Source organism: Diadema antillarum, unplaced genomic scaffold, assembly GCF_040938485.1.
Source record: "Diadema antillarum isolate AM-2024a unplaced genomic scaffold, OU_Dant_1.0 scf00000166, whole genome shotgun sequence".
NCBI lineage: Eukaryota > Metazoa > Echinodermata > Echinoidea > Diadematoida > Diadematidae > Diadema > Diadema antillarum.
Window position 1 is genome coordinate 1369247 of NW_027271055.1, and position 130363 is coordinate 1499609.

General features: G+C 37.9%; 5 protein-coding genes and 1 long non-coding RNA gene across 6 annotated transcripts; all 6 read right to left on the bottom strand.

Moving 5' to 3' along the window:
• Positions 1 to 15694: 15694 nt before the first annotated feature.
• Positions 15695 to 20127, bottom strand: LOC139722475 (PHD finger-like domain-containing protein 5A). Its single transcript, XM_071633766.1, has 3 exons — positions 20017 to 20127; positions 16519 to 16709; positions 15695 to 15800 (listed from the first exon to the last, which is right to left on the bottom strand). Exons 1-3 carry the CDS (start codon positions 20066 to 20068, stop codon positions 15711 to 15713), a joined length of 333 nt encoding a protein of 110 aa, XP_071489867.1. The 5' UTR covers positions 20069 to 20127; the 3' UTR covers positions 15695 to 15710.
• Positions 20128 to 27048: 6921 nt separating this feature from the next.
• Positions 27049 to 42758, bottom strand: LOC139722499 (antiviral innate immune response receptor RIG-I-like). Its single transcript, XM_071633788.1, has 12 exons — positions 42728 to 42758; positions 41771 to 41955; positions 38830 to 39063; positions 37913 to 38008; positions 34138 to 34300; positions 33474 to 33569; positions 32107 to 32276; positions 31557 to 31698; positions 30521 to 30760; positions 29952 to 30116; positions 28748 to 28902; positions 27049 to 27504 (listed from the first exon to the last, which is right to left on the bottom strand). The coding sequence occupies exons 1-12, from the start codon at positions 42756 to 42758 to the stop codon at positions 27049 to 27051; spliced, it is 2133 nt and encodes a 710-aa protein (XP_071489889.1).
• Positions 42759 to 43481: 723 nt separating this feature from the next.
• Positions 43482 to 48887, bottom strand: LOC139722476 (uncharacterized). Its single transcript, XR_011710283.1, has 3 exons — positions 48633 to 48887; positions 48103 to 48236; positions 43482 to 43573 (listed from the first exon to the last, which is right to left on the bottom strand). It is a non-coding gene; the product is annotated as an uncharacterized lncRNA (long non-coding RNA).
• A 5918-nt stretch (positions 48888 to 54805) lies between these two features.
• LOC139722500 (ATP-dependent RNA helicase DHX58-like) lies at positions 54806 to 81507 on the bottom strand. Its single transcript, XM_071633789.1, has 17 exons — positions 81318 to 81507; positions 79744 to 80039; positions 78803 to 79054; positions 76647 to 76718; positions 75921 to 75992; positions 73822 to 73926; positions 72470 to 72660; positions 70987 to 71220; positions 68614 to 68709; positions 67829 to 67991; positions 67101 to 67196; positions 63323 to 63492; positions 62370 to 62511; positions 61279 to 61518; positions 60100 to 60267; positions 58212 to 58366; positions 54806 to 55279 (listed from the first exon to the last, which is right to left on the bottom strand). The coding sequence occupies exons 2-17, from the start codon at positions 80033 to 80035 to the stop codon at positions 54806 to 54808; spliced, it is 2922 nt and encodes a 973-aa protein (XP_071489890.1). The 5' UTR covers positions 80036 to 80039; positions 81318 to 81507.
• Positions 81508 to 88056: 6549 nt separating this feature from the next.
• Positions 88057 to 101792, bottom strand: LOC139722501 (protein canopy 4-like). The gene is made up of 5 exons (XM_071633790.1): positions 101677 to 101792; positions 93205 to 93291; positions 92458 to 92590; positions 91600 to 91720; positions 88057 to 88457 (listed from the first exon to the last, which is right to left on the bottom strand). Exons 1-5 carry the CDS (start codon positions 101760 to 101762, stop codon positions 88213 to 88215), a joined length of 672 nt encoding a protein of 223 aa, XP_071489891.1. The 5' UTR covers positions 101763 to 101792; the 3' UTR covers positions 88057 to 88212.
• An 11371-nt stretch (positions 101793 to 113163) lies between these two features.
• Positions 113164 to 121487, bottom strand: LOC139722477 (hydroxyacylglutathione hydrolase, mitochondrial-like). Its single transcript, XM_071633767.1, has 7 exons — positions 121282 to 121487; positions 119236 to 119300; positions 117034 to 117157; positions 116146 to 116251; positions 115292 to 115497; positions 114462 to 114541; positions 113164 to 113372 (listed from the first exon to the last, which is right to left on the bottom strand). Exons 1-7 carry the CDS (start codon positions 121390 to 121392, stop codon positions 113279 to 113281), a joined length of 786 nt encoding a protein of 261 aa, XP_071489868.1. The 5' UTR covers positions 121393 to 121487; the 3' UTR covers positions 113164 to 113278.
• Positions 121488 to 130363: the final 8876 nt, after the last annotated feature.

The following is a 130363-nucleotide window of genomic DNA, read 5'->3' on the forward strand; positions in this document are numbered from 1 at the left end:
GTTACCGGGGCTTGACGCTTTGACGAACATGGCAAACTCTTCGTCGATGTTCAGAATGCAAACAGGTCCGAAAGATACATGCTTGCAGTCACTTTTCTCCCCACTCTGATTAGAATCATCATTCTTATCATTACTTTGAGTGTCATTTGTTGCATTAGACGACTTCGACTGTTGTATATCAACATTGGGTTTCCCCTTCTTCACATTAGGTAGAGGGCGCTTTGAATTGTACCCGGTGGCAGATAACCCAAATTGAAAATTCCTTTTGTCAGACATTCGTGGAAGATGCCGTCTCCGGAGCTCCATCTCTTTCTTCGTCTCTGATCGAAGCTTCCTTTCCCTTACCTTGACTATGAGTGAAGACCTTGCTGTTGATATCCCAGATCCTTCTAACCCGTCTCCTCCTTTCGATTGACCATTCGCACCTCCCGATATTTGCATAGATGCGATCTCGCTCACGTCTGCCGTTTCTCGCAGGGTGTCCAACTGCGCAATTTCTCTCGACAGCCTGATCCGTTGTCTGTCCAAAGTGCGCCTGTCCATGACCTTGGCGTAGTGCTCGCCTTGTTGAACCACCTGTCTCAGCGGTGGCCGCTTGGACCCCGCCCTGGTCCCATTTCCTAGGCGGTATTCAGGATACTTGTCAGTCTTGATGGGTGCGACGTTCTTGTACGCAATGTTTAGATTCATTTTCTGTGAATCCCGCCTCATCATTGTTTCAATGGTTCTATCCCTCCTCTCTCGTAAAACTTTCTTTGCCGTTCTGTCCGGGTTATTTTTGGATATCAACATGACGTTCCTTCGAGTTGGGCTCATCTCACTCCGTCTTGCTTCTCGCCCGCTAAACCTGGCGGGCGGAGTGCTACTGCCTCCTTTTGCTTTGGGTGTCGTTTGAGAGAACGATTCGTTTGGCGTACTCGCACTCTCCCTTGCTAAATCGTCAGTCGTTTGATAGTCTTTGGAAGTCTCTTTTTGTTCCCTTTCTTTCAGTGAATTTTGCGAAGCATTTTGCAATGTTTCTCCGTCTATAGCATTGCCTTTCTCTTCCTGCTGATTTGGATCATCTGCCTCCCCTGTTTCCTTCCCACTGTCTGAACTAGGCGTGTTACCAAACAATAATTGATGATCTTCGTTTCCATTCCCGCTTCCCTGGTTCATGTCTCCCGACTCATCCCCGTCTTTCCCCCGACCCTGGTCATCAATCGAGTGACTCCCATTCGATGGCGGCCCCTCATTTTTCACACCCTCCATAGTGCGACAGGCGTGACAGCGTCTGGCTGGAGCGCGAGCGACTACCTTTATGTTCGCGTACTTGTCATACAGCTTCCGAATGATGCTGGAGCGATGGAGCGTGTTGCTAGGCGCTGACAAGCGCATCTTCTATCTTCGCCTTGTCAGACAGTGATTACCACCCAGAAGGTATCGCGATATATATACTCATACATTGTGCAATATATTATACGATCTGCGGAAAGGCGGGCTCCTCGAAGCGAACACACAAACCGTCGCAAAGCGCCGTACGCTTCTCTCGCCATCACCGAGTTATTAACGGATAAATGCATATTGACAGACAGGGATTCAACGAAGCTTTTTACCTCCCACTTTTCCCCTTCTCTCCCTCTCTCCTCCTCCTCCTCTCTCTCCCCCTCTCTCTCTCCCTCTCTTTCTCGCTCAGTATATCCCATCTACTTTCTCTTTCTATCTCGTTTTCCCCCTTTTCTCTCTCTCTCTATACTGTTTTTCTTTCTCTCACCCTTTCCTTCTCTTTAATCTCTTCGTCATTTCTTTCTTTTCTCACCGTCGCCTCGCTCGTCGGCTAGGTTTCTCATACCAATTAGTGTTCATAAGAATGAAAACAAAAGAGGAACATACGCCTTTCTTTAGCAAGTAGAAGGAACAGCCACGCTTTGAACAGTATAGGAGCACGTAGCGTCCAGCGATCGATTGTCGATGAATTGTTTCACAGTAAAGAGTCCGTTAAACGAAACTGCGATCAGTCACGATTCATAAACACTGGATTATAGACGCTCCATGAAAAACAAAAACACCACTTTTTAAGGCTTATACTCAGATGCACACCAATGCATTTCTTCATTATTCCCCTTCTTTCCTCAACCTGCACATTTTTTTTTTTTGGTTCTTGTACTTCCCCCAAATTTACTATCATTATTTTGATGCTTGCTAAGGAAAAGGCGTATGCCCCCTTTGTATTTTCATTAACACTTATTGGTATGAGACGCCTATAGCCGTCGTGCAAGGCGTTGGTGAGAAAAATGATGAAGACATTAAGTAGCATGTGGAGGTCTATGAGTAGAGAGAGAGAGAGCAAGCGTGAAAAGCTGTGTGACTTTTTGGGGGTTTTATTGCATTGCACTGTGTTGTACACAAGCAGATTATATTTAATGATGCCCCATTCTGATGGACAGTCGGCGGACTTTGAGAATTAACGAGTCCATGAGACCGGTTCATTACCCCAATAAACCTCATATTAATTCCGGCAAATCAAATAACAACGCATATCTCTAATGGGTAGAGTTCGTCCCCGAAATACGTTTCACCGAAAACATCCCCATTCACAGACAAGGAGCGAAGCGTAATAAATCATTTGCTATATAGGTAATCCCGTTACTCTCTTCGGCATCAAGAATTGCACATTGTACAGAAATACAGGAAAATGAGATGCCCTCACTTAATAACATATTTTTAGTATTGATGAATAATCATTGGTATTTGTATTATCATTTTGATATCATCATTTGATATCATCATGTTAATCTTGTTAGTAACGTTGTTGGCATCATTATTATCATGAAAAAGAAAATAAAGTGAACAAAAAAAGTTGTGCTGAACACAATTAATAATAATCTATCGATTTTTATCTTCATCATTCACTAATAAATGTATTTGTCAAAGGAAAGGGTTTCCTTGCTTGTCAGGGTGAACAATATTTTATTGCATAAGCAAAAGAATATCCTGTTTCAGTACAAAAGGAGCATTATAGACATGTGAATTACACTAATAACCACTTACGACGGCACTAATTCACCAGTAAAGCAGGCATCGTGATATTAGCAACGAATCGTTCCACGATAGGTTCATCTCTCAACATAACTGAGTATATTCTATAGTTTGGGAAAATGTTGTGTCCATCACCGGTGTTTGATTATTCCGGCATTCAACTATCATCTCGAGCACTGCAAAAGAATCAATCTTTCTGCATGTTCATGCATTAATTCGCGTTTTGCTGACACTAACTCAGAGTTAAAATGCCCACTCCCTCACATCGCGACGAAGGAAGAATTCCACAGCAGCTCTCCCATCGTCTGTTTGCTTTTCAGATATCGCGTGCCATTCGTCCTGGATATTAATGTAGACTTTATCACCAACCACGCCGACGCAGATCACATAGGATTCCACACGCTTACACTTTAAAGGAACCTACGCTTCATCGAAGGCACAGGAATCTTTATTCGCAGGTGGCATTTTACCCGAGAAATTTAGTGTTTGATTCGTTTGAATACATCAGCAAGGGAAACTGTGTTTTATGTTTAACACTGTGTATTTGAGACGTAACAGAATAATCCCCAAAATGATAGTAAAATTATTGTACTAATACAACTCAAGATGTAGAATAAGGCGTTCAAAGATTGTGTAGAAAATAGAAGCAGTTTACGACTGTCACCAAAATTTGATTCGTCTACAAACGAAATGTCTTGTTAATAGATACCAAAATAATATAACATACCAAAACCTCTCTCGGTGATTTAAGGCATCCAAACCCGAAAGAAATTATTATTGGTAATTCAGGTATACTCTCCCAAATGGACCGTGAAAATCTTACTATTTCATTATTCTTTTATCAATTTCGATATTTTTGTAATTGATATCTTTATTCTCATTGCATGATACTAATTCATATCAGAATCATTAATAGTACATTATCGTCATCGTTATCACTGTCATTATTGCGATGATGATGGAGATGGTGATGGTGATGACAGTATACATTCTTACCGTTGGTATTTCTTTAACGCTTTAGCAGCTGAAGATTCTGTGCATAATAGCCCATGGTTCACTGGGAAGGTACAACTAATGATGTAAAATAGGTCAATGCGTGTTTGTTTTTGTCTTTATAAGTCATGTATATTTGAAAGCCTATTAAGACTTTACCAAGAAAATGGTGTGTCAAAAAAACAATTCTGACATACTTTTGTTGACCTTTGACCTCTCCCAAATTACATGTAAAGTATGAAATATTCTATAATATGAAAAAAATAATATAACATAAGACTGAGAAAAAACGGACGGGCCGTTTCTGGCGGTTTAGGGAGTAATAGGACGGGCGGTTTCGGGCGTAATGGGAGAATGGGAGAATGGCCTAATGATCATTAGCATTGCTCATGTTCTCGTTGCTATTGTTCTAATCATTACAAGTTTAGGGAAATTTACTCCGTTGCCTTCAAGGTATCTTAATTTCCCCATAGGAACATTACTTTGCACAACTGGTTCCCGAATATAATGCCTAAATTCAGCTTGAGTCGTTTGTCTTGTGCGTTCTGTCTCGATAAATTTAGAAAACATGGGGAAAAAAACAAGGCAGAATGTCAGATTATGATTTGCTCTGGCTTCTAATATCACCACTGTTACCATGGATACTGAAAGCAGGAATTCGCCACAGTACACTTAACTGAGACGAGATATTCTATTGACTGGAAATCGAGGGGAAGAAGGAGAAAACGGTGGAGAAAGAGAGTAACCCAGGCGGAAGAAAGAGAGTGGGGACTGGGACAATAGAGAAGCAAACGCTCTGCAGCTCAGGAGCTCTAAACGCGGACGTGTTTCTGACTTGATATTTGTGCAATTGAGCCTGGCGTGTGATTTCTTTTGTGCAATATACATCGATATGAGCAAACAGCCTACCATAGGCTGTGAAATGCTTGCAGAAATACGAGGATTTTAATGTGATCAAACCTTATCGGCATACAGCTTGGAGAATAGAAACATGTGCGTAACGAAGAACGTCGAATCGCATTACACCTCCCTGATTATTATAGCAAGCGTTTCATTTTTCTCCCCTATAGCAGATATTTAACTCAATTTTGTGTGCTATGTGTCAGTTTGCTTGTTAGTGTGTGTTCAATGTATTGGGCCGAATGCATAAAACAAGCAATTGCTTGTAAGCAATTGCTTTAAGCAAAAGCACAAGCTCGTCTAGCAAAAGGGCTAGCTCAAGCAATTGCTTAAATCCATATGCATAACCTTTTGCTTATGCTTATACCTTTTGCTTGTCCGGCACAAGCAATTGCTTGCGTTTTCAACAAAAAGGACGTCACGCCTGTGCGAACACAAGAACAAAGGAGTGTGGCAGCATGTATTTGAAAGGGCATGTGTGTGCGGAAATTTTTTTTTTTAGATTCAGATTTATTCAACACTTTCAGTAAAAAACAAACAAACAGGAGAATACAGAAAATTGACAACTAACACCATAATAACAAGAAAAGAATGATCACAATAAGCATCAGTATGAAAATACAATACATGTACATTTGAAAGTGTTCGGAGACAGACAGAATGAATACATTTCTTTATGAGTTAATACACACATACATACGCGCACACACACATACACACACTGACATATTTTACAAGAAAAAAAGTTTATCACACCATTTCGGCATACTGATTTAAAACATGCAATCTTAATTTTCTCTTAAACACATTCAGCGATGAACTCTGTCTTATTTCGACCGGAATAGCATTCCAAATTTTGGGTCCATTGAAAAATATAGAATTATATGATGGCATAGTTCTGGCATAAGGCAATGTAAATCTATCTTTGATTCTCATATCATATCTTCTATTATCACTCATTTGAAAATAGTTCATCAAACATTTTGGAAGCATCTTCCTAAAGCATAAATACATAAAAATTGCACTTTGATAATAATATATATCATTAGATTTTAAGATCTTCAGATTAAAAAATATAGGCGATGTATGGGCAAGAAAATCACAGTGATGAATAATACGGACCAGCTTTTTCTGCAATAAAAACAATCTCCTGGCATTGGTCACACCTGAGTTTGCCCAAGCTATTGCACAGTAGTTTAGATGAGGTAATACGAGAGTATTATAAAGAAGAAGCAACACCTTTCTTGACAGAAATCGCAATCTATAAAATATCCCTACATTTTTTGACAATCTATTGCAGACGACACCAGTATGTTTGTTCCAATTAAGTTTGTTATCAATTGTCACACCAAGGAATTTGATCGAACAAACTTGATCAAAATTCAAATCTTTAACTACAATCTTAATATCGTTGATGTCTATCTGTCTTTTCGTGAATACCATATAATTTGTTTTCTTTGCATTAAGAACAAGTTTATTACAGTCTAACCAATCAAAAAATTTCAAAAATTCTTTATTAAAATCATTTTGAAGTACAACTGGATCTCTACCCTTCATGAACATACTGGTGTCGTCCGCAAACATTATCAATTGCAAAGAATCTGAAACATTGCACATATCATTGATATATAACAAAAAAAAGCAAAGGACCAAGGATAGATCCTTGTGGCACACCACATCTTATTGTCATCATATCAGATTCAATATCACCATACACGACATATTGCTTTCTTCCACTTAAATAGCTATCAAACCATTGTAGATTCACTCCTCTTACACCATACAAACTAAGCTTTTGCAATAAAATTGAATGGTTTAATGAATCAAAGGCTTTACTCAAATCTAAAAAAAGACCAATCATTATTTCTTTATCATCAAAAGCGTCAGCGACCTTGTGTATAAATTCAACAATGGCAGAAGATGTAGAATGTCCAGCTCGAAAGCCAAATTGCTTATTGCTAAGTATATTGCACTTTTCCAAAAAAAACAGATAAACGATTATACACACATTTTTCTAATATCTTTGAGAAAAGAGGAAGAATAGATATAGGGCGATAATTACTAACTTCTTCTTTTGACCCTCCCTTATAAATTGGAATGACCTTAGCAATTTTCATTTGATCTGGAACAATGCCCGATGTAAAAGATAAATTAATAATTGAACTCAATGGATGACATAAAATATGAATAACTTTTTTCAATATCATAACATTAACATTATCAAAACCATTACTCTTATTATTCTTGAATTTAGAAACAATGTCAATAACTTCTTTCGGGGTACATGGCAAAAAGAAAAGAGTAGATTGGTTTTTGTTGACATACCGCAAAAAATTACCAGTGCCTCGACATTTTGCGGCTAAACTTGGACCAATATTAATAAAAAAATCATTAAAAATGTTACTTATTGCATGTTCTTCAGTGACAATACTGTTATTGCACTTGATTGAGGTTGGTAAAGTTTTCTTTGACCCAGAGCCTAGTATCCCATGTATGATATTCCAAGTAATCTTCATATTTCCTGCAGCACCTTCAAATTTCTTTGCAAAATACAATCTTTTAGCTTCTTTAATTTTCTGTGTCACTTTATTTCTCAATATCTTATACTTATCATACATATCTTTACTATATTTTTTCTTACATCTCTTATACAAGCAATATTTCTTATTACATAATTTTCTTAATGATTTATCAAACCATGGCTTATTTCTAAACTTCTTTTTCAGGACTCTCGTAGTTGAAAAACACAAATCAGAAATATACATAAACTTTTCCAAAAAAGCATCATAAGATACATTTACATCATTATCATAAACATTCCAACGAGAATTCTGCATCTCAGTAATAAAACGAGCAATATTTTCTTCATTCATAACACGTTTCATCTTAATATCAGGCTTCTCATTTTGGCATAAAGATACATTGGATATTGCAAAAATCGGGAAATGATCACTAATGTCTGCTACAATGACACCTGAGAAGACATCTTCAAGGTCATTTGTTAGAATGTTATCTATCAAAGTAGCTGAATTACTGGTGATGCGTGTTGGACTATGGATCAAAGGATAAACACTATTTGTCATACAAATATCAAGAAAGTTATTTACATTCTGAGAAAATGAAACATTAAATAAATTTAAATTATAATCCCCTAGAAGATAAAATAATTTCTTTTCTTTATTTACAACTCTCAAAATTTCTTCTAAAACATCATTGAATAATTGCACAGATTGATCAGGTGGACGGTATACCACACCAACTATTATATTTCTATCAGTATTCTGTATCTCAACAAATACAGATTCCATGTACAAGGTATTTACATCTAAATCTGGCCTTTGTTTAAAATTCAGAATATTATTTATGTATAATCCGACTCCTCCTCTTTTTGTTTCTCTTCCTTTTGTAATAAAAACATAATTATCAATATCAAAAAATGAATCATTGCTTCTCAGCCACGTTTCAGAAATACATATCACTGAAAATTCCACATTCAACATATTAAGTAAGGTTAACATACCGTCAAAGTTTTTGTTTAAGCATCGACAATTGCAATGAAAAATAGAGAACATATTTGATGACACAATATTTTGATTATTGAATTCATTTGGGGTATAAAAGGAATGAGAAGGCTCAATTACATGGTCATCGCTGTGAATCGGAGATAAATATTCAGAAATTCTTTCAATATTGCACGAACTTAGTGATTGCTGATATCTTTCTATGTCAGTCATCATCAAATATTTCAATGCACACATGCACACTCACACACACCATATACAAACAAATAAAAAATGTAGGAAATTATAGATACATACAATCAAAACATACAAAAATATAGTTATAAACAATAATCAAAATGGCATATTGGACCCTGGAGATAAATTCTTTTTGCTTATATATTAACCTTTTATGTATATTTCATATTAACAAATAGCACAAGTTAAAAAATAATTTATATATATATATACCTGTAAATTATGAAATGTTGAAGCAGTGCTATGTGCCTTTACAGTAGATCAAGGTCTCTTTTCGAGTGGATCACCTTTTTCACCATCCCCCAGCTTCTGTGGTCATTGAAACGTAGATCCGACCATCCATCGTCCAGCCATGCTTGATGTTGCTGTCGGGGGCCTTCATCTTGGAGAACGCCTCCCAGAGCAGAGCTCTCCTCAAGTCTGTCAAGTCCTCAAACATGCTGATGCCTTTGTGCTTCCCTTTGGCGTCCTTGAGCTTCTTCCTATTCCTGAAGAGCATCTGCCGGTACCTGTACGAGGACAGCTTCACAATGATCGCTCTTGGCTTCTGTGGAGCGCTGTCAGTTGGGGGCTTCTGGCGTCTGATGCGATGGCTCCTGTCGATTGCAGATAGGGGGAGGTCCACACCCATCACTTCCTTGGCGATGCGAAGAATGGTCTCGTCTGTGTTCTCGATGTTGCCCTGGTCAGCCTCAGGAACTCCAAAAAATCTGACACAGTTGCGCCTTGAGTATTGTTCCTGATCATCAGTTTTGTTTTTCAGTCGGATCACCTCATTTGCATTTTGTTCCCTCTCCTTCCTCAGTTGGCTGATTTCCTTTTCTAAAGACTGGCATTTGCTTTCCAGGTCAAGTACCCTGCCCTCCTGTTGTTCCAGCCTACTGATCACCTCATTCATCTTGGCGTCGACTGCCTCCTTGACAGCTGTTTTGATCACATGGAGTACATCATTGTCCTGTAAAATTTCCTTTATCAGCGCTTTGGTGTTGCGAGTCGACATAATGGGCAAGAATTCGGCTTGATGAATGAATAGTTCCAGTGCTATGTAGCTGGCAAGGAAGGCGGAAGAAGGCACAGACACAGGAACGATGATGTGGGACTGTAAGGCTATCTAGTCGATTCTCAGCAGCTTGTCAGGATAAAAATGACGGTTAAAAGTCTCTAAATGTAGTAGATCCACTCACTTGGTATAGGTCTTAAAACAATCTCCAGGTATTGTAGAGTCAGATGACGATGATTAAAACATGTAGTTCAGTCGAAAAACGTAAAAAGAGAAGAAAAGGAAGAGAGAGTCTGAAGAGAGTCTGAAGAGAGTCTGAAGAGCATGCAATAAATAAAATATTTCCTGACATAGCAGAAGAGCTACGAAATGACACTCATAAATGCACACACAGACCCACACACACAACTATTATACACACATTCATTACTGGCTGATTCCCATCACTGCTTACAGTAGCCCGGATCTTCCAGATCGCACGTGCAGAGACGTCTCCTTGCTCTCCACCGAAGTCAGACGTCTTACCTGTTTTTCATCACATTTTGCGTGCTAACCACTAGACATTCCCGTTGTTGAAATGAAAAAGTTTCTTACTCTACTTATGAGTAATTTCTTCTAGATTTATACTACTCCTTCACAAGTGCGGTCTTTCTTTCATGAATATGAAAATGATACTTAAAAGGGAACGTCCCAGCTAAGCAAAAGCTCAAGTTCATTTTACAGAGCTTGGAAACTCGTAAGCAATTGCTAGTAAGAACTAGCAAAGGGTATGTTTTATGCATACGTTTTTAAGCACATGCTTGGCCTCTAAGCAATTGCTTGCGGGCAGCAAGCAATTGCTTGTGCTTGCTAGCAAAAGCTTCTGCTCGCAAGCGATCGCTTGCTTTTATGCATACGGATTCGAGTAAGAGGCTAGCACATGCAATTGCTAGCGTTTATGTACTCGGCCCACTATGTGTACATGTGCATGTTTTTGTTGTTTACTTTCCAAACTCTCACTGCTCTACTATCCCGTGAGTTTAGTCAATTTGTAGACCCTTGTTGTTAACAGTCGTTCCATAGTAGTTACGCTAATGAGGCTACCCTGGATGCAATGAACAAAATATGTTTTTGTTATAGGATCGTCGCCATCATTAGTCGAGTTCTCTGCAACACGTAACCACGAATACCCTAGTATGACGTGTACATTATTTTTTTCATACAGATGGTTAATCATCAGTGTTAACGAATGGTGACAACAACCAATGACATCATCCGCTGAACAAGGGCATGGGAAGGGGGAGGCGGAGGGCTGCTGTCTGCTGTGAGCTTGGCTAACCAAACTCAGAAATGATAGTGGCTGCAGGAAAGTAACAACATAACATCAAAATCTTTTAAATGGTACAAATCTATCCAGAATACAAGATTTCCTAAGGAAGTCGTCAATCGATCCTCCTCCCACTCTCTAGCTCCAGATCTCTCGACAAATTACAAGAAGAGAATCAATGTCAGTATCAATCAATCAATCATTCATTCATTCATTCATTCATTCAATCAATCAATCAATCAATCAATCAATCAATCAATCAACCAATCAATCATCTAATCAGTCAACTAAGTGATGAATTCATAAAAAGATACTTCTATCTATTAATTTAAAATTCCCGTTATCCCTTAATTTGATACAAAATATATTTCACTAGTTAAATTTCCACCTTTTTCTCTGGTGCATTGTATACAATGCGAGGATGACACCCAGGGCCTATACTATAGACCTGTAAATTCTGAGGAAAATGGATAAAGACAAATTAATCATAAAAAAATAACACTATAACACGTGTTGACTTTACTGAAGATGATACGATGGACACGTTCTTCCTCTCTTTGCGAATGAGTCAAATGTTAACAAATTTAAAAGACATCCATTGATAGCTAAATAAATGGACAAAAAAAATGTGATTCGCAGAGGGTTAATTGAATGTCGAAGGGCGAGGAATTGACTAGGCACTTTAGTATGGGAACTTTTAAATTCTACAGAAAGAAATCATTGTGCACGTAGGCATAGCTTAGGGCTAAAAAAAAGGCGTCAGAGTGGTCTTATGTTTGTTTTTGATGTGCATGCGAAAGAATTGCCCCGAGAGTAATTTGTAATAATCATACAGAAACAATATACGGGTTATAAAGCGTTGATTTGATTTGATTTTAATTTAAGAAGAAGAGGAAAAAATGAAATAATGTCACAGACCTGACTAGGCGTTTGCATGACGACCAGTGTTCTGATGCTGTTTATATCACCAGTTCTCCCTTTCCTATTGGATGTTTGATAGTCACAAACTTTATCCGTAGAGGGCGTTTGGCATAAAATGCGAGAGCCAGAGTTACAATGTTTTTCTTTTTTCTTTTTTCCGAGTACCGAATTTGCAAAAAGTTGTGGTCATGATCCACTGTAGGCCTATGGAAAGTCTAACCTGTGTGATTATGAGAAATGGGTGGTGTGTGTGTGGGAGGGAGATGATTCCTATAAAGTATTTGGAAAATATCCGTATTTCTTATAACATTGTTATACCTCAGAATTCTGCCATGCGGCAATTGAGAAATGTACTTTTGAATAGTCAGCAAATGTCAACATAGTTAACATCACATCACTAAATTCTCGGATTTGGTTTCCCCCCCCCCCCCCCTGATTTTTTGTGCTTCTATTGGGGGCATTGTGATGACATGTCACATAGGGCTAAGGGTACCATTCTATCACATTTTGTGTATGAAAATGTTGTTGGAAATGAAATAAATGAAATGAATGAAAAAAAAATGAAATCACACTGTCATTTTGAGGAGTCTAGATGTATCTTCTACATTCAACAGCCAACGAAAGGGAAGGAATCCTGATGTCATTTCGCTTGAACTTGATTTCATGAAGTTTGGGTCTAAGATTATATGAACACCATTCTTACATCTATCGTCGAGGGTTCACGAAGGTTCATCTTCTATGAACAATTGAAAAAAAAATGTTTTCGTGATGTCAATACTGAATATTCTGAATACTGTTACAAAGTATTTAGTAAATGTAATGTCACTGAAGTCTTCGTGCACTCCATATATTACTTACTATTAGTAAGTAATATTTACTAATGTGGATCTTGCATGTGTCCACTCTCTCTCCCTCTCTCTCTCTCTCTCTCCCTCCCTTTCTCTTTCTCAGTGATTCCATTGTATCGTTCAAGCAACATCCTTTGTATACACACACATTCACATACACAGACATACATATTATATCTATACATGTATGTATGCATATACGTATATATAAATAAATATATGTAAATGATTAAACATATATATATATATATAGCATGCATAAAAAAAAAGGTAATCCAACTTTGGAGGATTACTGTTTCATAATTGTCAGCTATTGAGAGCACAATGTCAATTATGAGGAGAGAAGAACTCTTCTTCTTTCCGTTGATATCTAATTAAGTTGACAAATGTCATGCATGACTGAGTGCATGAACTTTGAAGACAACTTAATTACATATTATCCCTTTAAAGTAACTTTGATAGACCTCTCCCATTCTGTTCTAATCTAATTCTGTATACAGGCAACTCTCATTATAACAAAGCTTCCGAGGGCAGTTTTCCCTCATTATATAGTACACTCCCATTATAACGAACATGGTCATAACAAAATTCCGGTTAACAACGAAGTGAAAAGTCAGGCCGCAACACTATCCACTCTGTACATGTGTTTTTATTGTTTATTTGTTTGGTTATAACAAAATATTGATATAACAAAAGAAAACTGCCGGTCCCGAGGACTTCATTATAACGGGAGTCCACTGTATCAACATTTTGTCATAGCCGAAAAATAGAGCATAATATGAAAGATCTTATAGGTTGTATAACTATAAACAACATTTTTGGGACCTGTATTTTCACTTTTTTTAAAAATAAAAGTTTCATTATAAGTGTATTCGTTATAAAGGGAGTGCATTCAGTGGAGGATCCAGAGGGGGGCGCAACTGGCACACGCCCCCCTTTAATTTTCGTTAAAAACAAAGAAAATAAAAAGAAAAAAGATGAAATGAAACCCGGAAGTGGCACCAGGAGAAATATTAGTCACGCCCCCTCTTTACAGAATTCCTGGATCCGCCCCTGTGCATTGCATCACAGCCAACATAAACATAATCTAGATTTGCACTCCTTGGTAAATTGATGATCAATGAATAAGATTTAGGGCAAACAACACAAAGAATACGACATGTCAGCTGCTTCTTCTAAAAGTATGCACAATCTTTTTATATGACAAAAATCCCTTATCCCTTGACAGCTATCATGAACATTACACATTATACAAACTATAGCATCTCCCTCTCTCATCAAGGTTAGTTATCACATGAAATATGCACGATACATCTTTGACCGAAAGATCGGTCTGTATCTGGTCGTCGGGGAAATGTTCCGTGGAGACTGCGTCTGGCTTCACAGATCCCCTCCTTCTCTACGGAGGAGAGAGATAACGTTAAAAATAAAAGACTCCTCCGGACAGATGGATCTTTCTGTCTAGGTTTTGGAATGTGCTGACTGAATCAGATGGTAGTGACATACGAAGTGATGCCAACACGGCCATTCATGTTTGTACATTAAAAATTCTTCATCATGGAGTCTTCGTACTCACGCATTAATACAGGGAACCAAAACAAGGACCTAAACCCGTGACAATTTTACATTGTTATATCATGGTTTCTCACTATATCAGTGTACAAAAAAAAAAAAAAATATAAAGAGTTTGGACGTGAAAAATCATCTTGATATAAGAGGGTTTTGTTATATTCATCCTCTTTCTAACAAGGTTCCACTGTACCGTCAACCTTGCCTCAGTTTAACTCATACAAATTAAAATAAAAGATTAAGTTGAAGAAAACTTCTCCACTGGATGGATATAAATATGTACTAATTCTATTGTGCAAATCAAAATTCACAAAAGTCACAGGATATTCTCCAGTCTCCTTATATTCAACGTAGACAAGGTTGACTGAAATTCTTTCCACTGTGAGCCCTTTAACCCGATCAGTTCCACCAGCATCTACACTGATCATGTTGTCTATGGTATTTCAAATCTGTGGTTATGTAAGGATACATACTTGAAACTGAGATTGTAATAAACCAAGTTACATTCTTGTTATCTACAATGTGACGTCAAGACCTCAATTCAAATCCAGTAAAGCTCACTCATCACATTTGGGAAGTTGAGACAAAGTAACGTGATGATTTTTTTTTTTCTCAGGTTACATCTGATGATATTCTTTGTCGAAATTCAGAAGTCCACCAACCCACCAGATGTCAAATTGATTTCATGGTCACAACAGAGATAGTCTGGTGTTGACTGCCCTGCTTAACTGATATTTTCACTTCCATAAACACAAAAGGCACCGCAAGAAGAATGCTCTGTGCACAATGTGGTTCAACTCTTTGATGTGTCAATTTACACTTGTGATTTTATCTTCATCCACATTTACAGAACACACGCAGGACAAAATGCATTTAAAAAAAAAATGAGTTACCAACATTTACATACCATGACGGGATAGGAATAGAACACATCAACCCACAGGAGTATTTCTGCAACTTGGTTACCCATACAGGTGTACAATTGATCCAACAGATAACCTACGATGTCTTCTCATTTACGATGTCACTCAACGTGTAACTCTGAAATCAGAATCTGATGAAATCCAGCCATCACAAATACACAGACAAAGCTTAGATGCACAAAACTAGACCTGTTTGTAATGTTACCAACATATAAAGGGAAGTTCCACTTTGCTTCTAACTGGACTGCTTGAGCATCCCCAAAAACCATCTCTGTGCTGGTGGCTGCACAGAGAACACTATACGCATTCACTTTGTGTGTGAAGTCTTTCAAGTAACGCATGTGGGTGATGCATATGCGTTTGGGAGGGGGGGGGGGAGTTATGGCATTTGGTGACATGAAATGCAATTTACATGTGGAGTCCTGAAAAGCTAAATCTATCACATATGTACAGGGAGAGTTGGTGGAGCAGACATCATCTCTTCTTGAAGCCATACTTCTTCCTCTCGTAAAACAGGTCAGTCTTAGAGCTCCCTAGGTTGACAATCTTTGGACAGCCATCCCGCTGAGGACAAAATGTAAAATTAAAAGACATTGGTCAAAATGTGAAATCAAAAGACATTGGTCAAAATGTGAAATCAAAAGACATTGGTCAAAATGTAAAATCAAAAGACATTGGTCAAAAAGTTTTGTTCACCTATTCATCTAACCAGAGAAAATTAACTTTTCATACTTCATTCAGCTGCAAGAATAGAGTAATGAAAAAGAGAACCAGTTCAAGTCTTTCTTTATAAACATGTGTGCTACATTTTATATACAAATACTCTCCCCACGTTGTTCTCTTCTTTTTTTTCTGGACATCTGGGAAAAGCAAGAAAATTTCTTCTCTATACAATTTGGTCCGAAATGCACATCAATAATATACACAGATAATAGATAACTACCAAAAGCTGGTAGTTTCCAAATCCAAAGTATTTAAAACGTATACGCAAACTTTGCATTAACATGTGAATGCACTGATTTCACACTGTATGATTTATGATGTCAAAAGAACAGACCAGGAAGTTTGCACTTCTTCCTGTCTCTCTATATACTTATTTACTATTATGAGAACACAAACGTAGAGTTCTGATTTTATCAATCCTATACAAATGACTTAGATGTTGGTCTTTGATTTACATGTGGTACATTCGTTTATACATGCAGGCAGATGTTAGGGACATAATTCAATATCTAGTGTGCTGCTTCTTTTGAAGAAAACCAGTGGGGTATGTATAACTCACATCTTTTTCTTGTATGGTGCATTCTTTGCAGTAGTAGGCATCTGACACTCCTGGACCCCCACAGATCACACAGCGCCCCTGGTAGGATCCGTAGTTACATTCATCACAGATGCGCACAAGTGTGCATGGTCTGACGTACGAGTCGCAGATTACACATTTCCCGTCACACTTCTCGCACACCCTGCCAATAGCTGGGATACGGGGAAAAGAAAGCAGAGTTAGTAATGTACATTTCCTGACCGTACTTCAAACAACTGACAGCACTGGTAAGAATGACTTTGTTTCTAAAATACAAACATGAAAAGCTGTTATGACAAAGGTAATCTGTGAAGATTAATACTATTCAAGTTTAACTTAATAAGCAGAGATAACCATTAGGGAAAAAAAAGATTTCTGAAGCAAACTGATGTTCTAAAATTTGATAAATCTACATACAGTACAATTCCATCATGATGAACATAGCCAGGGCTCGACAGTAGTGGTGGCCCGGTAGCCCAGGGCCACCAAAAAGGCACGTCGGGCCACCAAAATTTCACAAATGAAGAATTTGATGGCCTTATCGGGCCACCAAAAAGGTCGGATGTTTGCCTTTGGGCCACCAAAAATAAAAGTTAGTGTGGAGCCCTGACATAGCTATAAAGAAGCTTTGGATTCAAACAAAATAAAATTCATGGCCCAAAATATTTCATCTACATTGTTCATATATATATCTTTATATAATTTATTTGTTTGGATATAATGAAATTTTGATATAATGAAAGAAAACTGCCAGTACCGAGTATTCGTTTTAGTGGGAGTCGCCTGTATATGAAAATTCAACTAATGAATTTCAAGTAGCCACCGCTCCTGCAGAATTCATCCTGCTGTAGAGCTCTTTACAGATCATGGATGGTAATAATGTTATATCTTGAACAATCTTAAGTACAAGTACACAGTTCTCAAACAATCAAATGTTTACGTACAGCTGATCTCTGAGTTTTTTATTAGATCACATATTTATTACTGGTGCACCTTTAGGACACTAAATTTCAATTTTGATACAGTGTATGTAAATTAATTTTCAAAGAAATATGCTGAAGAACTTTGAGAGCTCAAAACCAAATTGTAAAATATAATGCACTACTGTACACAGGCGTTGCTGTTATACAGCTGTACAGTGAGGTGACCATGCTACTTCCAGTAGACCCTATGGCAATCCAGCTTTGACCTCAAAGTAACACTTTTAAAAAATTGAATATTTTGGGTGACAGAAAATCTTTTATATTATCACATGTTTGTCATCATAATGCTACTTTCACCATAAAGTAATCAAATTATTGCAATAATTACCGAGTGCATGCAGAAATAACGAACACTAGTTTGAGACTTGCTCGTTACTTATTGCATGCATAGGTGTGTAAGCCTGACGGAGGCACATGTTCTGCTGAAATTAGCCAGCAAATGTGATGAATTTAAGGTACAATGTCAGCTGGATTCTGTAAAGCTTTTGAGCCCCATTGCTGTAAACTCAAACTGCGATTACACAAAACTTCACAGTCAAACAAAAATGTCGCCCACAACTTTGCATTTGATCAGAATCAAATGTACAGTTCCATTTGACTCATCAAAGATGTTTGATATTCTTATTTGCATAAGAAATCAAACATCCTTGCAGCAAAAGACTTTCGTTTAAAATACAAACTTCACATTATTTGACGGATTTGTGTTTGATTTTTTGAGTAGCATTTCAAAACAGAGTTCCTAGCAACCGAGTCCAGGAGGTGATTTTTGCCTGGCAGTGTTTGATATGTAGATGCCAGCTTTCCATCACAGTAGCTGCCTAATTCCAGAAGATGATCGGGGAGTAGTGAGCGAGCAGCAAGTCGAAAACTATGCAATTTCTGTATGCATTCGTCAATATCTTATTACGGGAGTATTTTCATTGATAGCCAAAGTTGGTTCACAATGCAATGGCTTTGTACCTTCGAGAAGATGACACATGTAAGAATACATTTCTGTGCCATTAGTTCTACACTGTATCAATATAAAGTGTAAACTGAAGTAAAGGCCATAAAAATTAACAGTGCCTGGTCCCTAAACTCCTGGCTGGATTGGCAATGTTGCTTTCCACTCAAGCTAGACTCTTCTTATTCCAGACAACACCTACACCATTATCTTGAATTGGATCTTACCTAGAATTCTTCAGCTACATTCAATCTTGAGTCATACATTATTACATAGTCATCCTACTAACATTACAACTCTATTTCTATTCGCCTTATGACCCATCCTGGTATCAGCGTGATCGGTAACGTGCCCAAGTATGGTACACTTAAGGGGTTTCATGCTATAGTTCCAAAATAGATGAAGTCTTGAGTGTGTCTTTTGGAACATTGTGTGTCAATATAATGACATTCTGAATGCACATTTAAGATATAAAAATTATAAAAGAAATTTTGGAAAAAAGTTGGGTTTTTATGATACCTTCTTTGGTGCCGTGTTTGGTACAGGGCGTCCTTGATTGGTACACACACATGATTTGTATGTGCTGTACTGCAACTTCAATCATTTGCACGCTAGTACGCTTCAACATTATCACCCATAAGAATCATGTAGCTGTACCAATCATGGCACAGCACTGTCTGGAGGCAAGGATGACGGTATTTGTGTAAATATCTCTATGAGCTCATTAGTCATTTGTAATCTGGCTGCTGTTGTCATTGATTGAACATCACAACCAGCTTCACTTGCATAAAAGATGACTATTCACTATTCAGTCAACAGTGTGCAACAACTGGTAAATAGAAGTCCAAAATGAGGGCCGCATCTTAACTCACCTGCTAATTTCCAGCTTGAAATCTAGTTTGGAAAGAGGTCATGAAGATCAAAAACTTTTTGTGAAGCTTTACTGGTCTTTGCTCGTTGCTGCCCTGTTTACTGTGAATTTTAAGGTGACAGGCTGCTTCTTTCAGAGATGATGTACATGTATACGAGGCTATATGAATTATTTATCAGCTTCACTGTGTCAAGAATGCTAGGCTGTACCAATTATGGGCTCGTAACTTTCTAAATCTGTTTTACTCACCCACAACTGTCTTTGAGTTTGACCCATATCCGTCTTTTTTATTGTTAGACTACACTACAGTCATGATCATTACACAGATTTGCATATATGTTGTTCTTTCATCCACTAATACCTCTTATTCGCAATCAATGTTACATTAACATGACTAAAGACGACCCTTTAGGACAACGCGCCAATATCAAATTAACAGTTAGACAATTAAATTCAGACAAAACCTAGACACTTGATCGGACTACGTCTATAGCATGATCCCACATAACTGCGACAGCCCCAACAGCCTTGCGGCGCTGTCTCCGGGGCTAGATCCCACACAAAGTAAAGTTACTGGGACTACAGAAGCAAGCGATTACATCTGTGTCTCAGAAATTTTCACAAAACCTTACCGATGTCCTCTTTCTCATCTACATAATAGAAATATAAAATAGCCTACGTACCAACACCAGGTTGCTTGCGACAAAAAATCAGATCTGGATGATGCTTTGCCATGATTTACCGTCAGAAACACGGTCCACACATCAGTCAATACAAAAATCGCTCGTTGCACGTTTTATGTTTTTGAGCAAACAACGCGGTTATGATGCGTATTACCGTAGAGGGTGCCCTCTTCTTCTTCTTCTTCTTTCAATAAAGTACAGGCCACCTTGTGGTGTATCAGCGTACTGGTGTGGTGCTAGGTGCAGCCATGCATGTACAGTGCATTTCAAAACGTTTGCTCATGAAGACACATATGTACAGTGCTAGTTAAAATGTGCTGCTAAAAACTGCTCCTGCCATCTAGCGGAGCTGGAGATGTTTCACCTCTTCCTTGAACATTAAAGGAGAAGAAAGTTGAAAGTTGAAAGTTTGTTTTACTCAACAACCCATGCATAATCTGGGTAACGGAGTTCAATGTAAAAACATATATTAATTCAATAGTAAAGAGCTGCAAATAACATGCATACAACACAACTATAATAAAGAGAATAAGAGGAAATATGATTGATGGAAAGGATACAAATGTACAGAAATATACAATAACATACACGATACGGTATGGTGGAAAAAAAAACCTATAAAGCAACAAAAAAAAGGAAATATGACGAGAGAGAGAGAGAAGGAGAGAGAGAAAGGAGAGAGGGAGAGAGAGAGGGAGAGAGAAGAGAAATAGAGGGGAGAATGGGAAGACAAACAAATTACACATTAATTGTAAAAAAGGCACAGCAGTATCTAAGAAAAAGAACAAAAATATACTAGTAATCTAAACGTGTGTCATTACAGGCCTATAACTACAAGACGAAGCTAGGGGATGGAGGGAGGGGTATAGCCCTTAGGTCAGATTATTTCTTTTTGACAAACTGTTATAAGCCAGTGCAATCCTTGCATCTGATTGGCTGAGAGAAAATTTGTCGGGCAAAACGCTTCATGAAATATTCCTCAGGCTTGACGTTTCACCGTCCTGTCTACCCATGGACCTGGTCTACCGTACTCTATTCAATTCAATTCAATTCAATAGTTTATTTATTTCCATCATCACAAAGAAAAGAAAAGAAAAAGTTGACATAATCCAAAGAGATACATTTTTTTTCATTTCTCTTACACTCGTCTGATAAAGGATTTTTTCAATACAATATAAAGTGTATTATATTATACACGACTCTATTCTCACAACAACCAGACAACCGTTAGACTAACTGTACGTAGGCCTACTTTGCCTTTTCCTTCTGTCCTCTAAGCTCACCTTATATAACTTTAACTGCCAGTGTGTGCCACATACTGTAAAATGTAGAGTATTACATTGCTTATCATTCTATCATGCTCCCAGGTGGGGCCCTTCAAAAATAGAATTTATTGTCATTTTACTTTTTTTAAAAAAACAGCAAAAGCAGTCCAGCTGCAGCAAGTCGACACATATGAGATGAGACATAAATGACCTGTATCTCTATGTGCGTTTTTTTGTTTTGTTTTGTTTTGTTTTGTTTTGCTCTGTTTCTATTTTGTTTTCATTTTGTATTCATTTTCACTCTTTTTTGGGGGCGGGGGAGGCGTGGAAGGGTTTGGGAGGGGCACGTGGAGGAGGGTTGATGTGCGATGCTTTGTGAGCGCGGTTTGAATGAATAGAATAATAACTATATCAGACAAACATATAGGACGATGTTTCATTAAAAATAGACAAGGGCCTATGTAAAAATAGAGAAGGTTAAGCCAGTTCCCATGTTTTCATAAATCAGTGACACTAATCGCAAACACATAACTCAGACTGCCAGATACATCAGAAAGTGCAAAGACACTAACGCAGAAAAATTTGATTTGACTGTATAGGCCCTAGTCGTTTTCGTGCTGTACAATGTCGGACCTTTTTGTAATAAGTTTTCTCCCCTTCCAAAAGTCAGCATCGTCATGGCTTACATGAGCATTTAGGAAAAATATAAAATATATTAATTTGCATATAAAAATCAATAATCAATTAAAAATGAATTGATTTCGAATGTTCAAGTAGACAGTCCTGTCGATTGAATCATATATGAGTACAAATCAGGGCACCATTTCAGGAAAGATGTTACAGGTTAGCAACTTCTTGTTGGAATGGCAACTTCCCATAGGTACAGCCAATCAGGAAGCTGGATTTTTGTCGTTACCATGTTACCATGACAATTGCCGTTCCAGCAAGAGTTGCTATCATATCAACTTCTTATGAAATGGGGCCCTGGCGGCTGTTGCGCGCTACTGTACAGCGTGTGTATCAAAAAAAGGAAGAAGAAAAAAAAAGACGGTAATTCAATTTTAGAGGCCACTACTGTTTCATATCGTCAGCCATGGAGACCGCAATAATTTGTTGATTGTGAGGAAAAGAATAGCTTTTCTTCTTTCAGTTGGTATATAATTGTACTGACAAATGTCATTATAATATTGGCCTGGGCGGGGGTGTGGGGGGGGGGGGGGGGGGCAGGGAGATTCCTCCCGCCCCATAGCATAACCAAGAAAGCCAAGTCTATCAGGGTATAAGAATATTTTCCTATCTGTATACTTTGTTCCTTTCCATATGCACAACCATAAGCAACACATACTATAGTAAAGTGAATCAGCACGAACAATGACAAGAATCGAACCATGTTTGACATGATTATTAGATGAATATGTATATATAATTATACTATTATATACACATACATATTATGGTAATTCATTACTTTGATTATTTGATCCTTTTACTTATTGTCGTGTCGGGTTTGTTGTTGTTGTAACATAGTATACATGACAAAGCAGCTTTATCTGGCTAGTCGAACAAAATAAATGAATAAATGAATGAATGAATGAATGAATGAATGAATAAATAAATAAATAAACAAATACATATATATATATATATATATATATATATATATATATACATATATGATATGTGTGTGTGTGTGTGTGTGTGTGTGTGACCGTGCATAAAAAAAAACCAGCAAAAAGTCGCACATCCTGATTTACTCGAGCACTGAAGATAAGTTAAACGGAGCAAGCTAGTCAGTCTTGAGTTTTTCATATTTTCTGAAAAAGCAATTACTCTTCCACACATTTCAAAGTTTTATATCATACAACGGTATAAAGGGATATCGCGTTTTCAGCACTTTTTCTGGCACACTTTTTTTTTGGTAGAATTCAATATATCATAATTAGGTATGTCTTGAGTCCCCTTTCAATTTTTTAGTTTTGTGATGCAGAGTAACATAATATATATTACATCTTGTATATATATATATATATATATATATATATATATTTACTACATATATGATACACACACATACATACACACATTAATACCCTTTCTCACACACTTGACTCTCAATTGAAATAATCTCGAATAAATGCATTTAAAAGGGATTATAATATGAAATATATTAATATTCCTCGTGCGTACAAAAAATGAATCTTCCCTTCACTATATTCCTTGATTTGATATATTATTCGATTTCATGTATCAAATGAAGCAAGTCAAAGTCATAAACGAGGGTCATGCATATTGATTGTCTCCATATAAACTTTCATTTCATGCTTTATTTACTACATCATCATATCAGACACACATAGCCATTTATAGCAAGTAATAGGGCTATGCAAAGCAATATGGAGAGGTTTCTGTCCAACTTTGGCAAGAAGAAAAGGCTATAGTATTGTTCAAAGAGAAAATTTATAGGCCTTTTGGTGAACTATAACCAAAGCTAACTTATAGCACAATAAGATCACTTCTTTCATCCTGCAGAAATCTGTACACATAGTGTGAAGTCATGTGAAAAGTACAATTGTAATCACATTTCTTACGTCGAAATGGGCTTACAATAGTCAAACACTGCCACTAATTCAGGGTGCTGCCTATATTATGCAAATCACCATTCTTCTTCTTCTGGTTAAGTCTGCCTCCTTCAATAAACTGAAGATTCTTGCAGACTGATAGAGCTGGTCACTGAATGATAAGCAAAGAATTAAACTTTCGAAAAATATCCCTGGAAGAAAGAAGTGACCCAGGGCCCCGTTTCATAAAAGGTGTTAGGATAGCAACTCTTGCTGGAATGGCGAATTCCCATAGCAACAGTCAATCAGAAAGCTGGGTTCTTGTCGTTACTATGGCAATTGCCATTCCAGCAATATTTGCCATCATATCAACTTTTTATGAAACGGGGCACTGGATGAGTTGGTTGGCAATCTCTACCGCTCGCGACTTGCTTCTTTCCCGACTTGTTTTGGCCACGCGTAACAGAATATAACTGTTTGTGCACTGGTCTGCTGCATGAGATGCAGCCCAGACCGGATTCAACTTTGCTACCAAGACATCCCACAATGCATCTTGAAACTGGGCTGGCTATAGAAAGCATTTGTGTATTGGCAGTATGCCTACTTCAAACTGGGTTACCATGATAATCACGTATAATGAACAATTAATGTTTTCTACATGAGTGTGTTCTGCCCTGAAACGGACATTTTCATGTAAACGAATGTGAAACAATACCTACAGTAGTGATACAGCAATATTTTTTTTTCTTTTGTGCAATCATCAGAATAAATTTTTTTAATTCTATTCAATGCTAAAATCAGAGCAAGTGATCATATGCGATGCAAACTTTTGGTCCAATATGAATAAAACTTCTCCTGTTTTGTTCATCTAATTTTGTCCTATATCTTAAATCTAACTTGAGTAAAGTGTGGAATTGCCATTAAACTATGTCTTAAAAGGATACCTGCAGCTGAGAATAAAATCAAATTTTACTGGTTTCCCTATTGCTAAAAACGCCACAGGACATCAAGTAGATGAATTATCATTCATTCATGTTACTGAACATGAGAGATCGTCCAAAACATGATTACAAAACAAATGATTCAAAGCTTTTACATTTCAGAAAGCTTATCTTCACAACTATGAAAAAGTACACTGAAGATTTACTGGGTCTTCTTTGAAAAAAAAAAAATCAGCCAACCCAAATATTTTGGTATGCACAAGTCTATTCTGCTGAATTTCCTAGAATTCACATCTCAAAGATAATAGATGAAAATGTTAATGTTTCTACATTATGACTTTAAGCCAACATAATATGTGCACATTTTGCTGTTACAAAATAATATAAATTTTCAAATTCACATAATTAATGTTCAACTGCGATGTTCACTACACTTGGAATGTAAAATCTACAGCTCCTTATTTCAGTTTGACGGAGCATTGCCATGGCAATGAATGTGATGTTCATTTTATCAAAATTCCTTAAAATTCTTGTTTCTCTTCTCAGACATACATGAGCACAGCATTGTAAAGTAAGACACCAATACTTTCAACATTCATTAAAATGCACACATATTGAAATTGTCCGGATGTTTTTCAAATTATCTCTGAATTAAGACAAGATATGAAAAGATATTGAAGAAGTATGTGGACATCAATGAAGCTTTTAACATTTATCAATATCGGTGATTAAAATTCAGAAAATGACTTCTTTTCGACTTCTTTTTGGCTGGTGTAACAATCATTACAAAAGAAGAGATCATGTCTTCTAGAAAGGTATTTAACACAAAACTTGGAACATAGAGGTTGATTATAAAACATCACATATATGAAAAAAAAATGGTTATTGTTCGTCTAAATTCCTGCGTCAAAGTATTCATAATTTTCCTCATTTATACATTTTTATTCATTCATAACATCTTTTAACAGGGACATTCTTTCCAGTTCTGCTGATATCCAGCAGACCTGCTTTTCAAGGAATATTAAGCCCTTTATAAAGTGCACATAGGTTTTAAGAGTAAAATCAAAACAAAACAAACACATAACTTTTTTCCTTTTTTCTTTTCATAAGAAAAGGGTTCTCATTTGGCAAAAAAAAAAAAAAGAGAACTGCTTGGATAACCACTTTTCGATGTGTAATGACACAAAAGACGGCAAGGTTTATCCACTCAGGCACCATGCATATTCCAGCGGTGTACGTGAGACGAGTAAGTTTGCAGTAGCTGTGACATCTGTGTTCCTCACTCAGTTTGTTCCCTTTAGGTGTCATAATACACAATTTCTGCTTTCAGGTGAGAAGCCTTCCATGAGTGCATGTTCATCAGTTGCTTACATTGTCAAAACTAGACACAATCCTGACATCCTAAATTTTGTTACTGCATAAGAATTTGATATCTGTACTGCATGGAAAGTGTTATTTATGTCCATAGGTATCTAAACTCTTTATTAAATGAAAGATTTTTCTTTTAGTACACAAAATAATTCAGGGCTCTAGAGATTACAGATTAAACAAGCATATGAGTACAAGTATATCTAGTTTAAGTGCATTGAAACAAAGGACATGAAATGATATTTCACTCTAGCCTTGGTTGCGCCCTTAAAATCTACCGAATCCTCTCATTCATTTTCAATGAAAGACCTGAATATTAAATTACTAATTAAGTGTTTGGTGTTAAAATAATGTGTACAATACGATAGACACTTTGCATGAATTGTACTTGTATTTGTGCCAAAATTTGTTCTTGTGGAGAGTTCTGAAGAACTTTCTTTTTTAATGAAGTGGATGATGATTTGTAAGAATTCCTTTTCTGATGCAAAGAATTGTAAAGGTCTTTATCAAAATCTGACTGGCGACCAAAGGTCGAATTGCACAGATGTACATAATCATACAAAAGTATGCATGGACATAACAGGAGTGATATTTCATGTATATGAATTGAAACATGGCAATCAACAAGTTCAAGATTGCATGCAAATAATACAAATATAAGTTTTAAAAACATGATTTTAAAAGGAATGGAAGGAAATAATGAGAAAGACTTAAAAGTCCCTGAGAGACTGGCTGGTGGTATATCGCACCACCAACAGTGAGGTGCCGTAGAGATTGGTGTGTTGCACTGTACAATATTTCCGTTCTCTGTTTCTATCGAAAGGAGTCAAAGAGATGGGATGTACACCCTCTCCATAATTAGAATTATTATGCAAAAAAATGGGGGGGGGGGGTAACACACTACGAGATATTCTCTTCTAGGTGGGCAACCTCTTCAAGTGATGCCTCCTTGAAGGTGAAAGGCAGGGAACTCCACTTTTGGTAGTGTTTGGACTTGGCGTCATTGTCTATTACAAGGAAATACTTCACCGAGATGGCAAGGATGTAAGCTTCTCTGAATTTCAGAACTATACCCCACTTGATGTGACAATCCTTGCATGCTAGTTCGTGCTCACTCTTCCTCACGCTCGCCCATTCCCTCTTCTCGGGCGAGTGGCGGTCAGTGGAAAGTCTGACCACTTTCTTCTCGAGAAAATCAGGGGCAATAATGACGTGGTGACCTCCCGGTATCACCCTGATGTCACTTGACCGACAGACAAGAACCCGACACTTCTGGCACCGGAACTCATGGTTCAATTCAACATGTTCATGGGCCAATGATTTTCGTCCCAAGTGCCTTCCTTGGATGGCTATTATCTGACAGAAAGAGATGAGACATTTACCTTTAGTACTCACTAGTCAACTTTTCTATACCATAACAACTCCATTGTCTGTATGTCTCACAGGGATCATTAAGTCTCACAAAATAATCACTCTTCATTTCTCATCTACTCACATACACATCCTGCTTATAAACGGACGAAAATTCTGCCATGAAATTGTTTATGATCCTATACATCATAAATTGCCGGACATATAACACCAGTACTCAGCATCAGTGTTGTGTGTAAATTTTGTGAGGATGGTACTTGGAATATGACAATGACCAGGCGAATTTTAATGTACATGGTACAATGGCCCAAAACTTTGTCTAATCAACCCCATATAGTCCTTGATGTGTTTGTTCCTCGTGCTCTGTGCTATAGTCTTTCTACAAGCCTTTTACCATATTTTACAAACACCTTGCAATTACATCAATTCAAAATGATCATTTTTCTATGTTCAAGATTGAAGATTCAAATTTATTTTCACTTCCATCAAATAAACAAAGAAAGTATATACAATGCATATGCACAGGATATTTGTAATAATTGCAGAATGTGATTTAACAACGTACACATGAAAATGAGTAGCAGATGAAAAAAAACCGCAATTATATCATTGTTAATATATGCATAAAGCGTATAATGCAGGTTAACTAAGGATGGGGATGGAAGTGGAGGGTCCCACTAAGAAGCAGAGCTTGTACGATATGGGACCCTCAGAAAATACACAAGACAGCAATACAAAACAAAATAAAACGAACTGATGTCAGCTGACATGAAATCAAAATAATTGGGAAGGGAAAAAAGAAAGAAAAAAGAAAAAAAGGAAAAGAAAGGGAAAAAAACTACTAGCAAAAAAAAAAATCAAACAATCTTGACAACCTATTAGAGAATGACCCCATTAAAAAAAAAAATGTAATTTTGAACCAAAAGAATTGACATTTTTACCAAGGATGAATCCTCAAGCCATGATACTTCCAAAATACCATGTTAACCCTCTGTATGCCATATCAATTTCTCGTCCATTGGTTTGTATGTGGATTTGTGCATATTTGACTCATTGACACACAAAGGACTGAAGAAGAGATTCACTTACTGGCTAGGTGACTCTGTAGTACTAGTAATCATAAAACAGCCAACTAACTGTAGGCATGCCATAACTGCACTGCAAAAATTAAACTAAAATATACCTGATGTACGTGAAGTCTTTGGAGACAGCAACAAATTCTTTTTACCTTCTGCTTGAGCATCTCCTCCGGGAGTTCACTGAGTTCCTCCGTAGCTTCCCTCATCACTTTCTCCTGCTGTTTACCAAGTTGGTCCTTCTTCTCCAAGCCTCTCTCTTGGTGAACTACCAGCTCAAATCGGCCTCCCGGGGCCCGGGTGCGTCCTGGGGACATTGATGACAATGGTGGTGATAATGATGATGTTAATGATAAAAATGATCATGTTTCTAGGTGCTCTACAACCCACACAAATGTAAGCATATAAATATAAGGGTGCAAAATTATGTATCGGGATCTCAGAGGATGTTGTGTTTCCAGCCTTTGTTTACAAAAACCTAGAAAGAACTTCTTGAAAACGCTGATCAGATTGTCACCAAACTTGGCGGGTATCATCGTTAGGGTGATAGAGTATGTATCTATGCAAATGGACACCATTCCTCACTTGGGGGCCCCCAGGGGCACAACGCCGTGGGTGGGGGGGGGGGGGGAGAGGGGTGATTCTCACAGAAGATGATACCAACAAAGTAAAATGTATGACCACCACACTGTGTGGGTATGTGGACCTCAGCTGTTGAAGGGGAAAACAAATATATGAACTAGGTCAGCTAGCTGCTGAATCACGGACGAGAAAGCTCTTAAAAGATTTCTGATGAACAGACCCCAGAAATGTTGTAAGGAAATGACTTTTTTAAAACTCTTTTTACTAAAGTGACCAAAATGTGGGGAGGAATTCCCTTTAATCCAGAGTCAGACTCCACATTTCTGAGGTTTGGTGCTATATCTTTGCATTATCATTTTTACTATTCATTCTTACAGTCTCAAGTGGAATAAAATGTTCACTCGCTTTCGAGCCCTTTGTTACTTATAATGATTATTCATCTTGGTTGCAGAATTTTCAATAGCCTCTTAATTGCTGACTTTGTAACCAAATCTTAAAATTGCAATGCATTTTCAAAGACTAAAATTCCTCTCTCTCTCTCTCTCTCTCTCTCTCTCTCTTTATCAAATTGGCAACATTTTGAAAATGTTCTCTCTAATTTTGTGCAGATGTAATGACTTTAACAAGCTCCATCTATTTTTTTTCCAATATAAGACACACAGTGAAATTGAAAGGTGCCAATTCAATGTTGACAATTTTTCCCGGGCAAAGCAAAAATTCCCCCGGGTAAATCCCCCCAGGACTCGACGGGTTAACTTTGATCTCTGTTCATACCTCTGGCCTGAAGGCATCCTTCACCATCACTGATGTAGTTGTAGCGGAACACAAAGTTGCAGGCTGGCACGTCGATGCCTTGCTCCACAAATGTTGCAATGAGCAGCTTGTGTTCCCCGTCGCGGAACTTGTTAAGGATATCCCTTTGGTGCCGCAAACTCATTCCTGTTGGAAATGGGACAGTGTGAGGATTTCTGTAACTTCTCAGTTCCCCCTCTAAGAGATAAAGATCAAATTCACAGCGGATGTGAAGCTCACAGTCAATAACTGGTGCGCCCCTGCAGCTTCTCATGCAGTTGACTATATGCCACAAAGATTCCATGAATATTACGTCACGATATGGCACATTTTTCTCAATCGGCATTTTGTCTTCAACGTAACGACGTTTGTTTGATCACATGATGCTATGTATAGACCAATCACAGAACAGGTATAAGAACAGAATAATAAGAACAAGAACAGAACAAGAACATAATACAAACTGCATGATTAAAAAGCAGACAAACTATCAATTTTGCTAGCTCACTCCTAATCACACTGGCACATGGATACAACTATCATTTCCCCACCTGGGTTTCTGGAGCCAACCAATTCCTCGGCATTGAATTCCTGCAACCCTGGAGTGTCCATGATCCACGACTTGAGTGCCTTGGTGGAGGCAATGGTCTGAGTGAAGAGGATCCCACGGAAGTTGGCCAGGCCTCCCTGGAGGGAGTGACAAGCTCCTTCTATGAGCTCCTGAAGCTTTACCAGACCAGGGTTCTTGCTGTATGGACTCTTGCTGAGTTCCTCAAGCTTCACTTCTCTCTCTGTAAGAAAGGCAACAGAGAAAATTTATATGACACCTTTAGCGTCAGGGGATTACTTTCTTCACTGAATGTCCACAAGGAAAGACACAACAGAGATTGATAAAGAAAGTTCTTTACATTTCTGATGTTCATTTTGATATCAACTTTCAAAAGGCATGGTGGACTACATGACATTGTGACCTAATAAGGCATGCATGCTGAATAAAAGTATGTGTCGTCATGTTTGAACAAGACATTCTCGAATGTCTTGTCTCGAGCCATTCACGAATCTCACAATCATACGTTATATTAAACTTCCATCACCCAACATGCTAGAATAATTCATAACACAAGGACATGTCCAGTATAAGTCAGTATGTAATTTGAGAAAATCAATGTACAATAATGATGGATAAAATTAAATAATTATGTTTTGTGAAACCAATATAATGCGACCATGTATAATGATATGGCACATATAATGTCACCTTCGAATGCCTCTATGACAGTGATTAAAGCTTTGAAAAACAAAACAAAACAAAAACAAACAACACATTCCATTCCACGTATTTCACTGATCATGAAATACGTTTCAGTATTGACTTGCCATTAATTTGATGCCTTTCACTATTGTCTTGATAATATTCCCATTAGATGTGACTAAAAATCCATTCACATCAAGCTACATGAAACAAAGCAAATCAAAATATCATTAAATCTATTCCTAACTAATTCAAAACAATGCAGTCTCCTTTCATCCACTTTAATTCAACTGAAATGATACTATACCCTACGAAGACATTATAGAAAAGCTGACCCCTAAATAGGCTGATTAGCTCGAGGTCTGCACTGGTCCGATCGGACCCCTTTTCCTCCTCTTTCTTGATGAAATTCTGAAGGTAGAGTAGGGCATCTTTCGTCCGCGCTGTTTCATGAATAGAAAGAGCAGTGCTGTACTCCTGCCAGTGAAAATATACCAATTGCAAATTCATATCAATGTACATACGAAAACGGCAGATTCTGGCCAAAGATTTATCATTCAAAAGTTGGTTCTTCATTGGTGAAATGACCGACTGGTAGGTGGTGTCATGGGTGTGAGGCATACTTTGCATGATAGTCCTAAATGGATTTTTTTTTTTTCATGGGGTGACTTCAATTTGATCAGCATTAGATGAAATTCTCCACAAATTTGGGTACGAGGCAAACACGCTGTTTTGTTTAAAAATTCTCAGATATAATGAATTTTAAAAATAAATGGTAGGCCCATTATGGGGTTGTTTAGTCACCGATGTTAAAATATTACTTGATATGTGGAAGCATAAAGAAGTACTTTAGATTTCAGAACGATCAATGGGACATAGGCCTACCTTGAGATACTCTGTGTAAGTTTTTAGTTTGCGGTGGCGCAGTCTGCAGTCTTGTTGCTCTGAGATCCGTACGTTCAGCCTGCACAGCTTGTGGTTAAATTTCTCACAGGAGTGGGAGGTACTCAGCAGTTCGGAGAGTGCGCTCCGTGTGCTGCTGAAGAGTTCACACCCTGAAGTCAGAATTGTACAAACAAGACAGGGGCCCTGTTTCATAAAGCTGTTCGTAAAGTTACGAACAACTTACGAGCGACTGGTGATCAGTTCTGATGTGCTATACCTATCAGAATTTCCATAATTCAGCACAAGAACTGATCACCAGTCGCTCGTAAGCTGTTCGTAAGTTTACGAACAGCTTTATGAAACACCCCAGGGGTCCAGTGCTCACAATGAGCACAGCAAGTTCGCCTTCCACGCGTTCTTGAAGACTATTTTACCTAAGAATAAAGCAAACTTGGGGGAGCAAATTAGGGCCCAATTTTACATTTTCATCTTGTTCTTGAAAAGGCATGGTCACATTTTCACCAAACCAGGCAGGTATTATCACTAGAGTGTGATAGAACATTATACTTGTGTAAGTGGGCACGTTTCCCCACTTGGAGCGTAATACATTCTATGTGGATTTTCTTCTATTTTCTGGTAGTAATTACTGATTTCTTTCTATATTTTCGCAAGACTTCGAATGATTGCTTCATGCACATGAGTTAACACCCATATAGATCCTTGTCATTTGATGGGTTATTTGCTATTGATCATTCGTCTCATCTCCATGGTCTCATTTTATCGTTGGGTCATCATTCATGCAGCGAGGCTCCATTTACCGTGCAATCTTTGATCCATACGATTTGATCCACTGCACGCACGCCGAGAGCCCGGCACACTACCAGGGGCGGATCCAGGAATTTTGTAAAGAGGGTGCACCTATACAAAATGAGGGGGGGGGGGGGGTGCACGCACCCCTCCCCGTTGTTTCTTTTTATTTCTTTTATTTTAACAAAAAGAAAAGATAAGGGGGGGGGGCGCCCAGTGCGCTGCACCCTGGATCCGCCACTGCACTACGCTTGTAAAACGCTGGTGTTTGCAGTGTGTATGCGACAGTGAGCTAGTGTAAAGCGCTCAGTGAGCATTCTCTCAATCTCAGATCTTACACAATCTCTATTCTTTCTAAATTCAGAAAACATCAAATGACAAGGATCTATTTTAGGTGACATAAAACAAATGATACATTTTTTTTTCATTCGTGCAATGGATGGAATATTTAATTCGGTGAAAGGTGGATCATTTAATCTTTCACCTCATGAAATATTCTAACTGTCCATTGCACTCTTAAACATTCATTATTTGTATACCAGAGAATGTGTTTAACTAACCCGGAATCTTGTTAATCAAAATAATGATTTTAATCATGATATCTTGGATCTCTTCCCCGAAGGCATCTTTTTCTCGTCCTCTGACAGTGTGACAATCTGGATGGAATACTGAAGAAAGAACAAAAAGAATCACTTACATGCATGATATAGACTTCAAAGCAAGGCTTCTTCGTTAAGATACCTACATAATCAAGTGTGCTGTTTTGTGTCAGTAATATATTAAGTCCATAAGGAACCACTTCTTCTTCTTCTTCTTCTTGATTTTTTTTTTTTAGAAATGGGAAATAAGTGAAGATTCGTGAGCAAACAAGTCAGAGATTTATAAGAGACCATGATATCACCTCTTCTTCTAATTTGCTTGGTAGACAATTATGGGAATACAAGTATAATTTTTGAATTCCGTAACGCTTTTTTGTTTGTTTGTTTGTTTGCTTGCTTGCTATATTTCATTCATTACAGTCAACTCAAACATGGAGCAAATTTATGAATTGTATTTACTGCATCTCCCCCCTCACAGACACCATAGAGCCTACAACATGCAGCCTCTTACTTCAGGCAAACATGCATTCATCAAGCAGTGAGAGTTGAGTGAGTGTAGGATAACACCACAAACTGAATGCTGAGGCTAAATTACACGAGTTTCTGCTTTATGTCACTTGCTCACCATCTTTCGGTTTGTTCTCAACATCAGCCAGGCTCTTCCTGTGTCTCTTCACTGTGGACACTCTGACTGCATCCAAGTTGGCGCAAATGTTGATCATGTACCTCAATGCCTCATTCTTCTTGAGTGCATGTCCCAATCCAAACGAAGCTGTCATTCCCAAGATCTTTACAAAGGAGTCATCATCGTCGGTTGAGAATGATAAGGGCGTTAAGTGACCACAAAACCCATAGTGTTCGAGAAGACTTAAAGCCCTTCTCATTCTCAGCAGACGTCATCATCATCATGAATCAATTGGGTCATTTTACCACTAGACACCAAATTCAATTCTATTCAGTTTAGTTAATTTTCATATTTCTCATAATGGGATGTATACATTGTAAATAATGTAAGCACAAATCATCATACTTTGTTAATTGCCCCCCCCCCCAAAAAAAAAAAGAAGAAAGAAGTATATAAACATACACATGGTGTAGTCGTATATATGGTTAAGGTTGTACATAATGATTACATCAGAGAAAGGGGACGGGGTGTTGCGGCACAAATTGTCGCCCCTGCACAAATTGTCGCCTGGCGACAATTTGTGCTGCTTGTGCAGTTCCCATAAGATTTTGACCTCGATGGCGACATTTTGTGCTGGCAAAATGAAACGTAGCTGCACAAATTGTCGTCGGCCATGCACTATGAATTGCGTGTTTGGGGTGGTTGCTCCGGTGTTATGTTATATTCTAGGTGTGTATTATGTGACTTGTGTATGCGTTTGCGCATAGCTGTGTGTGTGTGCATGGGCGTCACCAGGGGGGGGGGGGGGGGTGCGTTGGGTGCGAACGCACCCCCCTTCAGACCCTAAAAAAAATAAAAAATAAAAAAATAAAAACCTTCAGTCTGCGAGCGACCTCAACGCCGGACACTAAATGATTATTATTTTTTATCTATCTTTTTTTTTGAAATTTTGCATCGGGAACAAAAACAAAAAAAAAGAAAAAATCGTGGGCAAAAGTAATTCGAACCCCTGGTTCTGGCAGCACTGATTTTATACATAATTATCTACTAGTACAAGTGTATTCTATACAGTGTTGACTGATTTGATTATACATAGATTTTGGACATCCTTCTCATACTTGGTCACTTCGATGCCACCTCGCTGGTCATACCTCCCCCAGTCATGAACATAAACCGACACCCTTGACTACCAGTGGCGGATCCAGGGGGAGGGGCGCACCGGGCGTCCCCCGCCCCCTCTTAATTTCCAAAGCGAAAAAGTATATCTACAAACGGCAGTTTTTGGACTGTAAAGTGTCAAAATTTTCACGCTCGCTCGCTGGCATTTAGTCGTAATGCCATTCTCCTGAAGTTGCTGCCAGTAATTGCCGGCAGTTCCACCCGGTGCGTCCCCCCCCCCCCTTACTGCAAAAAATATAGCTACAAACGGCAGTTTTGGGACTGTAGAATGTCACAATTTTCAAGCTCGCTCGCTCCGCTCGCTCGCATTTAAATTCTCCTAATATTGCTGCCAGTATTTGCCAGCAGTTGCACCCGGTGCGCCCCCTCAATTTCGAAAGCAAAAAAAGATATAGCATCAAACGGCAGTTTTGGGACTGTAAAATGTCAAAATTTTCAAGCTCGCTCGCATTTAATCTTAATGCAATTCCCCTGATGTTACTGCCAGTAATTGTCTGCAGTTGCGCCCGGTGCGCCCCCCCCCCCCTTAATTTCCAAAGCGAAAAAATATAGCTACAAACGGCAGTTTTTCTACTGTAAAATGTCAAAATTTTCAAGCTCGCTCTCTTCGCTCGCTCGCATTGAATCGTTATGCAATTCACCTGATGTTGCTGCCAGTAATTGCCAGCAGTTGCGCCCGGTGGCATGCGCTCCACCCCCACCCCCTTTAATTTCCAAGGCGAAAAAATATGGCTAAGAACGGCAGTTTTTGGACTGTAAAATGTAAAATTTTCAAGCTCGCTCGCATCGTTTTGCAATTTACCTGATGTTGCTGCCAGTAATTGCCAGCAGTTCCGCCCGGTGTGCCCCCCTCCCTTAATTTCCAAAGCGAAAAAATATGGCTAAGAACGGCAGTTTTTGGACTGTAAAATGTAAAATTTTCAAGCTCGCTCTCTTCGCTCGCTCGCATCTAATCGTTATGCAATTCACCTGATGTTGCTGCCAGTATTGCCAGCAGTTCCGCCCGGTGCGCCCCCTCCCTTGATTTCCAAAGGCAGTTTTTGGACTGTAAAATGTAAAATTTTCAAGCTCGCTCGCATTTAATCGTTATGCAAATCACCTGATGTTGCTGCCAGTAATTGCCAGCAGTTCCGCCCGGTGTGCCCCCTCCCTTTATTTCCAAAGCGAAAAAATATAGCAACAAACGGCAGGTTTTTTTTTTTACTGTAAAATGTCAAAATATTCAAGCTCGCTCGCTCCGCTCGCTCGCATTTAATTGTTACGCCTTTCTCCTGATGTTGCTGCCAGTAATTGCCGGCAGTTGCGCCCGGTGCGCCCTCCCCCCTTTATTTCCAAAGCGAAAAAAAAATATAGCTCCAAATGGTAGTTTTTTTTACTGTAAAAGATGAAATCCTAGCTACGCCGGTGCCCTTTCCCCGCTTGGTTTCCCGCCACAACAGTAAAAGTCTAGGGATTGAGAGCTTCCTACATTCCAAATGTCTGTCAAAAAAAAAAAAAAAAAAAAAATCTCGTTTCATTAGGGTCAAAACGCACCCCCCTTGAAAAAAAGCTGGTGACGCCCCTGGTGTGTGTGTGTGTGTGTGTGTGTGTGTGTGTGTGTGTGTGTTTGGAGTATAATAATATAATATGTGGAAACTGTGTGCATGTGTGGTGGTTGTGTAGTGGTAGTGGCTTGTTTGTCTGTGTGTATACGTGTGCTTAAAGCTGGCTGTCGCGACCAGGGTTGCCAAATGGACACTAGTATTCATGGCTAAACTCTGTACACTTCATAGCCAAATTATTACGTGGTTTTTTTTTTCTCACGGCCAAATTTTTATCCATCTACAATTCAATTCAATTCAATTCAAAATTATTTTATTTCCATATAAAGTAATACAAAGTAATATACAATAGAAGTAGGTTCACTACTATGCCGAATACGATAAGTTGACGAATATACTATGTATCCTTGAAAATTGATGCTTATGTCTCAATTCAATATTGCATAAAACGCTATACTACGTGAATTTAGTTACAGTACATGTAACTGAAACCCTTTATCATACGCGTCCATTACACATACCTGTATTTTTCAAGGTTTAGATTTTGATGTTTATTAAATTATCTGTTCATTTTTAACGTTTTTCTTTCTTTTTTATACTTCGTTAGTCAGAGTGTACGTGGTATTTGAAACACTTTCTCATACCTACCAATTTGATAACAATTTATCATGGTTTATTGTGTTAGCTTGATGTTCTATGAGGGCTACATAATGTAATTTCTTTTTTTCTTCATTTTTCAGACCACCAAATTTCTTTGTCTGGCCACCAAAATATGAAATGTGATGATCTAAACGGGCCACTATAGAAAAAAAAAGTCGACTACCGAGCCTTGCATAAAATATAGTTAGAATAAAATGTGCGCACACACACCGACGCACACAAACACAATATGTATAGACATGTGCACCTGTAGTCTTCCTACAAGGATATGTGAACTATTCCTGTGCTGACATAGGATGTCCCTAACATAAGACGTAAGGTAGCATTACCATGGCAACCAATGAATATCTTACACAGAAAGTTACATCTCACACCTCCAAATATTCGAAACTCACTTGAGGAAGGGACTTGTTAAAGTTTTCTCCATTTTCTTGCAAGGTCGACTTCAACTCAAAGTACTTCTTCATCACCTTGTTGTATTGGCTATCCTTCTGCAAAACAAACAAGACCACAACGCCTTACATAATGAGGAGCTCGCGAAGATTTTAGTAATACAAATCTCGTTCGGTTACATGCCCAGAGTGTACGTGCAGGCACAACACATATTGAGCGATTTTCAGCGCGCTGCGGTCTGGCTGAAAAAGACGTACAGTAGGTAAAGAGGTTGGGAAGTGATGCTAAAAACTCAAATCTATTGTGGCACTGTAGCTTTATATATATATATATATATATATATACATAGTATAATTGGGAGGAGGGGTGTAACACATAAAAACATTGTACGCTAAAATTGCAGAGCTTTGTGGATGTATGGTTGTATAATGACTTAGAAATTGAAATAAGACATCACCTTTAAGTTGACTGCAACAGATATAAAAACAAACAAAGAAAAAGAAGTATCATTTAAATCAAAAAATCTAAAACAAATCAAAAAGTAATCAAAGTCCTAAATCTACTTGTTTTCACACACACACACACACACACATATTACATGTACAAAATATCAACTGCAATCACTATGCAAATTATAGGAAGTGACGATGTGTCATTCCCTTCCAAGTTCCAGCTTTCCAATTGGCCCGATCAACAATCTCTACTGAATCTCTTGGTTTGAAAATAATTCAATATAAATAGAGGATTCTGGTCCCATTCTGGTGGGATTAAAAGCCCTCAGTTCATGACAATTTGATAACCAGCAAAGAAGACAGGCCAACGAATGTGTGCTGATCAACACAAAAACTCATTTAGGAATGATGTCAACATGAACACTAGACAATGCTGCTTCCCCAGCTGCCCATCATAAACACCCTACCTTGGTTTCATGACACTCGTCAAAGATGATGAGGTCAATGTCCTTTAAGAAGACTTGACCTTTGACGAGCGCGTCCACCAAAATTTGGGCTGTCAGCACCACCACACTGTTTTCCTCCAAGAGAACCTCCAGGGGAAGCCGAGTGGAGGCGGAGAGTCCGTGATCACCACAGACGTAGGCAACCTTGTCTATATACTTCTTGAAGAGAGTACTTTTCTGATGCACAAGAGGTACCTTCAGAATCAATTAATAAAGTTTCTCACTAATGATTAAGGCACAAAATTAAATCACTTCATCTGGACTTACTGTTTAATTTCGAGAACGTTTTCACGTCCGATTTGGGATGCTTCGTCAGCTCGTCTGACTCGTCTGCCTCGTATGAGGCCTCCATCCATTTCAAGCTTAATCGCTTATGATGGTGGTCTCCTGCATTCAATTATCTCTGTTGTTTACTGAAAAATACTGTATATTTTATTCTATGTTTCTGTGTATCTACATTGCTCAATGCAATCACCTATGTGAATCTATTTATGTACTGTTATCGATTTATTTCACTGCACTTGTTATTCTTTGTCTTTGTACTTTTTGAAGTTTGCATTCAAATTGCATCTGATTGAATGCAGAAATAAAAGCAAACAAACAAACAAACTCCCGATGGCGGGAAAGCGCCGTTGCCGATCGGCGTAGACACTCGGTCGATGTCGTTGAGGAATTCTCCGGATGACAGAGTTGTTCACCCAGGAGAGGTTGTGTCGCAGTCCCCTACCCTTATCAAGATGGGGTTCTCGGAGTTGACTGACGTTAGACGGCTTCCCGGACCCCCTCTCAAATCGGCACCCAGGCCCCTTTTCTAGCTTACATTTTTGTCAAGGGAAGTTGTGTTTGAAGGTCTCCAGGTGGGAGAAGACGGCCGAATCAATGCCCAGTGTACCTAGTATTCGATGTGAACCGCTTATAAAGAGGCTGCTTGGTTTCACAAAGGTATTTCTGTTGCAATCCTCCTCTTGACATTAAATGGCGTAGACGACTTTCTTTTCTTTCTTTTTTCTTCTTCTTTGGCACCTTATTCTTCAGGGTGCAAGTTTCTGCTATGGTGGTTTTTTTTTTTTTTTTTTCAGCCGGTTTGAAGTAAAAGAGAACGCGCTACCTGAAGGCATCCGTTTGATTTTCTCCGAAAGCCCGCTGACATAAGGCACCGATCGAGACACCTATGCCCCGGCGTTGCTCTGCTGGACATGTTTCATTGTCACGATGCTGACGTTTTCGTGGGTGAATAGCTGATGAATGTGAATAGATGTGCTTATATAACCTTCAAGATTTTTATACACGTATGATCATTCACCTAGACATAAACATGCATTCCTATATAATTATCATTAATTTGATGCGTATTTACACGCGCGTACATGTTATAGTATGCACATCACATGTTACACAATGTTGACTCATACAGATTAATATTTCTTTTAATGTTATTTTTGACAATGATATTGATATTGTATTGCTGTATATCTCTTGTATGTCTAACATGTATGTTATAGGTGTGTTTTGTATATGTATGTACTGATGTATGTATGCATGTAAACAAAACAAATTTCCAGAAACGGACAGTAAAATCGAATTGAATTGAACTGATTTGAATTATCCTATAGATAAAGAGCCTCTGTTGGTTAAAGAGGGGTCCGGGAAGCCTTCTACGTCAACTCGGAGAACCCCATCCTTGATAAGGGTAGGGGTCTGCGACACAACCTCTCCCGGGTGTACAGCTCTGCCATCCGGAGAATTCCTCCACGACTGACTCCGGACAATAACACCGACAGTTCGTCTGAGCTGATCGACAACGACTTTTACCGTCCAGGATCGGACGTCCCGTTCGCGGAACTAAAACAGTATAAAGTCCAGACACCGGATGAAGTGATTTCATTTACCTGGATGAATCAAAACTAAATTACTCACTTATGCACTGGAAAATGAGACAACTGATTAAGATATATGGGTAAATTTCACGAAATATAATATTATGATGATTTTTTGTCAATCGGAGTAATTGATTTTCACTTTTCATGAAACAGCAAAAGGGCATGCAAATATTGAGATGACTCACATGTTTTCATTAAAAATAAATCAACTAAACACACAAATTCCCCATACCTAGATATTCGTTAATTCGAAAATGAAATAAACTCGCTGTATCTCGGGGTAGGTTCATGCGAAGTCGCTGTAAGTCGCTGTACTAGTTCTAAACTCGCGCGTATCTCATGGACAACTCAGCCTGACTCGCAACACCTTCTAGTGCTCGTACTCTTGTGACTCTTGGAAGGTGGTGAATTATTACGAGTTACATAGAGTTCATCTCGAGCTAGTGACGAGTGATGCGAGTGTATTACGAGTACCACGAGGTGTAACAAGTTGCTATTTTTTAACGTGCTAAAGAATTGACACAGTTGTACCGAGTTACGCCGAGCCGTGTCGAGTTGTCGCGAGTTACATGAAGAGTTTTACCCGAGTTATCACGAGTGCCTCCTTTATTAGGCAACTCGTCCCAACTCGCCATGACTCGCCACTACAATTCTGCTAGGCAGAAAGAAATTTTCACGCGAGTTCACTCGAGTGAAATCTCGCTCTAGCTCGCCTTCACTCAAGACTATAACTCGGCTAAGTGGGAGCTAAATGAGCACTTTGATTCTGTGAGAGTTTTTTTCAAGAATTTACAACACTATGATCACTATCAATATCTCTCATATCAGAAAGTGAACATATATACAATGACATGATAAATCATCAGAGTTACTTGCACACATGAAACTGTTATATTTTGCTTAATCTTCACCTCACACTGGTCCACTGAACGTAGGTTATACCTAATACTAGCAATACCAATATCCAATAGTGAAAAAAAAAACCAACAACAACAAAGTGAGTCTGTTGCTAAGCAACCAACCTGATTCACCACAAAGACGATCTTCCCTTCTCCTTTGGTCTTCCTGAGGACCTCTAGAGCCACGGCCACAGAAACGTACGTCTTGCCTGACCCAGTGGGGGCAACAATGACAGCGTTCTGGCCACTGATGGCGGGCTCCGCTAACTCCCTTTGGTAGTCTCCCAACGTCAGAGTCTCCTTCTGTACTGCTCCGGTACATATATGTATGTTATATGTACACACACACACACACACACACACACACACACACACACACACCAGATATATGAATATATGTATGATATATATATATATATATATATATATATATATATATGTATATATATATATATATATATATATATATATGTATATTTATGTGTGTATATATACACACACATATACAACATATATATCAAATAACTATGGATCCAGCCTTAGGGAAACATTGTATGCTCATAATTGTTTTATTAATGAGACATACGACCATAATTTGTGTCTCCTTAACGTTTTAAACTACATTACATTGTATATCCCATTCAATCGCATACTTTACTGCTGACATTGCTTATCTACAAAATTTCTCCTAAAGCTGGATGGATTCAGAATTATATGTATAGGGCCTATATTATATATTTTCCGGCGGAGACCAACTCTTTAACTCAACAGCATCCCCCCCCCCCCCAAAAAAAAGGAGGAACAGTACGACGAACAAAAATAAGCCAGTTCGGTGTTCCAATTTGAGCATGAGCAGAAAAAGGTCATTTGTACTAGGAGACAGGTTTGTTTTTAAATTCACCGAGATGAGCATCTGTGATGTAATGATTATTCATGTAATCCTTCGTAACGGTGCCTGCCAGTACATCCACCTGACAGCAAGCCTGGTATTTGGCAACGTTGGTAGAAAAAAAAATGTTCATGCATTCATAACAGCACACTGAAATAGATGCTTCCCATATCGTTGATATGTAGACGAACCATTCTCTTCACTTGATCTCCGCAGGTTCATTCTTTGTTTGAATACGAGTTCCATAAATTGCTATGTTAGGCAAGCTGATTCATTATGTCCCTTTGAATCGAGTGAAGTGCCTAACCAGCTGAGAAAAATGAAAGGTCATTTGTACCCACTTGTGCACATGAGCTATCTCCGGACTGGCTTATTACAAAACTACACAGTTTTCTCTTTTCTCATATATCTCTCATACTATATAGATTTTGATACATATAATAATGATGATGATAATGATACAAAATTTTATTATTATTTGTTACTAATAGTTATTATTAGCATTACTACTACTAGTACTATCATTACTGCAATAAATGCAAAAAAAAAAAGAAGAAGAGAGAAACAGATGAGATTACTTCCTCCAGCAATATGTACATGATAATAAAGATTACACAAACTCAGATTAAGGAATCAAGTCAGTCAAAACGTACTGGTAATAGACTTCTTACATAAACGTGTTTTTCTTCTATTTGCATAGCACAGCAAACAAACGTCCTCTGTAAGGGAAATGCACAAGCTGGTTTCACTTCAAGCAGATGCTGAGACATAATATCCTTGACATTTAACATAAAAAGCTCATCCCATTTATAATCACATCACTCTGCAACCAAATAAAATCATGTTGTCATTTTAGTTTCACTGAAGTTAAGCCATAATTATGAGCAGACATCATAAAACATATTTTCTTTTTAATCAGGAACTTAAATTTCCACAGGATGACATGTCTTTTTGTATGTACTCACCATTATGTTGTAGGGACTGCAGTTGCACTTGATCCATAGCAACAGACAATTCATTGGAACTACGAACAGCACCTTCAGGGAAAGTGGAATGCAACAGTTCTTTATTGCAGGTTTCTTTGAGTTGTATTGTAAGCATATAAGTAAGACACTGATCAATTAGCCCGTAAAATGTATCTTGCATGAGATATAAGCCCCTTTTGCCTTAACAGTGAATGTTTTTGCCTACTCACACCTCATCAGCGCTATATACCTCTTTATGTGGTGAAGAGTATTACAAAATGTAAGACTATCATTTTGGATTAATTAATACCTTAGAAAATTGAAGAAAAATATATAGTATAGAAGGATTTCCACATTTCTGTGAACAACAACACAAGTGTAAGAAATAAACAAATTAATTTATATGTAAAAAATGTGTTTTTGAGGAAAAAAGTTCTTGTGTATAATCGTTATATCTTCCGTCCATATCCATTTTCATCGCCAGGTATAGTTGTAATGTAGAATTCATCTCAAACGTAGCGCTTTTTTCCTTCCTCTTAGAAAACGAAGAAAGACAATATTTTGTTTGGCTTTTCAAGAGCCAATATTTGTGCGTTTGTTTTGCTTTTAGTTTGTTTTGTGTTTTCGTTTTGTTTTTGTGTGGAGCAGGAAATAATGTACATGGGCCAACAAGTTTTCAACATGGGCCAGTATAGATTTTGTGCATGGGCAAGCAAATTCTCTGTCATGTTGCAGTGCTTCATCCATCAATATCTGGGTGAATTTCGCTATCATCTGTACAGTCATGAAATTAAACGAATGTGGCACCTCTGAATTGCACTGCATATCTTATATTGCAGAAAAATTAGATGGAGCTGTTTAAATTCTTTATCTCTGCACCAAATCTTCTACTAGATATTGAGCTGTATAATACTAACTATACTTCTGTTCTTGCAATACATAGAACAGTTACAGGGCATTATTTTGTACAAACTATCAACAAACATAATAGTGCTTTATAGATGCAATGATTCCACTACATCATAAATCAACTGACCACTTCCACCCTCTCACTGCCTTTTGTCAGCAGCTGATGTTTTCACAATATTTGATAATGTTTTCTTGATCAAGTCATTAGCTTTATTATGCAGGCCGGATGGAAGGAACTTAAAGTGGTACGGTTTCTGTGGGGGACCGGGGGTGAAACCGTGAGCGGGGATGCTGTATTATCAACACTGAAATTCAACGATCCGGTAAACACTTTTTGGTATAGAATATGTGGAAGATTTGGAATGAAAAAAAAAAATACGAGAGAACAAAATAGACATTCAGGGGCAATGTGAATGACTATAAAGTTAATTATCTAAGTGGTATTTTCAACCTCTTGTTATGCGCGTGTATAGAGGATGAACGGATGGGGGTTAGGGTGGAAGTGGGTGTGGGAAGGGGCATTTACATCTGTAGAATCAAAATTGAACGATGTGGTGTATACTTTTGATGGGATATCTGGAAACTTTTTGATAGAAAAGTAAGAAGCGGGGACAATGTGAATGGCTATAAATATTGGAATTTGTCACCTCTTGTTCCGCGGGTGCAGCCATCATTGAAAGTGTATGAAAATAAATTAGGTTGAGGGTGTGCGTGGGCACTGGCGTAGCCAGGGGGGGGGGGGGCGATGGGGGCGGTCGCCCCCCCTAAGATTTGGACCGGGGATTTGGGAGGCGGAAAAAAAAATGCGTGTATACTGTATGCATGCACATGAAGCGGGTCTCCTTTGCAACCTTTCATCAAATAAGGTATTTTTTTTTTAATATTTCACTCAAAGTGTGCACCAGATCGTTGAATTTCAATTCAAAATATGCAAAATTTCTCGTGCTTGGGAGGGGGTATCTCCCTCCCAAACCCTCCCCCTCTGTGCCTCTTTCCCTAGCTAAGTACACTTTTTAGATTTACAAAAAATTCTGAATAATTCTGAGTGCACAAGACTTATCATTTATATTCCGAAAACTGAAGGTTCCCTCATGTATAAGGGGAATTTCCCCTTTTAATCGACCCTTTCCTCCCTCAGCCCCCCCCCCCCATCATTTTTTTTTTTTTGGGGGGGGGGGTGATTTCCCAAATGTTGATTCCATCAATTATGCGTATACGAGATATCTCAATTTCAACCTTAAAAAGATAAAAGCTCCATCGGAAGGGAAGGGTGGAGATAACACTCGCCCACGCCTTCTCCCTGCTTGCCCCCCCCCCCCCCCTTCACCCCGCCATGCAAAGAAGTAGACTGTGGCTATACCCAGATCGCTTTATTTCAATTCTAAAAACGCAAAAGCTCCGCGAGAAGTATTGCACCAAAAATTTGCACCAGATCGCTGAATTTCAGGTCTGAAAACGCAAAATCACCTTCGTGTGGGAGGGGATATGCCCCTATCTACACCCTCGTGTGCATGCTTTTTCTGTTTGATTGCTGAACAGACAGCGTTCATGATATTCAGTGTAAGAATTAATACAAGAAGACTAGTGTATTTAAATTATACCATTTTATAGGCAATTGTTCAATAATAATCTACACTAAAATATACTGCAACCTTAAACAAGTGGGACTGTTTCAACTCGTTAAAACACGCAAAAACATGCATCAAATTGCACCATTTGCAACATCAAAATGCAAAAAGTTCTCACCGTGGGAGGGGGGACACCCCCCTCCCACACCCTCCCCTACCCCCTCGCTCGCTCCGCTCGCTCGGGTTCAGTCGCGTTCATGATATTCAGTGAACAGAATTAATACAAGAAGTGTATTTGAATTATACCATTTTATAGGCAAATTGTTCAATAATAATCTACACTAAAATATACTGCTACCATAAACAATTGGGACTGTTTCACGTCGATAAAACGCGCAAAAACATGCATCAAATTGCACCATTTGCAAAATCAAAATGCAAACAGTTCTTACCGTGGGAGGGGGGACACCCCCCTCCCACACCCTCCCCTCCCCCCTCGCTCTCTCTGCTCGCTCGGGTTCAGTCGCGTTCATGATATTCAGTGAAAAGAATTAATACAAGAAGTGTATTTGAATTATACCATTTTATAGGCAAATTGTTCAATAAAAAATATACTGCTACCTTAAACAAGTGGGACTGTTTCACGTCGATAAAACGCGCAAAAACATGCATCAAATTGCATCATTTGCAACATCAAAATGCAAAAAGTTCTTACCGTGGGAGGGGAACACCCCCCTCCAACACCCTCCCCTCCCCCCTCGCTCGCTCCGCTCGCTCGGGTTCAGTTGCGTTCATGATATTCAGTGAAAAGAATTAATACAAGAAGTGTATCTAAATTATACCATTTTATAGGCAAATTGTTCAATAATAATCTATACTAAAATATACTGCTATGTACCTTAAACAAGTGGGAATGTTTCACGTCGATAAAACGCGCAAAAACATGCATCAAATTGCACCATTTGCAAAATCAAAATGCAAAAAGTTCTTACCGTGGAATCCCACATCCTCCCCTCCCCCTCGCTCGCTCCGCTCGCTCGGGTTCAGTCGCGTTCATGATATTCAGTGAACAGAATTAATACAAGAAGTGTATTTGAATTATACCATTTTATAGGCAAATTGTTCAATAATAATCTACACTAAAATTTACTGCTACCTTAAACAAGTGGGACTGTTTCACGTCGATAAAACGCGCAAAAACATGCATCACATTGCACCATTGCAACATCAAAGTGCAAAAAGTTCTTACTGTGGGAGGGGGACACCCCCTTTCCACACCCTCCCCTACCCCCTCGCTCGCTCCGCTCGCTCGGGTTCAGTCGCGTTCATAATATTCAGTGAAAAGAATTAATACAAGAAGTGTATCTAAATTATACCATTTTATAGGCAAATTGTGCAATAATAATCTACATCAAAATAAACTGCTACTATAAACAAGTGGGACTGTTTCACGTCGATAAAACGCGCAAAAACATGCATCAAATTGCACCATTTGCAACATCAAAATGCAAAAAGTTCTTACTGTGGGAGGGGGACACCCCCCTCCCACACCCTCCCCTACCCCTTCGCTCGCCCCGCTCGCTCGGGTTCAGTCGCGTTCATGATATTTAGTGAAAAGAATTAATACAAGAAGTGTATCTAAATTATACCATTTTATAGGCATGTTTAATAATAATCTACATCAAAATAAACTGCTACCATAAACAAGTGAGACTTTTTCACGTCGATAAAACGCGCAAAAACATGCAGCAAATTGCACCATTTACAACATCCAAATGCAAAAAGTTCTTACCGTGGGAGGGGGGAAACCCCCCTCCCACACCCTCCCCCCCTCGCTCGCTCCGCTCGCTCGGGCTCGGTCGCTTCGCTCCCTCGCAGACTAACCGCCCCCCTAAGATGAAATCCTGGCTACGCCGTTGTGCGTGGGGGTATTCCCCCTACCCCGACACCCCACCCCAACACACACACACACGCACACACGACGGAGCTTTTGCATTTGTAGAGCTGAAATTCAACAATCTAATGCACACTTTAGCTGAAATATCTAGAAAATTTTCAATAAAAAAGTAAGGGAAAAAAAACGTATATCCAGGGATAATGTGCATGGCTAAATCGTGGTATCACCTCTTGTCCTGCTCGTCTGTCTTCACTGATGCGTTCCTAGGTACACAGTCTCTGAAGGTGGAGGGCTCACCGGCAATGACAAAACAAACACCAGTGCATGGAGTTGTGTCATTGCACTTATTACGATAAAAACACTAGGATAAAGAGATGTGACAAAATTAATCAATGTAGTTAATTGACAGTAGCAAAAAAACACAAAATAACTAACTTCTTAAATTGTTGCGTGATATATATATATATTTTTCATTTTGCTGATCAAATTGCAGTTGAACATTTTATATCTGAGTCCAAAGACAAGGGGGTTTCAGGGGGGGGGGGATTACACGCCAATACGCCAATATCGGAAAGGAGGGCCTATATTATTGATTTTGTGTTGGGCTGCTATATCAAACACGTCACACAGACAGCAGTATGCAATCAGATTAGCGTCTTATGTCTGTTCATTTTAGGGTAACGTCACACTGTCTCGTTGATCCCGATCTTGGTTAAAAGCCAATCAACAGCCGAAGCAACATGAACTGTGAACTCACCTCGCTATATGAACAAACAAATGGAGTGGTGAAATACGTTGGTTGGTTCCCTTTTCCGTTCAAATTCTTCGTCCACTGGAATAGCAATAAGGTACTTAAACCTGGCAGAAGGATCCAACATGCAAACATTCAAGAACAAGGTGGCGATTGTCACTCATTCGTTAGTCCAAATCTATCAAAGTAGGCCTACATGTATCTATTTACAACAATACTACAGAATGAGCTTTCAGCAAGCAGTGTTCTCGCTTAACCTCACTCCTGTACGTTCGCAATTTGCACTTGTCACAACGCGAATACCAATATGTCTGATCAATACTAGGCCAGCTGGTGTAAGCACGATGCTCTTGGGGAATCCCAGAGTATCGGGGAATACCACTTCATCCTCCTTATCAACAGCGAGTTATGAAAATCAACTCTGTCATTAACAACTCGATAATTTTCAATAGCAATGAACTTCCTCATGGCTTAAATTTCACACACAGCAGACACTCCTGATACCATGTACATGTATATGACCAATGCAGCCCAGAATTTTCTGGAAACATCGCTAAGAAATATTATTACTTCTGATTTGGATCATTTCGCTCCCTCTCTCCCTCTCTATAATATAGCTACAATTAAGGGGGTCTTGACAAAGCCACTTCTGCCCTCTTTTGTTGAGAGTAAATACAACTGGCCTATATACCCAGCAGAGCCGTGAACCAACAAATTTACACTGTGTTGGTGTAATTTCTTGTGAGCGCATCTTTCATAGTTGTGTCAATAGGAGTGAATGTCATGGTGTTCAATTAGTCCCACATATAGAACTTCTTCTCATCACTGATCTTTTTAATCCTCTTCTTCTTTTCCCTCTTTTTCCACGCACCCTTGATTTCAGGCATGCTTTAGTAGGTCTATCGAATACACAAAAGTTTCTTGATTTGTGTGCACGTGTGTTTAGGTATTTGTAGAGAAGGATAATTTCGATCAACTGTGATTACTCCGTTGGATAAGATTTGGGACATATCACTGGATCTTTAGCTGAAAGTTTCACTCATTGGGTAATTTGAAAGATCTGTAAAGCTTTCTGTCCCTTGGGAAAGGCTTCAATGAGACTCTCCTTAAAGGACCTACTCTCTAAAAAAAAAATCGAGTGAAAATATTCACTCTTAAAGGAGTGAATACAAAAAAGAGTGAATTTAAAGTGAAATTGAAGTGAATTTTGAGTGAAAATGTTCATTTTCACTCATTTTGGAGTGATGAGGTCACTCTAAAACGAGTGAAAATGAACATTCACTCCAATTTCACTCTAAATTCACTCTTTTTTTGTATTCACTCCTTTAAGAGTGAATATTTTCACTCGATCTTTTTTAGAGAGATAGTCGGTGAACATGCATATTGACTTGTGTTGATTCAAGATACCGGTACTCTCTTATGACGCAAAACGATATTTTACTGTAACATGTTTTATATATTTTCATTATATTTTTTTCTTCTATCTTTACTTGGATACGCCCATAAAAAAATTCCAAATGTAGATTCTGCCAGTGACCTCATCTGTCAATCTTTTCTAGCATAATGTAAGAGCACTTGTCTAACCGCTTTCAGAAAGTAGGGGGAATAATTGCTACCCTTAACATATGTCAGTATCAAGTTGATGGAATGTGTAATTTTCATAAAAAATGAATTTTTGTGGAAATCCCTCTATATTTTCTTTATATTGTTGTCCACTCATACGTCATAACCTCTAGTAGTCTCCTCATCAAAAACTTTATAATTCATAACTTTTTCATCGATTTTCCGATTTTCCTCAAACTTTCACTGATGTCTTCTACTAATGTTGCTACTTTCACTCAATCCACATTGCTCTTTGGGTTTGAGTGCCCTTTAAAGAGGAAATCCAGTCCAAATATGAGTTAGTCTGATAAAAAAGAGCAAAATTTTAGGAGTTCAACGGTAAAAATTTGACTGAAATTGGATGAAAAATAAGGAAGTTATGAAATTTTGAAGTTCTGATAAGTTCTCCTAAACAGTTCTTGTACAGTGGGTATGAATATGTAAATGAGTTAGCTAACCATGTCATACCCTCACAATTTTCCATTGATAGTGTACAAAAAAATAATGACGAAAATTCAATGTTTCTGACATTGAAGTCTAAAACATGACGTTATTTCTGATTGAATAACTTCAGAACAGTGATCAGTTGGAATAGATGTATGAGGATTTGAGCCTCGGGCATCATTTCTATAATTGCATTTGAATGAAAAACTGGAAATTTCAACATTTTATGTACAAAATATGTGGCAAGTTGTGAGGGGATGACATGCTAACTTCATCATTTGCATTATTGACTGTTCAAGAACTGTTCCCCCCCCCCAAAAAAAAAAAAAATAGTGAAACTTCAAAATGTCATAACTTGCTTATTTTTCATCCAATTTCGATCAAATTTATACCGTTGAACTCGTAATATTTTACTCTTTCTTATTGGACTAACTTATATTTTGACTGGAGTTCCCCTTTAAGTACTACTACTTAACAAAAGACACAATGCACCTTCCCCTAGACAGAGCGTTATATAACCTGCATGTATCCATGTTACTAATATGACTATCAAAAGACATTGCAGGGATGGAGTAATTGTCAACCCTTTACTCAACCAGCCACGAGCTCTACCCCCTCCCCCCCCCCCCCCCACACACACACACAAATCTGCATCTCTCTCTCATTTGGAACAAACTTGAATAAGTATATATCATTTAAAAAGAATTCACTATATCCCTATAGGTACATTTGCACATCTTTATTTCGTATGTCAAAAGAGCAAGTCAAATTCGTTAATGAATGTATATTTGAGGGGTCGGTGCAATATAGTGCTAACCCACACAATAGTCATTTTGAGATAATTGCTGTTGAAGGTTTGGAAAGTCCATACATTGTACATTGACAAAACATGAATGCATGCAATTTTTACCATCTTATTGGTTGAATTCAAATATGATATTTTTCACGGAGGTTAGAGTGAAGGATAAGGATTATGAAAATGCCTGTAACTCAATTTTGACAAAAGTGTGGGTTAGCACTATTATTGCACCGACCCCCTCATTTGTCTCCATGCAAACCTTCCATACACGAGTCATACTCATAGCCATCTTAGCAAGACGCAGCTACGCAAAACAATCTGGAGAGACATCTGTAAAATTCACTTCAACGTTGGCACAGAATACTACGGCAGCATTTAAAGAGAAGCTTGATAGTCCTTGGTACAGTCCACAAAACAAAGCTAACTTGAAGTGAAATGCGTTCACTTCCATATCCAGCAAAGATATTAAGTAAACTCAGCTGGGTGGATGAAGTCCTGTTAGAGTAATCACGGTTATGTCTAATCAGATGGGTTAATCAGATACCGGTCAGATTTTATTGGATAAAAATGATCAAATGGACAATTAATGTTTCTTAAGTGAGTATGTTCTACCTTTAAAAGAACATTTTCATGAAACCACAAGGTAAATAATACCCAGTGAAACATTGACATTTTTTGTGTGCACAATCGACAGAATACATTTTCTTATTCTACGCAACGCCAAATACAGGGGACTAATAATTTGCGACGCAAATTTTTGGTCAATCATGAATGAAACTTCTCCTGTTTTGTTTGCCTGCTTTTGATCTTAAAGGCCAAGTTGGGCTTGATGTGGAATTGCCATTTTATGTTTCAAAAAGAAAACCTGCAGCTTAGAGTGAAATCAAATTTCACTGGTTTCCTTATTGCTAAAAACACCACAGGACATCAAGCAGAATATGACTCATCATTCTTTCATGTTACTGAACATGAGAGATCATACAAAATATGACTACAAAACAAAATAAATGATTCAAAGCTTTTTGCATTTCAGAAAGCCTATCTTCACAACTATAAAAAAAAAACACACTGAAGATTTACTGGGTCTCCTTCGAAAAAAAAAAAAAAATCAGCCAACCCAAATATGTTGGTATGTACAAGTCTATTCTGCTGAATTTCCTAGAATTCACATCACAGAGATAATAGATGAAATGTTTCTACATTATGACTTTAAGCCAACGTATGAGCACATTTTGCTGTTACAAAATGATACCAATTTTCAAATTCACATAATTAATGTTCAACTGCGATGTTCACTACACTTGGAATGTAAAATATACAGCTTCTTATTTCAGTTTGACTGAACATTGCCGTGACAATGAATGTGATGTCGATTTTATCAAAATTCCTCAAAATTCTTGTTTCTCTTCTCAGACATACATGAGCACAGCATTGCAAAGTAAGACACCAATACTTTCAACATTCATTAAAATGCACACATATTGAAATTGTTCAGATCTTTTTCAAATTATCAATGAATGAAGACAAGAGATGAAAAGACATTGAGGAGTAGATTATGTGGACATCAATAGATCCTTAAATTTGATTAATCGATATGGTACAATGATTAAAATTCAGAAAATGATTTCCTTGGGAGAGGCTAATTATTGTACTTTTTTATTGGTATGTTCACAAAAGAGAAGACCATGTCTTCTAAAAAGGTAAGTTACACAAAACTTGGAACATATGGTTGATTATAAAACATCACATAGATTATATAAATGATTTCATTGTCATAACTCCTGTGTCAAAGCACTTTTAAGTTTACTTATCTATTCATTTTCATTTATTCACAACATCTTTTAACAGGGACATTCTGTTCAGTTTGGCTGATACCCAGCAGACCTCTTTCAAGTATTTGAAGCTCTTTATACAGTGTAAATAGACTTTTAGAGTAAAAATATATATATATACAGTATTTGACGAATTACCCTTTGTAGCTACAGTCACAAATGATGCAAATTATTGTAAGTAGGAAATCATTGTACTCATAGTTTGTGTATTCATCATGTAATGATGGAAAAAAGAATGAAAATTGGTGCTTTTCTTTTCTTAAACACAGATTTCAATCTGGCAAAAAAAAAAGAAGAAACTTCTCTTGGGTCTTCCTTTCATTACAAAATGACTTGCTCGTAAAACCATTTTTCAATGTGTAACAACACCAAAGACTGCAAGGTTTATCCACTCAGACAACATAATATTATGTTAGCATATGCTAGCATATATGAGAAGAGTTTAGCTTGCAGAAGCTGTAACATCAGTGTTCCACTTCCAAATTGTTTCAAGCAAAGATGCCAGGTATACTTTCAGCATTCAGGTCATACACCTTTCAAGATTGTTCACTAGCTGCTTACACTTTCAAACCTACACAAATTTGACATTCTAAGTTTTGTAACTGCACAGGAATATAACATCTTGATTACATGGAAAGTATATCTGAGTGCATAGGTTCCTGAAATCTTGATTAGACGAAAAGTTACTATTGAGTACACAAAGTAATTCAGCTTTCTTGACATTGCAGACTTAAAAAACTCATTCACTTGGAAGTAGAAGTATATTCAGGTCAAGTAAACTAATTTGTGAAACAAATGTACAAGAAAAGATATTTGATTAAAGTCCTGGTTGCATCCTTAAGATCTACAAAATTCATTCATTATCAATGAAATATGAGGAATATCAGATTACTAATTTTGTATGTGTTGTTTTGATCATGGAACAAGACAACAGACATTTTACAGGAATTGTACTTGTACAAAAGTTGCACTTAGGAGTGGTAAGAAATCATCGACAGACACACTGCCTGAAAAAGTAGATGATGATCTGTAAGATTTTTGCTGTTGTTCTGTTTTGTTTTGTTTTGTTTTGTTTTTTGTTTGCTTGTTTTGTTTTTTGTTTTGTTTTTTGCTGATGGGAAAAGAAGGAAAGAATGAGAAAGACTTAAGAGTACTAGAGAGACTGGCTGGTGGTATATTGCACCATCAGTACGGTGCTGTGGAGATTGATGTGTTGTACCACGACAGGGGCGGATCCGGGAATTCCGTGATGAGGGGGCGCCTTTACAAAATTAAGGGGGGGGGGGGGACACACCCCTCTCCCAATTTTGTTCTTTTTATTTCTTTAGTTTCAACACACAATAAAGGGGGACGGGGGCACGCATCCGGTACGCTCTCCCTGGATCCGCCACTGTACGACGATATGTTTATCTCCATTCTCTGCTATACAAATTGCGAAGGAATCAAAGAGATAGAATGTACATCTTCTCCAAATGATATGCAAGAGAATGGGGGTAACCCACTTAGTAGATATATTCTTCTGGGCGGGCAACATCTTCAAGTGATGCCTCCTCGAAGGTGAAGGGCAGTAAACTCCACTTCCGGTAGGGCTTGGACTTGCTGTTATTGCGTGTCACGAGGAAATACTTCACCGAGATGGCGAGGATGAAATCTTCTCGGAACTTCAGAACACTGCCCCACTTGATGTGACAATCTTTGCACGCTAGCTTCCGCTCGCTCTTCTTCATTCTTGCCCATTTCCTTGTTTCGGGTGATTGGCGGTCACTGCAAGGTCTGACCACTTTCTTGGCCAGGAATTCAGGGGCGATGACGACGTGATGACCACCAGGTATCACCCTGATGTCGCTTGACCGACAGACAAGAACCCAACACTTCTGGCAGCGGAACTCATGGTTCATAAGATCCACAGATTTCTTGCCCGAAGGTAGCCGGTAGAAGCGAGATTGCATCTGTCGTCTTCTTTGGATGGTTGTGATCTGAAAGAGATGAGACAGTTATAACCTCCTTTGCTAATAGTCAATTCTTCCATACTATAACAACTCCCTATATTCTTACATGTGACACAGGGATCAGTGTTGTCAGATGATTTTTTTTCCTTGCTTGTCTTAGGTTACATCCCTTTTGGTTATTATCAGCTATACACTATACTAGATGAAAAAGATCAAGAACACTCTCCCCATAGATACATAATACAAAAAAAAAGAAATTACACAAGGAATAAAATGAACAATTAAGTACATACAATTGTAAGAAATTCAATTGGATACAGCAATTATTATTAATCAAAATACTACAAAAAATATCTTGACTAGAAATTAGCTCATTTGTAGCTTTATTTAGGGACTTAGACCTTAAAATCTGATGCATAAAAAGTATGATGTAACTATAGAAATGTTGCTACGGCGACTGGTGTATGCCTCCGCAATAATGCATGGTTCTCCTAATAGGTCTATAGTACAATGTCTTGACAATGTGTGATGACAGTTTCACACAAGTGGCAAAATATTAAAATGATAGGTTTGCCACAAATGTGCTGAATGTTCACTTTCCTAGAACTAGGTTCAATTGGATGAATGATGAAAACGTCAGAGTGCAGGTATTTGGGGGAACTGATGATTTTTACTTGACTTTTGACCCTTTTATAAGTTTATGCATTGAGTAATTTTCAAGGTATTGAGAAAAAGTATAATTTCAGTATCAAATGGTAAAATAGTATCATCTAAACCTGGCCTTTGACCTTTGACCTCACAGTTCCAAAGAGAATCACTGTTAGGTAGAACATGCATAAATATGTAAGTTTCATGATAATACCTTGAGTTACTTTTGAGATATGGAGGAAGAAGTGCAATTTAGCACTTTCACTTGACCTTTGACCTTTTGACCTTTGACCTTTTGGCAAGAAACTTCCCATAGAATATATATTGGGTTATACATGCATACATCAAGTTAAAAAAAAATCCTTCAGGCATTGCATAAATATAAGGAAATTAGTGATATTTTGAGGAGTTGACCTTGACCTTTGACCCCCTGACCTTTGACCCATGACCCCCAACTTCCCTAGATAATCACTGCCCATCAGTACATGCATATATGTGACAGTGCACCTCAAAACGAACATAAAGTCGCACACACTGATTTTGCGTGAGGACTGAAAATAAGTGAAATGGGTCAACCTAGCCGAACTTGACTTTTTCATATTTTCTGAAAGAGCGGGTCTTCTTTTACATTATGCTAAAATTTGGGATCATAAAACGGGCAGGAAAGTGTGTTTTTTAGCAGCTTATCTCGAACATTTTTGATAGAATAGTGTAATTAGGTGTGTCTTTAGAATCCCTTTTTCATTTTTGAAAAACCTTGTCCACACTCTTCACTTTTAACTCTAATAACTTTTGAAAGGATTGTGCTACTGCTTTGAAAGTTGGCACTAATTATGGACAGAATGTGTTAATGAGGCATGCTTAATTTCAGTTTAATCTAATAATCCCTTCATTGTTGTTACTCTGATGGTTTACTTCCTGTTTTTTGTCCCATTCATCGCACAGCCAGCACGGTTTGGTAAAGATTAAGCGCTTGAATAGACACTGTACTTCAGAGCCTCTTTTCTCAGTTCACACTTTTCCTGAGTTTGTGCTTTCTTTTCAATATTTAGATAGGTTAGGAGAGTCCATTTGATTTGAGTTATACATCATTTTAAAGCTTAAAATCTGCTCTTTCAGAATATGGTCTTAACTAAAAATTCATGTCTGGCGACTTTTTGTTTGTTTTGAGGTGCAGGGTCACATATACTAAGTTCCATGAAGATACCTTGAACCATTTGCGAGAAACATGAAATTTCAACCTTTTTTCACAAAATAACCTGTGACCTTTGACCTTTGACCCCGTAAACCCTAAAATCTAAACAAAATATTATCCCCCCAGGTTATACCCTCATACCAAGTTTGATGTAAAACCACCACACGGTTCTTGAGATATCGACAAAAACAAAACGGGACGGACGGACGTACGGACGGACGGACGACCCGAAAACATAATGCCTCCAGCCACTTCGTTGGTGGAGGCATAAAAATTAGCATAATTACCAGAATTTAGAGAAAACAATTATGTTCTGGTGAATGGTTCATGATTGATTCTTTGAGATTTCACTGTGATGGTGTAATGGATGGCCAAGACCGAGGGGGAGACCAAAGCGCCCCCCCCCCCCCATACCATTTCAAAAATAATAACCTGGGCTATAGGGTTATGGAGGTTGGGGGGGGGGGGGTATACACTGAAGGCATACCACATCTACAATAGGAGATTCAGGCTTTTACCAAATTACTGCCTGCTTGCATTTTGGCCAAGAAAAGTGAAAGAGTCCATCTCATGGAGAATAGGGATTCCGGATACAATTTATCACCAATCTTCATTCCAGTGATCAAGAAAAAAGCAGAAAGTGGTGAAAAAAACGGTGTATCCACTTTGGCTTGAAATAGCCCACACGATCGAGAGGACAAAAGCTCGCCAGCAAATTACCAATGGTTGGTAGAAGTCTGAATCTCTTATTCATAAGTGGCCTTAATTTTTTTTAAACAAAAGAAACATAAGAAAAAAAAATGAAAGGGGGCAAGGGCACCCCCCCCCCCCCTTTAATTTTCGAAGAAACTATCTTTGTCAGCTGTTTGGAGTGGCAGCAGAAAATTTTTTTTCTTGCCTGTCAGCCGATGAATCCCGGAAGTCAAGGAACGAAAAAATTGGGCATTGAAGCATGTTTTTTTTTGTTGCTTGTCAACTGATAAAACCTGGAAGTGGCACTAGAAATAGTTTCGGAAATCCTGGATCCGCCCCTATTATTGTATGATCTCTTAAACTGATGAAAGTTTTCTGCATCATACTACAACTGTGACGGACAGACGTCACCTTACCACTCACCTTCTCGCTGAGCATCTCCTCCGGGAGTTCACTGAGTTCCTCCGTAGCTTCCCTCATCACTTTCTCCTGCTGCTTACCAAGTTGGTCTTTCTTCTCCAGACCTCTCTCTTGGTGGACCACCAGCTCAAATCGGCCTCCCGGGGCCCGGGTGCGTCCTGGAGACATGACATTTGATGATAATGGTGGTGATAATAGTGTCTCAAAGATAAATATTACGGATATGACCCGTTATATAATGTTTCAAGGAACTTTACGATTCAGACAAAAGTATACATACCAACATAAAGGTGCAAAAAGATCTTATAAGGGTCGCTCAAAGTTTAACCAAAACAAATATATTTCTCAGCTTTTATTTGGAGCAATCTTAACCTAGAATGGAGGCATCTTTGATTAATTAACCCATTCCTTCCGCAATTCTCTGAGTGCCTTTACTGCCCCCAGACGAGATTCTTTTCGCCCATCGACAGAGAGGCACACAGGTTGGTATAAATCCAGCTGTGTGAAGGCAGTCAAGCAGTTCATTGTGTCCCCCTTTCTACGGTCAACTACATGTGCCCGTGAACAATGGAAATATCGATCGGGTGCGAGGTATGAATAGAGCGTGCGCTGATGAGCTCTCAGAATCTTTTGTTCTACACAACACCAGGTACCTGAATGAGGTGACTGGGGTCAGCGAACCCGCATTTCTAACTGATCTCAGCCTTGATCATTATGTACATGTTCGTACGAGTTTACAGCAGAACAAGCAAAAAAACTAAATCAGGAAAAGGTACATAATACTGTAAAACCCCCTTTTTTAAACAGCAGGAGAACAAATCCTGATAGAATAAACTGTGATCTTTTTATCAAACCCACTTTTCTGAGCATTTTAACACAAAGAAACATGAATTTAGGCCACTGAAGTAAGCACCCTTGTCTTCATTTTGGGAACCTGGTAAACCAGGTTCCCGTATATCAGTTGCTCCCACAGGAACCTGGTAAACCAGGTTCCCGTAAGGAACGGGTTAAGGGTTGATAATCATTTCAGAAAATGGGGACAATGATAGAGAATAGCTGTGACCACCATGCTGTATGGGTGTGTGGACCCGAGGTAAATTAAAGCGGAAAACTAATGGATGGACTAAATCAGCTCTGAATTATTGAAAAAGTGATTATACAGCATTTTGACATACACTTCCTGAAGCACCAGAGGAAGTAACACAATTTCTCTGTGTAACTGTTACTATACACTGTTTTGCTATAACATTCCACTTTATTTTCTGCAATACAAAACACATGGTGGAATAGAGGGGTGCCAACTTAAAGGAATAATATATCCAAATATATTTGCAAATTGAGTGAATGCAGCAACACTGGCAGAACACATTAGTGAAGTTTGCGCAAAATCCATCAATTTGTTCAAAAGTTGAGATTTTTTCAGTTTTGGTGCTGCTATCGCTGGATAAAAGACTACTACAGTTTGTGATGTCTCTGCAGGACAACAATACAAAGAAAATATAAAGAGAATTCCACAATTTTTTTGGGGAAAAAGTACACATTCTCTTGACTGACATTATTATGGTCTGCTTTCTTCAAGATGTCTTCATCATGCAACAAAAAGTAAATACATGAAATATGTTGAATTCTCTTTATATAGTTGTCCTGCAGTGACTTCACAAACTGTTGCAGTCTTCTCATCCAGCGATGGCACTGCCGAAACTTTAAAAATTTGTAACTTTTAAATCGATTGTCAAATTTTCCTCAAACTTCACTGATATGTTCAACTAACATTGTTGCATTCATTCAATCCACATCATAGTAGCATTCTTCTTTAATGAAGACAAGATGATAATTTCCGAAACAAAATTCCCCCAAAACTCCACAGGTTAACTTTGATCTCTGTTCATACCTCTGGCCTGAATGCGTCCCACAGCATCGCTGATGTAGTTGTAGCGGAACACAAAGTTGCAGGCTGGCACGTCGATGCCTTGCTGCACTACGGATGTAGCAATGAGCAGCTTGTGTTCTCCATGGCGGAACCTGTCAAGGATGTCTGCTTGGTGACGCAAACTCATCCCTGTTGGACATGGGACAATGTAATGCAAACAAAAAAGAAATAAAGCAACTTAAATGAAGCTCAGAATTAATCAGGTTGCCTCTAGCTGTTTTATTACAATCTTTTTATCCCACCATGGACCTACAAGGTCCATGATCCCACTATACGTTTACACACTTTGGACAAGTACAAAAATGAAATGAAATATATAGGCCTATACGTTTCTCCTCATACATTTAGTCATTGATCTTGATGACAGGCCTTGACGATTCAAACCTTTGCTTTGCACTGACGGACTATTTCACTTATCATTTCCAATTAGAATAAGCAACTTCCCATAGCAACAGCCAATCAGGAAGGTGAATTCTTGTCATTACCACGACATTTGCCACTCCCGTTACAGGGTTGCTATCATAGCAACTTTTTCAGGAATGCGGCCAAGTCAAAGAGATTTTTGTCACTACCTATAGAGGGTGAACTATATCATACCCTGCATGTTACCATTTAAAGTAATGGCACACTTCACTTTATAAGCTCAAGTAACATTTTTACAGGGCATATTTGAACTTTTTGAACTTTTACACAAGTACTGTATGCGCCTATATTACGCGAGCCTAAATTTTCGCAAATCAGAAATTCCCAATGGTTTTGCGAGTGGTTAAATTCGCAGTTGTGGATCGAGTCTAGAACTGAACGGAGAAATGTACACACGTACATCCCATCGACATCAGGATCAGAGTCAATATCTTAGCATGTCTCTACTTTTGCGAATAGCATCTGACTCGCAAAATTTGCGAAAATAAAAACATCTCAAAATATTCAGCATATACAGTATAAACTTCTCGATTTGGCTGCTCCTCGGTTGTTTGTATGCTTCTGTGTTCGCATGAGGGGTGAGCCTCTGACACTTCACGTCTCTCCATGCAATCACAGAATTATACAGGGCGTATGATGAGTAGGAACCCTAGTATGTGTACCTACTCAATACAAGAGCTCTTTGGGTCCAGTTCACTACAAAAATCCTTTTCGCACCTGGGTTTCTGGAGCCCACCACAGCCTCGGCGTTGAATTCCTGCAACCCTGGCACGTCCATAGTCCAGGCCTTGAGCGCGTGGGTGGAGGCAATGGTCTGAGTGAAGAGGATCCCACGGAAGTTGGCCAGGCCTCCCTCCAGGGAGTGACAAGCTTCTCCCAGGAGTTCTTGAAGCTTTAGAAGACCAGGGTTCTCGCTCTCTCGACTCTTGCTGAGTCTCTCAAGCTTTGCCTCTTTCTCTGTAACCAAGGCAACAGAGAAAATTTCTGTGATACCTTTAGCTTTTCTTAATAGGGAATCAATTTTCTTGTTCACCATAAGGAATACTTAACAAAGCTTCACAGAGGAAAATGTCAATTTGTAATGTTCATTTTGAAATCAATTACTAGTATCGGCATGGTGGGCTATACACTGTATGTGACCTAAAGCATGCAGGCTGAACAGAATAAGGTATTCAATTATAATATGTTTGATTAAGATATGCTTACAGCATCCATCAAAACAAGGGATAGGCATACTAGATCAATCATTGAACTTTCATCTTTTAGTGTGCTAGAATGATTCAAATGACAAGAATATGTACAAAATAGATTTTTCAATGATAATTGACATCAAACAATTATATTCTACAATGTATGTGACCAATGTAATGTGATAAGTAATATATTGCATAATGTGTTTCATGACTAATTATTTTCAGTTTTGCATTTGATTTTATATTGTTTGTCTTCTGCCCAATAAAATAACAATAACAATTCCTCATGATGTGCACCTATAGGAATGGCTCTATGGATGACAGTGATGAAATCTATGGAAAACAAAGAAATAATGAATCTATTAATATGTATTTTATTGATCTAATAAAGCATATCATTATTTATTTGGCATAAGTCAGATTTCATATACCAGAAAACATTCTTATTACATAATTCAAATCCATTCAAATTAAGTTACGTATGAAAGCAAAACAACTCCAAGTATCATCAATTTGAATCTTATTCCAAACTAACTATAAATACAAAGCCATCTTCTTTTAAACTAGTTTAATGTAACTGAAATTAATTCATGAAGACATGAAGATGAAGCTGACCCCTGAATAGCCTGATCAGCTTGCGGTCAATTTCAGTCAGATTGGGTTCCTTTTCCTCCTCTTTCTTGATGAAGTTTTGAAGGTAGAGTAGAGCATCTATGGTTCGCGCCGTTTCGTGTATGGACAGAGCAGTGCTGTACTCCTGCCAATTAAAATATAACAAGTGCAAAGTCATATCAATGTCATTGTCAAACATCGCTGATTATATATTGTAAGTATGTGCCATGTCTGACATCTTTACAGGTTACTGAAGTAATGTGGATTGAGTGAAAGCAGCAATATAGAATATATCAGTGAAGGTTTGAGGAGAATTTGATAATTGATTGGAAAGTTATGAATTTTTAAAGTTTGGTGCTATCATTGCTGGATAAGAAGACGACTAACAGTCCAAGACGTCACTATGCCAACAATAAAACGATAATATATGGAGAATTCCACAGTTTCATTTTTAACGAAAACTACAATTGCCATCGACTTGTTATTGACATATTTTAAGGTTAATTTTGTTCTCCTGTTTTCTGAAAGAGGTAAGTCAAGTGATCTTTCATTATGCTACAAAAAGTGAAAATATGTTGAAGGTTAAAATTATCCAATCTCTTGACAAACAAAACTGTGAATATGAAAATGGCAAACGCTGGTCAAAGATTTATTATATCATATATACGGCTGAATTCTTCAGCGGTGAAATGACGGACTTGTAGATAGTTTGTGGCACACTTTGTGTGATAGTCCTAAATGGAAAGTTGGTATTTTGTTAAGTGATGAGTTCAATTTGATCAGCATTAGATCAAATTCCTTACAAGTTTTTTTCATGAGGCACAAAAAAAATCATTCATGTTTTCATCAGAAAGTCAAAAACATAATGCATTCTTAATTAAATTGTATCATGGGGTTGCATAGACACCAATGTTGAAATATTGGAGCATAAAGAAATACTTTTGATTTCAGCATACTTTGAGATACTCTGTGCAAGTTTTGAGTCTGCGATGTCGTTTGCTATCTTTAGCTTGCTCTGAGATCTGACCATTCAGCCTGCACAGCATGTGGTTGAAGTTCTCGCAGGCGTGGGAGCTGCTTCGGAGTTTGGAGAGTGCGCTCACGGTGCCGTTGAAGAGTTCACATTCTATAAAGTCAGAATTTAAAGGTCCAGTTTACTTTTGGGAGCAGTGATATGAAAAATGTTTAAAATATCACATTTGATGCATATGTGTAGGTCTGTTGTATCACAAAACATTCCACCATGTAAAACTGAACTGAAATAAAGCCTAAAATATGAAGATATATTAGTAATTCTCTCAATAAACCATACCTGTAGACGGTTTAGTTTGGAAACATTTTTATTATAACTATTGTTCATATTTTGTGCATCTAACAATACTTAACATCGATTACACGGATTCAAATATTTACAGTGGTTGTTTCTATCCCTAACTCACATTTTAGAATTATTTTAAAGCACTTAGGCTGAGATTTTGTTTCATGTGCAAATGGTTAATTATGCCTTTAACAGAGAAAAAGATCCTGTTATAATGGGAAAAATTGCCAATAATATCACAGGATTGCAATCGCGAAATGTAAACTATCTATTCACACCATTCACCAGGATTTCTTGTTCATGTAAACATTTGTCTTTTATGTAATTTTGCATAACACATATAGAAAAAGACAACTACAAACTTCAAGAAATGATTAATGAAAGATAAGAATGAATTGACTTTGTCAAGTACAGCGTACCAAACTGTACAAAGAAGACTAAAAGGAAAGATGCACGATTTGGACCAACAAAGATAAAGTTCATGCAAATAATACATCACATTCTTTAATATGAAAATGCTCATCTAAAGATCAATCAGCACCATAGAACTTTGTCTTTGAAATTCAGTGTCAATATTTCCAATGATTGTTGTGTGAAATGTGAATAGAAGAATAAAAGAATAAAAATCAAATTAAAAAACTAGAAATGTCGCTATGGCAACTGATGCCTCCGCCATAATGCATGATTCTCCCAATGGGTGTATAGTACAATGTCTTCACAATGTGTGATGACAGATTCACATAACTGGCAAAATATTGAAATGACAGGTTTGTCACAAATATCTTGAATGTTCACTTTCCTTGAACTAGGTTTGCTATAATTGTCTATAGAGTTCAGGTACATGTATTTGGGGAATTGAGGATTTTTACTTAACTTCATCTGACTGACCCTTTTATAAGTTTATGCATTGAGTAATTTTAAAGGTATGAAGAAAGAGTGTAATAACAGTGCAAAATATATATTTTTTTGCATTAAAACCTTGCTTTGACCCTTAACCTTTGACCTTTGACCTTCTGGCAGGAAATTTCCAAGAGAATCTCCATTAGGTAATACATGTACATATTGTATATTGAATTTTAAAAATAATAATGCAAGCATTGCATATATACACTAGTATATGAGGGAAATAGTAAAATACTGAGGAGTTGACCTTGGCCTTTCACCCCCTGACTATTGACCCATGACCCCTATATTCCCTAGATAATCCCTGCCAGTCAGTACATGCGTATGTACCAAGTTCCATGAAGATACATTGAACCATTTGCGAGAAAAGTGAAATTGTAACATTTTCACCTGACCTTTGACCTTATGACATGAAACTCTCTCTGGAGAATCTTTATGCAGTAGTACATGTCTACACTAAGTTTCAGTAAAATACCTTTGGGCATGGCATGGATATGGGGGAAATAGCAACATTTTTAGCATTTGACCTTTTGACCTTTGACCTCTTGAGAATGTCACTAAAATCTACTCAACTATCATACATCATCCTTGGACCAAGTTTGGGGAAAGCTGCTCCATCCAGTTTTGAGTTATTATGTAAACAGATAAATTTTAGAATTTGACCGTCACCTTTGACCTTTGACCTCTGTCCAATTTCACTCAAAAATCAATCAAGTAATTGTCCCACCATACATTATCCTCGGACAAAGTTTGGTGAAATTTGCATGATCCAGTCTTCAGATATCGCGTAAACAGATACAATTTCATGATTTGACCTTGACCTTTGACCTTTGGTTGATTTCACCCAAAATCTAATCAAGTAATTGCCCCATCATACTTTATACTTTGACCAAGTTTGGTAAAATTCCAGTCAATATTACTCAAGTTATCGCTTAAACGAATGCGGACAGACATACCTACGTACGGACGGACAACCCGAAAACATAACTTCGTGGCAGAGGCATAATGAATGCCTATCAATAATCTTGTAAAATTACCATAGTTTTTTGAACGCATTTTATGCATTCAAAAATTCGCAGGTGCTTCGTATTGATGTGCCAATTTTTTAAGTAGGCCTAATGATATGGTCCCAGATATTATTGCTCAATCACAGAATCATTAGTCAAATGACTTCATATGGAGTATCAAAAACACATCACTTGCAAATGAGAATTAATAAAATTGCAAATATACTGTAAAAGTAGATATTTTTCGAGCGAGTAATTTTTCACACTCTGCTGGGTAAGACAAATTTCCTGTGTTTTTAATTCAAAATTAAGATATTAAGTACGGGAACATACAGTATAGCATGCAAAAATATTTGTGTGCTTTTATTTTTTCACGCTAGCTTTGGCTGCAGGATATTAGTGAAATTTCAAATTTTCCCGGTGTTAAAACTTTCGCGCATTTCGCGCAACCAGAAACTAGCGCGAAAATAAAAGCACGAGAAAATTTTTGCTTGCCATATGTTCCTGTGCGTGATGTCTTGATTCCACCGAATTAAAAACACGCAAACTCTTCTTACCCGGCCAAGCGCAAAAAATTAGTCGCGCGAAAATATCCACTTTTACAGTGTTAGTAATCACTTTGAGAAATATAGATATTATACAGCAAACTGCTCATTTACTAAGAGGGGAATTTCGATCTTCTTTTTGCTGGTAGCAATGAATAATTTTTCTCTGCTTGGTATGGATAATCTCAACTAGTATTTCCTGAGGACAGATACGCCAGGACAACTATCTCCTAGGACAGACACCCCAGGACAACTATCTCCTAGGACAGATACCCAAGGACAACTCTCTCCTAGGACAGACACCCCAGGACAACTATTTCCTGAGGACAGACATCCCAGGACAACTATCTCCTAGGACAGACACCCCAGGACAACTATCTCCTGGGACAGACACCCAAGGACAACTCTCTCCAAGGACAGATCCCCAAGGACAACTACCTCCCAGGACAACTATCTCATAGGAGAGATACCAGTACCACAGGACAACTATCTCCTAGGACAGCCCCAGGACAACTACCTCCTAGGACAGATCCCCCAGGACAACTATCTCCTGGGACAGACACCCCAGGACATCTGTCTCCTAGGACAGGTACCCCGGCCAAGACAACTATCTCCTAGGACAGGTACCCCAGGACAACTATCTCTGAGGACAGATACCCCAGGACAACTGTCTCCTAGGACAGGTACCCCTGGACAACTATCTCCTAGGACAAATACCCCAGGACACCTATCTCCTAGGACAGGTACCCCAGGACAACTATCAGGATAAGTACCTGGGATAACTATTTCCTATATGGGATAGGTACCCCAGGACAACTATCTCCTAGGATAGGAACCCCGCAGAACAACTATCTCCTTGGACAGGTACCCCAGGACAACTATCTCCTAGGACAGTTACCCCAGGACAATGACCCTCAGGGATAATTACTCTGAGTAGTAGTTGTTGCCATGGTTGACTTACCAGGAGTTTGATTGATCAAAACGATGATTTTAAACATAACATCTTGGATCTCTCCCCCAAAGGCATCTTTCTCTCTTCCTTTAACAGTGTGGCAATCTGGGAGGTACCAAAAAAAAAAGAAGAAAGAAAGGACAAAATAAATTCATGAGAAACACCTACAGTACACATGCTTACACTTCAAAGAAAGACATTTTCATTCACATTATATGTAAATACACATGTATTGATTGTATTGTATATTACACAATTGCCCTGATTTGTGTCAACATAAGAGTAGCCCATCACTCCTGAATAAATTGCTTCATCATCCTCTTCTTGATTTTATGTCAAAAATGGAAAATTACATATAATAAAATGAAGATTTGAGATGCAAAGAAGGATATATAAGAGGCTATGGCATCTTAATTCTCTTCATCTTATTTGCATATAAGACAGTAATCACTCTGGGAATTTTTGAATTCCAATAGGTCTTTTTTTTTTTTTGCTAAGTTTCATTTTATTCACAACAGTCAACTAAAACATTGAGCAAATTTTGTAAAGCATGTATTTACACATCGATCTTGTCTTCAAAGACACCATACAGCACAGCAGCCTCTTACTTCAGTCAAAATTGCATGCATTAACCACAGTGAGGGTGGAGTGACTTCAGGATGACAAACTTTGGCCACCCCAAACTGAACATTCAGCCTAAATTGCAAGAGGTTTGGGTTATGTCATTGCTTCCCTACCTTCTTTCGGTTTGTTCTCGACATCAGCCAGACTCTTCCTGTGTCTCTTCACAGTGGACACTCTGACTGCATCCAAGTTTGCGCAAATGTTGACCATGTACGTCAACGCTTCGTTTTTCTTGAGCGCATGTCCCACCCCCAACGAAGCAGTCATTCCCAAGATCTTTTCAAAGGGAAGATTCATGTATATCATGATTTAATGGTCCCTTCAACATGCAGATACACATAACAAATGTTACTCAAAAGTGAAATACATTCATCTATATGCTAAGAAACATATTTGTACATCATTTATAAACAAAAAATCTTTGGAAATTAGACAGAAAAGTCAATTCACAACAATGGCACACAAATATTGATGAGCAGTGTTGAGTTTACACAAATTTCACCTAAAAAAAAAAATCCACAACATTTTGTTGCAGTGTTAAAGTTGTGACAACTCTTCTGACATACTGACCCAACTGTACATGGTTATGGCAAAGCCAACACCTTGATTCTCCTTCTAAGGTCTTGTAGGTCTATAATGAGATACTGGAAACGTAGTGTAGTCTTCAAGTTCTTATGATGATTTTGAATGCAATGGCTGACTTTGCAAATTTCTGAAATACATGGGAATTAGATATAAACGTCAGCACATAATACAGTAGTATTCCTACAAAGACGTGATCTTTTCTTCAGCTGATATAGGATGTCCCTAACACAAAGCATAAGGTAGAATTACCATGGCAACTAACAAATCTTCCAAATCCAGATTTACACTTCCAGAGATTCCAAACGTAACTCACTTGGGGAAGGGACTCGGCAATGGCTGCTCCATCTCTCTTCAAGTTCCATTTCACCTCAAAATACTTCTCCATTACCTTGTTGTACTGGCTGTCTTTCTGCAAAACAAATATTAAAAAAAAACAATGTGTAAGGAGGTTGGGAAATTGTACTAAAAACTTATATATAAATTATGACATGGTGTAGCATTCATAAACTAGAGAAGCACTCTGTGAGTGCAGACCTCCCCCAAGCAGGTCATTTCCACCACTGTGATCTTGTTCTTCCATAGATATCAGTGAATTCCACCCATACGTATGCATGCTGAAAATTGTCTGATTTCCAAGCCTTTTGTTACATCATCAACTTCCAGCTGTGTGGCATATGCCTCATCCTAGCAGAAATTAGAGCACACACTTTAGTGCACGTATGAAAACCTAAAAATAAAAGTGCAGCTTGAACTCCCAAGTTCATTGACCCTAACTGCCAAAATATCAAATATCCACATAAAATCCATAAAAAATCCCAGATCACTACCAAAAATTGGTCATATGTTCCTTGTGTCATTCTCAACCTTTCCTGTAAGTTTCATCCAAATCCATTCCCAACATTTTGAGTTATTTTGCACATGGAAAAACAAACAAACAAAAAAACCAACACTGATGAAAACATGACCTCCTCCCTTGGCAGACGTTAAAAAATGGCAGTTTTGTGCAGAGGGGGTATCACACAGAATAACACAAAATGTTGATATCATGGCCCAGCTCTAACACGGATCCATGGCTACCTCGTGTAGCTACCAGTATTGCCCTAAATTCTTTTTATGTGTCTTGCATAAAAGAATGGAACATGTTACCCTCAGATGTTAAAGATAGTACCACTTTTTCCAGATTTAAAGTGTTGGCTCGGAAGTATTTGCTTCATCGATATTCTCAGTCTCATTGATGCTGCTCCTTTTAAATTCTACATACATGACTTCATCTCATCACTTTCCATTTGAGTAACATAGTCTCATGCCAATTATGTTTTGCTTTAAAATTCCATAGGTAGTGTGTGTGTGTGTGTGTGTGAGGGATTGAGGAATTCCACTAGAATTATTCTATGGCTTTAATGTTTGTATATAGTAGTGAGTTGTTATATCACATGTCTTAACTTGCCTTTCCAGGGGTTCTTATTATACAAGCTTGCTTTTCTAAGACCCCTCCACTTTACATCTATATGCATCTACATGCATTGTCAATTTATATTCAATTCTGCAAATTGTTTTAATCGCATATATTCAACAATGTATTCCTTGTTACATATTATTGTTCTTATGTAATTTTTGTATTGTGGAAACTTTGAATAAACTTGAAACTTGAAACTTGAAGACGGTTTAGAAATCAAATTCTGATTCCTATTCAATAAGATTGTAAGAATATGAAATCAAGAGAAATCTGAAAGCAATATGGAAACTTGTGACTCCAAAATTCAATGGTTTTCACACACATAGACAAAAAAAAGCCCATCAGCTATGATATGCAAATTAGAGGACGTGATTGTGTAATTCCCTTCCAGCTTTTCAGTCAGCTGATCACTAATCTCTACTGATAGAATCTCCTGGTTTGAAATGAATTTATAATGAAGAGATGATTCTGGTGCCGTTCTGGTGCGACAAAAAGCCCACCATTCATGGCATTTGTAAGAATCAGCAGAGAAATCAGGCTAATGACTGTTTGCTGATCAACACTAAGACTAAAAGGCAAAACATAGTTCTCATACCCCTGCAAAGACTGTTGAATCTTACTCTAAAATAGAGACATATGCATAATAAATGTGTGAGAAAACACTGTGCTAACACATTTTCAGTTGGGTAACCACAAAAATGCAAAAATATTACTCACAAAAGTACACTGGAAGTATTGCAGTCTCAGAGCATACCCGTGGTTGCTATGTGATGTTTTCAATTCAATTACAATTTATCAGACCATAGCAGTATCCCTCATGCCAGAGCAAATTGCATCCAGAAGCTAATTGTTGGCTGCATGCGATTCCATACTAGACAACCAGGACCCGATTCATTCATCACATACCGGTACTAGGAATTGTACCAACCCACAGCTAAATGGGGAGGGCGCTTCATGAATAAAAGTTGTGTACTACAAGCAAACTTATTCTACATTTTTTATCTAAAAATACTCCTAAACAACTCATTATCCTGGCAATTAAATTGTGTCAGCCCGACAATTAAGATTCTTGGTAGACCCTTCTGATATATTGCAAATCAAATTTCAAATGGTGGAAGCTGATGCATTTTGAGCCCTTCTGAGAACCATGTTATGGTTTGAAGAAGGATTGATGCCAATATGATTACTGGGCAGTGCTCCTTCTCCAGCTGCCCATCATAAACACCCTACCTTGGTTTCGTGACATTCGTCAAAGATGATGAGGTCAATGTCCTTTAAGAAGACTTGACCTTTGCCCAGCGCATCCACCAGAATCTGAGCTGTCAGCACCACCACACTGTTCTCCTTCAGCAGCACCGCCAGGGGCAGGCGAGTGGAGGCGGAGAGCCCATGATCACCACAGACGTAGGTAACCTTGTCTATGTACTTTCTGAAGACGGTGCTTTGTTGATGCACGAGAGGTACCTACAGAAATGATTCCCCAAGTTTCCCATACATGCATTGGAAAATGAGACAATTAAAAAAAAACACACACAACAAAGCAATGATATTGATATCATGCAATACTGTAAAAGTGGAAATATTCTCGCATTTCGCGCCACCCAGGAACTAAAGCGAAAATAAAGATGTGAATTTCTTTACACATATGTTCTACTATTAAATGTCTTGATTCCGCAGAAGCAAAAAACACACAAAATTTTTCTTACCCAGCTGAGCGCCCAAAAAAAAAAAATAAAAATCATGCGTAATTAACCACTTTTACAGTAAGAACAATGACATAAGAGATATAGCGATGGCTTACATCATAATTCTGTCAGTCATATTGAAGCAGATTTTAAAGACTAATTGTTGATATGAAGTTGAAAAAGGAAGGGATCTATCTCATGACATGAATTTGTGAAATTCACACATTATAGTTTGATATCTTCTCAAGATAGAGAAATACTTAAAAGAACTACTTCATGTTTGGTACATATTTTTATTGATTTTTTTTTTCTGTTCACCTGAAATTCCTAAAACCAACATTACAAAGTTTTATGGAAGTTCTTCCTCTGCTGCACACACTTTTGGTGAGACCACAATGAAGATTTTTAATCTGTATCTCTCATCCAATATTTCTTTTCGTCCTTCTGCCTCATAAGAAAAAGTATAAAGAGGACATAATGATACTTTCATCAAATACCAACTATGCATGTCTTTACAGTATGAAAGACTTCTCTCTATGAATTTCTCCCTTTAAAGCAGTCTGCAGATTAATTAAAAAGCACTTTCTTTCTGGAGTCCCCCCCCCCCACAAGAAACGGCAATAATAGTATGATTATCATTAACATGCATTATCAAAGAGTGGACATACAATTACATGATGAATCAATGGTGTAACTTAAAGTGTCTGTATGGATATCTAATATGGAAAGCTTCAGCTTTAATAATTGATAAATTGTACTTCATATCGAACAACAACAAATAATGAAGGCAAAATACTGAGCCAGAAAGATGCAAATATCAGTAAATACAGTGTTAAATCAACCATAAAGATTGTATTGTACAGGTCATCACACATCATAACACATGAACAGGATTATATACTTTGCTTAATCTTCACCTCACACTGGTCCACTGAATGTAGGTTAAACCTAATACTAGCAATACCAATATCCAATAGTGAAAAAAAAAACCAACAACAACAAAGTGAGTCTGTTGCTAAGCAACCAACCTGATTCACCACAAAGACGATCTTCCCTTCTCCTTTGGTCTTCCTGAGGACCTCTAAAGCCACGGCCACAGAGACGTACGTCTTGCCTGACCCAGTGGGGGCAACAATGACAGTGTTCTGGCCACTGATGGCAGGCTCCGCCAACTCCCTTTGGTAGTCTTTCAATGACAGACTCTCCTTCTGTATTACTCCTGTACGTAATCATATACAATATACATACATATTGCTAGAACAAGGCATTTAAGATTGAGAGCAACACAATTCAATACAATATAATTCAATTTACTTCAATTCAATTCAATTTAATTCAATTCAAGATAAATTTATTCCAATCATATCACTCAATATACAGGAGCATATTTACATGGTACATGATAGGTAACTATTGTTCGTTTATTCTATCCTTTCATACTAATTTGTAACTCACATGCAGTCTACACACAACCAATCAGTAAACGATGCCACACATTGACCAATAAGATCACTCCCTTGTTGCCAGGGTCAGAGTCTATCTGTGGTGCTAAATCCAAATCTTCTGACACGTTTCTGTTACATTGAAAGTCAAAATATCATGGCCCAGAAAAACACTATTTTATGCGTATCCTTAAAGATCATTAAGTTTCGAAATTTCAGCAGATGTATAGACGAGACATGATAATACAGCATTATGCCAACAACAGAAATTGGATGGTTTTGACTGACTTTGATGATCTGACTTTAAAGGGAAGGTAAACCCAAAGAGCAATGTGGATTGAGTGAAAGCAGCAACATTAGTAGAACACATCAGTGAAAGTTTGAGGAAAATCGGACAATCGATGCAAAAGTTATGAATTAAAGTTTTGGTGTTGGAACCGCTGGATGAGGAGACTACTAGAGGATATGACGTATGAGTGGACAACAATACAAAGAAAATATAAAGGAAATTCAACAAAAATTCACTTTTCTAGAATTATGAAAGAGCAGTGGACCAACCGCTTTCAGAAAGCAGGGGGAATAATTGCTACCCTTAACATATGTCAATATCAAGTTGATGGAATTTGTAATTTTCATGAAAAATGGATTTTTGTAGTATTTTCTTTATATTTATTTTGTATTGTTGTCCACTCATACGTCATAACCTCCAGTAGTCTCCTCATCCAGCGGTTCCAACATCAAAACTTTAAAAATTCATAACTTTTGCATCGATTGTCCGATTTTCTTCAAACTTTCACTGATGTGTTCTAATAATGTTGCTGCTTTCACTCAATCCACATTGTTCTTGGGGTTTATCTTCCCTTTAAACTTGATTTTCTCAGCTCAGCCGTCAGCAACTTTCGGATCCTTTTGTTGTGGTGGGTCACATTTGGACTCACCTGACAGTGATAGAATATCAGCAGCAGGGGCTCCCCTACGTCCTCCCTGGGCCTGAGCGTCAGAGGTCATCCACTTTGTCACTCGCTCAGATGGATCCATTGAGTCTGTCATAAGACATCATTAGTTGTCATATTCAGCATTTTGTACAAATATATAATGCACTTAATATACTATTAACCCATGCCGTCAATCCCTTGTTTGAGGCGAGTCCCCAACTGGGGTTCCCCAAAGTGGGGTGCGTATATTTGTCGTTTGGGAGTTGGGAGTCGAAGTACTTGTCCATTGCAAATAAACTTTCTGCTCAGGCATGACAATTTAAACCAGGAGGCCAAGCCAGGGTTTGATGACTCCAGCAACTGTCGTATTACGTAAGAGCATGATAAAGATATCTGCCTGTGGCAGACCATTCAAAGTGAACTCAATTTTCTCTATCCTTTTTAAAGTTTTCAATTTTATATTCTATTGAGAAATTCTATGGTCATCCATTTTACATTTCGAACGAAAAAAATTGACCCGTAAATAACGAAAATACAGGAATAAGAAGGAGAGCATTACCAGTTTGCCGGTGCTGACAATGTGCTATTTGGCAGTGAGTTACAACGGGGAGGTGAGACTACCTCCCTGGTTACAATCAGCCTGCTGACTGGATCATTGAGAAAGCAGCTGTCGTATTACGTAAGAGCATGATAAGGATATCTGCCTGTGGCAGACCATTCAAAGTGAACTCAATTTTCTCTATCCTTTCTAAAGTTTTCAATTTTATATTCTATTGAGAAATTCTATGGTCATTCATTTTACATTTCGAACGAAAAAAATTGACCCGTAAATAATGAAAATACATGAATAAGAAGGAGAGCATTGCCAGTTTGCCGGTGGTGACAATGTGCTATTTGGCAGTGAGTTACAACGGGGAGGTGAGACTACCTCCCTGGTTACAATCAGCCTGCTGAGAAAGAGAGAGAGAGGGAGAGAGAGAGAGAGAGAGAGAGAGGGAGAGCGACAGGGAGAGACGGAGAGAGAGGGGGAGAGATGGGGGAGGGAGAAGGGGAGAGACAAAATGGAATGACAATAGTTCCAGTCACTGCAGTACAGGCATGCTCTGTCTGCATACGCTGAATGTCTACACTCACACACACACACGTACACACACACACACACACACACACACGCACCATGGAGCTACATAGCCCATGCCAAAACCAAAACAATCTCCTCCTCTCGCGGTGCCCCCCCCCCCCCCCCCCCCCCCCACTCCTGTGGTGCTGTGGCGATGACTGATGCTTAGATTAGGCCAGGGTCAAGAAACAGGTGTTTTATATCTTTGATTTTAAGTCATTGATTGCCAAGATATGCACTGGCATTATTTACGGGGGTGTAGCCTCTTCAAACGAGAGATTTGCGTCATGCCCCCCCCCCCCACAACAACAACAACAAATATCTTGCACTTCTATTATCATAATCATAGTCATTATTTTTTTTATTTTTATCATTATTATCATTACTACTACTACTACTACTACCACAACTACTTGTAATACTACTTCTATACCTCATCCATACGGCTCACATATGAAAATGAAGGTGATAACAATAATTGTAATAATGATAAAAAGAGTAATGACTGTGATTGGAGGGATGATATTGCGGGTTTTTTTTTAAATCGGAAATCAAAATTATCAGGTGATTTTGATACATGAAAATAGCAAAATGTGCTACATGCAGACTTGAGAAAAAAATCTGAAATCAGATTAAAATCTACAGAATATCATGCCTGGTCATTGGTAGTATCATCATTATTATGCTTGCTATTATCTTCATCATAATTTGGTCATGTTGTCATTATTATCATTATTAGCACAATCATTATCTTTATCACTGTCATTACCATCATTATCATCATGTTCATCATCTTTATCATCATCACTACATCATCTCACTATGAATTAACATATTCTGCAATGAAATAAAATCATAATGCTGACATTTCTCTTTCACAGGTATCAGATGTCATACAGTGAGCAGTAAACATCACAAAACATACTCGCTTTTCAATCAGGAAACATAAATTCTTTAAGAATGATAAGTCTCTGTGACTCACTGTGACGGTGTAGAGACCGAAGTTGGACTTGTCCCATAACAGCAGACAACCCAGTGGAAGGACGGGCGGCACCTTCATGAAAAAATGTGAAAGCAGCAGTTTGTTATTGCAGGATTTCTTCGAGTTGCAGTGTGAGTAAAAGCAAAACATTTAACATGTGAATGAATTATCTCTTAACCTGTTGAGGATGAGTCCTGAGTATAATACTCGGGCAAGTGTCTATCAGAAATACATGTTGCAGCAAAATCAAACTTTCCTCAACATAGAGGTTAAGGAAAAAAAGTCCCTTTTGTCCTTAATATAGTGGCTGTTTTTGCCTGCCCACAACTCATCAGCACCATAAATCTCTTTATGTGGTCAAGAATACCACAAATGTAAGACTGATATTACTTTTTGAATTGATTTACACCTCCCTAGAAAATTGAAAAACAAAAATCACATGTTAACTTGTCAATTTCCTCCAATTTGTCTCCCTCCAACAAATGAACTTTGTAAGATTTGTTATATGTTAGAGGAACATCTTTGTTAAAAACATTTGTTAGAGGAAGACAAATTGAAGAAAATTCACAGCTCAACTCTCACCCCTCCGCTCAATATTCTCTTGCTTTAAAAAATTACACAGTTTAGCAAGAGCCAGTAAATCTTTGCAAATGCTTCAGAGTTTTGTACGATTGAGTAAATCTGTGGTTGTGTCAGAAAATTTTCTCATAGACCCTTGGTACTCACCAGTACGTCGTTGAGATTTAAGTAGCACCTGACCCATAGCAGCAGACAATCCAGTGGAACTTTGGGCATCACCTTAACAAAAGAAATTTTGGAGAGTAATTCTTCGTTGCAATGCTTCCACATCTCAATGAATCATAGTGCAGGTATACGAAAAGACACCAATGAATTAAAAGGAATAATGTGTTCTAAGAAAAAGGAAAACATCCTATGTGCTTTAATTTTATCTTGCCTACATACTGTAAAACGAGGAATTTTCGCGTGCATTTTAATTTCGCGAATTTCGCGAGCGCTGAAATTCGCGAAAATTAAAATGCACGTGAAAGTTTTTGTCTACACTACATGCATTGAACGCCAGTGGCAATTCACGAAAATTTCATGCCACGAAAACGGCTGTCGGCTCCAATTCGCGAAAATTTCATGCCGCGAATATATCATGTTTTACAGTAACCATCGAAATAATTATGTAGCTAGTTGTCAAGCAGAATGTATCAAAATGTAGTTTGTTTGTTTTTTTCTTTCTTCCAACAAATTTGAGAACAAAAATCTTTCCTTTGGCTTTTCAAAGAGGCCATACAGTCTTTGGGCCATTAAAAAAGAAGGAAATATACAGAAGAATTCCTAACAAAAGGGAAATCATTTCAAATGTTGAACATTGTCTGTACACTTTATGCAGACAAGTAGTAAGTACTGGCTGTCATGGTGTACTGTAAAAGTGGTAATTTTTGCGCATTCCACGCAACCAGACACTAACGCGAAAATAAAAGCATGCGAATATTTTTGCATGCCCAATATTCCAGTAGTTAATGTCCTGATTTTGCGGAATTAAAAACACACAAAATCCATCTTATCCAGCCGAGCGCAAAATATTACTCGCGCGAAAATATCTACTTTTATAGTATTCTGATAAAACGAACCCTATGTAAATTTTGACCTGTTCCGGTGGAAAAAAAAGAGAGGTGAATAAATTGTTATTTAGGAATAATTGTTATGTAGGAATCATCAATATCCATCAATGTAACTAAAATTTGTGTAAATAAAATTCCTTTCCCTGGTCAATAATCATTTAATGATCATCATTGATTATCACAAAAAGATGGTGCAAACAGCATTTTTCCAGCTCTGGTGCTAACTGATATCAACACAGGCTTGGTCAAGTATCGCTACTTTTTGTGTGCAATTAAGCTGTTCAGAATTATTATCATCATTATTATTATTATCATCATTACTACTACTACTACTACTACTACTACTATTTCTAATATCATCGTTATATTATTATCATCATCATCGTTATTATCATTTCTATTTCTCTTAAGATCACTGACAAATTCAAATAACATACATGTAACTCAACACCTCATGTACAAGTTGTATCTTTTCATGTCCTCCCCCCCACCCCCCCCCCCCCCCCCCAGTAGAAAATACAAGGTAGATCATTTCACAAGTTTAATATTGAGAGAACAATTGCTTGGACATCACTTCCTGTGAAATTTCTCTTCGTGTCACCTTACAAATCATGAAATTACAATGCAACAACCAAAATCACCAAATTCCTACATAACCATCCAGGTGAGACAATAAGAGAGTAAATGTGAACGGATTACTGATTTGAGGCACAAAGCGCATATCAGATACTATACAAATGACGCACAGGTCTGAGTGCGTCAGTCAGAATTGTGTGCATAAGGTAACTGGAATGCTTAACCCACGAGGCGAAGCCGAGTAGGTTTAGGCTAAATTCCATAGTTACCGCATGCACTCTGTATTCCGACTGACACACGAAAAGACATGTGCGTCATCTGATTTATAGAATGGGTAATTTTCTTGCCAAAAACCCATTTTTCTATCGTGTTACCCGATGACAAAATTACTGGATGCATTTCCTTTTGGCTTGCCGTAAACGAGAGCCTGCAAACCATGCATCAGTTTTTACTGTACGCATGGCCAACCGTGCATTAGTTTTTACTGTACGCATGGCCAACCATGCATCAGTAAAAACGCGTGCTTGTAACCTTTGTTACAAGCACGCGTACTCTTGCTACAAATGCGCGATAACATGTTTACCACTGTGACTCAGCGTGCGGCCAATAAAAATCAACACATAGCTCTCAACCAATGAGATCGCAGGTTTCTCGCTACCCATTCTACAAACTCACCTGACCTTGGGACACCAGAAGGTCCACTGCTATCAAACGATTTGGTCTCCTTGGCAACGGATACACTCTCTCGATCTCCGGATGATGTGACTGATGTCACCATGCTCATCATTTCGCTCCTGCTTTCTTCCGTCTCCTCTTCAAGGCGCTGGAAGATGTCGTCTTTCCTGACGCTGGAAGAAGTTTCAGAGGACGCGACCTGGACAGTGAGACGCGAGTACTTCCCGCTGGATATGGTTGACCCCTCCGTGACTGGATGTATTATAAGATAGGGAGAACTACATTTGATAGAAATGATTTTGATAGCTTAAAAGTAATCATGAAAAACAACCATTTGGGGTGTTGCATCAAAGTGCTGGATAGTACAGTACGTAATCCATCAAGCACTGGGTGAACTTCATTAACGATATCAACATCTTGTTTTTAACTTTATTAAATTGGTATCTCTGAATTTCAAAGAATTTTTTTCATCAAAAAAGAGTAGACATACAAGCAGTTAGAGTTATCAAATCAGCTCAATACAGAAATAAATCTACAAAAATCAACATGCTTGAGAGACACATAGGCCTATCTCTACTCAGCTCAGATAAGCATCAGATATAAATTCAGCAAATATAAGGACCTCTAGCAAATTACTGTAACCAAAACAACAACCCTATACCTGAAACAAAAAGACTCACATGAACAAAGAAAAACAAATGTAATCCTCTATCATAATCTATATTGTTTAAAATAATGTACATAACATGACATTGCAGCTTCAATTACACCATGAAAACCTCTTTTTCTGGCTTGAAGCAAGTTTCAGGAATATTTCCCAAAATATCCCAAATGTCCATCAAGCACATTTTGTGTTCACAGATTTTTTGAAACAAAAACAAAAAGGAGAAAAATGAAACTGGAGTTTAAATGAGGATAAGGCCATATCATGGATGTCATACCTTGCAATAGTGAATTCATCGCTCTATTCCAGCCCTGTTTCTCACATATTACTGCCAGATCAGACCTGAGATCACTGTCGGGTGTTTGATTGGTGGTCCTCCATCTTGTGAGAAGTTTTAGCGTTGCTCGCATCACGTTATCGTTGCTCTCCTTCATCATGGTCTCCAAGGCATCGATCCTAAACCCCAGTTCATCACCAAGCAGCCAGAACTTGCTCTGATCTTTGCTGATTTCTACAGCGAGATGAGTCAAGTCCCTGTCGGAGAGGTCCTCCGATGATTGGCTTGCCATGATTCTTGCATTGAAAAAAAGAGATATAAGAGTTTCTCAGTATTTATTTCAAAATATGGCATGATATTCCTAAGTGAAAATGCATGTGCCTAATCAATGAGTATGGTTCTGCATTTAATTTGACCAGATTTAAAATCTAACGTGACAGTTCATCAATATTGTGGTAGCTTCATTCCCAAAGCAAAGTGGGAATATCTGCCTCAGAAAGTATTCTTTAACTGTAAATAGTGGACATTTTTGCGTAAGTGATTTTTCGTGCTTGGCTGGATAAGATAATTTAACATGGTTCTAATTCCACTTTGTGTTACTTAACAAAAAATATTCATATGCTTTCATTTTTCATTGCACTAGTTTCTGGTCATGGGAAATGTGCAGAAATTTCTGTACTGCAAAGATTTCCACTTTTACAGTAATTATCAAGATGGGACCATCCTGAATCTGTCATACCTCCTATCAGAATGCTTTATCATTATTTTTTTCTATACTACCCCCAATTACTGGCTGCTTCTGTGTCTGCCTAACCCCGCAGCGCTCATTGTAAAGATGTAAACTCTTTCATGTTCAGGCTGGTTGCAGTTCCCTAGCTGTTGCTCAGCCCAGCTACAGTAGCCCGACCAGACGCTGTGCGAAGCACAGCTGGGCTGTGTATAGTTACAGCTACAGATGGCTTTGTGTGTGTCTTTCACTTAAAGAAAGAAGAAAGATCAACACAAGACGGACATATCGAATAGATGATTGATTTATAGGCTTAGCTGCTAAAATTGGGCTGCAAAACACTATAATTGCAACTTTTTGTTCTTGTAGCAAAATGCATCAAACAGTCAAAGCACATTTCTACAAACTCTTCAAAATCATAGATCTATAAATTAAGAATCTAGACCTAGTCAGCATACCAAAGTGTATTGTACGGTCATATTAAATTCACCGCCACAGAAACTGGTTCGAAACATTCACCTGGTCCGAGTAGACTCAGTGATCACTATTGATAATGAATCTAAAGACTAAATTTACTTCATCATACAACATGCACTGGCCGCTTACTGACAGTACTCAGCAGCTGTCCAAATTCATATCATAAATACCGGGTACATGTACCTTTTGTCGAAGATGGGAAGATCTGGGTAAGATCTCAAGTACTATTACCAACGGTTGATTTATAACTTTAAATTTCTGGTTGATGAAATATGCGTTGACGTGGCATATCAAAGCAATTAAATAGCAATATAAAGCTTTCAGATATTACGTGAGCATAGATCAAACATTCTGCAGCATGTATAAATACCTCGTTTGGCTGGCTCTCTTTCCGGCAATTGTGCACTTTACGGCCCTATATTATCGTTCCCTCTCTCCCTCTCCTGTCCTATCCTCTCTATCTCTTCCTTCTGCAATGAAGTCCTTAATCCTTAATCTGGCAGTAAAGGATCCAACATACGTGCATTCCATATGAGCGAAGAGGCAGTTTTCACTCACTCTGTTCGTCCAAATATCCAAATATTAGACTCAAAATTATCCAAGTGCACGACGGATCTCAAATATCGAATGAGCTTTCCTACATTTCGCAATAACGCACTCGTCTCCTTACCCGTGTCGCAACGTCAGCACCAATGCGCATGACACTACAACAACGATGGTAAGATATGAAAACGCGAGTGGTCATGGTGTATGGGGAATCCCCACTGCACTGGGGAATCCCAGTTGGGATCTCCCTTCGCCCTGCCTTCGCCCTAGTCTTGTATCAAGACGTCAGTATGAATATGATACCAAAACCTTAATAGTACATATTATTATGTATTATCGTTTGTTTTACTTGTAGAATATATTTGAGACATGCCATCTGAAATCTATAAAGATTTTATTGTCGCTTTGATTTTTATTCATCGGGGCTTAATTTTAGCATATAAAAAAAAATAACGACTTGACTCGAAATAAACTACAGGCGTAGTCAATCATCTATAACACGTTAAAGTAATTGAGTGATCTGAGTGTACACGCCATTAAAACCAAAACAACATATCATCCATGTCTTAGTACATCGTGCATTTTGAACGATAGTGATATGCAATGCCTGTGCAATCAGGTGCTCAAAGTACCGGTAATCGATCGAGATGGAATCTTGATATTGTACGTAAAAACGTATCCATCATATAGCTAGAACGCGCTTACATCAGTATCGGCGCTTACTGAGCAAAACTTCCCACGTGGGGCATTATAGAACTGTTATAGATCCAGGAGCAGATCCAGGAATTCCTTTTAAAAAAAGGGGGTGCAAAAAATATTTCTGGTGTCACTTCCGGGTTTAGTCAGCTGACGAGCAAAAAAAAAGGGGGGGCAGGGAGGTGACTCCCGTGCAATTTTGTGGGCTATCACAGGTGAATTATGGCTATTTTTCTTTCTTTTTTTCCCCCTTTTTTTGTGGTATTCTACCTGTACACAAACTTGTTGTCTGGAATAATGTCTGTAGTTGTAGATAACGTATCAGATCCTAAGATACTAACTTTTGGAAAATTATATCCTGATATTCATTATAATTTTCAAGAGCAACTTTCTCAGAGTAACTTTGACACAATATCAGTTAATCACAAAATCAAGAGCATTTCCTTTCTGCATGAAAAATGAATTCCCTTTTATATGCACACATCATTGTCCATGCATGACATCACATCCAGCAATAGCAATTATTGTAAATTTATATTTGGGTGTATTCTCTTTTAACATCAAGACTACCTAGAATAATTACACTTAGAATGTTAGAATGTGCTTTATCATCTGTCTCTTAGTACTGGATGACAGTGTACTCTTAGGATAACCACTTTTAATAAATGATAAGTTCAAAGAAATGACACTTAGATATTATGAGGTACAAAGTATATTGAAACTTTGAGTATGGAATTTGGTTCCCTCTTTCTCTCTCTCTCTTTCTCTCCTTACTATATGACTAATATGACTATTCTCACACATAGGCCTAATCCTCATTAATACCAGGGCTGCCAACACTGGAAACTAGTTGAGAGTGAAAACTCCCATAGGCCAATGCTATAATTTAGGAGTCAAAATGAGTGAGATCAATAGAAATGCATGCAAATGAAATAAAGTTTTAGAGTGAGAAAGGACCAAAATGTGTGAGTCTCACACTCAATGCCTGAGAGTTGGCAGCCCTGTTAATACAAACACTTCATGACAAAAACACAGAATATATTTTCAATTTCTTGTGATATCAAAACATTTAATCAGTGGGAACATTTACATTGCAAATTAGAGTTGGTCAACAAGTTCAAACTTCCTCAAAATATACACATCAAGCCAACACCAAGAGAAAACTTTTTAAAATATCTTCCATATTAAAAACCAAGTAAACACAGCAGTGAGATACTAGTAGCAATATTAGGTGCAAAAGAGCTCTCACAACACAAACACACTTTTTTTTCTTTTAATTTACTTATTTGATGTGAATCTGAGAAAAAATATCCTGCAATCACATACAGTATGAACGATTTGTCAGTAATAATCATTTTGTTACTGGAGTGCTACGGGCACTAAATTCTTCACATTAACAATGATCTTATTGTCCTTTATGTAGAAATTACTGTATGAGTTGTGAAGCAATTACATTCTCATTTTCTTTTGGTCTCATTCGCAAATGAATTACTGATGTCACAGTACAGTGTATTGTACAAGGAACATGCCCTTCAGCATTTCACAAACTTTCACTTTTTGCCTCAAACGTGTAGAATCTCACTGGTCTGCATACTTGAACTTTTACTCTTCCTATTAAAGTTAACTAAAACATGGAGTGCAGTTCTACTGCAGGACGGTACCATAATACAACTGAGTAGCGCAGAAATTCTAAGCTCATCACAAGATGACTTAGTTCAAATACTACTAATTGAAGTCCTGTATGATGGAAATCACAAATAATGTTATCAAGAAAATTGAATAAAATGCACAGCACAAAACGCATTTCTTTTTTGAATGTCAGCTGTAATGAAAGGGCATTTGTGTTTGTTTATTCAAAAAAAAAGTAGTAGTGATGCAATAATTGCTGCATTCTTGGCTCTGCTGCATTTCTGTATTTTGTGTATATGACCATCCTTTTGAAATCTAATGTGAACAACACAAGAACATATGAGTTGAACTGTTTTCAGTAATCTCCTTTAACATGATCTATCATAACACTGATGTGTCATATCCTCAAAATACTTGGTTAATTTGGAGGATATGAGCTTGCCAAATAATTTTGCCAAAAATTTCTTACACGCTTTGATACTGGATGAAAGCTCACTCATATGCAAACCAAGGCTCATCACGGTTTAAACACGGCTTGTCTCATAAATTTCAATGATAAGGCACTTTTCAAAATAGCATCAGTTCAGACTCCTCACACTGCACAATAGATTTCATCTGTACAACAATAAAATCTAGATTATTTGATTGCAGTTGCTTTAAGATGCCACTAGACACACCAAATGTTTGACTATGAGATCTATATTCAAATGTGTTTCCATACTCATAATGTCAGTCTAATTTTCACTAGAAATCTGAGGTGAGCCGCTGCATTTGTTTTGATGTCTTAAATAAAAAAATTGATATCTTTAGAGGGTAGAGTAACCTGCACGCAAGTCTTCAATGTTCATCTTAATGTTCTCTACCACAGACATTTAAAAAAAAAGTTCCTAAATTACACATAGAACATATACACACTGTACAACTAACAACTGCAGTAACAGGCTTTCACACAAGTATGTCAACAAACTGAACAGTTATAGCTAATCATATGTGTCATTTACTGTATAAGCTGTTATTTTTGCGAATTTCAGGAATCACAGTTGGATCGTGAATTTAACAACAGACGAAAATGTCTCCATGCACTTGGGTAATAGCGCATTTACGTAATAAGCATCGGCATCAATTCACAAAAACAACATCTCGTGAAAGCCTCTATGGCCTCCTCCTTCACGAAAATATCTGTACGCAAAAAATAACAGCGTATACAGTACTCTTATCCACAAAGAGTAGTGCACAAATCACCTTCAGATTAGAGTGAAATATACAAAGCCTACACAGTAGGGTCACTCTCACACGTTTGGAAATGTTGTGACATTGAAAATGGCAAAGAAAACTTTCAGAGCTCTGGATCACAAAATTATGGCTAGTTGAACTCGCCAGTCATCTGCACACGACTGTGAATAATGACATATATAATACCCGAATTAGTTAGTTTTGGTATATGTCTCATAGCCAGCCATGGAATCCAGACATTTAGAGAAAAGTCATGTGACAAAAAACATGATTTTCTTTTTCAGGAGTATGCTCAATGCAAATCATCCCAGCAAACTTATTCCACCGAGGACAGATTGATATGCTATAACATGCATTTACCATAGACACCTGCCCGAGTATAGTTGGGACTCGTCCTCAACAGTTTGGATCAAAGCTAGAAAAGAAAAGCTGTACATTGAATGTCATTCTTTTGAATGTAGTCCGTGATTTTTCTGGCCATGTTTCAAGTGGCTTTTGGCATTGTTGCACTGAAACTTCCCCCAAACTGCCATAGTTTTGCTAGTGTTGTAATTTCTCACCATTACTGTGAGTGGCTATACAGAGTCAAATGCATCAACATAAACACAAAGGTTTAATGAAGGTAGTACAAGACATAAATAGTGTGTGTATGTAGATATTCATTATGACTTTATACTAGGGTACATAAACTGACTTTACAAAGTTATTAAATAGAGACACAATCACATCCTCAGTTTTAAAGTTCACTTGGTACAAAGGTCACTTTACACAGTCACATTTTCTACTGCACTGTACAATATAATTGTGGCTTTGATCACGTGCATTCAAGATGTAGTGGAGTCATTGCTACCACTTTGAGAGTGAGATGACAAGTTTTGTGATGTTGAGACATAAACTCATTGAATAGCACCTTTAAATCAGAGTTGTTAGAAGTCTACTAACAAAGAGAGAACACAGAAACACAGACATGACGGTCAGTATACAGTGCTAGACATTTTATTCTCCATCAGTGCGCATTAAAAGGGGCTGTGTGTGCTAAAGTCAAAGCTTCAATGTTGTCAGCACAAGTTTACTCTATAAACTTTATATTTCATGATGTTTCTGTTTTTTGTGAATCAACCGATATTCGCAAAAGTAACTTACGTCTATTGCTAAACGTAATACTCACACCTTGCACTGCCTCCATGATGACTTTTTCTTCAGAAAAGGGATAATTCTCCCTTTTTATACCCTCATTGTGGTTCTAGATCAGGAATTTCACCACCCTCTACATATCTAGCATAAACAATTATCTGTTCAAAACAAATTTTTAAAAAATGAAATTCAGTTTGTTTTCCGGCAACACTCTATCCTCTTCTACTGATTCAGGAACAATTCCTCCTGAATTACTCATACCAAAACGAGAAACATGGTTCTCAGTTCATTACGTTAATTCATTAACACATTCCCTTCAAGGTGGTGCAAAAAAAAAAAAGCAGGTTCATTATACGAAGGTACATTCTTCATTTAGGTGAGCTCATGGAAATAATGTTACAAGACCTGATCGAACATGAGACTCTTCTACTTCAAAGTAACTTCAATAGGTCTACAGCATTCAAGAAGCACATCATGGGGAATTTGAGATGTATCTTTTTCTTCTTGCAGCAAGACCTACTGATAGTAAACCTTCATCATGGGTATAGACAGCCACACCAAACTTCATCCAAAGGTGTTAATTTTAACAACAGTGGCTGATCAAGACTAGATTCTCAAATCTAGCTCCAAAATTGTTAGGAAATGATTCATCCAACATGGCACCATCTCTAATAAAACTAATACTATTTTTATTTTTGCCAAGCAGATAATAAAGTCATGGGAATAATTTAAAGCAATTAAATGCACTTTTCTAGTTTTTCACCCACCAAACCACTGACAAGATGGATGGCACAAAATGATGTCATATAAGATGATGGTGATGAGACTTGAAGAAAATGCTAAAAGAATGAAAAAAAAAAAGTTTTACAAATAGACCAGTGAACTATTAAAACATATTCGAAATGTAGGCATATTTATCATAAAAGGGTTGATCCTTACAACCGGGAAAGTTTGCCCAAGGCTTGCCTGACATAGCAACAGCAAATGTATGTACAGGGATTCCAAGTATTAAAGTCTATTCATCAGGAGCAGGTTAATGGAGAAGCTTGTTGCTAGGACCCCAGGAAAGATATATCCTTAAAATTGATAACATTTTAAAAACAGACTATGGAAATACAGGGTGTATGTTGCATGTGTAAGCTTCTACTTCTAATAATAAGTGTGTGTGTGTCTTTACACAAGACTAACTGATCTAAACTAATTTGAATTTAATTGAGACATCATCATTGTCATTGCGGGAACAGGAGATATCTTCATTACTTTGTGCTGCAAAACTGGAGCTGTTGCTCATTTCCTACATGTGAACTAATGATTGCAAACCCTTGATAGTTGTCAGTGAAGTCAGGTTAATTCTGTGGAGACCAGAGTTGACCTTGCACTGTACAACAAACAGTTTGAAATGTGCTTGTGTATGGCGAAAATATGATCAGAACATTTCTAGTGTGTGTGTGTGTACCATACAATTTGCACATTGTTAGTGTGTGCATGTTCTGAATCATACAATGAAATGTACTTGGTAGATGTGGTTGATCTGTTGCTTCGAAACATCATAGTTCTCATTCATTACTGACCACCAAAATGAAAATTTTGTGCACTGCACATGATCTTGTGATTTATGATTTTCATTTGGTGTCTAAGCATTTTGCACATACACTTGGTATACACCATGACTGAGTTGTGATTCAGACTAAATCATCACATGCTCAGGAATGTTTGAAACATTTGGATTCAGAATTCATTCTCAGTGGAAAGAATATTACCTTTAAATGCAGAAAGGTGGTGCATACTACACAGTGGCAAGATTGCAACAGCCCCCTCTAGTGGCTAATTCATCTCATGTATCCACCATCAAAATAGCAAGCTATAGATCTGTGACGTGAATGCTATAAAGACAATACTAATTAGGCAAAAAATGGTGTTCGGCACACACGCAAGACATGTTTCCATTGTCCAACCACAGAAGCTGTGTCATCATATCGTTTGCCTCACAGATCTAAAGCTTGCTAATAATGACGGATGATAACAGATCAGAGTTCAGTGTTCTTCTGCCGCCTCTGAAACTCCTCTTTCTCCAAGGGATCCTCGTCACCCTTCATCATCGCCTTTTTCTTGATTTCCTTCTTCTTCTTTTCCTTCTCTTTCTTCATTCTCTCCTTTTCTCTCTTCTTCTTTGTCTTGATTTCTTCGTTCCTTTTCTCCTCCTCTCGCTCCTCTTCCGCTTCCTTGCTGAAGTCTATCTTCTCTTGACCAGTCCAGATTTCCTCCAGACATTCTTGGATTTCAAAAAGTTTTTGAGGATGCATTAGAAAAAGTCCCACTTGTATGATATCTCCTCTATTAACATTCACATAGTTATATACTTGGTATTCTTCATTTCAGAAAGAAGGTACCATGATTTCTGGATTTAATATTCATTTAATATCTAAACATTGAATTATTCAGAATAGCACAGAAAAGCATTACTTTTGCAGTGCATTGGAATACACATATATTTATTTATACAATTTCTGTGGTCAACAAATGATTAATTATAATACTGATATATCAATAATGATAACAGTAATATTACTATCATCATCATTACCATTATCATCATTATTTATCATAATTCCTAATCTAAACATTAAGTTATCTGAAATCTGGTGGTAGAATTGAGCCAAGTCCAGCATAGCATGACAGAAACAAGGATTATGAGGAGATGGAAGACAAGTGCATGCAAACAAAACAAATCACAATAACAATGTCTATGTTCCACAAATATCAGCTGATGAGGAAATTTAAATCAGCCTGGCAGTAAATCTTCTTCATCATGCAGTAACAGTGATATGTGATTCTTTATATAAAATTACATTTTGTAATTTTATATCATTCAAAATATATCCTGATCTTGCTGTAACTGAAACAAAGAAAGAAATTTGTAAGGCAAACTTAAAACTGAAGGTAGTTTCTTTAATCATGGGGCAAAACAGTATCAAATTTGAAGTAATGCACAGTCAGACCGCAGCACCCGATAATTCGCTCGTATTTATTCAACTCATATGCAAGCCCGTTCTAGGCTTGCATACGTAATGAGCTGCGGAAGGGGATTTTGTCCTTTGGCTTTCGGCAACAAAAATACACCTTATATTCACAAATTTGGTAGCAAATTCAAGGAAAATATGTAAACTATTGTCACATGTTACTCAAATTATTGTAAATGAAAAATATCATAGCGTAATTTGAGCTTGAAAAGTGATGAAAAAAGTAATTCGTGCAGTACACGTTCAAGACGTCAAAAGAATACCGAATTCACTTTGCATCTCAATGAAAATGCATTATTTGGTAGTCTCTCTCCTAATCTTTCTATACATGTAAACATCTTGACAATTTGTTGCTTAAACCGGTCAGGAACCAGTAAAATATGCATCGATGTCAGTGCTGATCAGCTTGAAACCGTGCAATCTCAAGAGTAAGCTCTCTCATTGGACAGCGTTTGCATTCAACGCTTGCATTACGTCATTACACTGCTACATAACGGTTTGATGCCACTTGAGGTTTCTTGGCACGCTTGTAGTTCAAGCCAAGTTCAAGTGCTGAATGCAAGCACTGTCCAATGAGAAAGCTCTTTCGCGCCACTGTACACTTTGTGTGGAGCATACTTCCAGCTTAGGAGTGAATTTTACAGACATTTCAAAACAGAAAAACTAGTATAAATCATGCTTGCATCTCCTTGACTCCAATATATGATGAGTATCTAAGTTTCCTCTCTACGAAAAAGCCAAAATCAGAAACAACAGTTTCTTAAACCGGTCAGGAACCAAAAACGAACTTTAGACGACAAAATCTTCCGTGAAAAGCAGGTAAAATTTACGCAAATTCAACTGATTATATCGTCATGATAAGATCCGATGTTATATGCAAATTTAGTGTCAATAATAAAGATCAGAGTCTGCAGAACAATTTACCGTGACTTGTAGCCATGATGAATGTATGTACAAGTCGCTACACTGTGAAAACCATAGCCCTGTCAAACTCTTGCAAAATCTCGCACGACGAGACACCTTTCGAACGCAAAGATCGTCAACAAGAGTGCTGAATAAATCTTGCCGGATCGGCTCATTAGCATACGTGCTGCGGTCTGACTGTGCAAGGGTTTTTGAATTCTATTATACACACATACTTCATGATGGTCCTTAAAGGGAAGGTAAACCCAAAAAGCAATGTGGATTGAGTGAAAGCAGCAACATTAGTAGAACACATCAGTGAAAGTTTGAGGAAAATCGGACAATCGATGCAAAAGTTATGAATTTTTAAAGTTTTGGTGTTGGAACCGCTGGATGAGGAGACTACTATAGGATATGACGTATGAGTGGACAACAATACAAAGAAAATATAAAGGAAATTCAACAAAAATTCACTTTTCTAGAATAATGAAAGAGCAATGGACCAACCTCTTTCAGAAAGCAGGGGGAATACTGCTACCCTAAACATATGTCAATATCAAGTTGATGGAATTTGTAATTTTCATGAAAAATGGATTTTTGTAGAATTTTCTTTATATTTTCTTGGTATTGTTGTCCACTCATACGTCATAACCTCTAGTAGTCTCCTCGTCCAGCGGTTCCAACACCAAAACTTTAAAAATTCATAACTTTTGCATCGATTGTCCGATTTTCTTCAAACTTTCACTGATGTGTTCTACTAATGTTACTGCTTTCACTCAATCCACATTGCTCTTGGGGTTTATCTTCCCTTTAAGGTATGCTGTAGCAGTGTACAAACAAGACATGTAACATTAAACCCTCTCTCCTCCACAAAGAGATTGCTAAAGAGATATTAAAACTTGATAGTAGACCCTAATACTAATCAATGGCTACTTTTGATGAGACTTTTCCTGTTGTTTGCTGATCCTGCTTTATTTATGGAAGTCCACTTCAACATGAAGTGGATTTCACTCACACCTCGTAACATTTCCGTGGTTTGGTTAATTTTTAATCTGACATCATTTATTCATCTATACTGCCTCGTAGTTTGGCATGAAAAAAAAAAAACTTTCTTTTAAGCTCCTTGCTGTTCATATGTAAATATTTAAAGCCTCTTAATTCTTACATATTGTATAGCTGATTCTTAAATTGAAACTCATTTTTGAAGAATATAGTTCCTGTTCCTCCCTCAAATTGGCAATACTTTGTATATTCTTTCCTGGTATTGTGAAGATCTAATGAATTCAAATACAATTTGAACTTCCATCTAATCTTTTTACAGCAGGATAGATAAGAATCACATCTGCAATTTCAAAATCACATATTATAAATTTTTGATAAACTATGAAAATCAGAGGTGCCAATTCAATAAGATAATGGTTTCTGCAGAAGAGCCAAGATGGACTTTACATGTTAAGGAGGAATTGTGACTTAAGATTGCCAATGACTCACCTGAATCTTTCTTGGATAATACTCTTTCACGACAAAGATAATCAGAAAGAGATTTGGATTGGTCTGTTTTGAAGAACCAGTTCTCTATTGTTTCTTCATGCTCCTCAATCAGTGTGTCACACTGTCAGAAAACAGAAAATAATACACATCAGACAGAGATTCATAATAGAAATTGCTTTCAATAACCATAAACCTGTTTATACTTCCATCAAAAAAAAAATAGCCATTTTTGGAAATCATGTTGGTTCTCAAACAGGTACACTGAAAAGAAATCAACTGGAATTTTGTCAAATGTTTGTGAGAAATAATCATTTGTTTGTTTTTTCTCTCTTACACACTTACACACACACACACACACTACTTTCCATATCCCAAGCATGAAGCACCTACAAATATATTACCTCTTGACGGTTTCGTGCCAGGGTACTTCTTCATTATGAAAGGATGTAGGTCCACATTTTTTCTTGGTTTCTGTCAATAAATCCTTCACAGCCTTCTCATGAGTCATATAATTTTGTCAAAACTTGCATAAAATATGAGTGTGTTTATAATTCTGGTATATCTATTATCTCCTGATCATTTGCAATAGACCAAGGGAGAGATTACTTTGAAAGATATCTTGGTACAAAAATTCAGCTACATTACTAATCTGTGCTCAGTTACAAAACTGTTCAATTAAACATTTGCAGGAATGAGACTGCAGTGAAAAGGAATTGTCTACAATGAGGTCAATTTAAAGATATACCTACTATACCCAAGTGGGATTTGAACTCCAAACTGAAGAGTCCAGGTCCATATTTATGACACCACAGTGTTCTAGTTTGCTCTAAGATTGAACATGACAAAAATCCAACTCACATATTGTTTCATCTTGGTCACAGCAGCCGATGGCTCATCCCACATTTCATATGGGATGCCGAGTTCAACTTTGACCCCTTTGTCAACCAGGCCGTGGAGGGTGCCCATGGTTTCACTTGTTCCCTTGGCAAACCTGGAACAGAAAAAAAGACTTGACTGTGGATCAATGCAGACTCGTTTTCACATTCACAATCCTCCATTTCCACACAAAAGACTTAAGAAAAAAAATCATGGTTTCTTGTGAAAAAAAAAAATAAAACAATACAATGCAAGGACTGTTTACACATCACTAAGGCTGTGTTAACCAAACTTAAAAAAAAAATAAGAGAAAGTTTATTTTAAAGCATATGATGGATGCAAAAAGTAAAATTTAGAAAACGCATTTGTCTAAAAATCATATATTACGATTCACGAGTCGACACTGCACAGTTCCTTTGCATCATTCAATCCAGGAAGAAGTCACCAAGGCAAGCAAAAAAAACACATAAAAATTTTCAAAATGTCGTTGTGTCTATGTAATATCACCCTATTACTGCAATGAGGGCTGGGGTTAGTTAGTGTTGAGCCCTGCTATAAGGGACACAAGGCGTCTTGACGAGGCATAAACATTAGACCTTCTCATTGAATATGTAGTACATACCAATATCCACTAGGTCACAATGCCCTACCAAGTGTTCTACACAGAGCTCTGCAAAGTAGAATGTCTATGATATCATTTAGACGGTGAGTTGATGACCATGTACTAACCTTCTTGATGATTCCCTCTCGGCATGAATGTTGTAATGTAGAATCCTTGGACAAACTTCATCCATCACCTCAACCAGTCTCAGCTCTCTGGAAAAAAAACCAACAAACAAGGCAAGTGCCATAATGTGTCTCGCCCATTCGCATACAAGAAATTGTAAGCGAATGGGATATAACAGATAAAAAAGAGATATAACAGATAAAAAGAGATACATAAGGGTAAAAATCTATGACAAAAAAGAAACGTGCCATAAAAACTTAACATTGGGCCCTTAAAGTTCGTTGACCCCTGCCTGTGACCTTTGACCTTGTGGTGACCACCCACTCTCCAAGGGGCATCTACCATCCAAGTTTAGTCACAAACGGACCTATGGATCAAAAGTTATGACCCATAATAGAAACGCGCCATAAAAACTTAACAATGGCTCTAAAAGTTTGTTGACCCCTGCTTGTGACCTTTGACCTTGTGGTGATCATCCACTCCCCAAGGGACATCTACCATCCAAATTTAGTCACAAACGGACCTATGGATCAAAAGTTATGACCCATAATAGAAATGCGCCATGAAAACTTAACATTGGGCTCTAAAAACTCGTTGACCCATGCTTGTGCCCATTGACTTAGTGGTGACCATCCTCTCCCCAAGGGACATCTACCATCCAAGTTTGGTCACAAATGGAGTTATGGATCAAAAGTTATGACCCATAATAGAAACGTGCCATAAAAACTTAACATTGGGCTCTAAAAGTTTGTTGATCCCTGCTTGTGACCTTTGACCTTGTAATGACCATCCGCTTCCTAAGGGACATCTACCATCCAAGTTTAGTCACAAATGGACCTATGGATCAAAAGTTATGACCCATAATAGCAATGCGCTATTAAAAACTTAACATTTGGCTGTAAAAGTTCGTTGACCCATGCTTGTGACCATTGACCTTGTGGTGACCATCCACTCCCCAAGGGACATCTACCATCCAAGTTTGGTCACAAATGGAGTTATGGATCAAAAGTTATGACCCATAATAGAAACGCGCCATAAAAACTTAACATTGGGCCCTAAAGTTCATTGACCCCTGCCTGTGAGATTTGACCTTGAGGTGACCTTCATGTATGGTAAAATGTGAAACTTTGTATGACCCCTCTTCCCTCAAAGTTTGATTGCAATTGAAGCCCAGAGTAAAGAGTTATTCAAGTTTTTGTAGTGTTACGGACAGACGACGGACGGACGGACGACGGACAGACGGAACCGACGGACGACAGACAGATAGACGCTGCAGGCGATCCCTTAGTCTCCCCTCACCTCCGGTGGGCTCGACAAAAACAACAAAACCTCAACTCTCTGTCTCACAAAAAACAACAAACAGATTCTTTAACTGTTTTAATACTGTACAGCAAATACAGTAATCCATACTCTACATCAATTGGTAGAACTACTAGTATGTTTTGTGTTTGATTTTGTTTGTTTTTTTCACTGATAACACAGATTTTTGTCCATAACTGGGGATTATCCACTCCCTCATGATAATGTATCAAAAATGTGCCCATGTGGGACTAATGACTTTTTTTTTACACCTGAGGGGGTTTTCATTTGAATTAAACACAGTGACGGATCCAGGGAGGACCGCAACCGGCGCACGCCCCCTCTTTATTTTTTGTGGAAACAAAAGAAATAAAAAGAAAAAATGGGGGAGGGGTGCGTGCGACCCCCTTTAATTTTGTAAACGCGCCCCCTCTTCACGGAATTCCTGGATCCTTCCCTGAAACATACTTGTACCAACAGCGAAGTTCTATCTTTACAATGATCATTTATTGGCTTGTTTGTTTTTGAAAAGGAGAAAATGAAACAAATGCTAGCAGAACAGTTTAGCATGTTACAGCAGTATTCATAACCACACAACAGGTTACCGATATGTGAAATGAATACAATTTTATTGTTCATTCTGTCCTGCTTAACAACTCAGCACATCTGTGATATTCAAGATTCTCATCTAATGTCGTTTTGCTCAGTAGGCATTTTCACATCAGCCTGAAGTTTCGAAATAGCGCGCTATTTTCTGACTTGGGAAATTAGTTTACCCCGATCACGAAATAGCGCGCTATTTGATAATGTGAATGCAAATTAGCACGCTAATTTTATCCCTCTGATCGAGAAAATATTTCGAGTACAACTTGAAAATATCCGAAATAGCAGGATAACTCGCGAACTAGCGCACTACTCGATAACAAAATGTGAAATTGCCTAAAAAAATTAGTGTGATGCATCCCATCATGCCTAGCGTGTGTGATGGCGATCACGCGGGTAATTTTTTTGAAAGCGCACGCTCTACTGGTATACCCGAAACTGTTTGCACATGCTCAGCTGTCGAGTTAGCTCAAAAAAATTTCAGGCTAATTCTCTTTGGGCTGATGTGAATAGGAAATGAAATAGCGTGCTAATTTGCGATCGCGTAAAATATCTCTAGCTTGGATTTTTATCGGGCTGATGTGAAAATGCCTCATGATCATGTAATACTCCAGTACATAAGTTTGCACGGCTTTACATGGACAACCACATTCAAGAGGTCTTCAGCCCCATTGAAATGACTCACTATTTTTTTAAAGATAAAATTACATGAATAGGCCAATAATACACACATTCAGACTATGTCTAAAGGCATGAATGAAATATCTGTCACAATTGAAATAGTTGAGTAAGTACTGATAGATTGATAGCAAGTTTGACTAATTTGTATTTTGCTGATCCCTTGAGATGAAACATAAAATTGACATCCCCCTCCCCTCCCCCCCCCCAAAAAAAAGACTCAGCTCAGGCAATCATACCTTTATATGATCTCTGACATTCTTGTCAAGAAATATATACATGTATGTATGTATAATTGTTGGATTTGTTTGCTTGCTTGTCTATGGGTTGTACATAGGAGTTTAACAATGTTTTGTTTTTGTTTTTGTTTGTTTTTGTTTGTTTGTTTGTTTGTTTGTTTGTTTTTTGTTTTTTGTTTTTTTTTTTTTTTTTTTGGGGGGGGGGCTTTTTGCACCAGCACCTTTCTTACACAACTCTCACTTTCAAAGAGGGTAGATACACTACGACTATGGTCTGGAGACATTAAACTTGCAATGACATGGCTACTTTAAAAAGCCACTCACAATGTTCAGTGTCTCCTGAGACATTTATTTCCAACTACAGACTCTGTTTACTGGCATGTATCTTATCCACAATGATACATTGTGATGATAGTCAGCATCCAATGTCGCTATGGAAACTGCCTTTTGAGATTTGCAACCTCCGGCAGAAAAAGTGCTAACAATGAAGAGGCTACCCTGGGTAAATAAGACCATCAAATAATTATTATCATAATCATGGAGGTTACTGGTTTTATATAAATCTAGGTGATAGCATGGTTTGTGAAGAAGCTTCCACACAGTCACTATTAGAATAGTTTCTTTGTAGAGCTTAGCACCATTGTGTCATTGTGTGCTTCCTATAATCCTAAATCCTTGCATGGATTATAGAAGCCTCAGGCTATTCTCTTGTCCTGGCAACTCATGTATTCTAGTCCTTACCAACCATTTGCACAACTGCAAATATGCATTAATTTCCATACATGTATGGTTTCTCCTTCAAACATCATCGCTTTCACCCTCACTCCCCCTCCCCCAACCCCCAACCCCCCCTCCCCCTCCACACACATAATGAAGTACCCTGGTATGCCTCAATACTTCATGATGGATTCTGCCCAGCATGCATAATATGCCTGTAGATGTAGTGTTTCTGGTATCAGCAGTCTTCCAATGTATAGCTGTATTTGCCTGTCACAAAACAGCCCCATATGGACAATGTCTTCAATATTGAAATGGTTAAATTGCTAATGTAATGGTCACCAAGTCATTTCAACTGCCCATAAAAGCCATCATTTTTTCTCCAAACTGAATCCAGACAATTCTACATGCACTGACAGACCAAATCAAACTACAAAGAAAGAAAGGAAATAGCCTCATTATTATCTACTATCATCCAATTTTTTTTTTCTTTGTCTTTGACCTTTCATTCCCTGAACAATATATGGATTCTCTTGCATGTGTCTGTGTGGGATCTAGTCACAAAAATGGAGCTCACTGCATGATGTGTGCATGAAAAAGTGTGATTTTTTTTTCTTTCCTGTTGACATTGTTATCTTTTTTTTTTTGAGGGGAGGGGAAGTTGGTTATGGGTATGTTTCATTGCCTATTATATATCATTCTTTATCACTTGAACCTGTCATTTTAATCTCCATGTGTATGTGATCATTGTGTCTATACCCCTGCAAAATACTGTGAATTTTACTCCTTAACGCATTTGTAGCAGAGATTGGCATTACAAGACAACACTAGGAGCTATCTAAAAGGTTTCAAATGGGTAGGTGCTGCCCCGCCCCGTTGCTATGGGAACAGGATGTGCACTTAAGATGGAGGAAGTTCAAGAATCAAAAATGCAATGGGTTAACAATGCTCTGTAAACTGTGGAGAATTTTGAGAGTGAAAATGAAAGAAATCAGTACACTCTCATAAAAAAGGAAGTACTAACGCAATTCGGTCTTCCTTTAGATATTTTTACTGACATGAAAAAGTATGGTGTACTAAGAGTGGTGCGGACTTCCTTTAGTCCCAAGCTTTCACATTCTTGTTCCTATTATGTGAATCAAACTCCCTATTTGTACATGTTTTCAGTGTTTTTCAGTCCTAAAATACCACTACAGGTCACATGCATTACATCATGTCTCTGTCCTTTTTCTGCCATATAATATCCTTCCTTTGCATTCAGAAAGAGTATCTTATTTTTCATCTGGTAGTCAAAATCACGCAAGAAAATGGTCCATCTGTGCAATATTGAACATCCCTAAACATCAAAATTCAGGATTCACAACACTGTGGGTCCATGTTACACAGTGGCAGTGTCTTCAGTGACTCATCCAGTACATCTAATTTTTAAATGTGAGAATCAACTCTCCACACACATGCAAAATGGTTAACACTTTTATAGTACGGTACCATCATTAACAGCAGCTACAATTTGTGCAGCAGTAATTCTCATATTTATTGCATGCATTCAGCAGTTTAGCAATTAAAAAATCTGTACATTTGCAGTGCAATTGCTTCTACTAATCATGGCTTTTGAATTCTTCTGTTCATTTAAATTTTCACACTTCGAAACACAATGAAGTGGCAGTGTTTATATTTGTGCTTGAATTTGTACTTCGAAATGTGAATCATAGACACTCCATCACCATCCAACCAAACACTTTATACTCGACTTTCACAGCTCACTCAGCCTAGCTAACAGCAAAGAAAGGAGTTAGCAAAGGCAAACTGGCACAGTGAACTGAGAGTAATACAGCACACGTTTTCTAGCAGACTGATGAATAATTGAGACTAAATTCCCACAGCAAATTAAAGAATACAAATCCCACCACATTGAAGTTGGCTTTGATGGATGAAGTAAATCACAGGAACTGAATGGTGGGATTTTTTTTTCAAAATTTGATTGGAAAGTTCTGGAATTTTGAACTTCAAATTGATCCTGTTTTTGTAGATCAACGACATCTACATCAACGAAATGCAAATTTGATGAGCTGGTAATATCATCATCAGGGCCATAAGCATTGTTGTAACAAATACTGACATGACTGTACATAAACTTTAACATTAATTTCAAGAAAAAGAAAACGGAGAACAAACAAAAACCTCTGCACTCTGGTGCTATCTATATAATCTAAGCCTTATTTTTGTACATGACATACACAAAGTAAGGCAGGAGAATGCTAAATCTTACATATTTTACATGGGAGAAATTATGTCCCTAGTGGAAGAAAGACAGCTAAAGCAGGGAGAAATTCAAACTAAAGCTGGAGAGTGGGAGATTTTGCAAAAAAATGGCCACAAAAAGTGAGAGTTGGAGCCTCTGTTCCCACTAAACATTTTTGTGCTTCATGAAATCATCTAACACACACACACACACACACACACACACACACACACGCACACACACACACACGCACAGACCAAGCGTCTTGTTCTTGTCAGCCTGTAACTGCTGTCTTCCCAGTTGAAGGAAATGAGCACAATGCCTAATGAACCTTATTGTTCTGAATAGAATGGAAGATTATCCCAGCTCTGAAGGAAATGATCTTAATAATCAGACTTCCTAGTGTGAAGAATAATTCTTTCTTGTAAAATAAAGCTCAGAAACATCGCTGTGTTAAAAAAAGAAAATGAAAGTCTACAGCAGGATAAGAGCCAGGATGGCACAGAACAACAAAATCTGAGCTGTACACTGGTTTTCTGTTTTTGCTGTAACTCTATGTGAATAAGATCGCATAATCAATTTGTAAAAATTATCAGAAAGCAGTATAGGATGTGGCTGCAAATCTTAGGTTAGTTCCTCCTTTTTCACTTGGTCAAGGATTTGATCCTATTCATGTAGAGTAACAGCAAAACAAGAAAACCTCTGTAACTACATTCTCTCCACAAAACAAATTCCCTTCATTCTTATAAAATCTGAGCTTTTTTCCTCTTAAAGCTCTGTGATAAAGGGAGAGAAAAAGAATATTGAGAAGAAAAAAGAAGATGGGAAAGATGAAGAAAGAGACAGAGGAAGGATCCAGGGAAAAAGATGAAAAGGAGGGAGAAAGATTGAGATGAAAATAATGAACATAAAAGCAGACAAAGTGAAAGCAGAATGAGAAAAAAGAGGTAAAGGAGGGAAGAAAAAGAAAATTGGAGAAATATAAGATAAAGAAAAGGAAGAAAGAACAAGAAGAAGAGTAAGCAAAATGGGAAAACATAAAAAGAAGGGAAGAAAATAAAGAAAACTAGAGAGCCACTCTGAGAGCGCAGACCTCCGCCAAGCATGCAGCTCATATCCTCCACTGATCTTGTTCTTCCATAGAGATACCAGGATTTCCACCCACACGTACTTATAGCATAGAAAGTCGCCCGATTTCCCAATATAGGAGCCTTTGTTACGTCATAAACCCTCTGCTGCACGGCACGCCTGGCCCTAGCAGAAACTAGAGTACGCACCATGGTACGCACTTTAGTGCGCGCATGCAAACCTCAAATACGCGCAGCCGAACTCCCAAGTTCATTGACCCTAACTGCCAAAATATAAAAAATCCTTCATAAATTCCCCCCAATTTCTCGGATCACTACCAAAAGTTAATCATTTGTTACTTGTGTCATTCTTAGCCTTTCCTGCAAGTTTCATCCCAATCCGTTCACTACTTTTTGAGTTATTTGGCACACAGACAAACTAACTAACTAACGAACAAACACACAAACCAACGGTAACGAAAACATAACCTCCTCCCTTGGCAGAGGTAATAAAGACAGAGGAAAAAGGAGGAAGAGGAAGAGAAGGACAAAAAAAGAAGAAGAAAAGGAAGAAGAAAATGACAAAGTGAAAGTTGAAAGAGGAAGTAGAAAGAAGAGAAAAAGAGGAAAAAGCATCATCAAAGGCTAGACAAAGGGGTAACCAGCACCCCACCCCCACCCAACACTAGATTTTAAAGGACAAGTTCACCTTCACAAACATAAGGATCGAGAAAATGTAGCAATATTAGTAGAACACATTATTGAAAGTTTGAGGAAAATCGGACCATCCGTTCAAAAGTTATGAATTTTTGAAGTTTTTGTGCAGTAACCGCTGGATGGGAAGACTACTGCAGTGTACGATGTCACATGCGTACAACAATATAAGGAAAATATAAAGAGAATTTCACAAAATTGCATATTTTGAAAAAAATACACATTCCCTTGACTCGTTACCGACATATGTCATGGGTAATATTATTCCCCCTACCTTTAGAAAGAGGCAAGTCAAATGCTCTTTTATTATGCGAAAAAAATGAAAATATGTTGAATTTTCTTTACATTTTCTTTATACTGTTGTACGCATATGATTCACAAGCTGTAGTAGTCTCCTCGTCCAGCAGTTCCAACACAAAAATTTAAAAAATTCATAACTTTTGCATCGATTGTCCAATTTTCCTCAAACTTTCACTGATGTGTTCTACTAATATTGCTGCATTTTCTCAATCCTTATGTTTATAAAGGTGAACTTGTCCTTTAAGGAGACGTTTGTTTGCTTACAGGAATGCTTTCTCATGCAGAGGAACTATGTAGAATAGAGACTTTACAGACTATAAATTCTGATCAGTACCACAAGTCTCAAACTGCCATGATTCGTGTCTCTTCTTCAGACTGACACCGTGTCTAAAGTGATGCCTCATTAAAGATTGTGAATACTAAAATTTGGAAGTAATTCATTCGATCTGAGTGAATCTAAAAATAAATAATAATCATATATCCTACCGACAAATTGTACAAATACAACTGCAACTCTGAAACTCATGAAAAGGGAATATTTCTGAAAAATACATTTAAAAAAGATGCATCACAGTTGCTTTTAATTCATTGGTCTTTTATTGGAGTCAGACTTACGAGTTCTTGTACTTGATGTCTTTTTTGGGGCGGTCGATACGGTAACCAAGATGCAAGACGTCGGACGTCCTCCCGGTCTCTGCCATGCTTTCCTGAAGCTCTGTGGCTACAAACTTGCAGACTAAAATAGTTGTGAAATAAAAATGAGAGCAAAAGACAATGGAGAGAGATAAAGAGGAAGGAAGCAGATAGAGATAGAGAGAGAGAAAGATAGGAGAAAGACATATGAGAGGAGGGAAATATGGAAGAGACAGAGAGATAGATAGATAGTGAGAGAGAGGGAGACAAAAATAGAAGAAAGGTAAGGACTTCATGAAGTAATGTATGTGACATCAATAAACTACAATAGGGGATAACATTGCAGGGCATTACACAAAGAAATTCCAAGCATGTACTGATGCAGAACAGGTTTGTGCATGACACAAAAAGGATGTCTATTGCATTTCTCTGATCTTTAAATTTGGTTCAAACCATGCAGTACACACAGACAAAATTTTGCTAAGTGTGTACGACGGTACTTCTGACACAAAACAATATTGTTTTGTGTCAGAAGTACCGTCGTTTTTCACTGGATCTCCATGACATTCAGCGAACTAACTAGAATTCCATAATGTTCCCTCATGCTGTCTTTTTACCATTCACATCTTGCAGAGAAATGTGATGGAAATCACAACTAAAAGATAGTACAGAATAGTTACTTTTTGTTTTAGCATTTCATCACATTACAACAAATCATTTCCCTGAATTCAGTGTAAGTACAAACAGTGAATGCAGGGAAAAAAGAGCTAATGAAGAAAGCATCCTCCATATCTTTCTAATCTTAGGAAAGTTGATATATCAATTTGTTTGTATACTGTTGTCTTATATCTGCCACATAATAAGAGAGAAATAGTATGTAAATATTGTAACGCAAGGCTGCCTAAATTCAGCTCTATAAATGGGACTTTATCAAAGAGCAAAGGGTTGGTGATCAGATAACAACCATTTCAAAACCACTGCTCACAAGTTTTAGATCTGGCAAGAAAATCAATATGTCATCAATCAACTATTACTGTTTGTAACAAGCTACAACCATCACAAAAACCCACCAGGAAGAAGTTATCAGAGGTACCAATCTTTTTCTTTGCTCCCAGCAGTGGGGAAAAACTGGATATTTACTTTCTAACAAAAAAAAAAGAATTTCAATGAAAGACAAAATCAAGGTATTCAAGCATAAGCACACTTGTACACAGAAGCAACAACAAAAACTCAAACGCGAAAGAATATCGATCGAGCAACCTATTCAAACTTTACAAACAAAATTGAAATATCAGTGATGCCTTGATTTTATAATCACACTCAATCATATCAGTTCCCATCAGATTAGGACAACAGATCTAGACTGTAGATCTTTGACTATAGATACGAAATCCATTTCAAAAGTTAGTGTCTGTTTTGGAACCATATGCCTATTGCTGGTGTTTTGTCATTTTAGATCTTTGAAGGAACAAACCTGGCCTTCATGAGTGAAAAAAAAAAAAATCAAAGGATGACTTTAGATGAACTTTGACATTCACAATGAATTCTCTCTCTCTTGGTGTAAGTTTGGGATTCATGCGAAACAATGCACTGTGCTGCTGTGTGGAAAAATGATATTAGCTAGGTTCCATCAATTTGTGCAAGTAAAGGAAGGAATAAAATCAGGTTTTCTTATTACCTCCGCCAAGGGAGGAGGTTATGTTTTCGTTACCGTTGGTTTGTGTGTTCGTTAGTTAGTTTGTCCATGTGCAAAATAACTCAAAAAGTAGTTAGAAAAGGTTGTAGGAAAGGTTGAGAATGACACAAGTAACAAACGATTAACTTTTGGTAGTGATTGGAGAATTTTGCGGAAATTTATGAAGGATTTTTTATATTTTGGCAGGTAGGGTCAATGAACATGGGAGTTCAGGCTGCGCGTATTTGAGGTTTGCACGCACGCACTAAGGTGCATGCTCTAGTTTCTGCTAGGGCAAGGCGCGCCGTGCAGCTGAGGGTTTATGACGTAACAAAGGCTTCTATATTGGGAAATCGGGCAGCTCTCAGCACACAATGCTGTAAGTACATACAGTGTATGGGTGGAAATCACTGATATCTCTATGGAAGAACAAGATCAGTGGTGGAAATGAGCTGCATGCTTGGCAGAGGTCTGCACTCTCAAAGTGCTTCTCTAGTTACAGATACTTCACTTATTATGCAGCAGTTGAGCTACATCTACTCAACCCTTCCAGTACCAATGACCAAAGATTTGTGAACAATTTCAGTGGCATTCCGAGATTTACTGAGAGATTTCAAGTTTCAGACTGTTGCTGTAGTCTTAACACAGCTCAAATGCCATCTAAAACTTACACATCCTGTTTCAGAAATTAATCATTTTTGTTAATGGCTGATAAACTGGATGATAATGCTGTTAAAAAAAATGAGGTAGAAATCATGATTAACTGAAATTACAAAGAACCATGCAATAATCATTATCACAGAAATGTTCATTTAATAGTAATGCCTTTAAATTGAATATTAAATTTGATTTACTTACTTTTGCTGCTGACTTCCTAATTTGAAAGGGGAAAACACAATACATTAACCTGTCCATTTTTTAGTTGAATGGAAAATGGAATGGCTCTAAAGTTTATGTCACACTGAAGCAAAACATTAATGCATGTACACATGGTTTCAATCCAAACCCTAGGGTTCTTCAATTTGATTTCAAAGATATATGTGTTGAATTTTGTTGTGACATCACAGCAGCCTATTACTGTATAAGTTTATATTCTAATACATATTTGAAACAAATTCTATCATATGATCCACATACACTCATCGTGTTATATGTACATGGTGGATTGTACCCCACTTTCCTATACTTTCACTTGTCAGTTCATGAGTTTGATCCAAGAATAGCTTGGCATTTTCTTCACATAAACTGCGTGGTCTGTAGTCATGCTGCAAAATAAATGCAAGCTACCATATACAACTGTACTTAAAATACCTAGAATGTACCCTGACTATCCTAAAGCAATGACTGTACAACTTCAATTGGGGGGGGGGGGGTTCAGGACGGAAAATGAAGAATTCGCTTATTCCGTGAGAGCACAAACAGAGATATCTTCAGTGAAAAAGTAGTAGTAGTAGTACTGGTTTAGTAGTACTGTACAGTAGTAGTAGTAGTAGAAGTAGTTTAGTAATAATAATAACATATGATTATAATAATGATAAAAATAATAATAATAATAATAAAACCAATAATAATTAAAAGAATAAGTAGCATTCCTATCTAATTATGCTTAATACAGGCTTTTCTATCTTAAGTGCATCGACACAAAACAGAAAATGTGAATCAAGATAATAGAACATAATAACCAACATCAAAATCTTGTAAAAAATATGCTTGTAACCGATTATCTTGCAATCATTTAAACATACAACACACCATTAACCATTAACGCATATTGTGTATAACAATGATGAAATCAAACAAGACTTTAGAAGTAGTACAAAATTGGCAATTTTTCATCTGGATTCTGGCGTACAGGTCTTCCTGTTCACAAAAAGACTGTTCAAAGCCATGCTATAGCCATATTAGGTTATGACTCTCTTGATATCAAGTTTCTATTCCATAATTCAATTGTAAAAGATTAGATGAATACGTATACAAGCACAGGCTCATTGTAGATTATGGCCTTCGTTTTACAGAGAAAATGTGCATCTTGAACAACAACAACAAAAAATCTTTGAAAGCTTTTAAAGACATTATCAAATTGCCCTGTCTCAAATTTTGTTGCAGTAATGAGTAAGCTACATAGTCTGAATAATCAATTGTTCACATAATTTTTGCTAAATATTTTCAACTTCTCCATTCATCTTCTTTTCTTTCTCCTTCTCTTCCCTTTTCTCTCTTGCATCAACCATGTCTCCTTTTAATATAGTCAATAAGTACTTGTTTATTTTATGTTTTAAAATTATGATTGTTTGTATTAATATACTTCGTAAATCTATGCACTTTTATGTACAGGGGCCTTTTCAAATAATAATTCTGGCTTCTATTATTGGTCTCCCACTGTATATTTCACCCATGAAATTTTTTATGCATTGCAGGATCAGGATCTACCTCTGATTAAATGTGGAAATAAAACATAAAATGAATTAAATGTTAGTTGCTGGTAAAACACAAGGATCTCTTGAATTTATGTTTCACTTCATAGCAGTACATTTGCTACATTGTTTTACAAATGGTAACCCTGGGTATAATTATACAATACTATATTTCCTTCTATGAAGGGAGTACAACTTAAGTGCACAGTCCTTGTCGTAGTTAACTGCGTGGGTACATAATTAATACCTTTTGGATGGCCATACGACACGGCCACGGCAGACATGATTTACTCGTCAATACTCGCCAATTTCCTGAACTTACCCTCGCATTTTGATGGTTCTCTGTGTGGGTCAGTCACCCCAGCTTCCAGTTGACCGAATAGTAAAGCAAGAAAAACTGACGACAGTATGAAAATATGGTTTATCGCGTCCATGATTCCTCCTTGTTCCGGGCACCGGCGGCCGCCCCGTTCGCGCTTTATGCGTAGATGCTATGGTTTGCTAGTCTACTGCTGCTGAACAAGGAAACACCGGTATGCGCGATGCGGTATACCGAAACACCTTCGTCTTCGACAAGTGTAGTCTATCTGCCCGCAGCTCTATCTTATGAATTCTATTGCCATGCAAGGAAACATTGATCAAGATAAAAGTCTTTTACTGGTAGTCCCTGATGTTCAAATACTACAACACAGCACAGTACCGGTAGACACCCTCGATCGATCAAGTACACAGGTACCGTACCAGGCCAGCTACGAATTTCCCCCGCTCGCCACCGCACCGGGCTCCGATAACTCCCCACCACAACACTGGCCCCCAGCGCGCAAGTTTCATGTACGTGGGTTCCCAGGATTGGAGAAAGGCACAAGTTATTTATTACGTGATCCATTTCATTGCCAAAGGTGTCTTTGATTGCACGGCTGCACCAATCAGAAGCTACCATGCGTGAAAAGTGGGCGTGGTTTGAGATTTTCACTCTTGATGACCAGTGACCACGTGTTGTTATTTTACTTGCGTGATAATTATAAGGAATATTCCTTCTCCTACGATTGGTAATTTGACCCCAATACGGAAAAGACCTAATAATCATTAGCACTAGGAGCTGAAAGGATGAAAAGAATATGGGTTATGACACATGTGGTTCACTTCCCAGGGATTTTAAATGATTGATGTGATGCATAAAATCTTCTCCACACTTTCTATTGAAACTCACATTTCCGATAAATTGATGCGTAACTAAATAACCAAAATAAATGATCATGAACGAACAGACACATGGAAGATGAAGAAATATTCAATGTGATAAATAGGCCCTATATCATTCTAATGATTACATGATAATGCAACGCTAGTAATGGTGCTGATGGTGACAACAGTTGTGAAGATAACAGTATAGTAGAAGATTAGGGAAAAGAGGAAGAGGAAGGAGATAGAGGGAAGATGAGGAAAAAGAGAGAGAGAGAGAAAAGAATCGGGATATTTTGCAATCCCAAGGAATTGTTAATCAGTAGCATTATTGACAATATAATAACCAAGAATACGATTATTTGATATATTCTATTGCTCTATCTTATTCATTATGTATACATTGCCAAAATTAAACACAAAAGCAAACGACACTGAGTGTGACAAACCCTCTGGTAAGACTACACACACACACAAACACACACACATGCTCACAACATATCACACCACACAACCCTCCTTTGACACAGGGGCTGTGGAACCAGAACACATGCACTACATTGGCTAAAATAAATAAATAATGAATAAATAAAAGAATGAATGAATGAACAAATTAATATATATGTGTGTATATATATATATATATATATATATATATATATATATAATATATATATATATACATATAAATACATACATAAATAAAAACAAAAAAGACAAAAAATATAAAACAATAGTTTAAAAATGACATCAAAAACCCATGACTTCCCAAGGGGGTTTTTGCCCAGAGATTTTTTCTATTGATGCGGCCCTGAGACACACACACATACACATGTATTCCTTCACTATTGGGTACATATGCTGATACAGACTGATCACAAGCTTTCATAAATACCACAATATATACACACATAAGCCCGAATTCATGAAGGTGGTAAAAACGAAACCATGGTTTAAACCATGGACAAAAACCATGGAGCACCAAGTGTTGCACAGACATTTTCGTTATGAAATCAGTCATTTCGTTGATGAAATGATTATTTTGTAACTGAATGAACATTTCATCCACGAAATGATAATTTCGTTAACGAAACGGTCATTTTGTCGACGAAATGACCAATTTCGTAACGAAATATTCTGTGCAACACTTGGCGCTCCATGGTTTTTGTCCATGGTTTAAACCATGGTTTCATTTGTACCACCTTCGTGAATTCGGGCTATTAAAGGACAAGTTCACCTTCATAAACATAAGGATTGAGAGAATGTAGCAATATTAGTATAACACATCATTGAAAGTTTGAGGAAAATCGGACAATCCGTTCAAAAGTTATGAATTTTTGAAGTTTTTGTGCAGTAACCGCTGGATGAGAAGACTACAGCAGTGTATGAATAACTTAGATGTCACATGCGTACAACAATATAAGGAAAATATAAAGAGAATTTCATAAATTTCATCTTTTGAAAAAAGTACACATTCCCTTGACTCGTTACCGACATATGTTATGGGTAATATTATTCCCCCTGCCTTTAGAAAGAGGCAAGTCAAGTGCTCTTTTATTGTGCGAAAAAAGTGAAAATATGTTGAATTTTCTTTACATTTTCTTTATACTGTTGTACGCATAATTACTCACAAGCTGTAGTAGTCTCCTCATCCAGCGATTCCAACACAAAAATTTTTAAAATTCATAACTGTTGCATAGATTGTCCAATTTTCCTCAAACTTTCACTGATGTGTTCTACTAATATTGCTGCAATCTCTCAATCCTTATGTTTATGAAGGTGAACTTGTCCTTTAAGTAAGAATTATCTCACACAGTGATCAAGGCTTCAGTTCCGTATTAACTGAAGAGAAGTTGATAAAGGATAGAACATTTTCACTACTTTACTGATTCAGCTGTAACAGCAATCACAGAAAAAACTTGCAGCTTTCAGTCTTTCTTGCAATTTGTCATGTCCTAAATTGGTATCCTCTTCCTGTTGTAAACCCATTCTCATCTATACCAGTACTTCACACTTGCCTATACAGTCCGATTTTAACACAGTATAATTATGTATAACTATATGTCTATACATGTGAATGTGAATTGAGAATGCCCTTCAAGTTTCAGAAACCCCTTCTTCAGGAAATGAGAGATTCATTTCTATTCATGGAGCTTCACATGAGAGGGCTCCCTCGTATCTGTTACCTTTTGGTATCATTCATTGCACACCAGCATTTATATGCTTGCTGTTAGTGTCAGATACACACACACACACACACACACACACACACACACACACACACGCATTTCATGTATGTACACACACACAACATTATACACAATGTACAACACTGACACTTTTACACATGTGTACATTGCTCAGTACGTACCGTTGTTTAATTTTGACCTCTTTTGAATTCACATTTTATCAAGTCTCTGTACAAAAAGAAAATCACATTAAATGCATCAATAATCAAATATGATGATCCATTTCTTACAAATATCACAGCTGAAAGGGTGTAATACAAAAATACAATGTATACATGCAGAACATGTACCTACGTATCTGGGAAACTATTTTAATAAATAGGATCCCATGCTACTCAAAGCAACCTACAAATGCCCCTTTTAGGCAGAGTTTAGGAAGATACAAGCTGTCAAAATGAGCACATTTTGTACGTCACCACAATTTTTGTCCATGTGTTCACTTCATTGTTAAAAGCGTCGCATAGGTTACGTCATAGGAAGGTATATCAAAGAGCAATTTTGCAGCCATTACTTGAAAGGGAATCCATCAAAATAGAAGGCAGAGAAGTCACAGAACGATCTCTTTTAGATGTACTATCAATGATATGAGAATGGAAAATAATGTAGAACAATAAAGAACAATGATAACTCATTGAATAATATGTCAAACTTTATCTTTGTTATGGGAAGCAACAGCAACAACAACAAATCAATTGCTATTAAAAGCAAGTTTGATACTATCAACATAATCTATGTAAGATATGTTATGTTCTGTCCAACCATTACGAAAAATATGACTAGAAATCTGTGACTTCAAGAGTGAGTTGTATAAAACCCATTTGATTCTGTGATAAGTAGGGAGTATACTGGTGATTTGGAAATGTGGTACAGCATGACAAATGTATTTCAGACAATACTTAAAATAACACATCTAGTCAGTCTAAAAGAATTTTTAGTAAAAGATTGTGCTGCTTGATGATTCATTTCACAAAATAAAATAAAATGGCTGCCTATTTCTGACTGCATTCTAACTCTGATACAAATCAGCAAAAATTGGAAGACAATATGACATTGCAAACTAAATTTATGAGTACATGAATACGTGCCAATTATCTTTTTTTAATCTGTATTCGTAATTGTCTACAGACAGAGAGGCTTGTAAGAATTTCAAAAAAACTAGATATATCGCTACGGCGAGTGATATGCCTCCGCCATAATGCATGGTTCTCCTAATAGGTCTATAGTACAATGTCTTGACAATGTGTGATGACAGTTTCACACAATTGGCAAAATATTAAAATGACAGGTTTGCCACAAATGTGCTGAATGTTCACTTTCCTAAAACTAGGTTCAATTGGATGAATGATTAAAATGTCAGAGTGCAGGTATTTGGGGAACTGATGATTTTTACTTGACTTTTGACCCTTTTATAAGTTTATGCATTGAGTAATTTTCAAGGTATTGCAAAAAAGTATAATTTCAGTATCAAATGGGAAAATAGCATTATCTAAACCTGGCCTTTGACCTTTGACCTCACAGTTCCAAAGAGAATCACTGTTAGGTTGAACATGCATAAATATGTAAGTTTCACAATGATACCTTGAGTTACTTTTGAGATATGGAGGAAAAAGTGCAATTCAACACTTTCACTTCACCTTGGACCTTTTGACCTTTGACCTTTTGGCAAGAAACTTCCCACAGAATATATATCGGGTAATACATGCATAGGCCTACATCAAGTTAAAAAAAAAAACCTTCAGGCATTGCATAAATATAAGGAAAGTAGTGATATTTTGAGGAGTTGACCTTGACCTTTGACCCCCTGACCTTTGAACCATGACCCCCAACTTCCCTAGATAATCACTGCCCATTGGAACAAGCACATATACTAAGTTCCATGAAGATACCTTGAACCATTTGCGAGATATGGAGAAAAACATGAATTTTCAACCTTTTTTTTCACAAAATAACCTGTGACATTTGACCTTTGACCCCGTGACCCTAAAATCCAAACAAAGTATTATCCCCCCAGGATATACCCTCATACCAAGTTTGATGTAAAACCAGCACACGGTTCTTGAGATATCGACAAAAACAAAATGGGACGGACGTACGTACGTACGGACGGACGGACGGACGACCCGAAAACATAATGCCTCCAGCCACTTCGTTGGCGGAGGCATAAAAATCCAAAAGAATGAAAAATCCTCTCCAGACTGCATTTCTAGATTATTGCACAAAATTTTTAATATTCAAATTTCTAATGATTAACGGTGCTGTGAAGAACATTTTTCAGAATCTTTGAGGTTTGATCAACATGAGTACAGCAGTATGAATGAAATAAGACAAAGAAAATAAAAATATATGTGACCCGCTTCAACAAAAGGATCCTAGAGTCGCTGACGGACGAGCCAATCACGGACCAGAAAAATGCTTTTTTCAGGCCTTCCCTTTGATCATTTAGCTTCGAATTTTAGGCAGATGATAGAAGATACATTAGACTACAAAATTATGTTAAAAACAGAAATCGGAACGTTTTGACAGATTTTGGTGATCTGACTTCAAACTCGATTTTCTCGGCTCACCCGTCAGCGACTTTAGGATCCTTTTGTTGTAGCGGGTCACCATATATACATAAAATATAATACAGTAAAAAAAATGAAGAGGCAATTTACATAAGAGAATCTGAACTGATAGATTCCAGCATGCTTCAGAAAAAAAACAATCAGATACCTTCAAAATATTCAAGAGACATGAACATGGATTTGAAATGTAACATAAGTTCCTATAACCATTAAATTATGACAGAGCAGCTACAGGTTAAAATCTCCTTTATCACAGCTGTTTTAGTTCAAAAGCAATCATGCCCATTTAGAATAAAAGTAGAGTATGATAGTAATGTATACAGTGTATTTTACATAAGCTGGTAAACTTGCATACAGTTGGAAAAACATGGGACCACAGAAACACTGTCAACTTCAACATACAATGTAAGTCAGCAAAATATCACTCATTTGACAAGAAGTGTTGACAAATTTTGACTTACACATGTTCATAGAGTTTAAGTGGTATCTATATTTAGTTGTTGATAAACTCACACGGTTGAATGATGATATGTCAATCTTGACAGTCAAGGTTCTGATCTCCTGGAGTTTAATGAAATTTTGAATTCTTAACCCGTTGAAGACGAGTCCCAAGTATACTTGGGCAGGTGTCCAAGGGGAAATGCGTGTTGTAGCAAAATCAACCCATCCTCAGTGGGTTAAATTTTACTCTTATGATAAAAGGTAGTTACCCACTGGTCTATGCAGTCAATGAATGTATTGACAAGTGTGAACGTACTATTTTGAAACCCTTTCTTCCGTCCTGATCTGAATACATAATTGAATCACGTAAACCATTAATTCTCTCCCTGCAAATACAAAATGATTTTAAACCATCATTATTAACGTTGCCGACTTTGACAGATATGAAAAATAGATGAATTGTGAGAATTTCCCATACATCAAAATTAGACTCCATGCTTTGGAACAGTAACACCTGACCACACAGCACACACACACACACACACACACACATACATTTAACAAAATCACACACACGCTTACACTGTATTTGCATGCAACATGATGATTTGCAGGTGTAAGCCAACACCACAAAGAATTATACCTCATTATCACAGAGGGCAGATTTTTCTTGCATATTGCATTGTCAATACATGTATTATAGAAGCAAAAATACTTGTCCACTTTTGTGAGACAATTAACACAAGATTTTCCTCAGTTAGGATCAAATAATCATGTCTACATAGTCCCATGTAATTGTCAATTTACACAGAGAATTTAGTGGGAAGTAATTAAAAAAAATCATTACACTTTTTTATGTTTAGAATAAACACAATTTGTAAACCTACATGTCAACAAGGATAACTACATTGTGTATTTTCATTACTTAATGATGCACAGCGCAGCGATATCTAAATACATGTTTTCCTAACTTTTCCCACCTTTAGATTTGAGCTTGCCTTCTTTCTTCAGATTTTGAAAACAACACAAAATATCCTCAGTAACATGTCAAAACTCAGATCACTTTGCTTTAAAGCCGTTCTTGTCCTTGCGAAGTGCCCCCATAGTTTCGATGGGATCTGTACAGCCAACATAGTCCTGTATGGATTTCTCCCTGAAATGACAGACATTTACAAGAATAATTATACACCAAAAACTTTCGTAGATAACAAAATACTCCATGCTCAGCACATTAAGCTAACTATCACTTCATAAAAACTGGACAAATTAGTAGGTGCCTTCCACAGCTGAGAAACTGCTATTATCCCCTTTGCTACACAACTTTGTGGGAATTCATTACAAAGCATTCAAATATTTGAACCTTCAAACATTTTGGGGAAAAAAAATCCCATGCTGAAGTCTGAAGTGTGCTTTCACTAACTATCCCATGAAAGACAAGGCATAGTTTCTACAAAATCTGACTAGTAAACATTGCCCTTGTGGAGGAAAACAAAGTAGTTGCTACAGAAATAAAATTATGCCATCTGCATTGGGCAATACTACAACTACCCCCCCCCCCCCCCTCCCCCCACAACAACTAACCCCTGGAAAACTACAGGGCCGGCGCGCTGTTTTCAAAAGTGTGGGGGCCCACTTCCGGGTTTCATGAGCTAACAAGCAAAAAAAAAAAAAAAAAAAAAAAAAGAAGGTCCTCAGCTCATCTCTCCCCGTCCACGTCCACTTCCGGGTTTCTTCAGCTGACTAGTATAAAAAAAAAAAAAAAAAAAAAGGTCCTCAGCTCATTCTCTCCCCTCCCATTTTAGTGCCACTTACGTACTTCCGGGTTGAAAAAAGTGTGGGGGCCCAAAGTGATGACACCTTATGTATTCCTTTGCCCCACGGCCCCCACGGCTGCGCCGCCCCTGAACTATCCCCAAGAACTCTCGTCAAGTAGGGCCTACTTATTAATGCCAACTTCGGAGTAAAACAACTTACCTCAATTATACATTAACTTGTATCAAAGTGGGGTGTACTAGGATCCTACATTCATGTGAAATCAAAGAAGGATGCATTGTACTTGCACACACATGGGACAAACATTTCACAAACTCTGGCCTTACAAACATACCCCACTCTGAAGAATAGAGGTTTGCTGTGACACCATGTGTATGTAATCCTTGAAAGGACTGTTGACTGGTGAAAGAGAAAAGAAAGTGGAGCAGAATGGATGAGGGAAGAGAGATATTTTTCAAACAACACATACCCAACTCTCATGAATGGATTGTAGGATTTCTCCTCCTCAATGGTTGATGGAACTGTCGGCAGCTGTCTGTTCCTCTGATCCTGTGTGTTGAGGAGAGGAATAAAAGATGTTGCACATAACTTGATTTTGATTTCAATTACAATATTTTTATCATCACTCCTTGAAGCCCAATCTAAGCAGCCGATTTTCTGATCAGTGAAAACGGATATTCCTCCCACCAAGAATGTAACGTGACTTGACTTTGTAGCAATGACATGCCCTATATTAACTTCAATTTGATCAATTTCTGAAATAAAAAGGCACTAAATCATTAAAATAAATGGCACCATTGTAGCAATTTAAACTGCCCCCCCCAAAAAAAAAAAGGTTCTCAGTTCTCAAGTAGAAACCCCATTTTATCACAAAAATGGGCAGAAATATTGCTCAGTCGGTAGCATGTCTGCCTCCAGATCCAAAGGACATGGGTTCTATTTCAGAGTCTCACTGGGCAATGCTGCGTGTAAGCAGTTGGTCCCCTCTAGTAGGACACAAAACACTCTGTCCCTTCGATAGGACATAAAATGGAGGTAGCGTGTGTGAGTTAGCGATGACTCAGGCACATAAAAGATCCTACTTCATTCATCGCAAAGAGCAGGATGCTAACCCAGTGAAGAGGTCCACCTACCTACGCAAGAAAACAAGTAAAAGATGCTAACCCCTCGTGGTTTGCCCCAGGTGACTAGAAATAGTTAGCAAACTGTATCCACCCGGCACATTGTGCCATATGCTTGAACGAATCACAAAATATCATCAAATCCCTAGTTATAGTGATTACTGCACATGGAACTCACCTTTGCCCATTCTAGCTTCTTCTTCACAGCTGGATTGTTAGGTTCCACATGTAGGGCGTATTTTAAGCTGGCCACTGAATATTCATGACCACAGTAGACGTTGGTGTTGCTTGGTAGTCTGCCGAGTTTTTCAATCAGGGCGGTGTACATCTGCTGGGGTGTGCCTTCAAAGAACCTTCCACAAGCAGCCAAGAACAGAGTGTCTCCTATGGAGGAGGATGTTGAAAAAAATTCGATTTGAATTTTGCAATCTGTGCATTCTAAAACATCCAGGAGAAACCCCCAAACTTTTTCAATGGAAGCTAAAGACTGCCCTTTATGTGAGATGATAAAAATTTGATTATTGATGGATATATTGATTTATATTCAATGGTGCAGTCATTCATTCAGTCACATACAATGTACAGTAGCTACCTTTTTTATTTCCCTGTGCATCCAAAGTTTGAATAAAATTACATGACATCTAGCAGAATAACCCTTAACATGACCTTCTTTGCAATATCATGCAATCTAGCATTTAAAGATTTTGGCTTTTACTTTGATATCACTCACACACACACACACACACACACACACACACACACACACACACACACACACAACCCCAACAACATGCTTATTCATATTAATTTGAACTCTGATTAAAACAAAAGCCCCGTTCACAAAGTGAAAATCTTGGAAAAGTTTGGAGTTACTTTGGAGTAACATTGATGTTTGCTCTCATCAATGGCTAACATTCTTTTAACAAGGTAACATACTGGGCAATGAATAAAAGGTCTAATTTCAATCCTAGACACTTTGTGGCCTGTACAAGTGGCTAGTAACCAACAGTGACTTAGAGGTCATGTGACTACCTGTGAAGACAGCAGGTGTTTCTGAAGACTCTCCTCTAACATAGTAACAGATGTGTCCAGTTGTGTGGCATGGGGTGAACATACAACTCACTTTCAGGGATCCAATCTGTGATAGAAATAACACAATACCAGACCAATTAGATTATAACACTATCAAGACAGACTGTCATTTCTTTTTTTTTTCTTTTCCCTCTCTTTCTTCTTTTAAGCTGTTGAATACTAGTCCCTAGTATATTTAGGCAGGTGTCTATGGGAAACATGTGTTGCTGTGAAGTCAGCTCGTCCTCAACATGTTTACAGAGTTGTGATAAAACTGTGTCCTAAGATGCAGTGTATGTATGCACAATAATGCAACAAAACATTATGACAATTGTTACCATTTTCATATCATTCTTATTCTTTGTGACATACTTGATGGCTAAAACATGACCACAGGATGAAAAAGGCTTCAATTCAATATCTATTGAACAAAAAATATGAAATATGAATAGTGAGAAATGTAGACAGAGGCCACTTACATATAAAGAGACATATACACACACACAAACCCGTTTCCTCTTTTCAACATTTTGACAAGATCATGCATCCCCACCTACACATGTGCATCAATCACAAGGTAACAAAATTACAATTTTTGCCATATTCAAGTCATTCTGTTTATCGTCAACTCCAACTTTGCAACTTTTCCACAAGTGTGCTACAGCAAACCAAATATGTACAGTCAAACCTGTCTAAAAGCCATGTTTAAGACCGTCTACAGCAGCCACCTGTCTATAGTGGCCACCTTTTTCGTCTACCTTGGGTGGCTGCTACAGACAGATTTGCCTCTATTCATAGAGTACATAAGATGCAAGCAATCACAAATTCAAAGACACATGAGTCACTCACCTGAATCTCATCTCCTTCACCAACTTGCCTGTTGAGGGCATCGATGCGGTCATCCCCTCCACATACCACCAAGGATTTCCCAGGAAAAAGCTTCAAGAGGTCCTTGTTGCCCCCTGCATGATCCCTATCAGGAAGTGTGATATATTTGACTTTTAAGTTCCACCAACATTCCCATCTTTCAATACTTCATAAAAAGTAGCTATTCATGAGATGTCACATGATTTGTCATATAAGTTCTTCACTATTAGAATGAGCTGCCATATCACACAGATTATTTGTTAATTCAGCCATGCTTTATTTCATTTTCACTGTGTACATTGTTCATATTATATAAGCTACTATAACTCAACAGATCTACACTGAAAGCAGAAAAGTAAAGTCACCTGAATACTACATTACGTAGCTAAATTCAATTCAATTCAATTCAATTCAACTTTATTTTCAAATAATCATTAAAAGGATACAAAGGATACATAAAATGTGATATAATGAACATCAATTGGAATATACAAACTAAAAGAACAATACACATAAGATACCATATTCATCAAAAGGTGTTTCAACAAACACAAAGTGAATTACAAAGAAAGGAATAATGGATAAATAAATGAATAGCAATTCTTGGTCATTTCCTTCAAACTCAAAGAAATTACAAGATTCTACTTTGACACGTTGGCATGATTGGGTTAAATGGAATAGGAAATGACAAGACTTAAAATTGATATACATCAAAACGATGAAGTTCAAGAAATTAAAGTGAAGATGTGAATAAAAGAGGGATGGAATCAGGAATAGATTTTCAGAACTTTTTAATTTTCAGCAAATCAAATTTCTAAAAATATCAAATGTCAACAAGGGTTCCTTACATCAGTGTCTTTGTTTTGTTTTTCCTGAGGGGAGTGCAATTCACAAGTTAAAGATAATAAAAAGTTTTGGTACCTCAAAAGTTTCCCTGAGTTTCCTTGTCTTGGTTTGTGTTTCACGTTAAAGTACGCTGTCTGTGAGAATTACTCACCCCAAAGTGCTCTCATGTCTTAGTAATCATGCAATAATGGTTTCGTACCAGAGCCGTCGCCGTACGGCGTCGATAAATATTGTACGAAACCACCGACTGCGACCAGCAGCGTGCAGCCCATTGACGCATAGCTAACTGCGACCAGCAGCCCCATACGCATAGCGTAATGGGGCTTCGCATTGTAGCATTCAGGATCATGACAGAATTAGTATCGCGGGTAAATGGCAACTTAAAATCCAAAAATTTCTTCGATTTGAAGACTTACCAATTAAGTTGAAGTATTGAAAACAGGCTTCGATCAACGTTTGGTTCTGCCAATAGTCCCTTTCTTTTCGAATTGATGACTGAATGTGACTCGGTCGAGAGGACCTTGGGAGAGCTACTACACTGACTACTACGGCCAGCGCATGCGCACACAAACATCTTATCCGTTGATGGATTTGAAATTTGTGCGCATGTGATGTGTTCGCATGCACTGGCTGTAGTATTCAGTGTATGGTTGCTCTCCCAAGGTCCTCTCGACCGAGTCACATTCAGTCATCAATTCGAACAGAAAGGGACTATAGGCAGAACCAAACGTTGCCCGAAGCCTGTTTTCAATACTTCACCTTAATTGGTAAGTCGTCAAATTGAAGAATTTTTGGGATTTTAAGTTGACATTTATCCTGTGATACTAAATCTGTCATGATCCTGAATGCTACAATGCGAAGCCCGATTACGCTATGCGTATGGGACTGCTGGTCGCTATGCGTATGGGGCTGCTGGTTGCAGTTAATTGCATGATTACTAAGACATGAGAGCACTTTGGGGCGAGTAAGTCTCACAGTGTTAGTTATATGAAAGGTACTTTAACCTGAAACACAAACTAAGACAAGGAAATTCAAGGAAACATTTGAGGTACCAAAACTTTTTATTATCTTTAAGCTTTTCAGCAGTCCCCAAATAGCCTTCTTTAATAATTACCCATTATTTAATACATTCATACATCACAAATTTTGATAAGTTGCTACCTTATCAAATAACAATTTAAATGCATATTTAACATGATTGAAATATTATGTACACAAACTTGATGCGTTAATGACTGTGTATAATTTCATTTTATTGTTGTTGTTGTTTTTTGCTGTTGTTGTTGTTGTTGGCAATTGAAACTATGGCTGAAGAGTGAGAAGGGATCTCTTACATACCAGTGGTGGTGAGTGGTCAAAACAGTTGTTAAATTCACACCTTGCTCTTGAACAGCTTTCAATACCTGTCAATAAGAAAACAAGAAAGACCCATCTGGTGAAAATTAAAGATATTCTGCTTCGTGAAATGATGTGCATATCTCATGCTACATATGGTGAACTTACAGATCTGGAAGCATGAAGACTCATGGGTGGCCCGATTCATTTGCTGCCCATCAGGGTACATTCAAAAACTAGGAATAGCACCGGTAAGCAAATAGGTGCATGGAAGCATATGCTTCGGTAACAGTCAACTCCATTTCAGATTCTTTGGCTGTGTGGGTGCTTTACAGGGTGTGTACAGTTCTGGTCGAGGTGAGAATTTAGCTTTCTAAGTTTTGCGAGATATTCAGAAACCACTCTATGAAATGTCAAAGAGAATACAATTCTAAGGGGTATCAAAAGTTTATTTGATGAAAATCAGTTTTGAAATAGCTGAGATATCCAAAAACAAGGTGAAACAAAGAGATCCTAATAAAGTTGTGGCATGTCGCCTTTTATCATTATCACTTTTTTGGATATCTCAGCCATTTGAAAACCAATTTTCATCAAATAAATGTTGAATCCTTCTTAAAATTACATGCTCTCTCATATTTCATAAGAGGTTTCTCATTAGCTCACTTAAGAATGTTAAAAACATGAATCCTCACCTCAACCAGTACTGTACAGTCCCTTTAATACATACTATATCAGTGATAAAGCTGTATACACAATTGTACAGTGGTTCTCGCTTACATCAGAACCTGGCCAGTCTTCTCACTCCATGGTATTCCCAAGCTTCAAGGTCTTTAAATCAGGATGAAGGAATTTTATCCTCTAACTCTAAATGATTGGTACAGTATTTTATCTTTAGTCAGCAGCTTACCAGAAATCCTTTTTAATTATAATTCATGTGACAGAGGTATTGAGGTAATGAATTTGAGAACAAGGTTTGAACAAGATACTGTAAAAGCATGAATGTCTGTGCGTATGAAACTTTTGTGACTCTTGCAAGAGTCAAAATTTGCAAAAGTTAAATGCAAACTTTCAAGAAGTGTAATTTCACCAGTTTATAATCATAAACCCCATTGATATTCTAGTACAGATGATTGAAGAAATGCATTGAAAATTCCTACATAAGCAGTTTAGGAAGAATTCAGCAAGAACTAGAAAAGCACTCAAAGAGAGCAGACCTCTGCCAAGCAGCTCATTTTCGCCCATACATGTATGCTGAAAATAGCCAAATTTCCCAATGGCATACAAGCCTTGTGTTTACCTCATCAGTTTCCTGCTGCGCGGCGCCTTGAGCAGATCAGAGCATGCGCTTTAGTGCACGTAAGCAGACCTCAAATATGCGCAGCTTGAACTCCAAAGTTCATTGACCCTATCTGCCAAAAAGATAAAGAGTCCTTCAAAGATTCATAAAAACTCCCAGATCACGATCAACATTGAATCATCTGTTCCTTGTGTCATTATCTTTTCCAGTAAGCTTCATCCAAATCTGTTCCCAACTTTTTGAGTTTGTCTTGCAAACAGACAAACAAACAAACAAACAAGCCAACCCTGGCAAAAACATAACCTCCTTGCGGAAGGTAATTCAAGCACTGTGAAGAATGCCCTCTCTTGGGGTACCCAATTCCCTGTAGTCACCTACAGCATATCAACATGTTATTCTATTCAGGGGAGCTAGGGTAAAAATGTTTAGGTGATAGAATAATTTTTGCTCAATCCCAACCTCCCCCCCCCCCCCCCCCATCTCATATTCATAAACTTTTTTTTGCAAAGTATTGTTTCCATATATTGATAGAGCTACCCACTATACCTAAAACATGCCCTTGGGACCAAAAAAAAAAAAATACATTGTAGTCTGACACAATAAACTCATAACTTCAATAGCCTTCTGATATTTACTTTCAACGGAAAATCACAGCATTGTATTTAAAATCACACTAATGATTGAAAATTCAACTGCATATCATCAAGTCTATGTGTAACAACATGGTACCGTACTTAAAGGGAGATATCAACCTTATCAGGATGGACAGGGTCCACAATAGCTGCCTCCTTGGTAGCCTCATCAACCAAGAGGTACATGTAGTTGCTCTCCGATGTTGGGGCAGAGATAATGGTGATCTTCATGTCTGGTTTAGTGATAACTGTGGTAGCTGAGTGACAAAGCCTGAGATGGGGTCTGAGTGCAGTCTGGATATGAGCAAGCCTCCCCAAGGATGGATCAATATCTGGAAAAATGAAAAATGAAAATGAAAAATAAGTAATCATTATTCTGTTCTCAATACAAGATGAATTGACATAAGACTGAAGATATAAAATCTGATACAGCCTTTTGTGACATCTATTCTAACACATCTATCTATGGAAGTCAAAATAGGTCACTGATGATATTTGTTGAATTCAGTATAATTCTCAGCCATCATAAAAGATAGCATTGCCAGCAAAACAAATTCAGTGGCCCTATATGTTCTCAGCCATTTTCTTTCACCAATGTTCAGAGCATCAATTCACATCAAGAAGAAAAGCTGCATAAATATCAATCAGTTTGATTTCTAGGAATGCAAAAAAAAAAAAAAATGCAACAGAGAAACACAGCTCTGGAGATCAATGCTGGGTTGGTTTGCCTTGGGTTCACTGAGAGGGATTTTGTTAATGGGTTGTATGTTATGTAAAATTATGTTAAATATCTTGACATGTTATAACCTAAATATCAAGTTCAACAGACCTAGATTGGTTATGTCTAATCACATGATGAGCTTTATGTGTACTGGGATTAGAAGGTGACTACAACAGTACTTAAGTGGAGTAATGTTAGAAAGATGAAAAATACATCAGTTCTTACTGAATTCTGGCCTCAGTTGCAATGTACACAGAAATCTCTGCTTGTAGTTGTAGTACTGACTATTGGACACAACCTCCCTTCTCAGTATCTCTTGCTGCAATGCCTTTCTCTGTATGCTAGCAGTATAGTAAAGGGGCTTCATCCAATCACCTATCAGTTCTACTACTCAAAGTAAAACAAGGAGACTGTCATGGAATGTTTACATTATGCATTAGCTGGTGAAGGAGAGGCTCTCATCTGGCCTATTGGGGCTCAACTAGACTAGCTAATTCAGACCTTTTCCTGCATGCAATGTCAATTAGTCAATTATGGCTATACATCTAGAGAAATATTACTACTGAGTGAAAATCAAGAAATGGCGATCTCACTATGTATGCCCTGAATAGCACACACATAGTAACACCAAGGAGGTACTTCCTTTAAATACATTACCCGGTACTGATGCATTCTAAATCTAAAGTCAAGAAAAGTCCGAACTAGGGACAGTAGGGTGCGGGTGCAGTGGAGAATCAACGACAACTGATAAAGTTGTTGTTGTTTTGTTTTTTTTTATAAATTATGTAAATTTTAAATAGGCCCGGGATGGGTGTCTAGATCAATCACCATACTTTTCCCAAAGTACTATAAATTTGCTTCAAATTCATGTGAGTGATTGGAAAAGGTACTGCCATGGTATATTTGGGTATTCCCTTTGATTTTGGTAAAACTCTGTTGAGCAGAATTAGAGGGGTAATATAGAAATGGATACATAAGTACATTATTAATTCTCTAGCACTGTATAAATTACATAAAATTTGATAATGATAATTATTAGATAATCAAAATTTTACAACACAACTAAAAACGGTTAGAACAATCTACTATGTACCGCACCGGCATGTCCATGATTCACCATCAAACTAACCCCGGGGCGCGCTCCTTGTACACAGTTATAATTATTGTGGGAGCGAAGCGTTCAGGCTGGTCGTAGTTACCACCACACAGATATAACATAGATTGATATTCTAAGTCAACCAACTTGTTACGATAATATACAAGATTATATACAGGGGAAACTCGGTATAACGAACACTGCTATAACGAGATATCGGTTATAACGAGGAAATTTTCCCGGTCCCAAATTTCCTTCCACACAAGTCTATGTAAAATGCTACTCTTATAGCGAGATCGGCTATAACGAAATAACTGCTATAACGAGATAAATTTTGTGACTTCCAAACAAAGAAAAACATAGTCAAACAAACCTGCTATAGCGAGGTAAAGCAAAATGCCTTCGGTAAAGCTTTATTTCGCCTGTGCTATCATCTTCCGATATTGTAAAGCTTGATGCGCCAAAAACTGTCTTGTACACACATAATCATTTTCTTCAGTGCACTCCAGCTAGCACTGCATGTTTTACGTGTAAGTGTGTGTGCGCGCACACTGATACATGCAGAAAATGTGGTGGGACGGCCCTATGTATACATGACATCATCATGACGTTTAGCAGGTGTGAGGCAATCCGAAGCTGTGATTGGCCTTCTACGTAGGGAATTCCCCATCTTCACACACACACGCAGTCATAATGTACATACAGAATGTGTCACATACACACACAGCATTGTACAGACCATATTCAAGCTTTCCACACCACACACCCATACGATAACCACATACTGGTGCTCCACAGACGATCTTGATACAATCGCAAGCTATATAAATTTATAAATTCAAACATCTACAATTAATAAGAAACACATTCTTGATATTGGATTCCCTTCGCGAAAAACATCTTCTCACCCATAAAGGTGAGTAATTCCCTCACACACAATATCAAGTTATCAGTAGTGATTGAAATATGATGGGTAGTCCCACATGTGCAAATTAATGTCTTTATGTTATGCCTTCTTTTATGCCTACTGATATAACGAGATATCGGCTATAACGAGGAAAATGACTCGGTCCCGATCATCTCGTTATATCGAGTTTCCACTGTACCGGGTAATGACAGTGTCTATCTAACAAGTTAGACAGTAGACAGACAGATCTAACGTTACGAACGCATATAACTACACACAATTTCACAACGACTAACTGCAAAACACATGCACATACTAGTAAAGACAAAGTATAGTGAGGTGCCCGCACCTCGTCAGGGGCCCGAATACCGTCACCCCGCTTAAAATTGTTTTATGCGCACTAAACAAAAATTTATGCCCAAGACTGTGTTCAGTAAGCTTGAAATTTGGCAGGGCTACCACAACCAAGCAAATTGTGGTGAAAACCGAACAGTTTTTCGCGAAAATTTGAAATTTAATAAGAATACGCGTTATAAGTATCACCACGGTCCCCGCACGTATGATCTTTTAAGCTGGTATCTCACTGAGCGGCGAACGTTTGCAAACGTAGCGAATTTGAGATTCGCCAACTTTTCTGACAAATGTTTGCGAAAAATCAAAGTTCGCTTCTGCCATTAGCGACAGTTAGCGACTTTTAGCGATGTTTAGCGACAATTAGCAACACTTCAGCGAATGTTTGCGAAAATGTTTGCGAAACACAAGTGGCGACTATTAGCGAATGTTAGCAAATGTTAGCAACAATTTTGCAAATGTTCTTGGACCTAGAAAAGTACCAGACGATTATGTGTAGTCAGACCCATAAAACGAACATAAAACCTTCCAATGAATTCAGATCTCTTGTGACAACCGTTCAAGATGGATTTCCAGTATATGGAAATAAATTTCTGCCAAAAAGAGGCTCAAGGTGTTGCTATCCTTGAAGAGCTGCTTTGTCAGGCTGCTGCTATCCAGATTGTGCAGCATAAGAGAAATAAACTAAAGAAAAACAAGAAATGAAGAAGAAAAGAAAGACTGTTTGGGTCAGAGAGTGGTTGTTGCAGAGGACAGACTTGCAGCAATTCCATGATTGAGATGTCAAGAGCTTCGAGAACTTTCTTAGAGTGGAACCTTGTCTGTTTCCGAAGCTTTTATATAGGAACCATATGGTTACTTGTTCGCTAGCAGTGGCGAATCAAATAAAAATGTTAGCGACACCGTATTACGACCGTTTGCGAATTCTTACAAGTGTTTTGCGAATGTTTGCAACTGTTAGCGAATATACAAATTCGCAAAGGTTCGCAAAGAAATTTTGAACATGTTCAAAATTTCTTTGCGACAAGAAAAACTGTTTGCAACAATAAAAACCGTTTGCGAACTTTCTTGCGACTGTTAACGAACCTTTTGCAACCCTTTACGAACCCTGGCGAAATCCCAAATTCGCTACGTTCGCAAACGTTTGCCGCTCAGTGAGATACCCCCTTTACGTGTATGTCTATGGGAGCATCAAGGTCACCCGCATACGTCTTTTACATGCTTTGTCTATGGGAGCGCGGGTGATGAGTTGCGGGCCCCTTCCTTAGCGCGCAACTTTTTCGCATCGTTCGCGTTTGACGACGATAGCAGCAAATTTTCGATATCGATCAGTGAAATTGTGGTTCCATTGGAATTTTCAACATTTTTCAGTGGCGAAATGTGATTCAAATATGCGCAAACATTAACTATAACGAGGTGCAGGTCACCCAAGTCTACTACTAGCAGTAGGATGGGGGGTTGGGTGTCCGGCCACTTAAGACTCTTGGGTACTGACTTGCTTATTTTACTTTGAATACGCATTTACGCACAGCTCCTCACTGAGAAACAACTGTTTACATAGTCGTAGGCACGTCATTGTCAAACCAGATGCACTTTACAGTACGCGTCCGGTCCCACAACCTGTCCGGACACCCAATGAGACTGGTGGGCAAGTGGGTACCGGTAATTGTGTACAAGGAGCGCCCCGTGCACGTGCGTGGGTTACATAACGACTAGCGACTAACGACGTATAACCACGGACCACGGTAACGTTTTATACTTTGAGTTAAAGTACAACAGATTCCATCATAAACATTGTACTGAAATTACAGACACAGCACAGGGATCTAGCTAGGGACTAGATCTAGTCAATAACAAATCCTGGGGCGGGACGCTGTAAATTTAATTTTAAGCCGAACGCGCAGCGTCCAGGTCGGTCTGTAAGAATAAGATCACAAGAGGGACAGAACACAATCGCGCATTTATGACACGGGGGTAAGGAACACGAAATCGAGTATGAGGGACTACACTTGCACTCTTGCACCGCCATGACAAAAAAAAAAAATCTCGTAGAACATAGGTCCTACCCATAAAACCATGATTCACTTCGTCAGATCGTTTAAATACTTACGTTTTAAACCTTGGAGTCCTGAAACCTGCTGCTTTGATCCAGAGTAGAACAGCTTTGAAGATAACGAACTCGCGCAGGTCCTCGGCACTAGCCTACAGAAAGACGACATTGCGATTACGTAACTTACAACGGCAAGCAATGCACTAGATGCGGCAGTTTTTGCGAGGTGCGTGGACACGGCCCGCCAGGGACGTCGCTCAGCTAGCTCGCTGCCAAGACAAGGGGGGGGGGGGGGGGGGGGGGGGGGAGGGGGGAGGGGGGAGGGGGAGGGGGGTTGATGGGATAAGGGGAGGACAGAACATCCACAACAATTATGAAGCTGGCTTATATTGGTCCGATCTTGGAGTAAAATTAATAATCATGCTATGCAGTGGCGGATTTTTTTTTTTCGGGGGGGGGGGGGTATTAGGGGGCTTAACCCCCTTGGACTCCTTAATATTGTCTTGTTTTCTTTATGTTTTTGTTTTTGTTTCGTTTTGTTCGTTTATTTGTTGTTTGTATGTTGTTGTTTTTTTCCTTTGGTGTAGGCGGTTTAGACCATCCCCCCCCCCCCCCCCCCAGCTTTCTCTCAACCTGATCATTTTAGAATTAACACATTCCGGGTGGAAACTAAATCAAAATACATTTTACATACAAATACAAGTTTAGAATACAGTAGGTGTATGTGGTCAGCAGTCAGCATCTATCCTTGCATAATGTCGTGAAGCAGAGCATGTCAAGAGCTTGGGTCATCTGTTGTTCTTTCCATGACTTTTGCTCGTTTATTAAGTTTATTAATGTACTGGTATCCGGTTCAGTTTAGGATTCATCAAGCTATAGATTATAGCTTAGAGTACAGTAAATGCCAATTGATTCATAAGACATGTTAGAATGCAGGTTTGTGTAGGTATGGGGGGAGGGGGGAGGGGGGTTGATGGGATAAGGGGAGGACAGAACATCCACAACAATTATGAAGCTGGCTTATATTGGTCCGATCTTGGAGTAAAATTAATAATCATGCTATGCAGTGGCGGATTTTTTTTTTTTTTGGGGGGGGGGGGTATTAGGGGGCTTAACCCCCTTGGACTCCTTAATATTGTCTTGTTTTCTTTATGTTTTTGTTTTTGTTTCGTTTTGTTCATTTATTTGTTGTTTGTATGTTGTTGTTTTTTTCCTTTGGTGTAGGCGGTTTAGACCATCCCCCCCCCCCCCCCCCCCCCCCAGCTTTCTCTCAACCTGATCATTTTAGAATTAACACATTCCGGGTGGAAACTAAATCAAAATACATTTTACATACAAATACAAGTTTAGAATACAGTAGGTGTATGTGGTCAGCAGTCAGCATCTATCCTTGCATAATGTCGTGAAGCAGAGCATGTCAAGAGCTTGGGTCATCTGTTGTTCTTTCCATGACTTTTGCTCGTTTATTAAGTTTATTAATGTACTGGTATCCGGTTCAGTTTAGGATTCATCAAGCTATAGATTATAGCTTAGAGTACAGTAAATGCCAATTGATTCATAAGACATGTTAGAATGCAGGTTTGTGTAGGTATGGTGAAATTTAGATACTTTGAAACTGGATAGTGTACAAAGTCATGCATTTTATTACAAAGATTTTTTTTAAAACACTGTCACTTCGAATGTTAGTTTATCCTAATTTCATTGATGACTTTTCTTCCAGGTTGAATGTATATGCCTCTGAAGAGAAAGAATTTTCTTTCTTGTCCTGACAATACTAACATCTTGATATTATATCGATGCCTTACCAGTGTTTGTTATTTCTCATTCAGTAATATGCATAAATGTTGAGATTCGCTTGACTTTTGAAGAATGCAGCTTGCTTTTCTTGTTTCTTTGTTTGTTTGTTTTACTATGCATGCTACATTGAGATTGTCAAAACGTGAAGATATATGCTGTACCTGACGTATCCGGGCAATTACCCCCCCCCCCCCCCCCCCCCCCCCCCCGCTATAAATACTGGTTAATGGTAAGGTTAGAGTAAAGATTAGGGTTAGGGTTAGGTTTAGGGTTAGGAGTTTAGGTTAGGGTTACGATTAGAATAAGGATTAGGATTAGGACTAGGTCCACGGGGAGGGTCCGGGGTAATTGCCCAGGGAGACCCGCACCTGATCCTTCTCTCCTTTTTCTTCTGGATATCTTACCCTGCTTGTTTTCATTCATGCTAACTACTGCTACACTGATCAAAACTTCTGCTAACCTCTTTTTCGTAATCTCAAAGTCACATTTTAGCATTCATGCCTTTTCTGTGGTGTTCCATGATGCGTGATGAAGAAAAGTAGGTGATTGCTGGTGGAAATGTATTAAGAAAATTAGGTGGTTGACAAAGAGAACACCAATAGTGCAAGAAAAAAAAAAAAATCTGGCCATGGATTTGCCTTGATGACAATATTGTCACGGCGGTGTCTCTTCGGAACATAGTCGTATGTGGCATAGTTATTAGGAGATTGTGAGTGTGAAGTACTGGGTCGGAGAAGTGTGAGAAGACATGTATTGTTCCTGTGAGATTCCGTGATAGATGAGGTTGGTAGCGGGCCTCACGGACTGTAGAGTGGATGTTGAAGCATGACAGACTGCACTAAGACTCGAGATTCCGGTTCACAATAACTTTATTAAGGCGACAATACACTCGCCTGCTCCACATGACATTCAATACATGTACACGGTATAACATTGTCGTTCTTGTGATCTGCCGAAGTCTGACACTAACAGAGTAATCTTATCCCAATCTCAATGTAATCTCAGTGTGTGTGCTCTAACAAAGAGAAACCCTGCCCTATTTATAGTGGACATGACAGTGACCGTCAGTGTGGCTAGCTGTCAATCACGTTTACAAAGCAGACGGTCAAATTAGACACACCAGGCCCAGCGTAAACAAGAAACAAAGAACAAGAAGGGAGAAGAGGGGAGAGAGAGACTAGACGGGGAACAAAGAACAACATAGGAGAGGGGAAGAGAGGAGGACCGGATTACAAACAAAGAATAACATAGGAGAGGGGAAGAGAGAGAGGCTGGATGAGAACAAAGAACAACATAAGCGAGGGAGAGAGGGAGACGAGGCGAGAGACAAAGAACAACATAAGAGACAATGGACGAGCTTATTAAGACGAAGAGAAGAGAAGAGACAGAGAAGACGCTGAGCTGGCAGTGTACCTCGCTTACACAACAGAAACGCACAGAGCATAATACCTAGCTTACATAACAAAAACACAACAGATTACTGAACGCTATACTTAATCATATACGTATAAATATAAAACCGTTACACTATCAACAAATACACCATAATCAATTCAAGCATAGGTTTACAATCACAAAATATATTTTACAGGCAAACATACAAACTGTTCAACAAATAAAGACATTTAGGACTATATCTTTATTGTAACAAGTGTTCTGTGTACATAGTATTGCACTGTCCAATCAATTCAGTGAATTGAAATGTGTTACTGACACAACAACAGCACTGTCACTTATTTGTTCTTCTTACACTGAAGTACAGGTCTGCATGTTAGAAAAAACAAATCTTGTAAATTTATACACATGTAACATTAATAATAGGTTGTCATCTATACACAGTACATCTGTTCAATAGTACTTGTACACTTTGTTGGCATAAAAATGTTTTGTTCTTCATAAATATGATGTACCTTTTCCTCTGAGTGTTTACATTTCATCCTAGAGTACCACAATAGAGACAGTAAACCTGGCATTTAATTCATACTTTCCTATGAGTACCAGTAAATGTTTATGTAGAGCCCCAGAAATGATGTGCTGTTCGAATACTGTTTGTTTGCAATGCTGTTTCTATGCCTCCTCGCCTAAATCCTTTTTTTATTCAGATAAAACATTATACATATATAGAAATCTTTTAGTCAATGTATAATCCCTCCATCAAAGGAATCATTTAACCCTATCAAAAGAATGGAAGGGCCCAGAGTCAGAAGGAGATAGTGGATGAAATAATTGAGGCTAAGCTGTCATTCTTCTCGTTGCAACTATCATCACAACAACTAAAAT

Excerpts from the sequence above, each read along its gene's own strand:
- LOC139722500 (XM_071633789.1), bottom strand. The coding sequence starts at position 80,035 with ATGGCAAGCCAATCATCGGAGGACCTCTCCGACAGGGACTTGACTCAT. Across the intron at positions 72,661-73,821 it reads TGATATTCTATCACTGTCAG|GAGTAATACAGAAGGAGAGT; the intron begins GTGAGTCCAAAT and ends GATTACGTACAG. Across the intron at positions 58,367-60,099 it reads GGGACGCATTCAGGCCAGAG|GACGCACCCGGGCCCCGGGA; the intron begins GTATGAACAGAG and ends TCATGTCTCCAG.
- LOC139722499 (XM_071633788.1), bottom strand. The coding sequence starts at position 42,758 with ATGAACCTGCGGAGATCAAGTGAAGAGAATG. Across the intron at positions 41,956-42,727 it reads GAGATCAAGTGAAGAGAATG|TACAGAAGGAGACTCTGACG; the intron begins GTTCGTCTACAT and ends GTACCGGAGCAG. Across the intron at positions 33,570-34,137 it reads TGAGAACAAACCGAAAGATG|ATTGTCACACTGTCAGAGGA; the intron begins GTGAGCAAGTGA and ends TATTCCATCCAG.
- LOC139722475 (XM_071633766.1), bottom strand. The coding sequence starts at position 20,068 with ATGGCAAAGCATCATCCAGATCTGATTTTTTGTCGCAAGCAACCTGGT. Across the intron at positions 16,710-20,016 it reads TCGCAAGCAACCTGGTGTTG|CTATTGGCAGGGTGTGCGAG; the intron begins GTACGTAGGCTA and ends CCCGTATCCCAG. Across the intron at positions 15,801-16,518 it reads GCACCATACAAGAAAAAGAT|CGGGATGGCTGTCCAAAGAT; the intron begins GTGAGTTATACA and ends TTTTGTCCTCAG.
- LOC139722477 (XM_071633767.1), bottom strand. The coding sequence starts at position 121,392 with ATGAAGATCACCATTATCTCTGCCCCAACATCGGAGAGCAACTACATG. Across the intron at positions 117,158-119,235 it reads TTGACCACTCACCACCACTG|GGATCATGCAGGGGGCAACA; the intron begins GTATGTAAGAGA and ends ACTTCCTGATAG. Across the intron at positions 116,252-117,033 it reads GTGAAGGAGATGAGATTCAG|ATTGGATCCCTGAAAGTGAG; the intron begins GTGAGTGACTCA and ends TTTCTATCACAG.
- LOC139722501 (XM_071633790.1), bottom strand. The coding sequence starts at position 101,762 with ATGGCAGAGACCGGGAGGACGTCCGACGTCTTGCATCTTGGTTACCGT. Across the intron at positions 92,591-93,204 it reads GAGAGGGAATCATCAAGAAG|GTTTGCCAAGGGAACAAGTG; the intron begins GTTAGTACATGG and ends TTTCTGTTCCAG. Across the intron at positions 88,458-91,599 it reads ATTATCCAAGAAAGATTCAG|AATGTCTGGAGGAAATCTGG; the intron begins GTGAGTCATTGG and ends TTGAAATCCAAG.